The 144,179-nt window shown below is 28.3% G+C and overlaps 8 protein-coding genes and 1 long non-coding RNA gene across 12 annotated transcripts; 4 read left to right on the top strand and 5 right to left on the bottom strand.

The window, feature by feature from the left end:
• Positions 1-23,820: 23,820 nt before the first annotated feature.
• On the top strand, positions 23,821-31,161 carry LOC132934384 (protein ERGIC-53). Its single transcript, XM_061000697.1, has 11 exons — positions 23,821-24,404; positions 25,191-25,247; positions 25,766-25,863; positions 25,937-26,109; positions 26,166-26,265; positions 28,236-28,359; positions 28,434-28,593; positions 28,796-29,049; positions 29,113-29,209; positions 29,598-29,864; positions 30,728-31,161. Exons 1-11 carry the CDS (start codon positions 24,227-24,229, stop codon positions 30,762-30,764), a joined length of 1,545 nt encoding a protein of 514 aa, XP_060856680.1. The 5' UTR covers positions 23,821-24,226; the 3' UTR covers positions 30,765-31,161.
• Positions 31,162-31,211: 50 nt separating this feature from the next.
• LOC132934385 (uncharacterized) lies at positions 31,212-42,103 on the bottom strand. Of its 3 annotated transcripts, none has more exons than XM_061000698.1 (4): positions 41,777-42,103; positions 39,901-40,071; positions 38,447-38,686; positions 31,212-31,813 (listed from the first exon to the last, which is right to left on the bottom strand). In XM_061000698.1, exons 2-4 carry the CDS (start codon positions 40,048-40,050, stop codon positions 31,688-31,690), a joined length of 516 nt encoding a protein of 171 aa, XP_060856681.1. In that variant the 5' UTR covers positions 40,051-40,071; positions 41,777-42,103; the 3' UTR covers positions 31,212-31,687. The 3 variants fall into 3 exon arrangements, with proteins under 3 accessions (XP_060856681.1, XP_060856683.1, XP_060856682.1); XM_061000700.1 differs by lacking the exon at positions 41,777-42,103 and adding an exon at positions 40,197-40,486; XM_061000699.1 differs by lacking the exon at positions 41,777-42,103 and adding an exon at positions 40,181-40,484.
• Positions 42,104-56,584: 14,481 nt separating this feature from the next.
• Positions 56,585-69,413, bottom strand: LOC132936103 (molybdate-anion transporter-like). 2 transcript variants are annotated; one of them, XM_061002790.1, is made up of 2 exons: positions 69,299-69,413; positions 56,585-59,054 (listed from the first exon to the last, which is right to left on the bottom strand). In XM_061002790.1, the coding sequence occupies exon 2, from the start codon at positions 59,028-59,030 to the stop codon at positions 57,609-57,611; it is 1,422 nt and encodes a 473-aa protein (XP_060858773.1). In that variant the 5' UTR covers positions 59,031-59,054; positions 69,299-69,413; the 3' UTR covers positions 56,585-57,608. The 2 variants fall into 2 exon arrangements, with proteins under 2 accessions (XP_060858773.1, XP_060858772.1); XM_061002789.1 differs by lacking the exon at positions 69,299-69,413 and adding an exon at positions 59,199-59,813.
• LOC132936104 (uncharacterized) lies at positions 59,740-81,638 on the top strand. The gene is made up of 4 exons (XR_009663398.1): positions 59,740-59,859; positions 80,149-80,217; positions 81,192-81,397; positions 81,567-81,638. It is a non-coding gene; the product is annotated as an uncharacterized LOC132936104 (long non-coding RNA).
• LOC132936102 (sperm-associated antigen 6-like) lies at positions 78,005-91,353 on the bottom strand. The gene is made up of 10 exons (XM_061002788.1): positions 91,320-91,353; positions 90,031-90,296; positions 84,563-84,776; positions 83,014-83,201; positions 81,559-81,732; positions 81,237-81,389; positions 79,569-79,721; positions 79,309-79,470; positions 78,199-78,344; positions 78,005-78,128 (listed from the first exon to the last, which is right to left on the bottom strand). Exons 1-10 carry the CDS (start codon positions 91,351-91,353, stop codon positions 78,005-78,007), a joined length of 1,614 nt encoding a protein of 537 aa, XP_060858771.1.
• Positions 91,354-111,542: 20,189 nt separating this feature from the next.
• LOC132936309 (retinol dehydrogenase 5-like) lies at positions 111,543-114,086 on the top strand. The gene is made up of 4 exons (XM_061003007.1): positions 111,543-112,080; positions 112,166-112,318; positions 112,421-112,573; positions 112,639-114,086. The coding sequence occupies exons 1-4, from the start codon at positions 111,543-111,545 to the stop codon at positions 113,022-113,024; spliced, it is 1,230 nt and encodes a 409-aa protein (XP_060858990.1). The 3' UTR covers positions 113,025-114,086.
• A 3,076-nt stretch (positions 114,087-117,162) lies between these two features.
• On the top strand, positions 117,163-122,808 carry LOC132936308 (DNA-directed RNA polymerase III subunit RPC2). The gene is made up of 2 exons (XM_061003006.1): positions 117,163-117,525; positions 119,384-122,808. Exons 1-2 carry the CDS (start codon positions 117,322-117,324, stop codon positions 122,516-122,518), a joined length of 3,339 nt encoding a protein of 1,112 aa, XP_060858989.1. The 5' UTR covers positions 117,163-117,321; the 3' UTR covers positions 122,519-122,808.
• Positions 122,809-125,868: 3,060 nt separating this feature from the next.
• Positions 125,869-133,235, bottom strand: LOC132936052 (serine proteinase stubble-like). The gene is made up of 9 exons (XM_061002719.1): positions 133,160-133,235; positions 132,845-133,084; positions 132,552-132,764; positions 131,461-131,562; positions 131,297-131,373; positions 131,121-131,215; positions 129,311-129,579; positions 127,126-127,280; positions 125,869-127,027 (listed from the first exon to the last, which is right to left on the bottom strand). Exons 1-9 carry the CDS (start codon positions 133,203-133,205, stop codon positions 126,863-126,865), a joined length of 1,362 nt encoding a protein of 453 aa, XP_060858702.1. The 5' UTR covers positions 133,206-133,235; the 3' UTR covers positions 125,869-126,862.
• Positions 133,236-133,463: 228 nt separating this feature from the next.
• On the bottom strand, positions 133,464-140,212 carry LOC132939520 (uncharacterized). Its single transcript, XM_061006732.1, has 5 exons — positions 140,126-140,212; positions 139,888-140,046; positions 134,110-134,349; positions 133,795-134,034; positions 133,464-133,714 (listed from the first exon to the last, which is right to left on the bottom strand). Exons 1-5 carry the CDS (start codon positions 140,178-140,180, stop codon positions 133,464-133,466), a joined length of 945 nt encoding a protein of 314 aa, XP_060862715.1. The 5' UTR covers positions 140,181-140,212.
• Positions 140,213-144,179: the final 3,967 nt, after the last annotated feature.

Genomic DNA, 144,179 nt, shown 5'->3' with positions numbered 1-144,179 from the left:
TAATTTTATAGGGAGACAACATATCAATATACTTAACGATATTTTGGAAAATGCCGGATAGCGATAACTACCGAGTGACAGTCTTGTGCAGCGAAACTTCATACTTTCACCTTAGCGTAACGCGTTCCGTCCGTATCGTCCGACATAATATCACGCATACAAAAACTTCGCGGGCCGGCATCATGACGGATTATTCGTAACGCACTATAAATATCGTCGGTAGTACTCTGGTATACGCCCTGGCCCTTGGTTCCCGGTGCATAACATAATATTATATTAAAATAATATTATCTAAGTCAAAGTTCTGACGACAATAAAGTTTTCGGATCGAGAGGATAACCACGCGGCTGCAGGTGCGGTGTGTGTACTACGCGTCCGGAAATAACACTGTAACATATTATAATACGATCACAAGTATATTGTTATGCTAAGGTACTTATAGGTACACCAACGATGATATTGTTTGTTACTTTTTGTTGTAGACTTATAGGTATCTGTTTGCGAAAAACTCGGTCAACAGTATACGTATGTACACACCGTACACGGAAAACTTGTAATACCATAAATGTTATACTGCGGGTCGAGAACGAATCACATCCGTCGCGGGCGGTTATGTAACGATAAACGAATGAAAAGTATACATTTGCTACAATATTAATATTATACATTTATACAACCTATCCGTTGATGTTTGTCATACTGCAGTTATGCGTAATGCGAAAAATAAACGTGATTATTGAATGTTCAACCGCGGTTAGTGTTTGTGATTTATTACCTCTTCCATGCAAGATTCAAACTGCACATACCATCACGGCTGGCTGACATATAGGGTGAGTGTTTTGACAGGCGGACACCAGTGGCGAGATTAAGAATTAGCTTCTTTTTTTGAGGGAGATTAAACATTTTTAGCAAAAATGTATACACCGCATACAGTCATACCACCTCCAAAAAAATCATAAACTCTATACGAAACAGAATTTTTTTAAGAAGATGTCAGGGCTATAAATAAACAAAATATGATTTCTCCCTCGGACCGACACGCGCAACATAAAGAAAACCTTTTCATGTAAAATCGTAAATGTTTTTTTCAATTTTATGTAGGTAATCTTATAGTGAAACCACCTGTTGTACATACATTATTGAGAATAAAATGTTTGATTGTTTGACATAATATAGGTTTTATATTTTATTATTATTCGACCTTATAAAATTATATAAGTATTAATGTTTTGAGACCATAATTATACAAACAAATATCTCAAACCTTCAAAAATATTATTCTCACATTTTTTTGATGCGTAATTTTATTCTAAGATTACTAAAATAAATTTAAAAAATGATTCTTGGTGAATACGTTTCGTCTAGCTGCGCCATGGCCAGTGAGCGATAACATATAGTGCGCTGGTGCCTAATATCCTCAAATAATATAGGTACCTATTATATTATATTATATTATAAAACGTTACGAAATTTAGTTTAATATAAAATTATATTAATTAACTGTGTTTATTTGTTTTTAAATGTTTTGTTTAAAGTAAAAATTATTTATGAGAAACCTTGTTTTCAATTATCAATCCTTAGCTTTAAAAATTGAACATTTTATACATTTAAAATAATTTGAAAATGTTTGATTGAAAAAATTTTGATGAATATTGTCAAAATTTAAAATTTCAATACTTATAAAAAAATCGTGCTAGTGGATTTTTAAATGACTATATAACACTAAAAAAATAAGTCCATCATAAAATGTAGTATCAAGTGAAATAAAAACAAATGAAATACCATTCAAATATATCTATAACTATAACTATTATTTGGCCTGCGACGGTCATTTGAAAAATATGCCTGTTATAACAACTTATGAGGAACTTTGTATTACATTTCCACACTTCAATCCAAAAAAAAGAAATTATACATTTTTTTTAAATTTAACAGTAACTCCAAACGTTCATAAAATATTATTTGACTATTCAGTTGACTTTTTTTTTGTCAAATGTAGGAAAACTTAAAGGGAATCTTGTATTAAATACATTGGATATACGTAGAAACATTTTTATGAATTTCTAATTCAAAATAATTTACAAGTGTTCGTGATTTTGATGAATTTTGTCAACATTTTAACTTCAGGCGCTCATAAAAACTTATTGTGGATTTACGCTTGCCTTATACACTAACAACAACGTATAATATTAATTTTTCAAGTTTTTTGATCAAGCGAAAAATTTGTTAGCCGACAATAATTAAAATAAGCTAATAAAAATCGAAATTTACTTATTTCTATAAATAGCTCAAAAAGAGTCAAAATATTTTTTATATCACTTGGTGTAGAAAGTAGTAATATTAGATATAAAAACCATTAGATGACTTTATAATAAATCTACAGTTATTGTTTTTAGATTCTGAGCGAAGCGATGAATGTATTGATTTTACAATGATGTGTGTGTTTTTTTTTAATTTTTAATTTTTTTAATTTTTTTATTTTTGTGTCTGTCATCACCTTTTAGGACAGTAAAAGTGCTCGGATTTCCTTCAACAGTGACTTTTCTGATAGGAAAGTGAATCTAGTTGGTACTTTGGGGGGTCAAAAGTAAAAATTTCCAAGTGGTTAACAAAAGAAAAATTAAGGAAAAACGGGAATTTTTACGCAAAATCTGTTTTCGAGAAAATCGATTTTGGTTTTTGGTGTAACTCTAAAACAAATGACATGAAATTTTGACTGAGTGTTTATATTAGCATTTTCTATACACCATAAAATTTTGAAAATATTTTGTTACTTTTTGAGCTGTTTACGGACATTGTCAGTCTTCAATTTTTTTTTTTTCTATAAATATCAATAAAATTTTATCTGTTGAGTAAAAAAGCTTGAAAATTTAATAGAAGTCTCCTATCGGTTATTGTTTCATATGCAGATGAAAAAAATTAAAAATCCTTAGTCACAGTTTTTATTTATAAGCATTTAAAGTTCAAATTTTGACAAAATACGGAAAAATCACAAAAATTAGCAAATTATTTTGAGTTGAGAATTCATAAAAATTTTTCTTTTTAAATCTAAGATTTGAAAATGTAATATAAGATTACTCATAAGTTTGTCTACCTTTATCAAAAAAAAAATGTCTACAAGAAACTTAAATTAAATTTTTATGAGCGTCTGAAATTTATATTTTTACAACATTTGATATTCACTCGATTTCTCATGTAACAATTTTCTTATTTTATTGTAATTGAAAAACGAATGACTGTAGATATTTGAAAATTTCACTGAATGTTTATATTAGCATTTTCTATAGACCATACAATTTTGAAAATATTTTGACTCTTTTTAAGTGGTTTATGGACATTGTCAGTTTTTAATTTTTTTAGTATTTTTTTTTCTATAAATATCAATAAAAATTTTTTTGTTGGGTAAAAAAGCGTGAAAATTAATATAAGGCTCCTAATATATCGTTCAAATAAAAGTTGAAAATTATTAAAAATACATAGGCACAATTTTTTTTTACAAGCATTTAAAGTTCAAATTTCGACAACATTTATCAAATTTATAATTTATTAATTATTTTGTAGTTAAAAATGTATAAAATGTTTAAATTTTATGGCTAAAGATTGAAAATTTAAAACAAGGCTCCACGTAAATAGGTTATATATAAATTACTTTAAAACCATTACATTTTTCACCCTCACAATCAAAAATAACTGTTCAAATTTTAGATTCTGAGTGAAACGATGAATGTATTAATTTTACAATGATGTGTTTTTTTTTTAAATTTTTTTTTTATTTTTGTGTCTGTCATTATTTTTTAGGACAGTAAAAGTGCTTGGATTTTCTTCAACAGTAACTTTTCTGATAGGAAAGTGAATCTTGTTGGTACTTTGGGGGGTCAAAAGTAAAAATTTCCTAGTAGTTTTCAAAAGCGACGTGAAAAACAAAAGAAAAATTAAGGAAAAAACGGGAATTTTTGCGCAAATTCTGTTTTCGAGAAAATCAAAAAAAAAAAATGTCTACAAGAAACTTAAATTAAATTTTTATGAGCGTCTGAAATTTATATTTTTAAACATTTGATATGTACTCGATTTCTCGTGTAACAATTTTCTTATTTTATTGTAATTAAAAAACGAATGACTGTAGATACTTGAAAATTTCACTGAATGTTTATATTAGCATTTTCTATACACCATAAAATTTTGGAAATATTTTGACTCTTTTTGAGCTGTTTACGGACATTGTCAGTTTTCAATTTTTTTAGTTTTTTTTTTCTATAAATATCAATAAAATTTTATTTGTTGGGTAATTTAATGTAAGGCTGATATATCGTTCTAATAGCAGTTAAAAAATATTAAAAATTCATGGGCACAATTTTTTTTATAAGCATTTAAAGTTCAAATTTTGACATTATTTATCAAATTTATAATTTATTAATTATTTTGTAGTTAAAAATGTATAAAATGTTTAAATTTTATGGCTTAAGATTGAAAATTTAAAACAAGGCTCCACGTAAATAGGTTATATATAAATTACTTTATTCACAATAATATCATCAAATATACTTGGTAATATCATAGGCTGATTGACCGTTTTCGCTCAGAATCGTTTTTCTTATACAATGATATTATATCATTGAATTCAAATTTAACACCATCCATTACAGTGACCCACTTGTAACTTACTGTACAGCAGAGCGACATCCACTTATCCACCTTTTTTATTTTTAAAATAAATAAAAAAAGGCTACAAATTATTACATTTATTTATTTGTAAATACATAGGTAACTACGTGTTTTTTTAGTTACAGCACCAATTTTTTGGTATAAAATAGTTTTTTATAAAAACTGGTTCGGCGTAAAAACCTCAGCTTTTCCTTAATTTTTTTTTTTTTTGTATATCCCGACGCTTTTGAAAACTCTTGGCTATTTTTACTTTTGAATCATTTAGATAAGATACAAGTAAAGATGCTGAAGTAGAAAATCTAAGCATTTCTACTGCCACAAAAGGTGATGACAGACACGCAAAAAAAACATCATTGTAAAATCATTAAATTTATTTCTCCACTCAGAATCTAAAATAGGATGTACCTATCCCAAGTACAAACCATTTTTCTCCAAAAAAAAAACAGTTAAGTAATTTAAAAGTCAACAAAACAATTAAGTATAGCTCATTAAACTATAATACCTAACATTATTATTATACCTATCATTATACAAAAACTAATTCATGGCTTAAAGTACCTATATAAATAAACAAAAAAAATATTATAAACTAGGTATTGAAAGTTTACAATGATATAGTAAAGAACCTATTATTTTGCACAACGACAACAAAATTGGCTTACAATTTGACACTTTAACGAAAAAAAATTCATACTTTAAATCAATCACATAAATCATATTATAAGTACTTACAACATAAATTCTAACTGTATAAGACAGAATTGGTTTATCACTAAATTCTGAAACATTCATAATTTATTTTATAATAAATTAAATTGGTTCGTTCTTAGGCTTTTTTGCATAGTAATCACTAGACAACTAATGATTGAATACACGGTTATTTTCTTAACTTCGAAAATACTCTCTACATTTTGCAGATTTAACAATAAAATACAACTTATTTAATAGTTTAAAATATAATGAAAAAAATACAAATTTAATTCATAAAATCACTATACTTTTTTCGATTATAAACGTAAGTTTAATTACTTTTCTATGATTCCCATATTAGGTACCTACGTACAATTATTGATGATAAATGATTATAACATTAAAACTGATCTTTTATAATCTGTGCTTTGAATTTAATATACTTGTATGTTGTGTTGTACAAATTGGTTGTTTTTTATTTATTTCAAATACTAATATTAACTCAAATATTCGTGTCAGATTTGGCTGAAAATAAATATAAAAACGTTACAAGGTGCTGCGCTCTAGGGTTCAAAGTATCAAAATTATTAGTAAATCACATAATATACGTGGGGAATATTATAAGGAATAACTAAGCAATAAGCATAGATAATAAAGATAAATTATTATCAATGGAAATAAGAATGATATATTAATTATTATCAGGTGTGTTGTTGACTTTATACAATGATAATTACATAATTATTACAATATTTGAATAATGCCTATCATGAAAATTGCAAGGCTGGGCATTAACGAGTTAAAAGTTAAAATTAAGTTAAATCGTTAAATTAATAGACTCATTACTTTTTTTTCAAGATTAATGTGTTAACTTCAAGTTAATTTTATTTCAAAAGTATCTAAATTAAGTTAATTTTCGTTGGAAGAATAATGCATATATTTTTGAATGAGGTTTTTTTTTGATGTATCATTTTTAATTTCCCAGTAATTTTCTTAAGACAGTATAGAAAAACTATCTATTTGACCATATTATGTGTCTGGAATTTTTTATTTTTATTAGCAAATTTTAACTTTACACTAAGTTAAGTTACTTTTTCTTCAAAGTTTATTTTTAACTTGAGGAGTTAACGAAAAAAATACGAGTAATTTTTAACTTAACTTAACTTTATTATTTTATAATAACTTAACTTAACGAGTTAAAAAAATCGTTAACTTGCCCAGCCTTGGACAATTGATAACTTATCACATTTAAGTACGATTTTTGCTCAAAAAGAATAATACTGTCTTCGATATTTTGAACTCAATCAAATCATGGTAAGTTTAGAGTTAACAAATAAATTTCAAATATTTTATCAGATATAAACTAAATATTCATGCATGGGAAACTGTAAATTCACAATATAAAAACATTTAAATCTACCATTGCAAATACACAAGTAGACCTATGACACCTATGACAAGTTATGTACCTACAATAGCTGGTATTAACTCGTAGAGAATGATCTTTACATTTGTGTCCCTTAAATTCTTTATGCCAATAATCTATGGATTTTGTCATTTTGATGTCCTCTTACTCTTGCTAAATTTCTAAAAGGGTACCTACCTAATTAATTACCTAGCTAATTCGTATAAAATATTTGTATATACAAAAAATATTTTAACTACAAATTGTAAACATAATTATTTTAAACGCCTAGAATGTTGTTAGATAAATAATTAACATTGTAAAATTATAACTTAAAATATTAAAAAATAAAATAAAAATTGCATTAACCGAACCTGATATTAGTGGGCCCCCTCAAAAACGCCATACAGTGTTCCGCCACGTATAATATATTGTATGGCTGTATGCAATGGCATTGTTATTTGTTATACATTGCATTAGTGTTCGAATTATTTGGGAAAGAACCTAGTTCTTACATGACTACTTTTCCGAAATTGTACCCTACTGTATGTAATAATATTATCCATACTTGGTTAATTAAAATATTCAACAAAATATGTCTATACATTTGTAATATAATTGCCCGTGCATTGTCTTTATTTCAGCAACAAATAGATATTCAATTTTTTTTATTTTTTTTTTTTATTTTAAATGTTAAATATTAAATAATATAAATATAATATAATATAAAAATACATTGAATGTTATTTTACGATTTTGTTTTTATAGGTACGTTTTAAGTTCAAATGTTGATGAAATTGGATATTTGAGCGAAGAATAACGATTTTAGTTTTTTGTTGTTATTTATAGTATCTGTAAATTTAAATCATAATCTGTTTAAAAATTGTAATTCTTAATTTTTGAATCAATAAATTATCGTATTAACTTTAACTAGAGTTTTATGAGCGTTTTTAAGCGGTCATTAACATTTCATAACATTTCTGAACGTATTTTTTTTTTATTTTTTAGGACATTTTTATAATGTAGGGTATCAACATTCAGGCCCTAGTCAATATTTTATTAACTTTTATTAATTGTATTATTATTTAATTCCGCTACATCTGGTGAGAACGCATCAAAACGCATCTGCCTATCTACTTATAAACGAAAAAAATTGAAAATAATTGACCAAGCACAAAAATAACTAATGCAAAAAAAATGTAGTTTTCAAGGTAAAAAACAATGCAATCCCAAAAAAAAACTAATTTCCTCAACTTGTTGATTTTTTGTGTTTAGGAGAGAGTTCACTGGGACTGTCCGGGTATACGTAGGGACCCTGTATACTAGGGTCCCATGTGCTAGTCGCTACCGTTCTTCGATTTCGGCGGCGGCGTCGGTGTCGGCATTTGCGACGGCGGCGATTGTTGTAGGCTTGGCTTGTAGCGGTCTAGCGGTCATTACGATCACAGCATACACCCCTGGTATATATGCTCTGATCGATCACCGTCATCAACTCTTCAACGTCCCTGCAACGTTTCAGCAACGTCAAACGTCTGAGTAAAACAAATCGTCACTCGTCGTTTTCAGTAATTTGTATTATCCAAATTACGCTCATTACAATTATATTATTAGATATAATAAATAAAAAATAATTAAATTTGCATATTATACTAAACAATTGTGGAAGTCACCATGGTTAAATATACCCCGTACCTATACTAAATACCTAACCTACCTAACCTATACCTAGGCTGAGTACCTATACTTTTCAAGATATTTTTTTTTACAAAAAATGGGCTTCTATTTATAATATTATATAGTAGGTATAGATTATTCAGTATTCTTAGTAATTTATATATAATCTATTTATGTGGAACCTTGTTTTAAAGTGTAATCCTTAGATATAAAAGTTGACCATATTATATATTTTTAACTACAAAATAATTATTAAACTTTGTCAAAATTCGAAAGAGCCATGTAGTTGTACAGATTTTACGCCTTTTGTCAAAATTAGAACTTTAAATGCTTATAAAAAAATTGTGACCTCAGATTTTTAATATTTTTCAAATGTCATTGTAACAATCTATTAAGAGCTTTGTATTATATTTTCAAGTTTTTTTTACCCAAAAAGATAGCAGTGCAGAACTTTCAAAAGCTATTCTGACTAAAATAATGTCCAACAAATAAGTGTATGATATGGTTGTATAAACTGCTAACTTTATACGAAGGTCAAAAGCTATTTTAGTTGGTTAGAAGGGCTATGCCTTCTTGTGGAAATGGTCATAACTGTGGTACAACGAGGTTACAAATTTTAAAAATTTGGTTACAAATTAACCTTAACGATTTACAAATATGTTGGAGTTAATTTAATTGGTTGAGGGGGGGGGGGGGGCTAGCCCCTCTTTGAGAAACTAGCTGTAACACTGATACTGCGAGGTTACAAATTTCAAAAATTTGGTTAAAAATAGTTAAAAATTAAGCTTAATGAGTTGCAAATATTTTGTAGTTAATGTAGTTGATTGGGGGGCTAGCCCCCCCCCCCCTTATTTGGAAATGGTCATAGATTGATGATCGAGATTACAAAGTTGATAACAAATGGTGACAAATTAAAAGGAAAATTATGAATTTAATTTCAATTGATTTGGTTAAAGTGGGGGGACTCACGTGATGTTAGCCCCTCATTGAGAAACCAGTTGTAACTTTTGAACTACGAAGTTACAAATTTTGAAAAATTGGTTACAAATAGTTACAAATTAAAAAATTGGGTTACAAATATTTTGAAAGTTTTTTAGTAAAGTGGGGGGGCTAACTTCACACACGTCCCCAAATCGCTGTAATGTGAACCGGCCCCCACGGGTCCTGTGGACAATAATAATAAAAATAATAATAATAATCAAAACCAAAACCAATTTGAGGATAAAATATACATGCATGTTGCTTTAAGGCCATTTAAAAATAATATGGATGTGGCGAAACGCCCCCAACCACAGTCGAGTTGCCGTGCGTGCTCTTAACCACCATAAAATTTTTGTTTTTTATTCTTTAAATTTATTAATTTAAAATTTGATATTAAAAGAGCTCGACTAGGTATTTTATAATTTTTTTTCTCAGCAGTCCTTATATATTCTACTCCAAAGGTTACTAATTTTAAATTAGTAATTAATAATTAATTAACGATTTGTTAATATATTTATCTCATAATTACGAAGGATTAATAAATATATTTATTATGAGTGATATTGTAGGATAACCGACTGTAATAATATGATTTATTTTAAAACATTTTTAATAAACAACAAATAATTAATAATACAATGGCTAAAAAATGGGAATCTGTTTAATACATCTTATGATAATGTTATGCACGCTGAATAGAATTATTTTATATTTTATATTAATAGTGTACCTACTGCAATTTGTAAGAAAGTTAGTAGTAAAACTATTCTCAAGCGTTTTTACTTGATCATTTTTTTCTTCCATATTTTTTTATGTAATTACTATTTTATGTATCTTTTAAAATAAAAGATTTTGAACTGTATACCCTATAAAATGTGTATAAAATAGAAATTTATAATACAGTTATAGTTACTGTCAGTAGGTACCTAACTAATAACTTTAATTTTTTTCTAAATAAATAAATAAATAATATGAATAGTACAAAAAAATTAATAAATAGGTACTTACTTACATTTGTTTACAATCACTAATAACTAATAAGTAATAGCAATGTTTATTAGCTACACGTAGGTACATCGATTATTGCAACAGTGATTTATTCTTATTTACTGTACCGTCAAGGAAGAATCAACAATTAAATTTAATAGTTTTAGGTAAAAAGTGTTTTTGAATTGCTGAACTTGAACTTGAACCTTTGTGGATATTGTTTGATAACTTCAGTTTGGAAACGTTTTATGCTGTATTTACGTCATATGAAAGACTGCCGATCAGCCATATGCCCATATGTAAATATGTTTATACGATAAATATATATTCATAATTCATATACGCCTGTCTATTACAGTAGGTATACCTATTTATAGACGACAATTACTACACAAATTTTATTTTATGTTTTTATTCAATAAAATAGCGAAAACAATACTTACAACGAGACGGTAATATGACTAAACACTAAATAACAAAAATTATTTTCGTGTTTTTAAGTTTAAATATACCTAGTAAAATAAGTTATCTACGGTAGTAATTAGGTAACTGTTGGATGTATTTTAATACCTCCATTTATACATAATTGATATTGATAATATATTAATTAAAGTAGTAGGTAGCAATAATAAGCATTGATGTTTATACTAATGTCCAATATAATTTAAATACAGCGGTAGGTACTTATTAAACTATTAATTATTATTCATAAATCATAATCGTTATTATCTTTGATATCATTACTCAGTGCTGGAAATGGGCTTTATCGGACCCGTGTGTAATAAACTCGGCAATTGGGACATTCATTTTATATGCAACAGTTAATATAAATTCAAAATGTATATAGGTACCTGTTAATTATCGTTAATATTGTTAGAGTTTTATAAGCTAATTGGAACTTAATTTTTAACCAAGACTATAAAAATCGAGTATAAATTGTTGTTGGAACTTGGAACAACATAAAAATACAAAAAATATCAACTTTTAAGATATTATGTGTAAATTTTTTTTTTAATTTTTCATTATCAACTTTTTTAACATCTGAAGTTTGAAAAATAACTCAAAACTCAAACTCTAGGCTTTTTATTTCGATTAATAATTAATCAAAATAATAATTAACAATTCCTACAATTATTGTAAGTTAACAAATAGGTAATAAGTTATTACTAATAACTAATGAGTTTAGAAACCACATACTTTTAAATTATTAAAAAATGTTTGCTAGATGCTTATTATTTTTCAGCGATAGCATAAATACCTATATATGGAATTGACTATTAAGGTGAGATTTATTTAATCAAAAACTACTGTATACTTAGTTTAATAAATCTTTACTTAATAAATGTATTATTCGTTTGTTGCACAAAATATAATTTATTGTTGTTATGACATAGATACTCTTTGCTTCTTCTTTTTTTTATTTTAGCAGCGCCACTTATTTTACTATTAGAATATTATGTTAGGATGATTTCATTTTTGCCGAAAACAATTTATATAGAATGTACACATGTATTTGTTCCAGTATGAACTACTTATGAAGAACCTCGTATTAAATTTTTAATTTTTAACGTCCCTACAACATTCTTACAACGTCAGATGAAACAACCGAGTAAACAACAAACGACACACGTCGTTTTCAGCAACTTTTACTATCCAAACTACGCTCATTATTACGATCGTATTATTAGATACAATCAATAATAAATTATTTATTTTGCATATATTTCATTAAAAAAATGCGGAAGTTACCGTAGTTAAATGTACCTATAGATAAATTTAAATAAAATTCAAGATTCAAATTCAATTCAAAATTTGAACTTTAATTAATGCTTATAAAAAAAAAAACTATTAAAAATTAACAAAAAAAACTACACAGACACATATTATTGTAAAATCAATACGTTCATCCTTCCGCTCAAAATCTAAAAAGTGCCTACAAAAATTGGTCATTTTGTACTGCTTATAAGTCTGCTTTTACCCACAAATAATAAACCTCCTATTGGGGAAACAAAACGCGCTCTGGTGGAAACAAATAGTACTTTCCGATTCGGTATGTATAAATATAGTTTTACATTGGTTATTTTACTTTTTATAATAAATTAATTTTGGTATCGAAACTTTATACACTTTTATAGTTAACTGTATACGTTGGTAAGTACAATTTCTACTAATATTAGCAAAAACATTCAAATACACTTGAAAAATGAATTTTTGCAATTCTATAGTAGAAAATGCAGTAGTGAACTGCATTAATAAGTATATTGAGTAATTCCTAACTAATTAATACTAATATTGTTATTGAATTTACAGATACAAATTGTTCCCCGTAGCAAATTTAGATTAAATTTAATAACGCCCAGTGGTCACCAGTTCACCACTACACGTCAAAAATAACTCTTAGGTTCTTGGAAGATATCGCAGACCTATATATGACTAACTGTTAGCAGTAAAGCATAGCCACTAACTCACCAGTGGCGTCATTTCAGTTTTTGAGAGGGGGCAAAATGTTTGACCTACCCAAAATAAAACTGAAAAAAACCGCTTGCTAACATTTACATTACATTACATTACAATTGCATTTGGGGGGGGGAGGTCATTTCATATTTTTAGACTGTTAATGCATTTCCAAATTTTGATATCGTTTCTTATTATTGCCCATATTGAAATGTTATTTCAGTCGTAGACTCGTAGATCTATAGTCTATATCTATATCTATATCTATATCTATATCTATATCTGTCTAGATATAAATATGTCTGTAGTCTTATATCGAGGTAGTAGACAACCGTTGGGATTTGTATTCGGTGTTAGCATTTTATACTTTTATTAGGTAGGTATTTAATTAAAGTAAAATTTACATACCTATTTTAACATATAATATTATACTATAATACTATAATCAGCGTTGAAAAAATTTAAAATATTAATAGTCAGAATAAAAAGCCACACAAAATTTAAAATAATTTAATTTGGTAATTTTTTTTAATCCTCCTCAAAAAAAAACCTGTAAACATAACTGAATTACTGTAACAGTAAATTACTACAACAGCTAATAACGAATTAATGGGTTAAGATGAATTGTTTCGCATTGGCCTATGAGCCTATGTTTCCGTGGGTGTTTTATTCATAAAATAAACTTATGTAAATAAAAATATACTTTTTGTTTCATAATTTTAGAATGCGAAAGGAGCATTGAATGTATTGATTTTCCAATGATAATTGATGTATGTTTATTGTTAATTTTTAATTTTTTTGTTTGTGTACACTGTACACAATAATTGGTCGAAATAATGCATTGGTTTTCAACTTCAGTATGTTTTATAGGAATCTAGATCACATTAGTTTAAGCATTAGAGAGAATTGACCTCTTATAAAATATTTAAAGGTAAGATTATTATCTTGGCAGTATCATAAAGTCTTTATCATATTTTTATTTTAAAGAGAGTTATGAGTATTTTAAGATGTACAATCATATAAAAGGATTTTCTTTGGATATTTTTTATTTAGGGGTTTTTATTCCGGGGATTTTTTTTCCGATAACCATTTTTTGGTGGTAAAAATTTAAAATTGAAAATAGTTTTCAAAAGCTTCGGAAAAACAAAAAAAAATTAAGGAGTAACAGGAATTTTTACGCAAAACTAGTTTTTTTTTTAAATCGGTGTTTTCTTTATTGTGTAAATTAAAAAAAAAACGTCTAGCTTGGTAGATACATGCTAAATACATGATTTTTTCACCAAATGTTTATATTCTTTTCTATACACCATACCGTTTGCAAAATATGTTGGCTCTTTTGAGCTGTTCAAAAGAGATTTTCTATTTTTATTAGTTGTATCTTAATTAAAAGTTTTCTGTGTGCCAAAAAAATGTAATACAAGCCGGTTCCTCAAAAGTTTATATGAGTGTAATCTAAAAATCGTTAATTCACAATAATTATTTATGAGCGTGTGAAGTTACACGTTTGTTAGATGAAAATAAGCAATAACCTCTTTCATTCTTCAGTCCCATTAAATAAGTATGTATTTTGATCTGCGATGTCCTTTACTCCTTCCTTCTCACTGCTGTACTAATAGCGATTTTCACTGTGTTTGGTTTTGAAACCTATGCCGGCGGTTGTCGGTCGGCCGAACGGAATACCTGTACGAACACGACGACAAAACGCGTCGCAATTGCATGGGATCCTGGTTGTTTCGCGGACAAAATGATCAGGTATGCCAGACAGGTGGCGCCGATTTTCTGCTCCTTGTCTACAAATAACGGTAGCCAACAGATAACTAGCCGTCTAGGTGATAATTATTGACGACTGTACCACAGTATAAACAGTAATATTATTACTCTTTATACTGTGATTGTACCATCAACTACATGCTAATAATATGGTCCATTTTAATAAACTAATTTACTGTTAATAATTTATTGTTGTTCATCATTGTTTAAAGTATAACCATCGTAATCTTTAACTCTTCGCCGTGTTAATATATTGAATAATGTGTCGTGGTTTTTTAATATCCCCAAAATATGAATACCCAAATAACCTAACCCACATCGGTTATCTATACAAGTATAAGCACGGGAACAATAAGTATAGGTTTACTCTTATATAGGCTACCGATCCTGCCGGACATTTGTTTATGTTGATTCCGCCGGCTATTAATCCCACCGGATATTTATATATTATGATGATTCCGCTGAATAAAAAGATAATTTGATTTCCTTGTAGATTTTTTTTTCTTTTGATGAAGATAGACAATCTATGAGGAACAATGTATTACATTTTAATCTTGGATTTCAAAAGAAAATTTATATTAATTTCTAACTCAATATAATTTGCACATTTTCGATTTTAGATTCTGAGCGAAGCGATGAATGTATTGATTTTACAATGATATGTGTTTTTTATTTTGTTTTATTTTTTTATTTTTTTTTGTATCTGTCATCACCTTTAAGGACAGTACAAGTGCTTGGATTTTCTTCAACAGTAACTTTTCTGATAGGAAAGTGAATCTATTTGGTACATTGAGGGGGTCAAAAGTGAAAATTTCCCAGTAATTTTCAAAAGTGACGTGAAAAACAAAAGAAAAATTAAGGAAAAACAAGAATTTTTACGCAAAATCTGTTGTCGGGAAAATCGATTTTGATTTTTGGTACAACTCTAAAACAAATGACCGTATGTACATGAAATGTTGACTGAATGTTTATATTAGCATTTTCTATACACCATAACATTTTCCAAATATTTTGACTTATTTTGAGCTGTTTACGGACATTTCAGTTTCCATTTTTTTTAGTTTTTTTTTCTATAAATATCAATAAAATTTTATCTGTTGAGTAAAAAAGCTTGAAAATTTAATAGAAGGCTCCTAGGTTATTGTTTCAAAGGCAGATATAAAAAATTAAAAATCCTTAGTCACAGTTTTTATTTATAAGCATTTAAAGTTCAAATTTTGACAAAATACGGAAAAATCACGAAAATTAGCAAATTATTTTGAGTTGAGAATTCATAAAAAATTTTTCTTTTTAAATCTAAGATTTGAAAATGTAATATAAGATTACTCATGAGTTTGTCTACCTATATCAAAAAAAAAAGTCTACAAGAAACTTAAATTAAATTTTTATGAGCGTCTGAAATTTATATTTTTACAACATTTGATATTGACTCGATTTCTTATGTAACAATTTTTTTATTTTATTGTAATTAAAAAACGAATGACTGTAGATACTTGAAAATTTCACTGAATGTTTATATTAGCATTTTCTATAGACCATACAATTTTGAAAATATTTTGACTCTTTTTGAGCTGTTTACGGACATTGTCAGTTTTCAATTTTTTTAGTTTTTTTTTTCTATAAATATTAATACAATTTTATTTGTTGGGTAATTTAATGTAAGGCTGATATATCGTTCTAATAGCAGTTAAAAAATATTAAAAATTCATGGGTACAATTTTTTTTATAAGCATTTAAAGTTCAAATTTTGACAACATTTATCAAATTTATAATTTATTAATTATTTTGCAGTTAAAAATGTATAAAATGTTTAACTTTTATGGCTAAGAATTTAAAATTTAAAACAAGGCTCCACGTAAATAGGTTATATATAAATTACTTTATTCACAATAATATCATCAAATATACTTGGTAATATCATAAGCTGATGGACCGTTTTCACTCAGAATCGTTTTTCTTATACAATGATATTATATCATTGAATTCAAATTTAACACCATCCATTACAGTGACCCACTTGTAACATACTGTACAGCAGAGCGACATCTACTTACCCACCTTTTTAATATTTTTCATCTATCTTTGAAAATTTTAAACCATATATTAGGAGCCAACTATTAAATTTTCAAGCTTTTTTACACAACAAATAACATTTTATTGATATTTATAGAATAAAAAACAAAAAAAAAATGGAAACTGAAAATGTCCGTAAACAGCTCAAAATAAATCGAAAAATTTTGAAATTGTTATGGTGTATATAAAATGCTAATATAAACATTCAGTCAAAATTTCATGTATCTACGGTAATTTGTATTAGGTACACCAAAAACCAAAATCTATTTTGTGGAAAACCGATTTTGCGTAAAAATTCCTGTTTTTCCTTAATTGTAATTATTAACAATAATTTGTTTAATAATTAATCTTAATAATTTGTTTTTCACGGCACTTTTGAAAACTGCTTGACCCCCCCAAAGTACTAACTAGATTCACTTTCCTATCAGAAAAGATACTGTTAAAGAAAATCTTAACACTTTTACTATCCTAAAAGTTGATGATCGACACAAAAAAATATTTTAAAATTAAAAATAATATACATCGGTGTAAAATACTAAAATCAATACATTCATCGCTCCGCTCAGAATCTAAAATTTGAAAATGATAATGTCCGTAAACATTTCAAAATTTTATTGTGTAAAAGGTCTAATGTAAACTTCGCCAGTGTTATTTTCTTACTTGAAATGGGTATAATATATGGAAACTTTGCGTCTCTGCCATTGTTAAGTAGTCCGGTGCCGGAATTTCTTTTAAATTTGCTACCAATTGTTAGCGTTTATTAAAAATGTCTCATTATTTATGAATTAATATTAGTTTCATGCTTCGAATTGATTCATTTAGACTTATCATAATTTTAGTTAATAGTTCAAAATATTATAATATAGCATAACATACCTATATATTATTATATAATTATTAGAATTATATATTATTTATTACGATTTATTATTATTATGAGTTCTATACGTAATAACGTTACAATTTGTATTATTTGTTTGGACAATTATTATTACCTATATTTTTTTTATAGAAGGTTTTAAATTTTATAATTTGACTAACTATTTTATTTTGAGTTTTACCCATATATTTTTTGAAATATTACGCGTAACTATTATTTTAATGTGGACGATTATGCAAATAGTGATTTTTTTTAATAACAATATAATTTTTTTTTATACTGCTATCAGCTTGTTTTTCCTGTTCGAGTAGACAAAAAAAAAGTTACCTACTTGTGGCAGAGTCACATCCCATCCTACTTTTCAGACTTTTTACTTGAATACATCATTTTCGCGAATGTCTCAAAAGCTCAAAATGATCATAAAAAGAAAAAAATATCACTTTTTAGTTATTAAATACATTACTATATTGCATTTTCAATTTTGGAACTAAATTTAAATGAGATTACTATTTGGGTAAACATTTACATTTTTGGCTGATGTAAAAGAAGACATTTCTATAGTTTCATCATTTCACGTACCTATATATTATACTATATTGTAAACTTATACCTAACACACAACGCAAAAAAAACGTAGGTACTATGCAAGTGTTTGTATTTTATCTTTAAAAATAATATCTAAAATTACTATGTTTACCTAAATATTAATCACATTTAAATTTAGTTTCAAAATTGAAAATTCAATATAGTAATGTATTTAATAACTAATAAGTGATTTTTTTTCTATTTATGATGATTTTGAGCTTTTGAGACATTTCAAAATAATGTATTCAAGTTAAAGTCTGGAAAGTAGGATGAGTAGTGACTCTGCCACAAAATAAAAAAATAAAAAAAAACACACGTCATTATAAAATCAATACATTCATCGCTTCGCTCAGAATCTAAAATTTAAATTGTTGATGTAACTCTAAAACAAATTAACGTATATAATACAATTTATATTGGAAAAAAAAAATAATTGTTAGAAAAAAGTTAAGGTAAAAGGTTACAAGTGGGTTACTGTAATAATAGATGGTGTTAAATTTCATCTGGAGTGAAAAGTCAGCCAGCCTATGATATTACTAAGTATATTAAATGATATTATTATGAAGAAAGTAATTTATGTATAACCTATTTACAGTGTTTGGAAGGAACGAGTTCCAAAAGGAACGGCTTCCTGGAACGAATTCCTTTTTAAGGAACGGCACGTTGAACGAATTCCTTTTTATAAAAAAAGAACGAGAAAATGAACGAGTTCTTTTTTTCAAGGAAAAAGAACGAAATTTTTCGTTCCTTTCAAGTTCCAATTTACACAGATATATAAATAATTGAAATTGAAATATTTTTTTTCTTAGTGTGTATATTTCCAATATTATGATCGTTATCGAGTATCCGAGTATCAAACTTCACCGTGTTAGTCCTTAATCATTAGGTAGGTATTCTGGTACAGGGTACTCATTACTTATTGGTCATTAGTAACTTTATTAATATTTCTCATAAGTCATAACTCATAAGTTATAACTTAATATATAGAAATGGGTATAATATACTATTATATTACATTATTACGATATAAAATATAAATCCTTGTCGTTGCGTCGACGGAAAATAAAATAGCATGAACACCGAAGACTGAACAATAAAATCATTTATGAATTACGATGCGGGTCGGGACTATTGTAATACCTAGTCCTAGTACTTACCTACAGCTAAAATGTATAATAATATATTACCATATTAATATGACGTTACAATATTATTTTAATGATAATTATTTATAACAACAATAAATGATAAGATAGTTGACATACGTTGGCCAGCAATTTAATTTTGAAGACAATCTCAAAATAGATTACTAAAATACGTCATTTGATTATACCGAAAACCCCAAATGTCTGAAAAGTCAAATAATCGTATAGTCGAGAGTCGACAGCCGGTATCAGTGTTTCATTTTCATATTGTGAATAATGTGAAGACTTGAAGTGAATTGTGATTTGCATTTGTTATACAGTACTACAGTAGTTATAACCGTATAAAAAAAAACTGCAGTCAGTATTATTTTCTTAAACTTAATAGTAAATTATAAATTTACTTGAAGGTATGTAGGTATAAGTATAATTAAAAATTAAAGTACCTAAATATATGTTTAAAAAAAAAATTGATGGTTAAATAAGAATTTTAATTTTATCTGGAACTAAAAAAGGAACTAGTTCTTTTTCCAAAGGAACGACAAAGGAACGAATTCTTTTTTTTAAAAAAGGAATAAGGAACGGAATGAATTCCTTTTTATAAGGAACTTGACAAACACTGCCTATTTACGTGGAACCTTGTTTTAAATTTTCAATCCTTAGCATAAAAGTTGAACATTTTATAAATTTTTAACTACAAAATAATTTATATATTTTGTCAAGATTTGAACTTTAAATGCTTATAAAAAAAATTGTGCCTATGTATTTTTAATATTTTTCAACTGCTATTGTAACAATTATATCAGGAGCCTTGCATTAAACTTTCACGCTTTTTTACCAAACAAATGAAACTTTATTGATATTTATAGAAAAAAAAACCAAAAAAAAATGTTAACAGAAAATGTTCCTAAACAGTTCAAAACAAATCAATATATTTTGAAAATATTATCGTGTATAGAAAATACAAATATAAACATTCAGTAAAATGTTCATGTATCTACAGTTTTTAATTTTTGAATAAATTACAATAAAATAACAAAACCACTACATGAGAAATCGAGTGAATATCCAATATTGTAAAAATATGAACTTCTAACGTTCATAAAAATTTAATTTGATTTGCTTGTAGAGATTTTTTTTTTTTGATAAAGGATAGATAAACTTATAAGTTACGAGGAACCTTGTATTTCATTTTAAAATCTTAGATTTAAAAAGAAAAATTTTTATGAATTCTCAACTCATAATTATTTGCTGATTTTCGTAATTTTTCCGTATTTTGTCAAGATTTGAACTTTAAATGCTTATAAATAAAAACTGTGACTCTGGATTTTTAATATTTTTCAAACGTCATTGTATCAATATATTACGATCCTTGATTTTGTGTAAAAATTACCGGTTTTCCTTAATTTTTCTTTTGTTTTTCATAGCGTTTTTGAAAACTACTAGGAATTTTAAACTTTCCCCAATGCACCAACAATTTTCACTTTCCCATCGAACAAGATACTGAAGTTGAAAATCGAAGCATTATTTCGACTACTTATCGTGTAAACAAATACAATAAAAATAAAGGTGGATAAGTGGATGTCGCTCTGCTGTCAGTATGTTCAGTATGTATCATTGTATAAGAAAAACAATTCTGAGCGAAAATGGTCAGTCAGCCTATGATGTTACCAAGTATATTTGATGATATTATTGTGAATACAGTAATTTATATATAACCTATTTACGTGGAGCCTTGTTTTAAATTTTAAATCCTTAGCCATAAACGTTAAACATTTTATACATTTTTAACTACAAAATAATTAATAAAATATAAATTTGATAAATGTTGTCAAAATTTGAACTTTAAATGCTTATTAAAAAAAATTGTGCCTATGTATTTTTAATATTTTTTAACTGCTATTAGAACGATATATCAGCCTTACATTAAATTACCCAACAAATAAAATTGTATTAATATTTATAGAAAAAAAAACTAAAAAAATTGAAAACTGACAATGTCCGTAAACAGCTCAAAAAGAGTCAAAATATTTTCAAAATTGTATGGTCTATAGAAAATGCTAATATAAACATTCAGTGAAATTTTCAAATATCTACAGTCATTCGTTTTTCAATTACAATAAAATAAGAAAATTGTTACATGAGAAATCGAGTGAATATCAAATGTTGTAAAAATATAAATTTCAGACGCTCATAAAAATTTAATTTAAGTTTCTTGTAGACATTTTTGTTTTGATAAAGGTAGACAAACTTATGAGTTATCTTATATTACATTTTCAAATCTTAGATTTAAAAAGAAAAATTTTTATGAATTCTCAACTCAAAATAGTTTGCTAATTTTCGTGATTTTTCTGTATTTTGTCAAAATTTGAACTTTAAATGCTTATAAATAAAAACTGTGACTAAGGATTTTTAATTTTTTTCATCTGCCTTTGAAACAATAACCTAGGAGCCTACTATTAAATTTCAAAGCTTTTTTACTCAACAGATAAAATTTTATTGATATTTATAGAAAAAAAAACTAAAAAAATTGAAAACTGACAATGTCCGTAAACAGTTTAAAAAGAGTCAAAATATTTTCAAATTTGTATGGTGTATAGAAAATGCTAATATAAACATTCAGTCAAAATTGCATGTCCCTACGGTCATTTGTTTTAGAGTTACACCAAAAACCAAAATCTATTTTCTCGAAAACAAATTTTGCGTAAAAATGCCCGTTTTTCCTTAATTTTTCTTTTGTTTTTCATGTCACTTGTGTAAACTACTGGGAAATTTTTATTTTTGACCACCTAAAGTACCAACTAGATTCACTTTCCTATCAGAAAAGTTACTATTGAAGAAAATCCAAGGGCTTTTTACTGTCCTAAAAGGTGATGACAGACACAAATAAAAAAAAAATAAAAAAAAAAACACACATCATTGTAAAATCAATACATTCATCGCTTTGCTCGCGTATAAGATAGGCAATTACGATGAGCTGGGCCCAATGACATCACGCGGCTATTCTACATTTCTTAATATTCCTTAAAGTAATAATTAATTAATTATTTTTACATCGGATTTTCAATAATTTCGTATAGCCATTATAGACTACAATATTAGTATATTACTCACAACCACATGAAAATGAACAAATGTTTTTTAAACGCTAATTAGTATCTATAGTTACCACATTATTAATATTTAATTACAAATTGGTATATTATGTATACCTATACTTATCATTCAAAAAATGAAAAAATTATAAATAATTTTCGAAAAACTAACAAGCCCTGTAAATGGTGTAAATATAATATTATTGTGGAACGTTTTTACAAGTTTTAATTTATATAGATGCAATATTTAAAAGATTATAAAATAATTATCCAACCATAGTATTATAATAGCTATAATGAATGTATAGACTCACGTCTCACCGTTACAAATATAGCATATAAAAATATTTCGAATGATCGATACGTCAAATAACAAAAATAATATGAATATGAATATAGGACGTGCTCACAGTTAAAAACAGAGCACGAGTATTAATATCATATACCTATTATAAAATATTTTTGTTTATCATACGACACATGTGGGTAGGTACCAGTGTACCACAGACTTAGGGCTGACGGTATTTCGGTATACCGGTGTTTTGAAAATATTTTGTTAAACGATATACCGTAAAAGACCTTAAAAATGGTATACTGTATAATACATATCGGTATTTTGCCATTTTGGTATACCGTATCATTTCGGTTTCGGTATACCGTATCACTTCGGTTTTTCGGTACACCGTATAATTTAAGGTTTTTCGGTATACCATTTCAACCCGGTATTTAAATCAATACCGTAATACCGAAAATTATTTTCAATACCTACCGTCAGCCCTATACATAGACCTATTAAGGGGCCCCTCACAGTACCACGTCTTTATTTGTCAAAAACTACTGTTTCCAATTCCAACGATACGCGTCGACAATTATCACGATTTTCATTCTGAAATTAGTTATGGCCATTGGACAGCGCTTAGAAAGATAAGTCAGTGGGGTACGATTGCGATAAAAGAAACTAATTAGTAAAATATTGTATACAGTTCGTTATGCGGGCTTTAGTTTATAGGTCTACTATGGCGGGTGCGATGTCTCAATAATCAATACAAGATGTTGTCACGATATTTATTAGCGAGCATCACTGTTCACTTAAACTCCAGCGATTCCACTGGCATTACACTAGTGCACTATAAGACTCGTGCAGTCGTGCTTTGAAATCGAGTACAAAATAATAATAATAATAATAATAATAATAATAATATAATCGTCGAGATATTCAATTTGAACGTCTCGACGCATTTGCGCGCACGAGACAGACCGTGATTGCCCCCATGGACGTTGCGGCTCGACCGGGAGGACGGCGTTTTGTTGGAGGTGGTCGTGGAAACAATAATAATAATCGGACACGTACATAAGTTGTTATCAGTGATCCGTGCGGTGTACGGAGCGCGACGCCGACGTGCCGATGTGGCAGAAGCGGTCGGTTTTGATAACGCGGCGGGTCACGTAATAATTTTGATAATCTTAGGTACGTTTCGGCGACCGGCGGCGGCCACTGGTTACGATTCGTGTACGTATTAAATGTATAGCTGTTCAAGATTATTGTCATAATAATAATAATAATATCGTGGAACCTCCAACGTGTAACAAACGAACCGCCGAAACCACGAGTAATAATAACAACAACGGCGATAATATTATGCCAACGACACAGTTTTCCCGATGACGCTGTTGTGATTGACCCGCGAACAAAAATCTCGAATCGCTAGTCAAAGGCGCAAAATAGTGCACGCTTAATATTATACCGATATTAAGGAGAAGTCGCGCAGTCCGGTCGTGAGCGTGTATTACCGGCTTGTCCATCCGAACGCTCCAGCTGTTCGGGAACATGTTGCAGTTCCGTCTGCCGCTGCTGGTGGTGTCCGCCGTCTTCGTTCTATTGGCGGGCCATGCCGATTTCGGGCGCTGCAACCAGGTCGTGTCCCGGTTCGAGTACAAGTACAGCTTCAAACCACCATATTTGGCCCAGAAGGATGGATCTGTACCGTTCTGGGAGTACGGCGGAAGTATGTCAACGCTTACTGTGTTTCCTTCTTTATCTTTGTTTAATATTTTTTTTTGTGTACATAGGTTTCTATTCCGATTAATTGATTATTTCCCTCACTGAACGATCCATATAGGTACGTCCGATCACGTTATGTTTAGTAACGAATCCTAGAAACAGCTTTGTAAACTTTATGCCCTACCAATAGCTGGTAATAACTGTACAGTATGCTTGCACTCGAAGAGCTATTGAAATTTGTTTTGAAATTAACGATATGCGCTTAGAATTTTAGCAACGGAAAAATACCAAATAAAAATCTTTTTAAACACTTGAAGCTTACTTATCTTGAAGTGATTGTAAAAAATAACAATAATTTTAAACCACTTTTTTTACAAAAAAGTACATTTTTTGTTCGTACATACTAATTAATATTAATAGGAATTAGGAGGTATATTTTTAATACATTTGATTACCTACCTAATACTCGTTTCAAACATTTATTAATGTACCTAAACATTCATAAAATTATAAGAAATTATTATGTAAACAAAATAGTTAAAAGTATCAAACAAAATACAACTAAATCACAATGGGAGGTGTGTATCTTAAAATACTCTCCAGAGTGCTTTATTTCTAAATGCTTTACCTATTAAAATGAGAAGAGTTTGAATCAATTATAAATCACTCATAAACAGTCCATCCTTGTGCAAATTTGATGTAATATTTGTTAATAACTTATTAAAAGTTAGAATGTTGCTTTACACTAAAAGTATTATTTATTTATTTGTTTGTTTTTGTTTTTGTATAGATGCTATTGCCAGTGCAGATAATGTTCGAATTGCACCATCTTTAAAAAGTCAAAAAGGTTTGTTCTTATCCAATTCATTATGATTTTATACGTACTATATTTTTCTCATAGTACTCTTATTATTATTACTATAGAAGGTTTATTTGGTTCCATCAAATGCTTTATTAAGTATAATACTACTGTTTAAATATTATGTAAACTAAAATTAAATATTCATAAGTCATAACAGTAACATCTTAAGTTTCATTTCTCAATTATTGATAATAATGTATCAATATGATCTAGGTATATTCCAATGAATACAGTTTACTTTTTATTACATTTATATATTTTATACTTGGAAGAAATTATGCTACATATATTTGTATAAATCTTTTCTACAGAATTTATAATAAATTGGTAAATTAAACATTTTAGCGATCAGTTCTTTTTCTTGGACAAAAAATGTATTACATAGGGCTTTTTAAAAAAAGTAAAAGTAAATCTCAGAATACATAAATAAGAAAATAACATGTGTTATTTTATTAGGTATCAATTGATATTAGTGAATTTGATAAATGAAAGTCTTTTTGCAGGTGCAATTTGGACAAAAAGTCAAACAAAGTTTGATTGGTGGACAGTTGAAATAAATTTTAGAGTCAGCGGAAGAGGTAGAATTGGTGCTGATGGCCTGGTACATATTATATTACAATATATTATTATTATTATTATTGTTTGTAATAATATTAAATTATGATTTTAAACAGGCATTTTGGTATACATCTTCTAAAGGTGACTACAATGGTCCAGTATTTGGTAGCTCCGACAAATGGACTGGTTTGGGAGTATTCTTTGATTCTTTCGACAATGATGGCAAACACAATAATCCATATATTATGGGTGTAGTAAATGATGGATCACAAGTTTTTGATCATGCAAAGTAAATAAACCAATTAATTTATTAAATAAATTATTTATTTACCATGTTTTTTTCAGTGATGGTTCTACTCAACAGTTATCTGGGTGTTTGAGAGATTTTAGAAATAAACCTTTTGCGACAAGAGCCAAAATTGAATATTATATGAACACATTAACGGTATGTATTATTGTATTGTTGTGTGGGAATTACAATCATGGTTAAATTTTATATGATTGCCTGATGATCCATATCATAAGTGATATCACATAGCAATTGAAATTGCTTGCTGGGACAGCTGCTTATCTGACTGTATGCGCTCTCTATCATATTTTGTCAATAGCGATTACAGTATATAAATATTCCACTTTGGTCTACGAGCGCTACAAAATTATTTTATCATGAGTAATTATGGAGACAACCATTCCATAGCTTGCCGGGCAACCATTATATCTTTAATCGTGATAAAAATCCAGTTAGCAACTTCTTAATAGGATGTCGTATCTCCGTATTATATTGTTTCTGTCTTACTAACCCATAATATACCAAAATGTACGACTAGCAGTTCCAATTTTGAATTGTTAGCTTGAATATTAGAGTGAATGACCTTTTTTTTTCTTTGTATTATCGAGGACCGTGGAGAGAACCGCGATTTGCATTACAGTGCCCCAGCCTCCATCGTTTATTGACATTAAACATCGGTAATACATCAATAGCATCCGGCCTTAGCCCCCCGCGACCTGGCAGACTTTCCTCAATTATCGCTGGTAGAGTGAATTGACCTATTATCAAACTTAAATATAAGAACATTATCTGTGTTCTCTTGTTGGTTTTTGCAATGTTTTAATTTTTATGTGAGTTATGAGTATGTAAAATATTAATATTTGAAAATGCTTAAATTCAATTATAAACTAAAATATTGTAAAAAACCAACGAAAAAACACAGATAATATTCTCTGTAGGTCAATTCTCTAATATTTAAGCTAACAATACAAAATTGGAGCTGCTGGACATACATTTTGTTATATTAAGTATATTACAGTAAGGCGGAGACAACATATACAGGTACGACATCCTCTTAATAAGGAACACAAAACACGAAAAATAAGTTTTTTTTTAATTTATAAGAATGTTCAATTCTAAGAGAAATGGTACAGGTATAACGTTTCTACACACATTCAAAGAGTTATTAGGAATTGAATAAAGATGTCATTGAGCCGGGTTGCGGTAATTGCCCATCTTATATTTGTAAAATTTGCTCGCTTCATTCAATAATTTACTTATCTTGTGTTTTTGAATTTTTGTTGTGACCTGTTTTTATGCACTAAACACAGAAATACGGCAAGCATTTTTGTTACTTCTTTCTCTGTAATCGCAATAGTCACTTATTGCAACACGACATGGCACAACCAGCTATTATCTCTTAGTCATTTTAGTATTTAAAAAAAATTAAACATTTTATTGAAATTCTAATACTTGAATCGTCTTAAGCACAAAATGTTACAAATTTATGTGTAAATCAAATATCAGAAATAACCTTTTTATAGGGGTGTAAAGTGATAATTTTACATGTATAAGATAGGGAGTTATATTGAGTCTGAGTTTAGTCATTCTAAATACTCTTATATTTGCTTAAATGATATTTTTTTTACATTGAGTTTTGACCAATTTGTTTTTAGTAGTTATAACTACAGTAATTTAATATTTAATTAATTTGAAGAAAATATTTCTTTGTGTTGTGTGCTTTTTAAGAGGACGTTGTCCTTATATGTGTTATTCCATCTTACTAACTCATAATGTCATAACATAGCAAAGTTTACATCCAAAAAAACCATTTTACTTTGTTATTTTTAATGTTAGAGGGAATTTACTTATTATAAAATTTAAAGGTAGGTAGGAATATCTATAGGACTAACACGTTTTTTAGATATTTCAATAGAGAAGATTATTACTTTGAAATGTAATGATAAATACATTCATTCTAATATTGAAAATAAAAGAGTCGAATGGATTCTTTTAAATGTACAATTTGGAATGCTATGCGTTAATAAGGTGGAGACAATAAATTTAGGAATTATATCCTTATACTTAAACTATATCTCTATATTGACCATAAGCATCAATTATATTTAATGTTTTTATTCGTTTAGGTATTTTTCCATAGTGGCAATACTAATAATGAAAAGGACTTTGAAATTTGCTTCCGAAGCGAAAATGTATTTTTACCTAAGAATGGTCATTTTGGTGTATCTGCTGCTACCGGTGGTCTTGCAGGTAGTGATCTCTTCATAGAATATTATTGTGTGTATTTAAATAAGCTTATTATTAAATACAATTTTATATTTCAGATGATCACGATGTTAATCATTTTTTGACATATAGTATTTACCCTCCGGGAACAACATTCAAACCAGCTGGTACATCTCAGCAAACTACCGTGGATGAAGAAAATAAACTAACCAGAGAGTATGCAGATTACCAACGGAAATTAGATCAAGAAAAAGAAGAGTAAGATAGTTAATAAATATTAGTTGACTCTTGGGAAATCAAACTTTGATATCTTGAGCACAGAAATTACCTTCAACCAATATTATAACATTTACTTTTCCTCAATTTGAAATTCTCAATTTAACTTCAAGCTATCCAGTGTATACTTATTTGCAATGATAGTATTTCTTATTCTTATTTATTACTTTGTTGTAATATGTAGTTATCACAAGCAGCATCCAGAAACTAAAACAAGAGAAGATAGCGAGTTTGAAGATTGGTATGAAACAGATAGTCAAAGAGAATTAAATCAGATATTCTCTGGTCAGAGCCAGATTGTAGATTCTGTAAAAGTTTTGAGCCAAAAACTTGATGAAGTTGTTGGTCGTCAGGAACGAACACTCAGCTTGCTATCGAACGTTCAATCTACTATGGCGGTTGTTGGATCAATGGGTAGTGCACAAGGACAACCTCATGGTAAGAAATTTTTGCTAACTATTTACACGCATTTATTGATATTTTCTGTTTATTATAATGTAGTACAAATGCCACAAGGGAATGCAGGAATGGGAAGACAAGATGTTGATTTACTGATCAACAACCAAAATGGAATTATAAGCTCTGTGAGAGAAGTCAGGTATTATTTTCAAATATTTTGCAAATTCATATGTTATTTAAAATTGTAATATTATTATTCAGTTATTTTGTATTATTAAGAAGAAATAAAAATATGATTTTACCATTTTAAAGTAACTGGTTAATTGTTTTATCAGTTGTTATTTGTATAAGATTCATAAGTTGTGATATAAAATGTATCTATAATTTACTCAGAATACATATTACTCATATCTTGAAAGTTTAGCTACAAATTAAATTTTTAACCTGTATAATGAATACACATTATAGGTCCATACTTATAAGTATTTCTACAATATTTTGGTTATGCGTTAGTGATTTTTCAATATTTCACATTCAAATTATGTCATTTTCTCATACACTAAACACTGTATTTTTAATTTGTATAGGAATTTAGTGGCAGAAGTACATTTAAAGACTGAAAACATAATTAAAAACCAAGCTCATCAACCAACAGCTCAAGTTCAGCCATTAGGCTACGACCAGGTATCAATTATACATGAAATCAGAGACTCATTGAATACCATCAAACGGGAAGCTACACAGAAGGCTGGGTATTCACAACAATTGTCTTGTCCTACATGTGCAACCAATACAATTGTTTTGGTAGCTGCAGTGGGTCAAACGTTATTGTTTATTATCTATGCTTTCTATAAGTAAGTTAAGATTATGTTAATAGATATTTCAAATCAGTGGTAGGAGGTTTGGAGGATCAATCAACATTTGAATTAGTTATTAGAAGACCTATAAACCAAATTTTTATCCATCAAAATGAAAATTACCCATTTTACAAAGATAGGACTAAAAAATATATCGATTTAATTGTTATTTGTATAAAATAAGTGTTACCATCACTGCTTTCATATTTTATTAATTACTTTAAAAATTCTATAATTTATTGTAGATGGTTTTTAAATAAACATCATTTGAAGAATGTAAAGAAATTTCTCCATAATAATAAAAAATAATTGTAACTTTTTCTCATAATAGATTGTTTTAAAACTACTTGTACCTCTTATTGAAACAACAAAACAAAAATAACTAAAAAAAAAAAATTGAATCATATGACTTAAAATAATAAAATATTATATGATATAACAGTAAAAATGTTTAATCCATGTTTCATTACTTTGAGGCCTCCGCTCATTAAATTATTTGTAGGAACAAAAAACTAACCATGTTAACGAGATGCTAACATGATACCACTCATGTTACAAGTCAAAACAAAAATAAGTTTCATAGCCTCTAAAACGTAAAGATAGACCCTGCTTAATGTCTCACTTCACAAATTCCTAGACACGCCACTGTTTCAAATGTGTCTAGAATCCTGATATGTTACTTCATGAATACAATTTTATTATCACATTACTGCATGAATACATTTCTTATCAAAACACAAATTGAATAATATTACCTTTCCTTGTGTGACAACATTTGCTGTTTATGTCATTAATAATGTTAATATCAAACCGATAATATCTTATGTTTGTATTTGCTGAAAAATTGTTTTTTTTTTCAGGAACAGTAAAGAATCCCAAGCTAAGAAATTCTATTGAACCTTTGAAATAAGAACAGAACTATCTTAATACTATGTATATAATTAGGAGATTTCATTAATTATTGCAATTGTGTTAATATGTAATTGATACCTCTTATGAATAAGATAATAGTAAAAATGTATTTTTTTGGTACCGAGATGAATCTCCATGATAAATCTACCAAAATAGTTTTTTTTTACCATGTAATTAACGACTTATTATTTAATTAAGATAATTTTTTTAAGATTGTTTTACTTTTCATTACAATAAGAATGTGTTGTGATTTATAAAATAAAAATTATGATATAAATTTAATTAATTCATTATTTGGTTCAAAACTGTGTAGGCTAAATTTGGATTTATGTTGATTTGTTACAGACCACAACTTACAATAAATTTAAATGTTATTTTGATATTTTTTTTTTTTAAATGATTTTAAATGGAAAATAAAAACCAAAAAACAAGTTAATAATTGTTAATAATTTATTATTTTAATGCATTGTCAATAATTGTTTTGTAGAATTGATTTATAGTTTTTAGGTAATAACCGTTTAGATTTAATTAGTAACTTACAATATTATATAAATATATAGGTCAATTGGTATCAATATAAAATAAAATGTTTTTAGTAAAAGTAAAAAAATTAAGAACACATATTATGTAAGAAGGTTAACTTTAAAAATCAGACAGGCTTTATAGGTTTTTTTTTTTTTTGGCGGTAAAATATTCATAGCCTGGTTTAAAATGTTTGTTAATACTTAATACAATATTATAGTAGGCCCTGGGCATTGTAATCAAACATGTCATTACGCAAAACAATATAAATATATAATATTATGTATGGTATCGTTGGGCTGTCATTAGTAGATACACATAATAATTGCCACAACGATTAGGTATTTCATAAAAAAATAACAAATCTATTGTGTGAAAAATATGCATTAAATTAATGTGCAAGTGGACCCGTGCATGACTTCTGATAAGAACATCGGTGTACCAGCTCCGAGACCACCGTCTGTCTTCTCCTGTTCGTTCTCTTGATCATACTCACAATCGAAATACCGACTCTGCAAACAAAGAAAATACGGTTGTAATAAAAAAAAGAAAACACTCTAATAAAACGTAAACATGATTATTTTTTAAACAAAACAGCCTTTTCCCTTAGTCCAGACGGGTCACAGACCTGATTAACCAAATGATTAATTCACCTAAGGCGGACAGCACTAAAATATTAACACATTAACATGTTCTAAATATTATATTCATCAAAGGTTGCCAATTTCTGTTATCAGTTTATTATTTATAATAAATTATAGGTTGATATTGTATTGCCTACTAACTGGGGCCGATCAAGCCGATTCGTTCTGTCCATCGACATCTAATGACCATTGATCATGGTTTTACACTTCTACCTAGGCATCTATTTTAAATTTTTAAATAATTGCATTGTAATCTAATGTTTAAATCAAATAAAAAATATTTATTTTTACAATTTATTATGCGCTATCTAATTTGTTGTCGAAGAACGGAACCCTATTTAAGTTGCTCTGAAGTAATATGAGCCAGCGCAGTGGCGCGTTTAGAAATTTGTCATGGGCAGGGTCCAGATCATTTTCAGAGCACATAGCCGCGAGGAGATTATAAGTCCATGTAAAATTTTTGTGTTTTCATTCATCTAATATAATATATATTAGATATTATTTTATATTATAAAAATCACCGGTCACGGTGTTAGCGTACAAACATACTAGGTCCTTCGTAACAGCTAGACCGATTCGGATAAACATTTTTTTGTACATTTGGTAGGTACGAGAATAGATAGGTCGTAGAGTATTTTTCACCCTCCCGGACAGCAAATGTTCGACTAAAAATATTATTATAACATTATAATAATATTATTCGTGATTATAATATTATCATTTTAAAATGCCGTCCGGGCTCCTAGCCCCACCCGAGGAGTTGCTCAAACGAGGATTTTGAGATTTGCTGTGGCAATGTAAATACTGTGCAAAATCACAATGTGATACTGGTAATGAAAATTTATAACGAAAAAAAATCACGATATTAATTGTAAATGTTGACAATTTGATGCGACGAAAAGTTTTTACAAAATCCTTTGTGTCGTATGATAAAATTTGTTTTGCTTAATCTCTTGCGTAAAAACACAAAATTTAACATGTACAAGACACGGAGTCAATGGTAGAGGTCCGGACCACATGTACATATTTTGGGTAACTAACAATTGGTTATAAATTATTATATTATGCCTAATACACATCACTAGGTGTAAAGCTGAAAATAATAATCCAACCGGATTAAGTATGCATTGAAAAGTTAAATCAAATGAATCAAGCAGCTTGGCGATCAGCTGTGACAGTTCACTGTAGTTTAGACCAATATTATGCTAGTACCTAACTATTATTTAGGTTAACTATTTTTTCAAAGCGTTATATTATTATAAAAAAAATTACATACATCAGATGGAACCCTTGAGATTGTCCCGCGGAAATCTTAGGTACCGCGAACACACTTTGATAATCGCTGCCATTGGCGCAAATAGGGGGGGGGGGGGCTTGGGGGAACTATTTTGAGTTGAGAATTCATAAAAATGTTTCTTTTTAAATCTAAGGTTTTAAAATGTAATATAAGATTACTCATAAGTTTGTCTACCTTTATCAAAAAAAAAATGTCTACAAGAAACTTAAATTACATTTTTATGAGCGTCTGAAATTTATATTTTTACAACATTTGATATTCACTTGATTTATCATGTAACAATTTTCTTATTTTATTGTAATTGAAAAACGAATGACTGTAGATATTTGAAAATTTCACTGAATGTTTATATTAGCATTTTCTATACACAATAAATTAAGCCATAATACAACATTAATCCCTACAAAGAACGGACTAACTTTAAATTGTATTAGCTTCAAAACTAAAGCCGACGGTTGACTTCTGATTGCGCCATCATTATCAGCATAAAAAAAAAAAGTTGAAAAAAAAGGTGTCCATGAAAGTAGAAAATTGATATGTTGTTTTCTATAGTAAATATATACTGTTGTACCCAGAAAAATTTCTTATTCGACAGTATAACCAAACGGATATAATATGTTTATTTAGATATATGTTCTAAAAATATCGTAATTATATGTTTATATGAATTCAAATTTTAGATTCCATAACATTTTAAAAATATTTTGACTTATTTTGAGCTGTTTACGGACATTTTCAGTTTCCATTTTTTTTAGTTTTTTTTCCTATAAATATCAATAAAATTATATTTGTTGGGTAAAATAGCGTGAAAATTGAATGCAAGGCTCCTGATATATTGCTACAATAACAGTTGAAAAATATTAAAAATACAGTCACAATTTTTTTTTAAGCATTTAAAGTTCAAATTTTGAACAAAATGTATCAAATTTAAAATTTAATAATTATTTTGTAGTTAAAATTGTATAAAATGTATAACTTTTATGGCTAAGGATTGAAAATTTAAAACAAGGCTCCACGTAAATAGGTTATATATAAATTACTTTATTCACAATAATATCATCAAATATACTTGGTAATATCATAGGCTAACTGACCGTTTTCGCTCAGAATCGTTTTTCTTATACAATGATATTATATCATTGAATTCAAATTTAACACCATCCATTACAGTGACCCACTTGTAACCTACTGTACAGCAGAGCGACACCCACTTATCCACCTTTTTTTATTGTTATCCTATAATAATTCACGATTTCCCGATAGGCATATCCGCCACTGTCGGCCATACACAGCACACTTGTCGTGTTATTCAATATTATATCATTCTTATCGTTGAATACGTATTAATTATTATTATTATTATTATTTATACCATACATATTGGTCCATTCCATCCATTCCAAACGCGTTAACAGCACTTTTTATTATTATCTGGTTGCCAATTGCCAAATGCCAGATAATAGTCGGCAACGCAACACACACCGATGTATAACTGATTAGCTAGGTATATGTGCATTAGCTCAGAGAAAGTTAATGTTTTCTATTATTCGGTATATTACGTATAGCCGTATTATAGGTAGTAAGTACTAAGCAGTAGGTAAACCTAATTCGTAATTGTATGTTTCTAAATGACTTTTATACCTATTTTATGTATGAATCAAAATATGTTTGCGACATACCTATGGGTTCGTGTGGCCATACGAATACAACATTAGAAAATAATTTATGATAAATTAAATAGAAATAAATGTCTTATTTTTTCACATATTTGAACAAATTTAACTTGTCTGCAGATGACAACAAAAATAAAATATGCAGGTATACTTATACGCCGCCTGCCTGCCTGCTTAACTCATAACGTGATATATTTATTTTAATCAATATTTGTCTAATTCGATTTTTACACCGCTCCACATATAGCAAATTAAGTAATTTGCACCTCTTGTCCTCGCCCCTCTATTAACGCCTATGTTTAGTTTAGTCGAGAGTTTGGTATAGCGATAAAATTATTCGTGTGTAAATAGTAAAAATAACTTACTTTATACCTACTTGGTTATAAGTTAAATTTGAAATTATTTTTCACTGGTTTTTCGCATACATTCGTATAATTTACGAACAAAAATTCAAGCCAAGTCCGTAAGTTTAAATACGTTTTTATAATAAGAATTAACCAACATAACAGTCGATATGATACATAATATTGTGACCGTGTTATGATCATAATATTATGATACATTATAATACACATTATACCACTACAACGGATTGAGTAGAATATCTGAGAAGGCGTCCACTAACGAAGAGTATATAACCACTAACGTAAAGACATTTTTTTTACCTATTATAGGTGGTGGCCGTTGCACGATAAAACTATGTGTTAATGTTAAAGATTTATTGTACATACGTAGATTTATATCGCTAAGTAGTCAAATAAATTCCATTTCATTTCTATGCAATATCGATGGATTATTTATTTATTTACCTATTAATTTAAACATATAATATATTATATTTAATATAGGTACATGTGATTTGACGTCATGAAGCTTTTTTTAAAGTAGGTATATGAACAATTTGTGGACGAATAACAGGAAAGTTGAATAACTTTACTCAATAATTAAACTAACGAGATCTTGAACTTTATTAGTTGGAAAAACTCAGAATGAAACATTAATCATTTGACAACCACATAAGGCGTGTAAAGGGGGGGGGGATATAGATAATGAACCCTGAGACCTGATAAAACCTGGAACCAGGATAACGGACATTATAGATCAATAGGGCTAAATCACGGGCTAACAACACTATAAAATATAGGTAATAATTATTATTATATTGTTACCAACTATAGCATTTATTGTTGTAGAATGTAGATACTTAGTAGGTAGGTACTATAATTTATTCATACCTAAGTATGAAGTAAGTAGTAAGTACCTACAGGTAAGTACCTACAGCACTTCGGTAATTGTATATTTTATAACAATACGGTAGTGTATTAACTATAAAAGTTAATTTCAATCCATTCCAAAACGACTAAAACTAATAGCCATTACCTACTTGGTACCTATATATATATTAGCAGGAAACAAATACTTTATCGAATAGGTACCTACGTATAACTGTTTAAGCATTGATTATGAATACTACAATGACGTGCATATTCATAATCATTAATCAATGGTGTATGGTAGGTTATACCTAGGTAGGTATACCTACTGAACATATTTTTTAAAAAATATTCAACATTCAAAAAACGTATTCTGGTATTCTCTCGGGTATTCTGGATACTTTTCATGTATTTATTCGAATACAAAGTATATGTATTCCATACAATACTTATATAGGTATACCTTATAATAGTCAAAAGAATTGCCGATGTTTTGATATTATGAATATTATGAAATTCGGAATCAACTTAATCTTGTGAAAACTATGTCGACACTGAATATTGATTAGATTCATAATATCATTACAAATAAAGGCTTTTAAAAAGTTTCATACCATTACCTATATATATATATTTAGTTTTCTGCTCATAATATGTTGTAAATAGTAATTTAGGTATTGTGAATTGCGATATCAAAAGTATTCCGTATTGCACAATAGGACGTGTGAATTGAGAGACTACAATATGGTTCAACTAAAAAAACAATTATTACGTGTCAATATAATATCGTAATTATGGCAAAGGTCGAGAACAATATTATAGAACCTTTAACCGTTTCTCAGTCCGTAAAAATAATATCAAAGCACTCAGAAAAACACATAATAAATAAAACAATATCAAGTACGCATGGTGTTGAATACTTAAAACTTCTGGGTTGGTCGAATATGGCTGGTGTAGCACGAAATGGATTTTTATCATTATTTATTTATTTTTTAATTGGCAGGGTGACACTTACAAACAATGCAATTCCCTTATTTACGGCCAAAACAAATGCTATCAAATAAGTGGTTACATGTATAGGATGAAATGAACTGTATGATATATTATATTGTATATTATTATTATACTGTATGATTGTTTATCAAAACTGTCAATAATAATAATAATAATAATAATACAACAACAACAATATTTAATGGACTTTTATGTATAGAATATACATTGCTTGATTGCTTTTTGCAAAAACCACACGTATCATAAAAATATTATATATAGCATTATAGCTATATAGACATATAATAATTATAGTATCGTTTTACCGTTGAGTACCCTAAGGGCATAAAAAGATTAATATTCCGGGTAAACTGATGACGTACATATTTCGGAAACGGTTGTATATTTAGGTACCTATACCATGCAAGCGTGTTGTGTGTTGAATATTTACAATTTACATACAAAAATATGCAAAATTTGAAATAGGCGGGGCTGGAGAAACGTATCAAAACATAAAAGTTTACAGTTTACACGCTATATAATGATTCTTAGAAATAAAATTCCGATCGCAAGTTTAATGCAGCGTCGTGTTGTTCTGATTAGATGCCGACGCCTAGAGATTTGTATTGAAAACTTTTCAAAAATGTAACGCCACGACTTTAACACCGCCAAACCCAGTGACGTATTTAAGCCAGGACCACCGGGGCCAAGGCCCCCAAGGTATGTCCAAGTTGGAGAGCCACGGGAACTTTATCGTTACATTACAAAAAAACTGAACATTTTATTTTTTAATTTAAATTATATTTATGCTGAATATAATTTGATTTGAAACACGAAAGAAAAATGTACAGTGGAGGCGTTTATTATCTTGTACCTGTACTTATTGTAAAATCATATACGTCATTGGTTTTTCAAACGGGTGGTCACTTATAAAAATTTATTAGGTATATTATAAAATCAATGGTTGTACGCAGCAATCACACCACAGCTATTCTAAGTGTATTATTTCTAAGACAGCCACTATCATGTAGGCTTCGCATCTCTATAATGAATTGATAAAAATATTGTGATTTGTACGTCGTACGTCGTCGTCTCCTTACAATCCTTATAATTATTATTAGTTCCCAGAACCACTATTTAATAATTAATATTTTTTATTATAATTTAATGTCTGTGTTAATTAGGGGCCCGGTGCCGGTTTTTCAAATTTTCCGCAATTCTTTACAATTTGAAAATTATATTTTATATTTAAAACGCCGCAATGGTCATAGTATTTTAACCTACTAATATTTATTTCGATATTTTTTTGGAAATCGCATTTTACCTGACATTCCAGACACCTGCAATGGTCGCTCATCTTGCAAGTTATACCCCACTGGGCAGCGACCGCCTTATAAAACTCTTTGCTGCTCTTGTGAAATATTTCTTGTCTTACGGGCGAGCCATTACTTTGACATTCGATCTCAGAGCTACACGATTGCAGACCACTTCCTCCGGCGCAAATTTCATCGTCCGAAACCATCTGCTGCAGATGACCACCGTGATCGGAAGATTGTCCTGACGGCTAATGATGAAAACAAAAACAAATTCGATATATGGGTTTAATAATATATGACTTATATTATGCAGAACATAATCACTATATCAAAAAATATTATAGACGATATATAATATAATATATAAGAATTTTTATAAGTTGACAAATTTAATATTTTGTATAAATGTACGTCACGGATGTTTGGATATAAAAAAGTAAGAACACGCGTAGTAGTATAGATAGGCCTTTTTTTAGTTTGGAATGTAACTTGACCTGTCAATTATAATTACGGATTATTTTGAGGTAAAAATACTGAATAGTACCTATATATTATATAACGCAATTTGCATAGTCATAAATAGCACTCCCTAATAAGTTTAAGCGTGATATAATATTTCAATAAATTCGGTCATTAATATTTAAAGATGATTTTTTTGTACAGTATAGGTACGCCTAAGTAACAAACCAAAAAAAAAATTATAATATAATATGTGTATGCGGTTGCAAATTATAGTTTTTTATCGTATGATCCTCCGACAAAAAATGTATCCTAGATCTTCCCCTGATAGATCTATTAGGTATTAAAAAAAATTTTTTATTAATTTTCTAACCTAACCTAAACCTTTATTCATAAATACCATAATGTTATATCAGTCATCAGATATTATGACCTGAATATAATCAGTCTGACTAATAAAATTATATTTTATTAATAATTTAGGTAGCATAGGTGCGTAATAAATAATTATATTAATACCACGTTTTATTTCTTCTATTATAATATCAAATATGTATATATTATGTCGTACCTATCGCATATTATCCTAGAATAATTATTTTAACAATATAATAAAAAAAATATATAAATTGACAGTTTTTATTTAACTATTATGGAAAAATTATCAGAAAGACATAACACCAATTTAACTTTATACTTGAAATATATGTTGGTCTATGATTTCAAATAAAACCAACTCAGACAATGAAAATCTAAACGACAAAGATGATAATTAATAATAGTTAATCAATTCATCTGGACTGATATAGGACCTATCCGATTAAAAATGTGCAGTGTTTTTGATATTTATTCTGTTTTTCTAAGGTCTACGTACTTAAAATCTATGCTTATTGCTATATTATTAAACTTAAAAAAAATGAATGTTTTGTGCTTAATATAGGGATACGAAATAAAAAAACAACGACATTATATGGTAGGTATTATTATTATTATTATTATTTACCTCCTGCAAACTGTGCTCATAACTCGGCGGCGGGGACGAAGGAATTTGCTGTAGGCCCATGCAATCCATACTGCTGCAACCAGGCGAACACGAATCCGAGGGCTGTTTCTTATTTTTGTCTTTGCAGTGTTTTTTCCTCTCTTTTTTCATTTTAACGCTGCTGCAGTTTGCCTATATATATATAAGACAAAACGTAACGACGACGATAATTATTTCGTGCATGTGTGTACAATACGAGAACATCGAAAACGTTAAAATTAATATATAATAATAATAATACCTAGGAACGGCTATACCTATTTTTTTTTTTGATAATTTAGAAACATGTAGCTTAGGTGCACCTAATATGCTTATTTCGTATACGTATAGTTTGCACCACGCTACAAACTCGATAAAAGCTTACAAGTATATACAAGTCCAATCGATTATCAAAAACTGGGAAAGTAATTATAGTTTTGCGAGAACGATGATGCATGCACCCATCGTCCTCGCACGACTGGCGAGGGGAGGCAGCGGCGAACAACTACACTGGCGACACTGGGCCACTGCAGTCAGTGCGACTACCACTATAATACTACAGCTGGTATCTACATAGGTTGCACTATGATATATTATATTATTATTATTCGTGGCGTTGCAAGGGTGGTACACTGGTACCTAACTGCGGTGTTTACACAATTTATTGTGTTTATCGATTGTTTCGTTTATTATGATTAGGAGGTACGTGCGAAAAAAAATGCAACAGTTGTGTTAAAACTTGTATAATATAATATATTATAATATAAATACATAATAATATGTGTGTACCTACCTACCTATATGAGATATTTTACACAATAGGCACTAATAACTTAAATACAAATCGAAATATATTGCGTATATTATAATATGCACAGGCACGTAATTAGTGATGCCTAACCATAGTCATGATCCGAGTCGATCATTGGAAATTTATTTTTATACATCGAACATTGTTTTATTAATTTATTTACTAGGTACTTATTTATACTGTCTATTCTTCCAATTTGAATACTTTCTACTATCTAAGTTATTGCTTATGAATATTATGCTTATACCTATTACAATTAATTGGTCAAGGGGAGCAGAAACAACTAAATTTCAATTTAAAATACTAATACTCCCAGTCACCTTCTGAAGTTGTCATTATGAGACCATTTTTTATTTTCGTTATAGAAATAGTGGAAAATCCTTTGCTGCAAGGTGGCTAAAAGCTCGATTTTTTTGTTTTACTTCTCTTACATGCATTTAGTTTTGAGTTAATGTTTTAAAAATGTTCACTAGAATATTGTTCAATTTAGAAAGCAAAATAAAAGACTTCGGGCCTAACAAATGTTTTTGTCTTTTACTAAAAAAAAAATATTCGAATGCCCAACTTGAGTTATATTGAGCCTAAGCTGAAAATATTGCAAATTTAGTTTATATAAGCTATACCTAGCTCCTTATTACATTTAACAGTCGTTTCCGTTCCCATCATAACCTATACAATATAATAATTATTGTTGTTTATCTACTTATGAATATAACCTATATATATAGTACTTATAATACCTTATAATACTATAACACAACGTGCACGTATAAAATAAATTACGACAAACAAAAATCGACGTTTACGAATGGGGTGGAGAGGCAATAAAAAAAAAATAAAAAACCATCGCGGAAGCGCGAAAATTCCGAATATAAATGTATGTACTTCGCGACACGCAGCGTATATAATGATTAGGCGTTTAGGTACCTACCTATGTGTGGTATACGTCCATCAAGTGTTATTATATGATTAACTTACAATATTATAATACAGATATTATTATTATTATTATTATTTATAACAGCGTGCGATACACACGGAACTTACGTGAGATCAATGGAAACAGATCGCATTAATCGTTCGGCACGAATAATAATATAATATTATATAGGTACCTATAATATACCTGCAGCGGGTATGCGCGTATTATAAACTCGGCGTAAGCACGCGAGCACACGAGCTCAGACCGCACACACGCACACAAACACGCACACACATACACACACCCACACACCCACACACACGCACACACCCACAGACCCACACATTCGGGACGACCGTCACGCGAGCCGGTCGCACGACGTATGTATGGCGGTGTTTACGCGGCCGTAATAAGACTCGAGGTTTGCGTGTGTGTGTGTGTGTTAGGTGCTGTGGGTGGGCGGGTGTGTGTGTGTGTGCGCGTGTGTGTGGGTCTGTGTGATGTAGACGCCTCCGAAACGATGTTACACCGTTATTGATCTATGTTGTAGCGCGGGATCCGTCTTAGGGCGCACACTCGTCCCCGCCGTGCACACACACACACACACACACACACACACACACACACATACCCCTTTATATATGTACATTATACATTATACGCATATACATAAGCGTGCGCAGACACTGTACCGGCACTCGGCGTGATAGGACCTATGTACAGTCACAAACTCATAAATAATAAATAAGCATTCAAATGTATAATGCGTCTGCTTGTATAATAGTTCTCTCCCGGCAACTGCGGCGCCATTCGGTATAGGGGATAACATTTTTCAACCACTCATCACTGTTATTAATTATATATATATATATATATCACCTGCAAACGCGCATAATATAATGCCTATACCATAAAACGTCGACACGTATTGCATTCACTGCATTGTCGTCACACGGTAAAAAAAATATTTAATAATATAAAACCAAACCGACAGATTTACAATATAATATAATGATAGGTCGAATAGTATAACATTGCGGTGTAGGTACAGCGAGCATTGATATTGAACATAATATCACGACGACGCGGATAGGAATTCCTGCCTGTATAATAGTCAATAAACATGATACTATTATTATTATCACACTTTTTGGCCAACGCGACGCAGAGAAACACGACGGTTCTCACTGCAGGCACGGAAGCTTCTGAGCAACTGATATTGAGAGAAAAGAGATGTAACCGTATAATAATATGGCGTCGGTATTCAGTTGTGTTGGCTGACAGATTTGTATACAATGCCGCATCATCCATAAGTCAATATTATATCATAGTCCATAATAGTCATATTATATCGATGACTACAATCTATATAGTGTACATAGTATTATATATGCTCTTAAACGATGTTGAAAATCACTAGTGGTATACCGCCTGTACCGTATACGGTATACTGCCCGCAGCCCTGTGCTATGATAATTCGTACTAGTACATCGAGGTTCTGGGTTCACGATAAAATGTCACCCTGTACAAATTACGCTACCTATACCATGGCTATATATATACCGCTGCAGATGTACACGTTATACACCCCCACTCGCTTCCGCCCTTAAATCTACCCTTTCCGGCAATGGCGTTTCCTCCCGACCACCTCCATCACTGTTTCTTTTCGAGCAGCACCGCGCCCTGCACTGCTGCGGCATGTCGACCTTTACACGCGGCGCTCTCGATGTGCCTTTGACGGACGTTCCGTCCGCCAGACAGGAGACGCCTGCGCGACGCCGCTCTGCTTATACACGCTATGTTTATAAGTGTAAGTGTACAAGTGTTATACTTACAAACGTGTAATAGTTTCGGTCAAAATCAAAAAATACGTTGTACCGGTTCGATCGGAAAAAAAATACCTAAAAACTGTAACACGAAATTGTCTTGATCAAAATTTTAATATTGTTTAACGTGCATAATAGGTAAACATAATAGATGGCTTTCGGTTGGACCACAAGTCAAAACAACCGCGATCATCTTTATTGAAACACCGCCGCTTGCATTATATACCTACGCCTTTTTTTTTTTATAGATTTTGATCAAAATTTAAATCTATGATTATTATTTATTATCGATTACAACAATGCTTTTATTATAACGGTATATAATATAATTAGGTACCTACAGTGGCGTATACAAGGGGGGACGTGGGGGTCAGAACCCCTTCAATTGGCTTTGGTGTGGATAATATTCCATATTGCGGGTTTGATGTGAATTTTGAATCTATTTTACTACCTAAGTAAAAAGTTTTGAAAGGGTGAGGGATTTTCCAATTTTTCCCTCCCATTTAGCTATGTCGTTTTCTTTTTTTGACCCCCCCCCCCCTTGTGTATCATGTCTACGCCACTGGACACCTAATAAATTAATAGAAAACTAGAAAGATAACAACTGCGATGTCTGTACGTCTGTAGGTACAATGTGACGAATACGTCTGTCTTATACTTTAATCTTATAATTTTAAACTAACCTATTAATTACCTATTGTCTATATATAGATGGATTAATGCCTTATTGCTCGCATACCTATCTACACTATAGCAGAGATGGTGAACCAATGACACGCTTGGTAAACTGAGTTCGACAAAATTATTTTTTATTATAAAATGATTAAAATGTTTTTTGTTTTGTACAATTTTTCTTCATTTGTCAATGAAATATCACGCATGCCAATTTTGAGTGGCGTGGAGGAAGGCAATATGTGTTTTTTTTTTTAAATTATTAAATTAATAGTCACACGATGACATAAAAAATCGATCATGTAGCTTAAATTCTCGCGCAGTAGATCGATGAACGTATATTATTAGTTTTATATATTATTATTTTTTTTAATGTGCGACTGATACGTCACCTTTAGAATCAGTAAAAAAGCTTCAATCATCAAGCCACGCTTTCTAGTAGATACATAATTTTAATAAAAAGTAAAAAATTAAGAGTACATCTTTTCGGAAAAAAAAGATTTAACCTAATTATGTAGTACAAAATACAAATGCCGATAATAGTAAAATTAATAATTTTAATCACAATAATACCACAAAATATACTTAGTAATATTATAGGCTGACAGTTTTCGCTCAGATTCGTTTTTCGTATACGTTACGTGATTTTATATCATACAATTCAAATTGAACACATCCATTACAGTGACTTATCTAGACAGCACAGCATACTGCATAGCGTTACCCACTTTTTTCAATTTATGTTAGTAAAACGTTTTTTTAAGAACAAAAAACCTATTACTTATATGTAATTCTAGGTTCCTCATAAGTCATCCATACAGTAGTTAAACGATTTCGAAAATGTAGTCACAGTTATTTTTATAAGCGTCAAATGTCGACAAAATTAGATAACCAAACGTAAAAAAACGATTTTTCATAAACAATTTGTATTTTGGTCTACTTATAGTTGAAAAAAATTAATATAAATCTTAGATACTTGAAATATTTTACTGTTACGTAACCTATAAAAGATTAATTATAATTATTTATAGTAATAGTAGTAGTAGTAGTATTATTATACTACTCACAGTTAAATGTTTTAAATATTTAGTCTAATTTTAAGTAATATTTATACCACGAATGTTTCATACCACCGTCCACCATTCTATGATATGTTGGCATTGAATATTTATTATAAGTTGCATGTGATATTTTGACAATAATTAGTTGCGACTTAATTAATATGGTAGAAAAATAAATTACTAATACCTACAGCAATATAAATAAATTATAAAATATCCTTAGAATTATAATACTGACACACAGACACACAGTCGTTAGTCACCACTAGGATTCGTTTTCGTGTATGAGTGTACGTAAATATTTAAAGTCAAATTCAAATTTACACCAATTACAGTGGCCTTCTCAATGACAAGATATACACTAGAAATGTACTATACACAGCAGAGCTATAATTCCCCGATAATTTATATGACAAGCCACAAGCAGATGCAAATATTATAGGTTAGCCATATCTACCTAAACTGCAATAAAATGGCTATAATTTTAGTTACCTATCTTTGTTATTTTGGTAAAAATGATGACAAGATTTATCATTTTTTTTTTTTCGAAATTTGTAAATATTGTATTCGAAAAATTATGTTTAACAGAGAATACACCGGTTACTTACCTACCGGTTAATAACGTTATTCACTGGTCAAATCATTGCCTAGGAAATCTTAATACCTATAAATATTTGATGATATTTGTGTTTCTAAAGTTATTCATTTTATAATAAAATTGTAATAAAAAAAAATAACAAAGTTTTTTTTCTAAAACGGGTTTGCGTAAAAATTTCAGTTTTTCTCAGGTATTATTATTGTTATTCCCAGTTACTTTGAAATTTTTCTTTTGTATTCAGTACTTACCAACTAGAATGAATTTTCTACCTTAAACCATCCTCGAAGTTTAAGATTGAAGCATTTATACTTCTCCAAAAGCAAAAGGTCACACAATAAAAAAAAGAAGAGTACAGGATACATTCATCGCCATCAGTGTGTAACCTGTAACCAGAGTAAGAATCTATAAAATAACAAACATTTCTACCACCTGGATTTTTTTTTTTATTGAGTGGAGAGCTCAGGAGCTGTCTAAATTTTATTAGGTTGTAGGTATAATATTGTTAACACATATAGAAACATTTGAGAAAGTGTTTTCGATAAATGTATTCATTATACTATATTATGTGCTTACTGCCTATACATACGACACAAATAATGCTCTCATCTTTCAGCTTGTTAGGTATCAAGTAACTCTAATATTGACTTAAATGGTATAATGCTTGTATAGTGTTGGACTTACGAAAAGTGTTTATTTTCCCCGAAGTTGCGGCTGTCTGAAGGAACAATACGACACATTGCAAGCTAGATAATCATCTTAATAGTTAATACCGCATAGATAGGTAAACAGTGTGCGTGTGTCAACAAACAAAAACTTCAAAGCACTGGTAAATTTTGAAATTTATTTTGGCACTCATATTATTTGTTATTAATTGTTCATAATAATTGTATAAGTTTTAAATCGTATATACAAATTAGAAAATATATTTTAATTTTTACCGTCTATAAGTTATACGTGTAATCAAAATAAGATTTAGGGAAATTTGGGCATTTGGCATAGGTTCATATGGTTCATATTAGGCTCAGTTCACCAACGGCCGATTCGCCGACACCCAATTTTCTGACAAAAAATACCCATTTACAATGGCTTTTTCATAAATTCCCAATTTTCCGACAACTTTGTGGCATAGCAGTTATAATAAAATATACAATAAATAATTATAAACAATACCTAGGTAGGTACCTAGTATAATCGTAATATTTTTGAACTCTCCTTATCAGTTATTATCATGAGTAATGTGTTTGGGGATATAATTTAAATATGTACTATATGTTACACGATATTACAACAAACTAAAGCCAAAGAAATTAAAAAAAATATTGGCAAGTGGGTACATATACTGGGTCCTTTACAGTACATTAGGTGTCGTGTGGATGTATTAAATTCAAATATTTTGTAATCCATTCTTTTGTTTTTAGATTCTGAGCCGAGCGATGAATGTATTGATTTTACAATGATATGTGTTTTTTTATTTTTTTTTAAATTTTTTATATTTTGTGTCTGTCATTGCCGTTTGGGGCATTAAAACTGTTTCGATTTTCAACTTCAGTATATTGTTCGATGGGAAAGTGAATCTGGTTGGTGCATTGGAGAGGTCAAAATCCCATATTCCCATATAGTGTTCAAAAGCGCCTAAAAACAAAAAATAAATTAAGGAAAACCAGGAATTTTTACGCTAAATTGGTTTTCGACAACATCGATTTTTGATGTAACTCTAAAACAAATGACCGTTGATAGATGACATTTTCAATGGTTGTTTATATTAGCATTTTTATACACGATAAAATATTCAAAGTATTTTGACTTATTTTGAGCTGTTAACAAACATTATCAATTTTCAATATTTTTAGTTTTTTTTGTCTATAAATATCAATAAAAATGTATTTGTTGGGTAATAAAGCTTGAAAATATAATACAATGACGATTGGAAAATATTAAAATTCCATAGTTGCAATTTTTTTTTATAAGCATTTAAAGTTCTAATTTTGATAAAAGGCGTAAAAATCATGAAAATGTGCAAATTATTTTGAGTTAGAAATTTCTAAAAAATGTTCTTTTTAAATTTAAGATTTGAAAATGTAATACAAGATTATCCATAAGTTTGTCTACCTTTATCAAAAAAAAAATGTCTATAAGAAAGTCAAATTAAATTTTTAAAAGCGTTTAAAGTTCAAATTTTTACAACATTAGATATTCGATATTTCATGTACTTAGTGATTTTCTTATTTTGTTGTAATTCAAAAACGAATAACAGTTGACACTTGAAATTTATATCATATGTTTATTTTATAAATTCCTATCTATACTTGATAAAATTTACAAAATATTTTGACCTAGTTTTTTTCTATATAATATATCAATTTAATTTTATTTATTAGGCCAAAAGCATAAAAATTTAATACAAAGCTCCTGATATGGCTTAAATAGCAGTTAAAAAATATAAAAAATACATGGGCACAATTTTTTTTATAAGCATTTAAAGTTTGATTTTTTGACATTTATCAAATTTAAAATTTAAAAACGATTTTGTAGTTAAAAATTTATAAAATATTCTACTTTTAAAGCTAAGGATTGAAAACATACAACAAGATTCCAAATAAGGTTATATCGCTTCGCTCAGAATATAAAATAATATTGGACATTGGTTGTTGGTATTGCCGTATTGGTACTTGGTACATATGTAAATAATAATTATGTATGTAATTTTACACTACCTTAAGGGTTAATTTATTTAGTTACAATATTTTGTTTAAAAAGTTTAAATAAATATATATATATATATGTATTCATATATATATAATAAAACCTTTGGTTTACTTCGGTTTTTCTGTAAAAAAAATCTCAAAAATATAAAATTTTGTTATAGTTATTTTATTTTCTAATTTGGAAGAAATTACATATTAAATAACCAAGAATAACGATTTTATTTTATTGTAATTTTATACTATTAATTCAATTTACCGGCTACCGTCATATTAATAATAATTAGTAATAACAATATAAATAAAAAATATAAAACATCCACACTGACAAACCGTCACAGCTCAGATTAGTTTTTCGTATATATATGATATTATATCATTGAATTCAAATGTAATAGCGTCCATTATACAGTGACCCTTTTGTAACCTACTGTACAGCAGAGCCACATCCACTTACCCACCTTTTTTTTTTTGTTAATAGTAGTAAGATGTATAGGTACCTATGAGGAACTTTGTTTTAGAATTTAAAACATTAGACATAAATACGGTTTACAGCTATAAATGTGTATGAAAATGATTTTAAATAAAAAGTGGTAAATATTGGGTTCGGTAAATTGGGGAATAACCATATAAAGGATCCGGGGCGGTAGGCCAAGACACAATAACACAGTGGCGAGCTGAAGCGCTCCATTTTGACGCAGTTGCGTCAACTTTTAAAGAGGGTGGTGCCACCCCGTGACTGCGGCGCAAAATTACATGCTAAAGTCTGACCTCTTGGCTCTTATGATCACATTTTATTTACATCATAACTTTGTCATAAGTAAAAATAGGATGGTGGTGGTGGTGGTTGTAAGTACTTAATTATGAAAATGCGTCATTTAAAATTGAAGTTCAGTCCGCCACTGCAATAACATTTCAAAGTCCCTTACACTGAAGACTGAACTGTTCTTTCTTTCTTTCTTTCTTTGGCTTTTACGGGCCATTTAGGTCCATTGCCGCAACAACCACTTGCCTCCATCTATCTCTATCTTGAGCTAGTTCTTTTCCGTCATTCATTCCCAGTCTCGATGCATCTTTTGTAATCCTGTCTTTCCACCGCTGTCTGGGTCGTCCTCTCGGCCTTCTTGTGTCCGGCTTCCAGCCTGTGGCCAATCCTCTAACACTGAACTGTTAATATATATAATATATAGATAATAATATATTTACTGTTCAGTGGTCCCATTCTATAATCTATACCTATAATACATAATATTATATAGGTACATTATTGCACATATTAGGTATATCAATGGCGTGATTAGGTATTTTTCATGTGGGGGGAATATGATTTTATCCAGTAGCCCCGCTTTTAAAGCTAGAGGCTTTAAGTTAGGACTCCGAAAAATGTTGTATATTATATACAAACTATGGGGGGGATTGATCCCCTTGATCCCCCTGTAAATACGCCGTTGAGGTTTATGCCTATATCCATACTCTATATAACTATGGTTTATTAGTAAGATTATTATAACCAACTATATTGAAATGTTGAGTTTTTCTCTCTTATTTTTGTGAAACATGCAATTATTAAACAACTTTGTCATTTTAATATATTTTTTTTTATCATTTAATGATTATTCAACTTTGGTAGATTTATTTTTATTTTACACAAAGCTATATATTATTAATTTATCAAATGATTCATGCAATGCAATATAAAATAATATATAAATTATAAAATATCAATTGAGTTCCGGTTTTTATATAGTATCATGATATTATAATCTATTATAGAAAATATCAGTTGCCACTCTGTGTGTATGTATCTATCTATATTAATATATATATATACTACTATAATACTATATATAGTCTATACCATTATATTATAGTAAAACTATAGGTCCAATGGCAGATAAAATATATATTTAATGATGGTAAACACTAAACATGATATATTTTTCCCAACTAAACAAACGCTGAACTTTTGAATTCACGCTTGTAAGTGTTGTAAGTAACCCAATATAAAAGTATAAATCCCAAGGTCGATCGTCAGTCGTCGTCACTTAGAGTTGAGCAGTGTCATTTCTGTTTGATTTAGTTCACAATATTGTGTGAAGGCGTGAACATGACATATAATATTAGGTATTATAGCTTAAGTCTAATTATTTATGGATTAGTTTTTGATCTGACACTGCGAACACGTTTCACTTAATAGGTAGGTATAACCTAAAGCAAAGGTAGTTGTGTACCTAAATATATTTTTCAATATTTAGTCATTTAGGTCAAAAGTTTACCTGGGGCTGGTTGGTCGTAAGTACCTCGCGTTGGAAAATGTCTGTTACATTACGTGTTATCTTTAATATGAATTTACAAGATTCAATCATACGTATTTATTTATATAATAAACAAACCGTATGTACTTATCTTCACCCATTAAAGCTGGTGGGGTTGATGGTCAGCCATTCAAGCTATCTTACCTTCAATCAAATAACTATCCAATAACTTTTCGTGAGACTTTTTTTAAATTTGTATTAATAATTAAATTTCCTCTTCAAGACTAAAAAAATCAGATTCAACGGTTGAAATTAAATATTAAAACACGCTTCATAGCCATAAAATATTTAGAAATATCATGACACCTAACCTCTTCCATAAATAAATCCTAAGTCCACCAATTCTATCCATTTGATATACCTTTCTACATTTACACTCAACATAGACGATGGCCATGCTACCATACTAATTATATTAAACAAACACATTTGAAATACTTATATATTGTTATTTTATAATATAAAAGGTGGGCAAGTGGATACCGCTCCGCTGTACAGTAGGTATCGAGTGGGCCACTGTAAAGGATATGTTAAATTTTAATTCAATGATAAATTATTGGAAACGAAAATCGATTCTGAGCAAAGACCGTCAGCCTATATATAAAATACCTAAGTAGGTTAGTAGTAGGTAACAGTGTTGGGAAAAGTCAAAAGATGACCAAAAAATCATCTGGATAAGGTAACAGATAATTCATTCAAAATGTATCTAGATAAGATAAAATATAACATTATTTTTTTTTTATCTAGATAAAGATAAAAATACACATACATTTATCTAGATAAAAAAATAGATAATTTTTTTTTTAAATTATATTATAAATAATGTAATTTATTAGTAATTACCAATTAGATAATATTTATTAATTAATAAATCCTTAATGTAATTTCTCAACTAAAATAATATACAATTTTAATTTTTAATACAACTTGAATAAAAGTAAAATAACAAAATAAAACTCACAATATTTCAATAAACATTTCTTTTTTTAATTATAATAATATTGGACTTTGGAATCACTACTCGGTTCTCGTAAATTATTGGCTATTTCAGTATTTAAAAATATTCTTATTATTATATTATTTATCTAGATAAATTACCACAGATACCTAACCATTAAATTTATCTAGATAAGATAATTAGATGATTTAATAATTTTTATCTAGATAAGATAATTAAAGAAAGAATATTATCTAAATAAAATTATTTAGATAATTCCCAACACTGGTAGGTAAGTATATTTTTATGATACACCTAAATGTAATTAAAGTATTTTATTTTACTATTAAATTCTAATAGGTACCTAATTATACAGTTAGTCTGTTGGTTGAATTCATTTTTGCCTAAAACATTAAATTTGAAAATGTCATTGTTTAAAATATAGCATACCTAATTCAAAAGTTTCAACTACCCACGAATCATAACCTATTCAATTAACTGTTGAGCTATAATACGACCCGGTAAAGCACGATTGAGGAGATACCTTTTTAGCAACACGATTGAGCATAGAATATTTTATGCGATGTTGCCACATTCACGTGACCAACATTTTGTAATTTGTTATTTTCACGTATTACCTACTACACCAATTAAATTATTATTGCCACAATAACACCAGCTTTATCGACAATGTTATCGATTAAAAAATTAGTTCCGGACCAATAAAGTTCCAACGTTTTAAAAATTTAAAATTGGGGGGAAATATAAGATAATAAATTCAGATACAATTCCAAAATTATTATAGAAATAATATCAGTGTTTTATAGTATTATAGTATTCTTGACTTATAAACAGTGTTCGAACTTAGATATCTAGATGAATAGTTACAAGATATCTAAACGTTCATCTTCGATAATTTTTTTATTAATCTAAATAAATTCATCTAGATACATTTTTTATTGATAAAAATCGCGAAATTGTACAAACACATTTTAAATATTTATACAGATTCTCAAACCAAGTTTATGGTTTATAAATAATGTAATTAAAATTAACATATTGAAATTTGAAATTGTCCGTAAACAGCTCAAAACAAGTCGAAATATTTTCAAAATTTTACAATGTAAGTATAGGAATTGATAAAATAATAAAAACAACATTTCAAGTATATACAGTTATTCGTTTTTGAATTACAACAAAATAGGAAAATCGAGTGAATTTCCCGTTGTAAAAATTTGAGCTTCAAACGCTCGTGAAAATTTAATTTGATTTTCCAGTAGACATTTTTTTTTTTGATAAAGGTAGACAAATGTAACCTTGTATTCAATTTTCAAATCTCTGATTTAAAAAGAAATTTTTTTATAAAATTCTAACATTTTTCATAATTTTACGTGTTTTGTCAATATTTGAACTTGAAATACTTATAAAAAAAAAATTGTGACTAGATTTTTAATATTTTTAACTGTCATTGTTTTAATATATTATAGGAACCTTATATTACATTTTCAAGCTTTTTGACTCAATAAATAAACATTTTATTGACATTTATAGAAAAAAAAAACTAAAAAAATTGAAAACTGTAAATGTCTGTTAACAGTTCAAAATAGATTAAAATATTTTGAAAATGTTATTATAAACATTCAGCGAAAATTTCAGTATTTATAAATATGGTATACGGTCATTTGTTTTATAGTTACACCAAAAACCAAAATCAATTTTGTCGAAAACCGATTTTGAGTAAATATTTCTGTTTTTTCTTAATTTTTTTTTTTGATGTCCCCGGGGCTTTTGAAAAATACTCACCGCCCGAAGCACCAACTAGATTCACTTTCCCATCGAATAAGATACTGTTGAAGAAAATCTAAGCATTTTTACTGTCGTAAAAGCCGAAGAATTAAACTGCTATTGTAAGTTCTAACAATATATATCAGGAGGCTTGTATTAAATTTTCACGCTATTTGACCCAACAAATTAAATTTTATTGATATTTAAAGAAAAACAAACTAAAACAATTGAAAATTGAAAATGTCCGTAACAGTTCAAAATTGTTCAAAACAGTTGAAAATTTTGTAGTGTATTGTAAATGCTAATATAAACATAACTAATTTGTAAGCTATTGGGAAATTTAAATTTTAACCTCCCCAATACACCAACTAGATTCACTTTCCCATCAAACAAGATAATTAAGTTGAAAATCGAAGCATTATTTACTTAAACTACTTATATGTACACGACACAGACGCAAATAAAAAAAGACACATACTTTATTGTAAAATCAATACTTTAATCGCTCCACCCAGAATCTAAAACACATCTTTGTAAAACACTTAAACCAATACATTCATAGTTCCGCTCAGAATCTAGAATTTGAACTTCAAACACTCATAAAAAATGTATGTGAATTTCCGTTTAACTTTTTTTTTATTTGTAAATCTTTTGTGGGATTTCTTATTGAATATTCAAATATTAAAAAATGAATTAAATTTTTTATGAATTTCTTACTACAAAATAGTCTGTACATTTTTAAAATTTTGGTCAAAATTTTAAGTTTAAACACGCTTATAAAATAATATTGTTAATACCTTTGTAGGTTCGATAATTTTAAAATAATATATGAAAAATGTATGAGGAATCTTGTATTAAATTTTCAAGCATTTTGACCTAGCGAAAAATTTGGTATCACTTATCGATTTATTTATTTATTTATTTATCACTTTAAAGATAAAAAAAACTAAAAATATTCAATAATTAATTGATTTAATATTAATCATATAAAAATGTTTACACCAATACTACATAAAAAAATTGATTGAATAATAAATATTTAAAATTACTTAAAAAATTTTTAGATTCTGAGTGAAACGATGAATGTATTGATTTTACAATGATGTGTGTTTTTTTTTTTATTTTTTTTTTTTATTTTTTTTTTTATTTTTTTATTTTTGTGTCTGTGTACACGATAAGTAGTCGAAATAATGCTTCGATTTTCGACTTCAGTATCTTGTTCGATGGGAAAGTGAATATCGTTGGTGCATTGGGGAGGTCAAAATTTTAATTTCCCAGTAGTTTTCAAAAGCGATGTGAAAAACAAAAGAAAAATTAAGGAAAAACGGGAATTTTTACGCAAAATCGATTTTTAACAAAATCGATTTTGGTTATTGGTGTAACTCTAAAACAAATGACCGTAGATGCATGAAATTTTCACTGGTTGTTAAAATTTACAAAATATTTTGACTCTTTTTGAGCTGTTTACGGCCATTGTCAGTTTTCAATTTTTTTAGTTTTTTTTTCTATAAATATCAATAAAATTTTATCTGTTGAGTAAAAAAGCTTGAAAATTTAATAGAAGGCTCCTAGGTTATTGTTTCAAAGGCAGATGAAAAAAATTAAAAATCCTTAGTCACAGTTTTTAATTATAAGCATTTAAAGTTCAAATTTTGACAAAATACGGAAAAATCACGAAAAATAGCAAATTATTTTGAGTTGAAATTCATAAAAATTTTTCTTTTTAAATCTAAGATTTGAAAATGTAATATAAGATTACTCATAAGTTTGTCTACCTTTATCAAAAAAAAAATGTCTAGAAGAAACTTAAATTAAATTTTTATGAGCGTCTGAAATTTATATTTTTACAACATTTGATATTTACTCGATTTCTCATGTAACAATTTTCTTATTTTATTGTAATTAAAAAACAAATGACTGTAGATACTTGAAAATTTCACTGAATGTTCATATTAGCATTTTCTATACACCATAAAATGTTGAAAATATTTTGACTCTTTTTGAGCTGTTTACGGACATTGTCAGTTTTCAATTTTTTTAGTTTTTTTTTCTATAAATAACAATACATTTTTATTTGTTGGGTAAAAAAGCGTGAAAATTTAATATAAGGCTCCTGATATATCGTTCTAATAGCAGTTGAAAAATATTAAAAATACATAGGCACAATTTTTTTTTATAAGCATTTAAAGTTCAAATTTTGACAACATTTATCAAATTTATAATTTATTAATTATTTTGTGGTTAAAAATGTATAAAATGTTTAACTTTTATGGCTAAGGATTTAAAATTTAAAACAAGGCTCCACGTAAATAGGTTATATATAAATTACTTTATTCACAATAATATCATCAAATATACTTGGTAATATCATAGGCTGACTGACCGTTTTCGCTCAGAATCGTTTTTCTTATACAATGATATTATATCATTGAATTCAAATTTAACACCATCCATTACAGTGACCCACTTGTAACCTACTGTACAGCAGAGCGACATCCACTTATCCACCTTTTTTATATATATATATTTGTATTTAAATACTTTTTAAATTAATTTATATTTTTAACATCTTTCCGCGGTAAGTTATGCTATGTATAAAATATCCAGGAATTGAGTATTCATCTGTCAAAATTTTGTTTTAAACTAAACATCATTGTAATATATAAATCAATTTTTAATAATCGTTATGTTTTATTCCATTGTGTGTCATGTGATTATACATTTTTACATTATATTTAATTTATTATAATATGAAAGCTATTTGTTATTACCAACAAATTTATGTTTTGTTTGAATGTTTTTATAATATTGTAGTATAACTTAAAACCCAATGAAGAAATTAAATTTGTTTTGTCTCCATAAAATATATGTCTATGGAACATGGACTATAGACAAATTTACTACAAACTTCAAATCTTATCACATTACTAGAACTTTATATTTTTTTAACATGTGAGTTTAGAGAAACAATATTTTCTATTTTCAGATCTATTTCAGTTAAAACTAATAAATAATAAGCAAATACAATTTTGGAAAATATTTTTTAAAATATTTATTTTGTATAAATATATGTCAATATATGACTTACACGTTGTAGTATTAGAAATAGTAAATAAACAAAACCATTTACAATTGTATTGTTTCAACAATTTTAAGTCACAGTGATATAGCACAGAATTAAATTAATGAATAACAATAAAGCCGGGTCCACGCAATGGTAGTAACTATTAAATTCTTGCGAAAGCAACTATCTTATATGATATTGTGAGAGTTGCTAAAATGAGAGACATAGTGTGTACCAGGCTTAAACAATAATTGTACATCTACATTGATAAATCATCGGAACAAAAAATAACTATTTTAACATTATATAAGTTGTAACAAAATTGATAATAATTAGAAGTGTCTTTAATAATAAATAATCTTTCTAAATGTTTAAATAGTAATAAATATATTTGTAACAAATTATTAATATCATAACAAATTTGTTGAGCTGAAAAATTCACAAACATAAATCTACAGAGAATTGGTTTTTCTATTTTAGATTATTAAATTAAATTTCTAACAAGTCAATAATGAATAAACAGTTTAAAACATACACATTGGTAATTAATTTTAAATTTACTATTAACAGATACTAACACAAACATTACATTATATTTTTTGTTATTTGCAGTCACAGCTTAGAATTAGAAAACGTTCTGATGAATACACATGTTTATAAATCAGATATGAATCATTTCAATTTGGTGTTAACATAAAAGAAAAAAGTCAAAAATATTAATCACTTTATATAAATTAAGTGGGTAACTTAAATTAAATTCATTCAATGTAAAATTAATAATCAGTACCTAATTAGCAGTGATGTACTAAAAAAGTTTATGGGTACACGCCTTAATCATTGTAAAAAATAATGTGGGAGTCTACGCCTAACATGCGTACCACAATTTTCGTTAAGGGTACACGCCATGTACCCGCGTGAACCCTCCACTACACCACTGCTAATTAGGTATACATAGTATACCTATATTATATGAACAATCATATTGCCATAAACATATTTATACTTCAATTTCATGACGCTTAATTATGTCTTTGTATGTTTCGGTGTGAAACTTAGAAAATATTTTAGAAAATATAAATGTAACTAGTGTAGCAATAAAACATACTACAAAAATTGTTAAAATAAAATCTACATCAGGTTCTTGATTCTCTTCAATTTTTATTATATTTTTCTCATTTGGTTCTTTAAAATATATCCATAAAAGTGCCAAGCAAATGAAAAGATTGCTAGGTATTTTAATTACATTTGATATGGTAACCCTAATCTTTTCTGGTATTACTTGACTCTTTAAATATGTCATAGATGGTAAGTACATACCAATGGAAATTTCAAACAATAAGAAAAAAAAGTAACAAGTCATTACTTTATAGTATTTTTGTTGGCCATTGTAATCAAAAAATATGTTTGATATAGCCAAGGCACAAATTAAAAATGAAAAACTTGCTATAAATGTAGCCAGTTGCAGTTGTTTTTTTGAATCTAAAGAACTATTTCCCAATAATATTGAATATATTTTTGAACCGATCATCAGAGCTAACATAAAACTTGAAAATACTAGCCCCAACGGTGGTTTTGAGTCTTTTAACACATCAAATGTAGGGGTCCAAATATATATAAACAAGTACATGACACCTTCATATAAAGACTGAACAACACTAAGGGTGAAGATATTTTTATTTGTCATCCACAGAATAACAGCTTTCTTCACTGACGCCGAAGCAGACTTTGTGTTGCGAATATAGTGCTCATTTATAACAGAGATAACATATATGCTAGAAGTTATGAGAAATGGAATGGCCATTATAAAAGGAGCAACAGGTCCATATTCCAACACGCTCACCAAAAAGTAAGACAACAATCCAGCTAGTATGGCAAGTGTAGCGTTAAAAAATGTTGCTTTGGCAAATGTACTATTCAACCACTCTTCTGGCAACTTGTAATAATTGATATGCTCATTGATATACCATGAGTCAAATGCCGAATACAGAATAGACGTGCTTATACCTCCTAACATGCGTCCAACAAGCAATAATTGAAAGTTTCCAAACATTTTTGTCATACAACACCCTGAATATAATATACCGTAAGAAATGCATAGTATTTTACGGCCGTAAATGTCGGCCAGTGCTCCTGTTATGGTACCAAATAAACTGTTTGATATGGTGCCGGTAATGAAAAGTACAGCGATCTCTCCTTCATTATAACCGTACTGTTTGTACAATTTATAGACATACGGTCCTTGCAGCCAATCAGCAAAACATGCCAAGCAGTACACGGTCAAGTAACGTCTCTGGAGTTTCTGAAAGTCTGTGTTGGTTTCTTGTTTCAATTTTTCCACCACATACTTTTTGGACACCGCAAACAGTATTGCTGCGATCACCAGCAACACGATTATGACAATAAGGAACATGATATCCATTTGTCATCACAGTAAACGTCTAATCTGAAAGAGAAAAACAAAAATCAATACACTCGCGTGATCACTTTTGCGGTCAGGGTATGAACTAAATACTGTTCATTTCAAATTAAATAGCGTTATTATTATTATTATTATTATTATTATTATTATTATAATATTCCAACTTGCCAACATCGTTTGGAACAGTTTCGCATTTTCTTTCTACGTGACTAGTGAATGCAAAAAAAATTAAAATTATAATACTACGAGGTTCGACGCAAGGATGTCACACGACGACATGAATATACCATTGCTTTTTAGTTTTTTCTCTGCGCGTTATCATCACGATAAAATATTATTCAGTAACGATCGCCATCATCAAATTTTCTAGGAACACTGCACAATCGTCGTATCGGTTTTCGGTTCGGGCCGGACGACGGTGCCGGCGAGTCCGTATCGCGAGACTAAATGTGCCTAATCGTTTTTCACATGATTATTCCTGAGAAAAAATTACAGCATAAAACCGTATACGCACGTTGCGCACAATATCAAGCATGTGTGCAGTAATGAGACGACGTCGTGCTGCAGGAAGTTTTGACGATAAAATTTCACAGAACGTCGGAGCCGTCATAGACTCGTACAACGTCTAAACTCTACATAATTCGTACCCGGTATCAGTGTTTTGTAGAGTTTTTAATTTTTTTATAATATTCGTTATCAGCCACACTATCGGCGGTTCGTTATCAGCTGCCAGTGAACTCTGCTCTTTCGTTTCGGCAGCGACTCCTACTCGGCTCTACTATTATTACACGAATATGTTACACAACCCGCGGACCGTTCCGGCCTTCAGGTAATTTTTTTTTCTCTTAACGTTATATTTATAACAGCTATAGTCGGTCGGTACCTACCGATGCATCATAGATAGCTACTGGTTTCGGTTTACTTACCTCCGCGATTTTCCCAACGGCTAATATTGCCATCCAACGACCAACAATAATAAAATATAATATAGGTACCTATTAATAATAATTAGTGTGCACATGAAATAGTTGGGTAGGTAGTAGGTACGTACGTACCAAATTACCAAAAGATGCTCTGGAAATCGAGTATTATGTTACAAAAATATATAATATATATATATTTTATAATGGGCACAATGACACCTTCGGGCTTCGACATTATTTATTTTGACATTTTTTATAAACTTTAATTATTGTTAGGCAGAGGTATATTGTATTATATAAAAAATATTAATAATGTAAGTATTGTTTCAGCAGTTTATAGCAATCATTACCTATATTAATTAGTTACCTATGTATATAATAATATATATAAATAGCTCGTTTTCTATATGCCATTAATAGGTATAACATTTTCTATTAAAAATAAAAATGTTTCAAGTGCAAATAAACTTCAATGGTTATTATTTTTTTATTAATGATTCAATAGTTTTTAGTCGAGCATATATAAATATATAAATAATATATAAATTAAAAAAATTGTTTTTTCTTTTGAGTGTGCTTTAATCAGAATACCTATACGACGTATATACGTAAGATGTGAATTGGTATTTACCAAATTAAATAACTTACCTTATTAAATCATCAAACTTATACAAATGTATGTTTTTATTTTATAAATTATTTTAAATACTTACATGAACTCAAATGATAGTGATAATTACTTTAAAGATTTTTATTATTTGATTATGTTGTTAAAATTTAATATTTATTGGTTCCTATACGGCTATCGCATTATGTCTATAGACTATAGGTCGTATACATATCTACAAAAATATAGGTATAGGTACATACCTACGCATAAATGTATAAATATTTGATATAATTATTTTTTGATTTTGGGTAACGTATTTTGCTTTAAGTCAATAACAATATGACAATGTCAGTAATAACTGCTTATTATCAATACACTTAGTACAAAACACAAATGTGATAATTATAAAATATATAATATATACGCCAATGCTATAATGTTTAAATATTTAGTAATATAATAGGAGTACCGTAATACCTATGTTTGTTTTTACATTATAGTAATGGACAATGGGTCCGCACTAGTAAATATTAGCTCTGGGAAAATTAATCTGAGCTTAAATGATAAAATAGTTACCATGTTAATCATTATAAGCAACTATAAACTGAACAGCAGGAGTATGTAGTGTACCTACTACTTAGGAATAATATGCAAATGCTGGAGTTCTGTGATAAATTTATTTTTTAAATTGTTAGATACCTATAGATTCTTAAGATAAATTCGATAAATTTCTCCTTCAATTGAATAGTATCCATCTATATTGTAGATAATATCACTAATATCAGGTACGCCTCAGTATTGGATAGTAATAAAGTAATTTAACAGTTAACCACATGGATGATAGTCATTTCAGTTTTTTAGGTCTACTAAATTATTAGCAAGTCAAAATAAAATAGTAATCGGACCATTAGGTAAATATTGCAAAAACAATTCCTGTAAAAAAAAACGGTCACTTTACTCTCATCTCAATTCTTAATTTACTAAAATTTAAAACAAACAAATTATTTCAAGACACGCGTGTTCTAAATGATAAATTACCAACTACATTCAAAAATTGTAGTCATTTATTAATATTTTTAAAGTACTATATCCTCATCCTCATGATATTTTCGCATTTGAGTCAACAGACTTTTTTATAACAATTAGAATTTTGATTTTTGGTCAGAAATAAAATATATTATAACATATTCAAAAAGACTACATATTTAATATTACGTAGATAAATTTAAAAATATAAAATAGGAACATATTTTTTGATATTTTGAATTTTGATGCACACAAATGATGCCGCCGTAATGACAAAATACTAAATAGGTATAATCAGTGTTTAGTAAATAAAAATAATTTTTGTATGATCCAAAAATTATTGACAGATAATAATGGGTTTATGAATTATGGTTTTATTTAAAAATTGTAAATTTTATATTTTTACTCATAGACCGACAATATTGGTAAGCCAATGTAAATGAATTACATTTCCATTTAACTCCCGTTGGTGTATGTGTTATTAACTTAACATAAATTATTTCCTAATTAAAATATTATAATAGGTACTAGGTAGTGTTTGAAATATGAAATATATCACAAAAACGTAAAACATTGAAATTCTTTATGATAAAAATATTAATGATGATGGTTATTTTATTATTTATTAATTATTAATTGTATAATACCTAGTCCAACAGTACTAGGTATAATCATTGATATTAATAGAATATGAGTGCTGTGGTTGACGTATTAGTATATAATATGTATAATATTGTATATTTGTATCATTTAAACATTTTTGTATGTTTTTTGACAATATAAACATTTTGAATACCATTTTAAATGTTTTATACCATCAAAAGTCAGGTATATATTTTTTTTTATTGAACTTCCAATAAGTACTTTAATTATTAATGGCCAACTACAGTTAGGTATTAAGGAGAAAATACATAAGTGACAATTATATGTAAGTATAAAACTTATTTACAAAAAAAAATATTTATTAAAATACAGAAATATTTCACGCAATTTTAAATTTCATTACATTTTCAAACACTAATATTTACGTTAGTTGCCTGTTGGTATATTATTTAATAAGTACCTAACTACTTCGTTAGTACTTCGTAGTTATATTTGATAATATTATCAAAAAGGTTAATATATTTGTATTATAATATAGAAATACCTATTTTATATATTTTCTTTTATATGTTTTAATAATTACAATAACACACCAATTACATATTTAATAAATGTGACTATTTCAATAAGATCGGGAAACATGCAATTTGAATTAAAATTTAAAAATACCTAAATTCCGTATTTGAATAAAAACATACCTACTAAGAAAATCTCATTGAAATATTATGATTAATTCAGACGTTGTATATAGTATTTCATAGGGATAAAAATTTGCAATAAAACAAGAAATATTTTCGGAATATTCTATTGGGAAATGCTAGTTTAAGTTAAAATTTACTAAACAACAGTTTTTAGGAAAATATATCTATTAGATTTATCTACAAATATTAATTTAAAATTAAAAAAAGGTGGGTAAGTGGATGACGCTCTGCTGTACAGTAGGTTACAAGTGGGTCACTGTAATGTATGGTGTTAAATTTGAATTATAATATCATTGTATAAGAAAAACGATTCCGAGCGAAAACGGTTAGTCAGCCTAAGATATAACCAAGTATATTTGATGATATTATTGTGGAAAAGTAATTTATATATAACCTATTTACGTGGAGCCTTGTTTTCAATTTTCAATCCTTAGCTATAAAAGTTGAACATTTTATATATTTTTAACTACAAAATAATTATTAAATTTAAAATTTGATACATTTTGTTCAAAATTTGAACTTTAAATGCTTAAAAAAAAAATTGTGACTGTATTTTTAATATTTTTCAACTGCTATTGTAGCAATATCTCAGGAGCCTTGCATTCAATTTTCACGCTATTTTACCCAACAAATATAATTTTATTGATATTTATAGAAAAAAAAACTAAAAAAAATGGAAACTGAAAATGTCCGTAAACAGCTCAAAATAAGTCAAAATATTTTTAAAATGTTATGGAATCTAAAATTTGAATTCATATAAACACATAATTACGATATTTTTAGAACATAAATCTAAATAAACATATTATATCCGTTTGGTTATACTGTCGAATAAGAAATTTTTCTGGGTACAACAGTATATATTTACTATAGTAAACAACATATCAATTTTCTACTTTCCTGAACACCTTTTTTTTTTTCAACTTTTCTATTTTTTATGCTGATAATGATGGCGCAATCAGAAGTCAACCGTCGGCTTTAGTTTTGAAGCTAATACAATTTAAAGTTAGTCCGTTCTTTGTAGGGATTAATGTTGTATTATGGCTTAATTTATTATTGGTACTATAAAATTGATTTAATTTAAAATTATGTTTTATTTCTTTATCTATTTTCTAATTGAAATTTTTATAGGTACACTTAAATTATTTTTTTAAATATATTGTTTTAAAATTCTCTCATTTTCCATATTTCCGGGGCTCTAGAAAAAAAACCTATAAGGTAATTTAGCTAGTTTATAATAAATATTAGGTAAAAAATAGAATTTAATGGCTTATTAATTTAAATCTCAAGTGAGTTTGTTTCATCACCAAAATTGTATTGGTTCACTCATAGTAATTAGTAGTTAGTAATGGTAATCGGGAAAAAATGTCCTCGGAATAAAGGTCCTAATAACAATGCACGAAAAAAGCCACTGGAAAAATTATTATATAATATAATTAATTTGTGTATTGTTATAAATTATAATGATCCACTAATAAAATGCCTTACTTTTTATCACAAATAAGTCGAAATATAAAAAAAAATATCTTTTTAAATTTGTTAATTTTCATTAGATACAATAATATTTATTATAATTACAATATTTGAGTATAATATAAATATTATGTAGGTACAATTATATTATTATTATTCATAATTTTTTTTTATTACCTAGTGTATCAAAAGGTACCCACACAAAATTCAATTTTAATAGTTATATTATATAATTAATCTAGTATACTGTTATATTCATACGCTAAACGATTATTAATTATTATTAGTTTTTTTTAATGCATGAATATTAGTATATTATGTAATTGTAATTTATAATAAACTAAATTAATTATTAATAGTGACTTTTTAACCGTAGTCTTTATTTACTGAGAAGTTTTTTTTTCGGAATTCCATCATATTATGTACTTATAAAATATAAATATTACTCGGGACTGGCTTTTATAAATTATCTTAAATATATAATATTGTAGTTATAGGTATTCTGAAGGTACTTGTTACAAAAAACAGAAAACAGTTGTTTTAGGGCTTAATTCGACCCTGACGCATATTTTGGAAATTATCTGATCAAAACTATTAGGTAGGTACCTATATTTTACATTTTTACAACGACATTCCTGACACGATCAAGAATTAAATGGTTGCGTGCGCATTCTTTGACGATTTCTCTACATTATAACTTATAAGCCACACAAAAATATTTTGACCCTATGAACAAAATATATTTAATTGCTAAACTGTCCATGTAATCCACATTTATCCACTGCCCACTTGTCACACACTCACACCCGATATTTTACATTTATGTTAACATTGACCACTCACGTTTACTCTTCTGTATATACAGGGTGTGTAATGTGTATTATGATTGTATGTTTCCTTTTTAAGTGTATTTATGAATAATACGTACCTAGTTACAAACAAACTTTTAAGCTATATAACAATAATTATTGCTCCAAGCTGGTTACTTCGGCCTTTTCATTTTATAATCTTACTATAGTTACTAAAATTAATAATATTAATAATAATATTACAAAACTAGCGTTCGTAACATACTAATATCCACCAAACTTACAAGTTAACGATGAAAATACAAAGGTTGTACAAAAATGTGAGGAAACAAAGTTCGGCAAGTCTGACCGTTGATACTTGATATATTTTTAAAAAAAAAGTATTCCTAACAATATATATTGAGTTTAAAAGTGGTAAAATTCTTGTTCTATACCTATTGATGCGGTCCAGTATTGTATTCGTATGTTATCAAACGTCCGCCATCGACCGATATCTATATTTTCTCTACAACCACGAGGCCGGCAACGGATATCGACTTGGTACTTCTTGTGCCTAGTACCTATTACACGTACACATACCATATTACAGGGCTTGATACTGACTAAATCGCACGTGACTTATAATTCTGGATATGATACATACTTAACAGTTTACATGCTATGTATAAATATAATTGATTTTAATCTTTCCTGTTGAACGTATAGAGGTAATACACCTAGTATACATCTAGTACGCCCATTTAAGTACCTATATGTGGCTTAGTGGCTATGCATATATAACCCGCGTTACAGTATGCTTGACCATTAAACATAATTTATCTAACCATAAATATTTTGTCACCTCCGTCCACGGTCCGCTCATTACCGAAACTACCGTATAGGACGTTAGTATACCACGTTAGTATCAAAAACAATCTAGAACGGAAATCATATTATAAATATTATTTTTTTTTTTATATAGATAATAACCACAGTGCCGACTGTCGATTATATAAATTGTGTCATATAGACACGTTTCGTCGTATAAAAAAAAATAGAATAATACGTATACCTAGATAAGAACAATTGTATACATGTCAATAGTTTGTGATCGTTATAATTTTTTTAATTAAAATTAAGTCAAAAAAGGAATATTAATTATAAACACCTCATTGCAAAATCAATATAATATACACTCAGCATCTGAAATACGATGTATTTACCTACAATGTATAACGTGTTTAATTTATAGGTCGTCTCAAATTAATTTTTCTTTATATGAGACCCGAGTTTCGAAAATGTTTGGTAAAAAATGTTGTCTCGATCGAATGTACATATACTACATTGTTCTTTGACAATCATACAATGCTCAAATATTTTATATTTTCTACTCACTGAATGGTATTTTTTCTGAGAATTGTATTGGTACGTTTATATTATGTATTATGTCTACCTTATACCTACTTATGCAGAAACAGAATAAAACCTTCTCAGAAAAATATATCTATTTCGACGGTTTAGGATGATGTATACATATATGATATATGTAGGTACCTAAGTAGAAGTTTAGGCATAGCGTTCCCATTTTAAATTTAGGTATTATATTGATACACAATAAGGTAATAATATTGAGTGTGGTGTGACCGAAAAATATATTTTATTGTACCGTATACCCACCCTCTACATATAGATCTTTGTATAAATATACCTTTGTATGCACGTAGGTACCTATACATAAGCTACACAGTAGAAAACTACCATCTTGAATAAGCTCCAGAGCGGCCAACCATATGAAAATAAATTATCCTTATAATCTGTTTGAATCGGAAAAATAAAAGAAGGGGAATTTTAAGCTAATTTCACATTGAGCGATATAATCGCGCGTGGTTGTGGTTAAAAATTGTGGCAATTTAAAACCGTTCCCGTGTATGGTGTATCGCGTGCAATTAAAACACCTTCGAATATATTTTACCCGCCAAATACGAAAGGTGTTTATTGTTGTTTGAACTTATTATAACATTACTCGTATAGAAAACGTGGTTTGGGTAAATTTTAATACTGTATCTGTTGTAGTAAAGTCTTTAAAAAAGTTGTTTTCCATTGTTGTATAAAATGGAGACCTTAGATGTTGTTGAAGTGATTTGTGTACAGTGTAAAGTTTATATAAAAGACAAAAATTAACCACCGAGAGAATATAATGGATGCATACATATGAAATGGACCAAGGAAGGTCAGTTTCAAGTTAATTTTTTAACTCTGAGATCACCCCTGACGAGTTCTTTAAGTATTAATATGTATGTCAATCTCGTCTTTTGATTCATTGGTAAGGTATTAATTGATTCGCTTATAACCGCGAACAGTGATTTTCTGAAAAGTATCAGCGTTGTGACTTGTGATTGGCTGAATTTAGGAGTTGGTAAGCGTAGTAAGCAGTAGTATTTAGAGTTAGTAAGTTTATATACTACAAAATTATCGCGTAACAGTATATTTCATATACCAGAGAGTAGAATCCAATTCTACGTATCACTCAGGGTATATTTTATAACAGTTGCCAATTATAATAGCTTAATTACACTAACATGAACACTTGAATCACTTTATCACATTAAAAATTACCGTCAATCAAAAAATTATTGTTTTCTGGAAATCTTGATTTACGTTATTACGGTGCGGTCAACGTCAGTCATGAAAATATTACTGAACTTTGTGAATGACTGAAATAAACCTACTGAAGCCTCCACACTTAACCATCAATCCTCAAAATCACAATATACGAGTACCTATGTCAATAAATACCTACTACTTATATAAGTTTTTACAAATTTACCATATATATTTTTTGAACAATAGTGATAGATAACATATTTACATAAGAAATAATATTAATTATTAAGAAATAATATTAATTATTATTTCTTATATTCCATAGCTGTTATGCAGTACTTATCGTATTCAATACAATTTTATGAAATAAAAATTAGAAATATAACCTAAAATATAAAATATAAAAAAATAAAAAAATAAAGTAGGTACCCATGTGTCAAAAAATATTTTGTTACTTTTGTTATTATATTCGTTGATTAATATATATAACTGTATAGTAGATAGGTACATATAGGTATAATATAATATATTTTAGATGTGTCGTGTGTGTGTATACCTACTGGCTACGGGTATAAACTATTAAACTATAAGGTAAATTGCATCGTCTTTCAGTTTCTTGTAGGTATATAATTTAATTATAACTCTAATAGCGGTATTACATAATATTATATAAAATATATTTATAAATTAATTAAGTGCCTACAATAATTATTTGGAGTATTAAAGTTGGTTGACTATTTTATATGATTGGTAACTTGATAAGCCACGTGTCATGTGTACCTAACATAAGTCATAAGATACAATGCATATTAATATATATTATATACGTCATATAAAGATATTAAACATGTGGCATCGTCCTATGTTTAAAGATAACTTCGCCCAAACACATGTTGAATTATTATTACACATTGATACGTACTACGTGTATATTTACGTAAGTTATTACAAATGAGAAATAATGTGGAAAAAAATGTTGTCTGACCGAAACGAAATATTTTGGCAAAAATTGTACGTACAATCAAACACCCGGAAAATTTGTAATCTAATTAAAATTAAATTTTATCGATTGTTGGACATTGGTTGTACATAAATACATAGTAAAGTAATAATAATAATCCTATAACATGGCTATAGGTACTATCTGTTTGTAGTATTATGATATTAAAATGTTGAATATTAGGACTAAAGTCCTTCGAGTACTTGGGCAATATTTGCGTACCAACATTAAGCATACATTAAATTAGGCACCGTAGTAATCGGTAATCGATATACGATATCGGATCGGGTATAATTATATCGATTACATATATTGAACCCGATGCAATTAATCATAACATTCTTTAAAAGCCGCGGTTGTAAGACTAGCATTAAGACTAACATTATATATTACGTTATGTATATGACGTGTAGTCAAACGATTGATAACTGATAATGAATAATAATAATAATAATACTAATAATAATAATAATAATAATAATTATGTTGATTAATTTTATCTAGAATATAATATATGTATAGAACATTAGGTGTACTCACTTATAAATGATATGGTAGGCACTAGGCGCACGCGTTTCTAGTAGGTAGGAAGTAGGTAGGTACTTTCTACTGCGTTGGAAATACAACTGACAGCGTTGTATTGCACCGGAGGGATAGGCAGGTATTACAGCAATATTATAACGCTGCAGCAACGGAAAAATATGTTGCTCGATTATTAACGGCCGATAGGTGGCGATGAGAGCGCCTGTTTGGGAGCGAAATACGTTTTCAGTGGCCGGCCGGTGTGTTTAGTGTATACTATAGGTAGATAGTAAGGTACCTTACTATACTGCTCGGAGGGTTGAAAAAACCGGTTTCGTCGTCCTTGAATCACATGACACACAGACACGGTGCGCAGTCCGATTCAACAACAATAACAATATAGTATCCTGTGCCTGTGCATAACGGCAGATACCTTACTTAAACAACAACCAAAATTTAAAAATCAACTTCGTCGAGACCAGCGGTAAAGTAGGCATATCATACGGAGAGCTCTGATGCTTTAGGCAAAACTCTAAAAAGAGCGTCAAAACCATCGATAATATACAATTGTATATTATCTTTGATCAAAACATTTAAAAATTATTTTCGAAAACCCCTTAACTACCTACTTAATACTAGTGTTTGGAACGTTTACTAACAAAATAAATTAATGCGTTCATTAAAAAAAAAATACGCGTTCACGTTCACGTTTGTTCGCGTTCACGTTCACTTTTGAAAAAAGAATGCGTCCATTACACGTTCTGCAGTGTTGCCACTTGCCAGCAAATCCTTAGATATCAATATCAAAAGATATCAGACGATAAATGAAAACGATAATAATTATTTAGAGACGCACACGGCCATTTGTTGTCTTCGTCTTACAAGTGCGTAACATACCAAATTTACGGAGAACGCGTTTAGGGCTTTAGGCGTTTAGCTCCGGTGGTTTATAAATTAGAGAGAATCGATCTATTATGAAACCCGATGGTAAGTACATTATCTGTGTTGGTGTGTGGGTTTTTTGCGATGGTTCATTTTTTTTAGTAAATTATGCGTATATAATATAACGTAAACTAAAAATGCTCACAACTGACTTAAAAACTGAAATATCGTAAAAAACGCACATTCAAGCACAGACAATGTTTTTACCATCAAGTTTCATATAGGTCGATTCACTCTAATTTTTAAACTAACTGTTAAACGGTGATCGGCTGAGCGTAAATTTGCAATGTTATGCACTTGTAAGACAGAGACAACAAATATCTGTGTGGCGTCCTCTTAAGATAATCGTGTTGCCGATCATTATCATTATTATTATTGTACTAATCTATATGGATATTGACCTGTGCCGCGATCGGCGCAATTGGCCCAAACGACTGCTATTTATTGGTTCCCAAACGGTTCCCGCCAAAAAAGGTTTCACGAATACGTAAATTCCCAAACAGCTCCGGTATTCAACAACAAAATATTTTTACATTTTATACTTTGTATAATATTATACAGTTTTGAAAACTCCAACACGTCTTTAATTTATAATTTAAAAAACCTATGGTTTTTTTATATTACGCACATTATAATTTACTCCATATATAAGACTAAAAAAACATCAACTCATTTTTAACCACACCTCTTTTGAAGCAGTCCTAAAGCTGTATGAAGGAATTATTGTTAGTCAAAAAATTGACATTTTTGTACAACGGGATCCGTTTGAAAATTGACCTTTATGTAAAACAGGAGCTCTTCGAGAAAAACGGGAGCTAAATGGGCTATAGCGGTAGATGTAGGTACATATAACGTGCATTATAATTTATAATGAAATAAATAAACTTATAAACATATTATAAATGCTGTGCTAAACAAAAATATCAATATAAAGTCAAAAGATGAAAAAATTTATCGTTAAAAACAATATAAAATTTAGTGTATCTATATATGGTCTATGTTTCGTATAATATGGCAGGGCTTGAAACCGTTTTCAAAACTGATTACAAAAATCGGTATAAACTGTTTTAAAACCGAAAAAAATTGGATACCGGTATTAAATTCAAAATCGAAACCGTAAAAAATTGGAAACCGGTATTAAATTCAAAACCAAAATCTGAAAAAAATGGAAATCGTTATTTTTTTTTAATTGACGTGTTTTTAAATACGTAAATTTCATTAATACACATAATTAATACTGATAATAAAATTGAGATCATGACTAAAATGTTGATAACCATTTCATTATTCGCAAAAGAAAATTTGAAACCGGTATACAAAACCGAGACCGAAACCGACATTTCTTAATACCGGTATTGCTAGGTTGAAACCGAAATCGTAAAATTTTCAAAACTGGTATACAAAATCGAAACCGAAACCGAAATTTTCTAATACTGGTATTGAAAAATTGACACCGAAATCGAAAAAATTAAAACCGGTATACTAAATCGAAACCGAAATTTTTTCAATCGGTTTCAAGTCCTGTAATATGGTATGTGTACGTGTAATATGTATGTAAAATGTATACGTACGAGTCTATTATGCTTCATACATATTATGGTATGAATCAAATTTATAGTAGATATAGTTTCATATTATTTTAATAGCAATATGCCTACATAGATATTTGAACGAAATAATTTAGATAGGTTATAGTATATAAGTTATTACTTATTAGTATATCATATAATAGCAGAATAAAAAGATAACCGCATCGAAACGAGATTATTGCTTAAAATTTATAATATATAATAATATTATGTTGAATTATGAATAACTTAAGTTCCACAAAATTATATATGTATTCTATGTGTTGAACTAATTGGCATGGATGTAGAATTAGTAACGAGTTGACAAAATATTCTGTTAATTAATATGATCTATTTTCTATAAATTAAGGCGTAGTTATATGGGAACGGACCAGCCGGGATATCAAGTTGTTAGCTTATTCTCATATTATCATTTCTCGCAATACACCAAATTCTCGAAAACAACAATTAATAATTATTAGTAATTTACTGCAGTCGTAGTAATTACCATATTTCAATGTGACGGAGGGGATAACTTGCCAGTTGCCGTCGCCGCGTACACCAGATCAGCTGCATTATAGACCTCGAAGCCGTCTGTCCATTTATATTCATAAGAAACGAAAATAAAGCCACATGTGATGGGAGAGGATACATCTCCAGTTGTTTGTCTGAGATTACTCCATTAGACATTTAGTCATCTACTTTATATATGCTATCAGACTATCAGAGCCATGTTGCCACATAATACATAAAGCATAAGTTATTATGAGCCTTATGTAAAAATAAAAATAAAAATTAACTATAGGATTGTCGGAACGTATACGCTTAAAAAATGTGTCTTATACAAAAAAAAAGTTGTTTCTGAAAACGCTCATTATAATGGCTGGAATATATGACTCGGTATAAAATGTTAAAATATATATGACAAAAATTTTTAAAAGAAGAAAAATATATATCATACCTCTTCCCACCACCACCACCAATAAATTCTAACGTTGTTTATATCGTATAAGAATTGGTAATAACAACATATAGTATTAGAATATTTATTAGAATATCATACAAAGTTGGTATCACATTATATAAGACTTATACTAAATTTTAAAGGTTTATTTTTTAAATATATTGTATTGTTTATATATATTTTTAAGGTGTAACTAATCGATTTGATCAGTTAAGTAGGTATAATATTAAAACGATTACTACGACCATTTATAGAATATTGATCAGTATGTGCTCCTTCAAATACACATGCATTATACTTTAGAATTTAAATTCAAGTTACTTATACCTAAGTTTGCATCATGTAAGTTGAGTGTTTCTAGACTATTTTGTTCATTGGAACTATTTATAGATTATATTATATAATTGCATGCAAAAGAGATGTCCCACAGTTTTTGATCTTGGCCATTGACTATAACTTATTAATTATGTGCCCACATTAATGATTAATCATCACACAATTATACTATTATTATTAAATATTTTATACAATTAAAACTAAAAAAAATGGGCAAGTATAGATGTGTAACGGCTCTGCTGTATAGTTGGTGTCAATATAGTTCTTACCTCGTCATTGAGTAGGTCACTGTATAATGGACGTCTTAAATTTGAATTCAATGATAAATGATTAATCATAACTCATAAGTCATTGCATACCAAAGACGATTCTGTGCTAAGAAGATCTGTCAGCCTATACCTACTTATTACTAAATATATTTTATTACATTTATTGCTAAGTACCTATATAGTAATGTATTAATTATTTTACAATTAGTAATACGGTTGGTTGAATTAATTTTTTTTTACGAAAAGTATATTATATTATTATATTATTAATTATATAACTTAGTATAAGTATACAGGGTGATCCATTTAATGTAAGACACTTATTATTATACAAAAAATAGATGGTTAAACGATAAAGTGTTTTACGTTAAATGGATCACCCTGTAAATATATATAAAAAATAGTATCCTTATTAATTTTTTAGTTAATACTGATTTACCGTAGAATGGTGTGAATAAGTTCGTGGCATAAATAGACAATTAACTAGAATTAATATAAATATTTTAAAAATTTTAACTTCAAATGTCTATAAAAAATATAATATTATTATTTATTATATATTATCTACACGAACAACATGTATGATCTGGTATTCAATTTTCTAGTTTTTTGACAAAGCATATAAATAAGAGATTAAAACGCTAACCTATCACCTATGTAGATACTAAACCTATAAATTGGTTATCAACACTTTAAAAAATAAATAATAAAAAATACCGTTCATTTCAAATACAAATACTTAATGCCTAAAATAGCTTCATTATTTTCTAAATATTTTATGCATATGTATTTTAAATATTTTTCGACTGCTATTGTAACAATACATCAGGAGCCTTACATTAAATTTTCACGCGTTTTACCCAACAAATAAAATTGTATTTATATTTATAGAAAAAAAACTAAAAAAAATGAAAACTGACAATGTCCGTAAACAGCTCAAAACAAGTCAAAATATTTTGAAAATTTTATCAAGTATAGGAATTGTAAAATAAACATTCATGTATGTACAGTTATTCGTTTTCTAATAACAACAAAATAACAAAACTGCTACATGAGAAATCGAGTGAATATCCAATCTTGTAAAAATATGAACTTCAAACGCTCATAAAAATTTGATTTGATTTGCTTGTTGACATTTTTTTTTTTTATAAAGGTAGACAAACTTATGAATAATCTTGTATTATATTTTCAAATCTTAGATTTCAAAAGAAAAATTTTTATGAATTCTTAACTCAAAATAATTTGTTAAATTTTGTGATTTTTCCGTATTTTGTCAAGATTTGAACTTTAAATGCTTGTAAAAAAAACTGTTACTTAGGATTTTTAATATTTTTTAAATGTCATTGTAACAATATAGTAGGTGCCTTTTATTAAATTTTCAAGCTTTTTTCCACAACAAATAACATTTTATTGATACATATATAAAAAAAAACTAAAAAAATTGAAAACTCAAAAAGAGCCAAAATATTTTCAAAATTATATGGTGTATAGAAGAAGAAAATATAAACATTTAGTGAAATTTTCGTGTTTAATCTACAGTAATTTGCTTTTGGATCTCAATAAATTAACAAAATCGCTACATGAGGAATCGAGTGACTATCCAATATTTGTAAAAATATTTAAATATGAACTAACGCTTATGAAAATTTATTTATTATTTTCAAAATTTTATCGTGTATAGAAAATGCTAATATAAACATTCAGTGAAATTTTCAAGTATCTACAGTCATACGTTTTTTAATTACAACAAAATAAGAAAATCGCTACATGAGAAATCGAGTGAATATCAAATGTTGTAAAAATATGAATTTCAAACGCTCATAAAAATTTAATTTGACTTGCTTGTAGATATTTTTTTTTTTTTGATAAGAGTAGACAAACTCATGAGAAATCTTGTATTACTTTATTGAATATTAGAATTAAAAATAAAAATTTTTATGTACTGCTAACTGAAAATAATTTGCACATTTTCGTGAATTTTACGTATTTTGTCAATATATAGGCTTTAAATGTTTATAAAAAAAATTGTGTCTCTGGATTTTTAATATTTTTAATGTCTTTGAAACAGTATATTATAGTAGCCTTCTATTACATTTTCAATTTTTTTTATTCAACAAATACAATTTTATTGATATTTATAGAATAAAAAACTAAAAAAATTGGAAACTGAAAATGTCCTTTAACAGCTCAAAATATTTTTAAAATGTTATGATCTATAGAAAATGTTAATATAAGTCAACATTTCATGTATCTAGTATCATTTTTTTTTTAGAGTTACACCAAAAACCAAAATCGATTTTGCGTAAAAATTCCGTGCACTTTTACTTTCCTAAAAGGTAATGACAGACATAAAAAAATAAAAAAATAAAAATAATAATAAAACACACATCATTGTTAAATCAATACATGCAGCGCTCCGCTCAGAATCTAAAATAAGAAAACTATTGGGAATAAACCGTTATTATATATTATCATACTCGTTTAAAAATATCTAACGTCATTATATAAAAACTTTAATGAATTCCCAAAAAGTAGGTACTTACTAGAATACTAGATACAATTTACTGCTAGAAACCACCTTCAATATTGAATATCAAATAATTTTTCTACTATAAAACGGGTACACACGAGCACACAAAAAAGTAAATACACATATCATTATAAAATCAATACATTCATTTCCCCGCTGAGAATCTGAAATGTCAATAATTTTTATTTGTATTATCCATCATATTTTTGAATCAACCGCGATGGAAAAGTAAACACATTGACTTATTGACATTTGACATTATATTTGTACACCTATATTTACTAAACATTTTAATCGGAAGCAGTTCAAGTCCATACAATATTTGCCTTTCGGCTATTCATAGGTAGGCATACCTACCTATATTAAACCTATGCAAGGAAGATATATGTGGAAGAGCAAAGTAAGTTATGCTGGGGTCATACTGTACGCAACATAAATAATGTATCATGTACCTACATTTTAAATTCTGAGCGGAGCGAAAGAATGTATTGATTTTACAATAATGTGTTTTTTTTCTGTTTTGTCAGCAATATTTTGGATGGTAAAAATAATCTGACTTTCGAGATCAGCATCTTTTTCTAGTAATTTTAGAAAGCGTCGAGAAAAACTAAAAAAGTGGTAATTTTTACGCAAAACCAATTTTTGAAAAAATCAACTTTATTTTTTTTTGGTTTATCTAAATCAAAAATTAATAACCATAGACCTTTGGAATTTATATTAGCATTTTCCATAAATGGTAACATTTTTGAAATATTATGACTCTTAAGATCTTTTTCCGCTAGTTATAGCTTTGAGAAATTTTTCGAATTTTTTTAATGTTATTATTAAATAATTTTTTCACTTAGTAAAAAAGCTTGACAATTTAATGTTATGTTTCTTTTAAGTTTCATTAATATAAGTTAAAAATATTAAAGATACATAGCTACGATAATTATTTATATAATTTAATATACTTGACAAAATTCATTAAAGTTTTGAAAACTTTCTAAATATCTTTCAGTTAAAAATTCATAACAATTTTGACTCTTTATGAGATATTTATTATTTTTTTTTTTTTAATTATTAAATTGTATTATTTATACGAGTATGGTAGGCTGACACAACGTCTCCGCTCAAAATCGTTTTTCGTATACAATGATAACACATCCATTTCAACGACACGTTTGACAACTTTACTACTGATCAGTAGAGCGGGACCCACTTGTCCACTTTTTTAAAATATTATATAGGCATTATGTTCATCACTTTCACAGTTGTGCAAAAAAAAAATGAATAAATAGTAAGTATAACAATAATTTTCAATTTCTCTTATTTTTATACCATACTTTAATTAAAATGTGTAAGATCTAAGTGCAATAAATGCATTAATATATATTTTATGATTTTTACTAAAAAATTTTTAAATGTATTTAAGAGGGTGTCAGTACTATATTTGTTTTCCCTCTCAAACCCACTCGCAACATAGATAAAACTCATTCACGTAAAATCGTTTTTTATGATTTTTGAGTAATCTTTGACCAAAATCACCTATTTCAAAAATTATAAAGTGTAATAATATATTTGACATTTAAACATATCGGTTTCATGTTTTATTATTATTTGACTTTATATTCGACTTAAAAAATAAAATAAAATACTGTAAATTAAAATAGATATTAAATTGTTTTGAGACCATTTTTGGAATAATTAATTTTTTTATTTAATTAAATTGCATATACATATGAATACTGGGCCTCACTGAAAAGACGTGTGGGAGCCAAATAATTTTAATTTCAAATTTCAATTTCTATGATTTTTGGGTAAATAATAATAGGTAGTCGATTTTTCTCTAAGATTATTCAAAAACATATAAAACTATGGTGTGAGATACGTAGGGGAGACCCTTAGCCCCTTGACCTTCCTCCTCCTAAATTCGATACATGGTTATGTGCGTACCTACATTGTGTATAGAAATTATAGATATTTATAAAAAACGTTAAACAATTCACACTATAAATATAAAGATAATATATATATATTTATCATTTAAATAGGATTAATAAATATAATTTATCAAACGGATAAAAAGTTATCATAATTAAATACCGATTCCACCTCAAATAGTGTTCTCCACGACTAAACAGGATTGGTGAAAATGTTGCTAACTTTTATATCAGGATCGTATAACAAACATTGACTTTTTGGCACATACTTGTCCAATTTTTTCAAAACCGATTCTGGAATGTCTCCAGCTATCATTCTTAATTAAAATTAAAATAAAACATATATTTTTTTAAATTAAATTTAAAAGCTAATTATGTTTAACTTACTGTAGTATAGTCTCTGGGAAACAACAATTAACAGCTTTGATAACATGATACAAATGTGAATTAATATCTGGTTTAAGGTTTTGAATCATTTTCAAATGTCCCCGTTTAATAAAAATTCGCCGTGCTTTAAAGCTTTTTGGTAACATCTAAATCAAAATGTTTAATATTTTGTTGTAAGTACATAGCTTTTAATAATAATGATAATAATAATAATAAAAATAATATGTTTATTAATGAAGAAGAAAACAACAAAAATGTAGTTAGTAATAACTAATAAGTAATAACTTATTATAGATATAGTGAGAACAGACAGTTTATTGATATAGATTATAGAATAAAATATAATATAGTGACATAGTATATTATAGAAACTTAAGCTAATTTATTACAATAGCTTGGTGTACCTATACCTACATGGCTACATAATATTACATGTTACTATAGCTTTTAAGCACATTATTTAACGAAATGTATCAGTGGCCCTCTTAGGAAATTTCAATGGTGGGGGAGGGTTATGGATAATATCTAGGAACATAATATTCATCCCGGCTATCGGTACACAAAAAAGCAGCGCATAAAAAACGGCCCACGGGGGAGGCTTACACACATGACCCCCACCTTCGTGAGTACGCCCATGAAATGCAATATGAATTAATATAAAATATTTAAGTATCGTAATTATTTCGAACTGATGTGTATTATTAGGTGTTTAAATATAATAAAATAACTGTTTTATAAGTTATAACTAGAGGTCGGATGTTTATGACTTAGCATATTTTTTTCGCGCAGCCAGAATTACACCGGAGTGAGATATAAATTTGATTTTTGAAGTTTATATTAGAAATAGGCAAACTTTTTTTTTGCATATATTTGTTGAAAAATAGTTTTATTTTTGATATATTTAAATGCATATATTAGCATATTTTGAAATTTTTAAATGCATATTTTAATGACATTTTGGTCATTAACATCCGAGCTCTAGTTAAAACGTTTCATCACGCCATTACGGTTTAAACTTTATATTGGCTGGTGCAGTGGTGCTAGTAAATCTAATATTATCATCTATGTATAAATTATAAAAACTTAGTTATCAGAGAAATTAGAGAGTACTTTGCTTATTTTAAAAAGTATGTGCGGCATTATTTTTATAGGAGTTGATGGTGTCAACAAATGTTCTAAAGCAGCAAAGTCTTCGCATTTGCTCAGTATGATTTGAATGGCACTTTTGCATTTATGATGGGCATCGAGTGTCGGACTTGTGTCAATGTAAACCTGAATAAAAAAAAATAAGCCTTGTTGATGATAATTCGTCATACTAACGCACATCACTGGACACTAATTGCTTGTAGGATTATATTTATCGTTCTCACATCAATCATAGCGCTCACGGCGTTGCAAGCAAAAACGGATTTCGAATGTTTAGCACCGTGTTGACCTATCATTTCTAATGTCCAAGCTGTACCGGCTTTCAAACAATCGTTATCTGTATCGCTTTTTAGGACGGCGGTCAAATGTTTCAATACCTGAAAGTTATAAGCAGTTCATGTTATAAATGTATAGATTATGTTAGGTATATTATGCAGGTAAGGCATGCGTCAGGTCATCAGGATGTTCCATAAAATTCACGGACTCGTCGATTAAATAAACATCGATTTATAGCACGTAATATTATGGTTTCATAGTTATTTCGCGTACACGACATATACCTACTATTTTTGATATATTTTTTTGAAATTCAGACATTTAAGTGTTCTACTATTCGAAGTCCTTTAAATTGTTCAAAAGTTGATTATAAGTATCACCGTTCACCATACACAAAATGGTTATGTTAAATTTCTAAAAATAAAGTTTTGATTTCATAGTGTATGTATCTACTAATATCATTAACAGTAAACACAATGTGTTATACTTATTTTGAGATTTTTTTTAAAATATTGTATTGTTTTACAGTTGAACGATAATATTAAAAAAAAGAAAATAAAGTCAATATACGAGTACAGCCAAAATAACACGAAAAAGGTAATTTTGAGTAATTTAAATTACCTACGTATTTCGATATTGAAATTAATGAAATTCTTACTTGTAGACATGATGCTAAGCTTTAAGTTAACATTGTGTACGACCATAAAAAATCATAATAATTGTAAGTTTAACTAGGTTCCTTAAGCACTTACCTAACTACGCATAAAATAGCCAAATTTAAAAAATGTCTAAATTAATTATAAGTTAATACTTATAAGCAGGCACGCCCGGCCTTGTTATTTTTATAATCCAGATTTTTTAAATAAAAATAAAATTATAAAAATCCCTCTTCTGTTAATTTATAATTTATGCCAAATATAGTAAAATACCTATTTTAAGAAACCGTCGTCTGTCACACTTTAGTACTGAGTAGAGTCACGAAAGAACATATATTAAGAGGACGCCACACTGACATATTATTTTGTCGTCTCCGTCTTTTAAGTGCGTAACATACCAAATTTACGCTCAGCAGATCATGTTTAACTCGGTTAGATTAAAAATTAGAGTGAATAAAATTATTATGAAACTTGATGGTAAGAACATTATCTGTGTTCGTATGTTGGTTTTTTACGATAGTTCAGTTTTTAAGTGAGTTACGAGCATTTTTAATTTACGATATATTATATAATATGCATAACTTGCTAAAAAAATGAACTATCGTAAAAAACCAACATACGAACACAGATAATGTTCTTACCATTTCATAATAGGTCGATTCACTCTAATTTTTAAAGGGTTAGGGTGTGTGTGTTTGGGGGGGGGGGGGGGGTAGATCCCCCCGCGGCTTATATTGGCACTAACTAAAAGCATTTTACACCTAATGAGCTACTTCTCTGCGGGCGTGTTTGCTTATAAGTAATATGGTTTTGAAACAACGAATTTATGTATAATAATAATATACTTGAAGAACATGCGTTTGGCAAGTCCTTGAACCATATATTGAAAAAAATTGTAAATGTATTATTACATAGGTATATCAAATAAAATTAAATCTATCAAAATAAGCATTCATATACCTTGGACTTGATAACAGCCGTCGCGAGTAATGGTGACATGGAGGAAATGTATCCCAACGCGAGTATAGCTGGAGTAGAAGGATATTCTTTGCTATTCAAAATTACGTTCAATAATGAAACTATACCGCCAGTAGTCACGATCATCTTAGAAATCTATATAGGTAATATATAAGACTTATATTATATATCATATATCATATATATTATATAATATAATATATAGAAAACGTTGGTTGTTTTTATTTGTTTGATATGACCTGCCATCTGAATGATCATAAAGTGATATTTATTATATTCTATTTTAACGTATGTCTGAACGTACTTCGACAGAATGTTTGACTACTTCATAAACGACTTCAGCCGAATTGTAACGTATAGATTCGTCTGGATGCGCCATCAGCAGCAGTACTTCCGGAAATATGTTTGACTCGATTACTGTTTCGGTTAAAGTCAACGAGTGCTTAGCAATGTTTTTTATCAATGCTAATGCACTTGCCTTAAAATAGTTAAATATTAAGCAGTAATGAAGAAATATGAAAAAGATAAAAGTTAATACAATAATATAAATAATACAATTATTTTGATATTGCAAAACAAAAATTAATGTACCATATTATGGATATTGTCTATATTAGGTAGGTAGTAGGTACCTATATCAGGGATGACAATTTTTCTAACGTTCGTGGCATATCATATTATAAATAAATAAGAAAACAATTTTGGTCTTAGAATTTACTATTAAGAATAAAATATAATTTAATAAATATTTTAATTTTTTCCATGCTCTCAACGTATTTTGACGTGCGGCGGATTTGTCATCCCATTAATATGATATTATAAATAATTAAATTAAAAATATTTTGCATAAATTAAACAATCTACTTTTAGAAATCTTAAATTTTAGGTACAAAATATGTACAAATATATACAAAAATTAGGTAGGTAGGTAGGTACCTAATAAATAATAATAAGATATCTGTTATATAAATTTGCGACTCATTGTATAATTTATAAACTAGCTTTGAAGTTAGGTTTCACACGCCCTCTTCCAGAAGGAAATGTATTGATATTTATTTTATTTTAAAATATTAAATTATCAAATTATTTGAACTGAAATGTTGGAGGTAATAGGTTGGTATAGGTACCTACTTTTTATTCAAGATCTAAGATGCTCCGAAATTGTAATAGTATACATTTCGATTTTAATTTTGATGAAGTATCTAAACTTTTTATGTCTAAATTGAAAATAATAAAGTATCCATAGTTATTAAATATTATAATTTTATGTTCAGTTTAAGAAATTGTAAATTAACATAAGTGATATATGTTTTTTTTAAATTATGTATATAGATATAAAAAAAATATCATTGTACCTAAACTAAATACTAATATTATTAACATTACTACATAGTATTATCATTATTATTTTAGCTAATATTTATAATTTTGTTGAAACCTATCTGTAAAATAAATTGCCCTCTTTGGGCGTTAATAAATTATTATTATATCATATTATTAATATATATCTACGAACATTATGGAAATATTAAAAATAAACATGTATAACAATAGGTTATACCTATGTATTACAATTATACAATGTCATTAAGTTACCTTAAAATGTAAAAAAGTTATGAGTGGTTAAAAAAAATATATTATTTATAATTCATATAATTTTTGTTAGTAAATTCAAAATGGAAAAAAGTATACAATTTACATCGTTCAGATATAATAAAGAAGACGCAATAGGATTTATTTTCCATACTTAATAATATACCTGAAGTTTGACTTCTGTGATATAATTATTTGATAAAAATATTACTGCTTGAGGTAAAGTATTCATGTCCACAATTTTTTTGGCTAATTTTTGGTTGTGTTTAGCTATCTCGCTTAAAGTGGTCAAAGCATGTAATTTAAAATTGTCTCGTTCCTCTTTTAAGCTTTGGACAATTTGAGGCAATATACCTGCACATTTAAAAATATATAATAACGTATTAGATTGGAGAAACTCAAACTCAGATTAATACTAATAATACTATAACAAGTGTATTTTATTGAAATTTGATATATATGGACTAAATTCATCAATAAACACAGGCTCCCTAAAAAAATATTTTGCCATTGAATTGCGGGTTGATAACTTCACAATTCACTCTTAAACTAAATTAATTTAAAACAATAAAACGATAAATAAAATACACAAATAAATTTATACAAGCAATCTAGAACATTTACAGTCAATTTTAATTTTTTACTCGACACTAAATTTTTTTTTTACTAAAACATTTTTTATAATTGTTTAAAAGTTTTACAACATTTGTTTTTTAATAATTTTGTTAGTTGTCAGCTGTTTGTAGGTTATAAACATAGTGTAATATTTTAATTATGAATACAAATTATAACTGTAAATATTATAGAAGAGCACACTGCAACAACCAGGCAAGTCCACTTTTGACAATGTTTAGGAGAAGGAAAAATTGATTTAGTCAATAGAAAATTGAAACAATAATGGAATTTAATGACAAACAATGATATTGAGTAGTACACACATATTGTTGTCATATTATCATGTCTCAATATATATGGCTTTTCTAGTACATACCTATATATTCTGGAAGTTTTAAATATGTGAACTTGCCCCGGGTTTTGCTAATAAAATGTGAATGTATACACATATTCATGTATTTAATTGTTATTAAGTAAAAAAAAAATAATGACTTAACCAGTATAAGTGATTGCCAACACGAATAATATTTAATTTTGAATAATGCTTAGAACTGATTTTAACAACATGGGGTATAATACTGTTCATGTTCATTATTTTGGAATGAACTTGCATGACTTTTTGATCTTAAATTAATGTAATATTTAATATTGTTATTAAGCAAAAAATATACGATAACAACGTATTAGCTGCAGAAACCAGGTAAGTCCGGACTTGCTTTGTTATAGGCAGATAAGTAACCTTTCATAGGTATTTTTTAAAATTATAGTTGCTTCTAGAATATACTTAATTCAGGGGTGGATAGGCCTATGCGGCTATGCGATCATAGAAATATTCCCTATGAGGGCTTAACTGTTGATAGCCCCAATCAAAATGTTATAGTTGTTATGTTTTAAAATTAAATATGTATAATACTGTAATTCATTTGTTGCATAAGTTTTGTGGTTTTATGTGGTTTGGCATTCGTGCAATTTGTTGGTAGGTGCGTATGGCCTTTTAAACTTTTTTCCTGTGACGAAAACGTGTCTATCCACCCCTGACTTGATCTACTTGTATTTTAAGTCTGATAGTATGATTGTTTCAAATTAATTTAAGTTCTTACCAGAACTTATGATGAGTACTGAAATACTGGGATCTTGGCCAGCGATGGAACTAATTGCTTGCAAAGCTACTTCTCTGACTAATACATCTAAGTCTTTCATACATGTTAAAATAGCATGTATTCCATCACATCCGCTTAATATCATTTCAGAACACGACGACAAGTGTTTACTTAGATTCCGAATGAGTTTCATGCAACTTTTTTTGTAAGATTTCTATTATAGTTAAAAAATGAATATCATGTAAAAATATAATATAAGTATTATAGCCAGGTTAGAGCTATTCCATTTTAAAACAAAAAAAAATTATTTATAAATTGGCATTATATTTGTAGCAGGGATTCCGTTGCAAAAAAAAATTTCATTTTATGTTATTTAGAATTAAAACGTTACACAATTTTTGCGTTTATCGTTATTTAAAATTAAAACGTTATACAAAATGTATACGTTTATCGTTATTCAGAATAGTGTTAATGCCTATTAAATTTATTAATAATAACTAATGCGGGTAGGTAATGGCCCGGATACGGAGTATAATATAATCAATTCTAATGTCCGTATGCATGAAATAAATACCTATTTCTAAGAAACCGATATAACTTTTAAATAAATGGATTTTAAATTATTTCGTTTTCCGTTATTTTCCGTTCAATGAAATTCTATAAAATATGACGTTTCGCGATATTTTTCGTTTAATGTTACTGTATAAATTACGTTTTGACTTTTGTGTTATATTTTGTTTAATGATATATAATATATTTTGTTAATCGTTATCTATTGTTTTGTGGTATTTAATTATTTTTGATTATCGCTTTCCGTTATAATTACGTTTACAAATTTCAATCGTTTTTTGTCAAATATCACGCTATATTCATAACGTTATTATAACGTTTGCAAGCCCTAATTTGTAGGTAGGATGGAAAAAAACGGCGTCCGTGGCCGGAACTTTGTTTAGGAACAATGGGAAGAGACCATCCCGTCTTCTGCTAGATCTTTTAGAAAACTGGCATTACGTAAATATCGCAGTTTTTCTGCTATTGATTATTATTTTTCTCAATTATTAAAAAAAGTACTGACAATTTGTTTTTTTGACCTCCCAAAATACCAGAAGTAGCAATATTGAAGATTGGACCTTTTTTCAACCATTGTTAGGCAAATACTTGTAGATACAATTAATAGGGTATAAATTGAGTAAACTAAAACACTTAACTATACATTTGCATTGTCCTAATTATAATCTAAAAACACCAATACTATTATGTATTATTAAAATATATTTTAGAGTCTGAGTGGTGGAGTGATAAATGTATTGGTTTTACAATGAAGTATGTTTTTTGATTTTTGATTTTTTGTATCTGTCATTACCGTTCGGGGCAGAAAAACTAATTCGATTTTTTTGAACAGTATTTTGTTTGATGGGAAAGTGAATCTAGTTGGTGCAAGGATTGAAAATTTAAAACATTGTTCCACGTAAATAGTTAATTTTGTAACCAAAGAATCTAAATATATAAATAAACCACGGTTTTTTTTATAGTTATATTAAGTTCAAATTTGGATGAAATTAGATATTTAAACGAAGAATAATGATTTTAGTTTTGTGTTATATTTAAAAAATATTATTTGTGGGTACGTTAAACTTCTAAAGTATATTATTGTATACAAATATGATAAGGAACAAATAATTATATAATAATTATTCAACTTAACCGGATACCGTATTAATAGTAACAATATAAATATAATATAAAATATCCTAGGCTTCGCTCAGAATCGTTTTTCGTATACAATAATATTATATCATTGAATTCAAATTTAACACCACCCATTACAGTCACCCACTTGTAACCTACTGTACAGCAGAGTGACATCCACTTTGCTGCTTTTTCTTTTTAATATTTAAAATTAATAATTACCAATGAATAATTATAAAATATGAGTTGAAAAACAACTGTAAATATTTTAAGATTGATATTCGATTAGCCATCATAAAAGTATAAAACCATAAAAAATGCTGCACAATTTTTTTTTTCAAAATGTTAACCACTTTTTCTTTTTTGTGACGCGATTAACGACAGTTTGTGAGTGTTTAAGTTTTGTATATCAACCATTACTATCTTTGCGTTGATACTTTTCAAATAATAAAAAAAAACTAAAATTAATTTTATGAAAAACGAATTGCTATAGTAAGTAAATTTGAGTGTTTTTTTGTGTTATTCGACCTACGCATAAAATAAAAAAGTGAGAATTCAAAATATAACCTTTGTAAAGTCCAATGTACATATTCTAATCAGTAATCGCTACCAAAAACAGGATAAGATCAAGGTATAGTTGGATCATTCATTCCGCCCAAAAAAAATATCAGATAAATAAATAATAAATGCATCGTCGTAAAAACATTGAAGGCTAATTAATTAATTTTTGTTATGTAATGGATTTTCCATTACATAGAAAATACTTCAATATAATAATCTTTGTTTAAATAATCAAGAATTTACAACTTTTAAAAACAAGTAACATCAGAATCACTGAATTTTAGGAAATTAAAAAAATCACTTTTCTGTATTAGTCGATTGTAATGTCTAATGTCGTTTCAATTTAGATGAAAAAAACCGGAGATGACTCTCTGCTGTATAGTAGGTGTCGATTAGTACGTCATTGAGTACGTAAAGGTAGGTAGTAGGTTACTGTAACGATATGTTAAATTGTAATCAATGCCAAATCATTAAATACGAAAAACGATACTGAAGATAAATGGTGAGCCGTTATCCTTTATAATAATAATTATTTATATTTCTAATATAAAAACACTATGATAGGGTAAATTTAACCTGAACTAACCTTTGACAAAACCATCGAATATTACATTTATATTTTATATTTTATTTCATACAATATTACTAGTTGTCAATACTGTCAACGTTGTCAATGCCATAGTGTGAATATGTTCGTGTAATATGTTATTAATACCTTAAAATTAATCTAAACATTTTCAAATTTGCATAGGCTAGGCATAGACAATAATAAACATACCTAGCGACAAAAAGTTTCAAGTCCTTCTACGAATAATATATAATATTATTTATTATTTTGAATACCTCCTAAGATAACTTCTATCCATTTGAAAACTCATACTTGTAAGTTGCACCGATTTATGAATGACAAATGTGCCTATATTTTATCTTTGTATTAATTTTAGCATGTAACTTGTTTGTCAATATAATTTCTGTTTAGAAACATAGATAACCAGTGGCGGATTCTAGGGTGGGGCCAAGGGGCACACATACATAATTCCACAATATTTTAAAGAAATAATTAATCTAATAATTTAATTATATAAGTAATTTAATTAATTTAATAATCTGGGCAAGAAGGTAACCGCATTGCTCTACAGCAGATAGCTGTCGGGTGTATCTCATCGTCATTGAGTATTGTCATTGCAATGGTCACTGTAATGGATATATTAATTTCATAAATCATTGCATACGAAAAACTATTCTGTTCGGAGAATGTCTCTTCGCCTATATTTCTAAGTATATTTTTTACTTTCTTAGTTTTTAATTTAAATGAAAAAAAATATAATTTTTACAGTTTCAATATTTTGTGGTAAATAGGAAAATAGTAAAGTTGTAACTCAGTAATAACGATTAGGTGGGTTATTAAATTAGATTCAATATAAGTTATTAATAAGATAAATCTTATATCGTGCCCATGCGGTATGTAATAATTTGAATTTAGTAAAACGTCTATGTGTTTATCCCTAAAAACTCTATTTTTTAAACTTTTATCTAGAACTATGAGAGCTAAAAAGTCGGTCGATAGCTCACTACAAAGGGATATCCAGTAAATCAAAAATATGAAATTTAATAATTAAAAATAGTACATTTTTGTTAGATCTAACGTTATAGCAATGCACATCTCCGAAACTGGAAAATGGACTTTGTTGTTTAGGGTCTTGATATAATCATAGTAAAGCTTAACATTTTTTTTAATTTCTAGTAATATAAACTATAGAACATATTTTGTGTTAAATTTTCAAATCTTAGTTGTAAAAACTTGAAATTTTATAAAATTTCCCCTACAAAATAATTTGCAGATTTTCGCAATTTGATCAATTTTAGACCAATCCAACCAAGTTTAAACTCTAAAAAAAATTATTGTATTTTGTTATTTTTTGATTAGAATATGAGAATATAATGACGAACCTTGTAAAATTTTCAAGCATTTTACCCAAAAATAACATTTTTATAATGCATAAATGAAAAAAAAACAGAAAGAATAGAAAATGTCTTCTATAATTTTGTGCTAATAGCACAAAAAAAGTCGAAATCTCTCGACAGTTATATCAAGTCAAGAAAATGCTAAAATAAATATTTTCTACAGATATTCATTTTTGAATTACAACAGAACATCATAATCAATTTTGCCATGAACTGGTTTTACGTAAAAATTCAAGTTTTCCTTAGCTTTAGAATCGAAGCAATAATAAAAATAAGTGTTACAAAAAAAAAAAATTAAAATAAACATTTTTTTGGCAAATAATGATTTGTTTTTCAACTTCAGTATCTTATCCAGTAGGTAAGTTAATCTAGCTGGTGCATTGAGAAGGTCAAAATTTAAAATTCCCAGTAGCTTTCAAAAGCACCTGGAAAAACAAAAAAAAATTAAGGAAAGCTGGAATTTATGCTCCATCAAAAAACTTTAAAATGTAATATAACGTTCCTATCATAAGTTGTTATATGAGGAAAAAAAAAGTTGTGTAAAATCCACAATAATTTTTTTGAATGTCTGAAGTTAAAATTTTGACAAAATGCATTAAAATCGCAAAAATTGGCAAATTATTTCGAGTTAGATATTTATAAACAATTTTCTATTTATAGAAAATGTAATACAAGATACCCTTTAAGGGCGTCGGGGCCGGTATGTTTTAAAACACAGTCATGTCTTACATAAAAGCTCTCACGCCTTGTATAATATAATAGGATTTCGTTATTTTTATTTTATTTAAATGAAGAGAACTTTTTGCAGGTTGAATCAAAGCTCGATTTTCAAAAGTATAATCTAGAAGCTAAGATATCCATTTTAATAATGCACAATAATCGTTATATTTCAAAAGGTTTTTTCTAGCACTATTTAAAGTGAAGTGAATATTTGGGCCTTGATCCAACCTAAAAAAAGCTCTCAGTTTTCAAATAAAAAACAATTATCAAAATTTGACATTTTTTAAGAGATGTTTTATGTATCTTCGACTTCGAGTTATCGCGACTCGACTGTAGTATTATTCTACGAGTACCTAATAGATGGCGTTACCATATGTTCGCTATACCTATATTATATATTATCCTCATTGCCTCATTGGATAGGGTTGGTGAAGAATAGGCTCCGAGGTATTTGCAGCCCCCACTACCCGCCCACCTTATTGTTTCCAGTCCTCTCAACATTAGCCCGTGGTTCATAACATAAATATACGTACGTCTTCATCGGTGATCTGTCCGAGCAGCCCTTTCAGTAGATTGTTCGCACACAGTATTTGTTTGGCACACGACCGACTATTGCCGGCCAGTCTCGACAAGCCCAGCACCGCTGTCACCCTCACCTCAGGGTCGATGTTGTCCAAAAGCGGCTGTACTATCTCGACCGCGTGACTCTCGCGAAGACATTCGGCGTACGCCAGTTTGTTCGCCTGTTCCGCGAAGTTCTGCACGAATGTCAGCTGACTTTTGGCGTAGGTGTCGAATACTTAATGTTTGCACATTATGATATGTTACGGTAAAGGCACGAATACTGCCTGTACATTACCGAATTGCGGGCTTTTACCGTTAGGATCCGATTTATCCGTTAGGATTACCGAAAAAATCAGCGTTAAACTCTGAATGATTATTGTAATTCGAGCCCTCGAAAACGACAAAATACGGTAAGACTTTTAGGATAAACAATCTATTATGAATTAATACAAAAAAAAATGTTTCATATTATATGTACTTAAATTGAAATACGACTAGCGAACATTATTACTCACATTGTTCTTATAATACGACAGTTTGAAAATATCAAAAATCTATATTTACAATATTTTTTATACGCATCTGAAGTTAAAATTGAAACTAAATCAATAGGTAATCAAACAAAAATAATGATTTTATTCACCATCAAATTTTTTTGATGTAACTAAAAAAATATTATAAAATGTTTGTGAAATAGATCTACCAAACGGTAAAAATTGGTTCGTAGACTCATAGTATTAATAACTTTAAATAATAAGTCTAAATATTTTGAAAAATACATAGGAGTTCAATAAATTAGGAAATTATTATTCAAATAATTGTGATTTATTAAATAGATTTTTTTCTTATATTTCGGACTTTTACAATAATAGATTGTTTATCGTATCCAATTTTTCATTTCTTATTAATAAAAACCCTCAACAATAAAAAATCATTCAAAGTTAGAATTTTCCAATATCAATCGGTAAAAAGCCCGAAATTTAGACATTACCGGCAGTAGATGTAATAATAAACCTAGGTATTCGTACTTTTACTGTAACATATTATAATATTTCAATGGCCAGATGTGGATTTATAGGAAATACAGTGACCTGCCCCCCCCCCCCCCCCCCACCATTTGGATCAAACAAAAAATATTGGGGCTAATTTTTTAAGAAGTGGTGTTAACCTCTGGGATTTGCGCATGTGATTATAGCTAATTGATTATTACCATGCGATATCACTTATAATATGTTATATTTTATATCGTTGTAATTACTTTTTTGTACGTGGTAATTCGAAGGCGGACTCATATCGTTAAAATTTACCAGGTATACCTCTCGTTCAGTGTTGGTTTTGTCGAATAAAATTAGTTGTTGTCCTACCTGTAGGTCCGCCGTGCTTGATTTAATATATACAGGTAGACCTGGAGTACGGAGGTATTATGGTGATTTAAAACAACGAAAAAATCTACATAATAATTCCAAACAACAAATAACATAATATCTACACACAGATATTTATAAAAATGATAGGTGACGCATGGAAACGGTTGGGACGTTGTCATGGCCGCAGATAATATTATATAGATTGATACCATTAAGTATAATAATATTATAATATTATAGTTGATAAAGAATGGACAGGACCAGTAGGATAACCTGTTCACGATCTGGTATGTCATACACTCATCCTTATTATTATAAAGCTTGTGAAACACTGTGATATTATAGGCTGTAGTGTAAAAGCGTTACCTGGAATTTTAAATTGGGGAAGAAGTGTACTTATAATTTATAAAATCTAAATGAAAAGCTGTCAGTTGGTAACTGCGCCACCAGAGAACAACTGTACCGATTTGGCTAATTTTTTTTAAATGTTCGTAATAGTTCAAATGATGTTTTAATGGAAAGAAAAATTGTAAAAGTATCCGTAAAATTGGAAATTTTGGGAAAAACTGAAAGACCTTTTTCCATGGGATTTTTGTATACATTTTGTTGTGGTTTATAAATGATTTCTATTGGCTACAGATTATAATATGGTTAAACGTTAAACGTTAAATTTAAACTCAAACTTTGTTCAATTCGTTATTTAATAATCGGTGTATGGTGTTCAAAATTTATCTTAGCTTTTTTGTTGCCCGGAATAAAAATTCTGATTCGCAGCATTATATTATTAGGTAGGCAATTTACCTTCGGTAGATCGCGGACGCCGTGCTGTTAGTACGTAAGTGTATGATTTGACTCTAAAGTATCAAAGTTATACTAAGTTTGTCGTTTTTACTTAATACCACCTACGGTGGATAAATCTAGTCAATTAATACAAAATTCTCATCTAACCTAACCGTACTAAAATCCGATGAATAAAAAAACCAAATTTAACCCTTTCTAAATTAGCCTATTTTCTTCCTAGAGGTCTAATCTACACACAAACATTCATCTATATATATATTGACAAAAAAATAATAATACAAATCAACAAACATGCCTGATTAACCAATAGCAAGCAATATATAATACACTATTATTATTTTAATCTGCAATAATAAACTAAATTTTTGTTTTATTATTTAGTTTATTTTTTTCTGGACAAATGGCGCCACTGTTGTATTTTGACATCTAGATTTTCTACTTTTCCTAAAATTTTCATTCATATAAACCTTCTTTGTGGTATACTTTTTGGTTTCAAAAAAAATGAAGAAGATCTGATAAGTAGTTCCAGAGTTTTACCCTGTACAAAGATTTTTATTTCACATTTATATAGTTATAGATAAATGGTTGGCACTGGTTACAATATAATTGTTATTATTATTGGCTATAACTATAACCAATAATTTGGATATTTTTTACACATGTGGATGTGATAATCTTTAATCTATATATAATATAATCAAACGTGTCCTGAATGGCTCACTGACTGTATAAGTGGAAATTTTAATATAATTTGAAGGTGGCATATTTTCAGAAAAAATGTATCGTAATATATACATTCTACGTTACGAATTTCGTATTACATTGTTAAAAGAATAATATATTGATATATTATTATATAAAAATATTAATAGCAATAATAAAATCTACCAAAACTTTAATAATAACGAAAATAAATGCATCATAGCTGTGTGCCTGTGTTATCTAGGTATAGCTTTTAGTTTGTGGTTTAATCGCAATTAAGGTCTGTGTAATTTAATAATAATTGCTTACATGTTGTGAACATTCTATTTTTTAAACTTTTTATATAAAGATAATATTGTTAAACATTAAATTATGATATTTTTTAACAACATTTCAACAGTGTTGTGCTTTTGTTTTATGTTCACAAAAAGACGTTCATAGAAGAATTGGTACAAATAATTCTTCACTTTTGACAACATGTCCTAATGTAGAAATATTATTTAAAAAAAATTATTATTATCTTCGTCAAATGCACAGGGGAGCCAGGGGAGGTAATTTTCTGTATTAAAAAAATAAAAAAATTGTCTGCTTTAGTTGATAAAAAAGATATCATCACTATTCATATAAATACAGAAGACGATATTTCACGACAAATCTATTGGTCGGACGTTATACATAAATTTGCAGTTTTGTAATCGAGGAAAAGTTGAATAAAAATATATTTAAATTTTTATAATTTTTAATTAATTATGTACCTATATAATATATTTTAAATATTGTACTTAAAAAAAAAATTAATTGTAAATTAATTGTATAGGCAGTTACTTTTAGATTCTGAGCGAAGCGATGAATGTATCAATTTTATAACAATGTGTGTGTTTTTTTTTATTTTTTTTTAAATTTTTTTATTTTTGTGTTTGTCATCACTTTTTAGGACAGTAAAAATGCTTGGATTTTCTTCAACAGTAACTTTTCTGATAGGAAAGTGAATCTAGTTGGTACTTTGGGGGGTAAAAAGTAAAAATTAAGGAAAAACGGGAATATAAATCTAATATATAAAATTCTCGTGTCACAATGTTAGTTACCATACTCCTTCCTCCGAAACAGCTTGATCGATTTTTATGAAATTTTATATGCATATTCAGTGGTCTGAGAATCGGCTACTATCTATTTTTCATACACCTAAGTGATAAGGGTTGTTCAGAAAAAAATAATATTTTATATTAAAATAAAAATAGTGTATGTTAATCGGGCATGTTTGTTGATTTGTATTATTATTTTTTGTCAATACATATGTTAAATGAATTTAAAAAAGGATTAAATTTGTTTTTTTTTTTATTCGTCGGATTTTAGTACGGTTAGGTTAGGTTAGAATTTTGTATTAATTGACTAGATTAATCCACCGTAGGTGGAATTACGTAAAAACGACAAACTTAGTATAACTTTGATACTTTAGAGTTAAATCATACACTTACGTACTAACAGCACGGGGTTATTTTTATTCCGGGCAACAGAAAAGTTAATATAAACCTAGAACATTATACACCGAATATTAAATAACGCATTGAACAAAGTTTGAGTCATATACAGTTTGTATATTTAACGGGTAACGAAGTGCACGGGATCAGCTAGTATAAATATAAATATCAATAAAATTGTATTTGTTGTGTAAAAAAGCGTGAAAATTGAATGCAAGGCTCCTGATGTATTGTTACAGTTTTCCAGTAGTTTTTAAAAGCACCGTGAAAAACAAAAGAAAAATTAAGGAAAAATTGGAATTTTTACGCAAAATCTGTTTTTGAAAACATCGATTTTGGTTTTTGGTGTAACTCTAAAACATAAGAACATATATACATGAAATTTTCACTGGTTGTTTATATTTGCATTTTCTATACACGATAAAATTTTAAAAATATTTTGATTTGTTTTGAACTGTTTAGAAACATTTTCAGTTTCCAATTTTATTAGTATTTTTTTCTATGGATGTCAATAAAACTTTATTTGTTGGGTAAAAAAGCTTGAAAATTTAATACAAAGCTCCTACTATATTGTTACTATGATATTTGAAAAATATTAAAAATCATTGTCACAGTTTTTATTTATAAGCATTTAAAGTTCAAATCTTGACAAAATACGGAGAAATCACAAAAATTAGCATATTATTTTGAGTTGAGAATTCATAAAAATTTAAGATTTGAAAATGTAATACAAGATTATCCATAAGTTTGTCTACCTTTATCAAAAAAAAAAGTCTACAAGAAAGTCAAATTAAATTTTTATGAGCGTTTGAAATTCATATTTTTACAACATTTGATATTCACTCGATATCTCATGTAACGATATTCTTATTTTGTTGTAATTAAAAAACGTATGACTGTAGATACGTGAAAATTTCACTGAATGTTTGTATTAGCATTTTCTATACACGATAAATTTTGAAAATAATTTGACTCTTTTTGAGCTGTTTACGGACATTGTCAGTTTTCAATTTTTTTATTTTTTTTTTTCTATAAATATCAATAAAATTTTATTTGTTGGGTGAAAAAGCGTAAAAATTTAATATAAGGCTCCTGATATATCGTTCTAGTAGCAGTTGAAAAATATTAAAAATACATAGGCACAATTTTTTTTTATAAGCATTTAAAGTTAAAATTTTGACAAAATTTATCAAATTTATAATTTAATAATTATTTTGTAGTTAAAAATGTATAAAATGTTCAACTTTTATAGCTAAGGATTGAAAATTTAAAACAAGGCTCCACGTGAATAGGTTATATATAAATTACTTTATTCATATTAATATCATCAAAATTTAACACTATCCATTACAGTGACCCACTTGTAAACTACTGTACATAATATATAATAAAATTCGCATACATAAAACTCTATAAGATATTATAAAATGGTTTTAACTATATTGTTAACAAAATGTTATAGATACCTACCTGTACTTTTATCCGTTCTTTTTTTAAGGATCTCACGAATAACTTGACCCTCTCAATCGTATGATACAATAACTGTATAAACCCTAATGTTTTATGATTGGCTTAGAGTGAAATTAATTCGTTTATCCGCAATATAATGTATTGATGACGCTATTGAATAACTCACAGCAATTATTGTCAACATCAAACAATTATCTACTAGCATCATCGGTTACACGACAGAGAATTGCTGACATTTCATTTATGAGACCACATTTTACTATTTCTGGAACTAAATTCTTTTCACATTCCTTTGGCCCACGATCAAAATATTTTTGTCACAGTATGCTGTCCAAAAATGAGATAGGTCCCATTTATAATATCCTTTCATAAACCTAAAATTAAGTAACTAAAGAATATTATTTATGTTTTATTAATATTAAATTACATTGCAAACAATGTAGCATTTTAACATGTTGAAATTATTGAATGTAAGCAAATAAATAAATAAAAAGGTACCTTCAGTCTGTTCATAAAAAGACTGATTCAAATTTGTTCGATATTGTAGGATTTTCACACAGCGGTACAGAATCTAATAATATTTCTTGTAATAAATTTTCGAATCTAACATAGATTTGAGGTTTTTTGGTAAGTGCCGTTAATTTTGCCCAAAATTTCTAAGTATATGATTCCTGCTTTCTACTTTTTTTCATAAAGCATTTATGAACTTCCGGATTTTTCTAAATATTTTTGGCTCTTTCACAAACAACACCGATAACGATATCGGTACAATATCCATTATGGATACCCACAAATAAATTTGTCCGAAAAAAAATAATTGTTTCCTACAATAATATAATATTTTTTAAAACGTGTAAGAATTGAAATAGGAAGTAAAACATACCAATTTAAACTACAATTTTTTTTTATAAATTAATAATGACAGTTTATTATTAGAGAACAGGCTTTTATTCCTGGTGTCTATGTAAACCATTATAACTATATTAAAATAATTTTACTTGCCTTGAAACAGTTGCTCTTTTGCCTGTTTCGTATTTTGAAATAATAACACCGATTTTCTGTCAATTATTTCCTCTGTTTATTTCTATAGAAGTTTTTATTTATTTACAATATGGCGGTGAGTACACTAGCACAACAACCAGGCCTCTTCTTCTGGTCTTCGAGCGTTGTTTTGTTGTAATTGGATTGAAGAAACTGCGTTGAGAAGAAGGTTGAAGTAATTGTGTTTAATTTCATTTGCATTGCTTTGACTGTTTTGCACTGTTTCAAGCACTTAGTTTCTGCCAGTGAGAATGAGTTTGAGGAATTAATTATTTTTGGATTGTGCTCCTAGGTTTAGGAATGTGAGTCAGAAGTCAATAGGACGATTGATGAAATTTTGGGAGGTTGCTTTTCTTCTGCTGATGTCGGAGATGTGATTGTGTGGAGATGGATGATTTGATTTTTGACGGAGTTAGTAAGTTGGTTAATGTGGTCCTAGATAGGATGTAGGATGTTGGTAGAGTAACGGATGGCTTTGTTGTTGACGAACTATGGCTGACCGGAAATTTGACGGAGAGATGTTGATTGAAGCCATTCGAGATATCAATGTTTTTGAGTTTGGACTGAAGGGAAGTGGCAATAGATCTGTGTGAAAACATATCACTGTAGTTTTGTGCGGGTTCACCGTGATATGCAAGTCGTGGTACCATTTTTCGGTGATGTTGAGCTAGAGAAAAAATGGTTTGGTGGCAGCGTCGTTAGAAGTGCTGGTAGCATAAAAAAAAGTGTTGTCAGTGAAAAGTTCCGTACGGAATTTAGGGTGAGCTGAAATGTCGTTGACGTATTCAAAACAGATGCGGAGCAAGCCACGAGTATTGAGGTATGCCTACGAGTATTTTGCGAGGGGATCGTATTTTTTCCTCATGTCATCATATTTTTGGCATTCAGTAATAATATGTTTTACTGTGAGGTCCACTCCACACATTTCGCATATGGGGGGAATGGGGGATCATTTTTTTCCATAAGATGCCTATGTGTGATGAAAGTGTGGCCTATTCTTAGACGATTTAATATGGTTTCCTCTTTTCTGTTAAGTCCGGGGTTTTTCCATGTCTGTATGTTGTTTTTTATTTGGTTTAACTTTGTATGCTGGTTTATCCATTGTATGAGCCATTTTTGGTTTAGGACTTGTTTGATTTGTTTTTTTTTTGTCTTCATATGTGTATATATTGAGTAGTGGGGTGTCTGGGGAGGAGACAGCTTTTGACGCTTCTAGGTCTGCTTTTTCGTTGCCTTGTATGCCGCAGTGTCCAGGAGCCCACATATAGCATATATCCATCCCCATACTACTTGCTTCATATGTTTTTTCTTGTATTAGTTTGGATATGTCAGATGGATGTGTTGTGTTTTGGATTCCTGTGATGCTGCTGAGTGAATCACTGATTACGAGGTAGTTTTTAGGTGTTGTATCTTTATTTTGTAGTATGTGCAAGGTCGCATTATATATTGCCAGTGCTTCAGCTGTGTAGATTGAGCATTCGGGGGGTAATTTGTAAGTTGTGATTGTCTTTTCTGCTACTATTGCAATCCCTACGCTGTCTCTTGTTTTAGATGCATCAGTGTAAATATGTTTTCTATCAGGGTATTTTTGTATTATTTCTTGGAAAAGATTTTTGTAGATATTAGGAGTTGTGTTGTTTTTTTTATATTCTGTTATTTCGATGTTTGTATTGATTTGCATTAGCCAAGGAGGTATGGTTTGTGGTTCGCTTGGTACTATTTGTTTTATATTTATTTGTAGGTTTTCTGCTTCTTTGATTGTGTTGTCGATGTATTTGATTGCTGGGTTGTTCTCATTTTTTAATGTTCGGGATGCATAGAGTATATTGTTTTGTGTTCTCCTTATGTCGGGGGGTGGTTCATTTGCAATGTTTCTTAGACTCGCTATTGGGCTGGATTTGAAGGCTCCAATTGCTAGTCTTGTGCCAGTATTTAGAGGCACATCAATCATTTTTAGGTGTTTAGGATTGGCTGTCCTGAATATTATTGAGCTGTAATCAGTTTTAGACCGGATTAGTGCTCTGTAGATTTTTTAATAGTGTAGAAGTTTCACCACCCCATGATGTATGTGAGATAATTTTTATTATGTTGAGTTTTTTTGTGATGGAGTTTTTTACATATTTTAAATGTGGGATCCAGTTTAATTTGGTATCAAAAATTACTCCCAAAATTTTTATTTTATTTTGGTTTGGTATAATGTTGTTATCTATTTTTATCTGGAGTTTACCTTGTTTTCTTTTTTTTGTGAATATGATGCTTTGTGATTTTTGGCTGGAGATGTTGAAGCCCGTTTTATTTAACCATTTTGTTATGTTATTTGCGCTATTTTGTAGTAATTGTTGTACTGTATTTAGGTTGCTGCTTCTGCAAAGTATGTTTAGGTCGTCTGCGAATAGATTTGCATTTACAGGAGTTTCTATTGTTTTATTGATATTTATTAGAAAAAAAAACTAAAAACATTGAAAACTGACAATATCCGTAAACAGCTCAAAAAGAGTTAAAATATTTTCAAAATTTTATGGTGTATAGAAAATGCTAATATAAACATTCAGTGAAATTTTCAAGTATCTACAGTTATTCGTTTTTTAATTACAATAAAATAAGAAAATTGTTACATAAGAAATCGAGTGTATATCAAATGTTGTAAAAATATAAATTTCAGACGCTCATAAAAATTTAATTTAAGTTTCTTGTAGACATTTTTTTTTTTTTGATAAAGGTAGACAAACTTATGAGTAATCTTATATTACATTTTCAAATTTTAGATTTAAAAAGAAAAATTTTTATGAATTCTCAACTCAAAATAATTTGCTAATTTTCGTGATTTTTCCGTATTTTGTCAAAATTTGAACTTTAAATGCTTATACAAAAAAACTGTGATTAAGGATTTTTAATTTTTTTCATCTGCCTTTGAAACAATAACTTTTGAGCCTTCTATTAAATTTTCAAGCTTTTTTACTCAACAGATAAAATTTTATTGATATTTATAGAAAAAAAAACTAAAAAAAATGGAAATTGACAATGTCCGTAAACAGCTCAAAATAAGTCAAAATATTTGGAAAATGTTATGGTGTGTAGGAAATGCAATTATAAACATTCAGTCAAAATTGTATGTCCCTACGGTCATTTGTTTTGGAGTTCACCAAAAACCAAAATCGATTTTCTCGAAAACAGATTTTGCGTAAAAATTCCCGTTTTTCCTTAATTTTTCTTTTGTTTTTCACGTCGCTTTTGAAAATTACTGGGAAATTTTTGTAAAAAAATAATATAATTTTTAATGATATTATTTTGTCAAGTGGTACGTCATGAAAATGTTCAACCTTTGTAGGTGGTACGTGAATATAAGAAGGTTGAAGACCGTTACCTAATATATTATAATATTGTGTATTTGTAAATTATCTAAGGTACAAATTTCCCGATTTTGATTACAATTGATACCAGCGAACTTGATAAGAAAAAAAAAATAATGCTTATGCCAACCTACAAAAGTTAGAAAAAATCCCAATTCCAAGGTGAACAGCGAATAAATCAAAAATAAAAAAATCTGTTTCATATGATTGAAAAAATGTATAGCTAAAAATTTTGCCTCCTATAAAATAAATCCCTGTTTAGTTAGCTTTTAATCGGTCAAGTTAGGTTTTTATCATTTAATGATCATAAATCATAATATAATATTCATATTTTAAATTTTAATTTTAATACTTTTAACTTTATACTTTATACCAGTACTTTAATCTCTATTCTATGCTTTATACTTTATTATTTAAAATTTTGGAGTTAAGTGCAGCTTTAATATTACTGAAAGTATACTTACTGTGCTATAAGTAATACATTTAATATATAATAATATGATAAATGTGCCAAACAAACCTAACCATATTTATTGGAAAGGTATGAATGTATGATGCCTATATTTATTCTCAGATTTAAATACTACTTTGGATATTATTGTAGTACATTTTTAGTGGATATTCATAAAATTAATTTAATTTGATTATTTTTAACTTAACAATTCCATAATTCATATTGGCGCAAGAAACTAATCTATTTATTTATATAATATTTAGAAACAAAAATAAAAATTCATATTTGTTGTTACTTATTAGTTATTACTTATATGTTTATAGTTTTTTAAATACTTTGTAAACATAATTATTTTTTGAGACAAGTATTTCAGTAGGTAATAGGTATATTCAATGATTATTACTAACACTTCTGTTTTTATTGAAGATAAACTAAACTTGTAATAGGTATTATGTAACTAAATGGCAGATCGCTACCTGCAATAGGCAGTTTCTTCACATTTTTATTAAATCTTCATTCTAATTATATTTATGTACCTACATATTCTTACTGTATTAAATAGTATACATATGACATATCATACTTTTTCTAGTTAGTCGTAAAATTTACAAAATTATTTTTATATTGTTTTATTAAATATATGATTATATGATTATATTCAATTTTATTTCTGTTTCAGTCTGGATTGCAGTACAAAATCGACAGTATTATTTCAACAAGATATTTTTCTTTACATTATTAAAATGATTTAAATGACAATGAATGTTTTTGATTTTGGTTTTTTTTTTGTACTAAAAAAATAAAATAAGTACTTTAAATTTAATTTTATTCCTAACCTTTCAAATTATTCATAGTTTTTTAGTTATTTAAGGTTTAATTTTGTTGTGTGACAATCTCTTGTTTTTAAAATGTATTAACTGTATCAATCTATTCAGTATTTATAATTTGTTGGTATATTTAGAAAAAATAAATTAAAATTTAATTAATACAATTTGCAATAATTAGTTGTTATAACATAAAGAAAGATTAGTGTATAAAATATTTAACCCTATAATTTTCGATTCCTTTTATTGGATTTAAACATGTACTCCAGATTCACACTTCCACGTTTGGTGACTATCAACAGACCATACAGACTACTTTATTCACTCAAATAAATACACAATTAATATAATAATACTACATAGGGATTTTCCAGTACATAATAAAATGGGTATTATTTTCTCCTTATAAAGATAATGCTGTATTATATACAATATATTAAGGGACAATGTATATAAGTACCTATATTATGTGAGCAAACATAAATTTACTGCCACTTTTTCAGTAATATTTGTGTATGTAAGAAATATGGACAATGGCTGTCCCCTATTAATTCATTTGTTGCTGTTAACTTCATTCCAACACCATGATGAGTAAATATATATTTATATAATTATGATATTTTGACAAATTACAATAATATACTACCTATGACATATTTATTATTTATCGAACTTAATATATTAATTTTTTATATTAAAAAATATTATTGACTTTTGCTACCCTTCAATGTTATACCTGTAGCTAAATGCATGTCTGCATTCTCCTTTTGCATCATCCTTGATGTACCTGTTATATGCATAGACCTATAAGCTAAGTTAGTTTATAGGTGTATGGTTTAAAGTATAGATGAATTTAAATTTGAATGAAATGATGAATTAATAATTGTTAAAATGTAAGTTAAGTCTCTAGGTAGCAAAATTATTTTTGGAGTTGCAACTAAATAGTAAATAATTAAAATCAATTTCAAACAAGTTAAACATATTATTTATTATTTTTTGGCAGTTTATCCCAAAATTTTGGAAAAACTATTGAGAATTTCGGAAAATGACCTCTAGAGAACCTAGCCAACCTTAAATAAGCTCAAATTATTCAATCGAAGATTCAATATTTATAAATGCACTGCCTTAGTAGGTACTTTGAAACTTGAAAGTTGAAATTACTTTTCGAATTGTTATCTAGTGACGTGCATTTTATTTTCCTTGTACTGTTACCTAGGTAGTAACTTAAAACATTTACTACATTTTTCGTAATCTTAGTACTATACTTGATAAAATACAATTGAGAATAATTTATATATCACTGATTCAATGAATTATTAATTATGGTATTGAGAGTTGGGGGTTTGCTTATGATTTTCACTTAACATAACTAAAAGTAACTATAAATTAATTAATTTAATTTCTATTAAAGTTACTAAACTGCGCAAGTATTCTGATATTATGTGTATAATTTTGAAAAGCTATTTAAAAAATGTTTATTATTACTTGTATCTAAACATAATAATATTGTAATAATATGTAACCATAATGTTAATACTAGATTAAGAAAAATGTAAATATAAACATCATTTAAAATATGCCTAGATGTTGTAAATCTTTTGGTATCGAAAACTCGTTAAATAGGATGTACTGCTATTATTAAAGAAAGGACTTATATTGAATATAAATATAATAAGAAATTGAAAAACATATTAAAAAATTTAAATCCTTCAATAAAAGTCCTATCTTTATGAAACCTTCAAGGTTCGAAGCAGAAGCGTCCCTAGACCAGTTTCCAGTTTAACTCAATTATTAATGTTGTGATCAAAATTTGAATTTTCAAAAAAAAAAAAATGGCGGGAAATTTTGTTTTGCCAATTTCTCAAACCTAAATACGAGACACGGCTTTTTTTAGAACAGAAATTTGATCTAGAGGTGTCACTGCATTGAACCTCGAAGATTTCAAGACGATACGATCAATATTGAAGTTTTTAGGTTTTCTTGATATATTACGATTTTGAAAAACCAAATCCATCAAAAAAAGTACTATCTTTAAGAAACTTTCGAGGATTGAAGCAAAAGCGTACCCAGATCATTTCCCAGCTGGTAAAAAATTTTTAACTCAATTATTAAAGAGGTAAATTACGTGTTCAAAATTTGAATTATTCAAAAAAGAAATTGGCGGGAAATTTTTTTTTGTAAACTTTTCAAACTTAGGGTCAATACGCGAATTTTTTGAGAATAGAAATTTAATCTCGTGGTTGACTGCTTCAATCCTTGTAGGTTTCATAACGATAGGACTTATATTGAATGATTTAGGTTTTCAATAAAATACGAATTTCAAAAACCTATCTAAAAACCGAAATCCTTCAATAAAAGTCCTATCTTAATGAAACCTTCGAGGATCGAAGCAGAAGCGTGCGCAAATCATTTGTTATCTGGTAAAAGTTTTTTTAACTCAAATATTAGGGGGTAAAAAACGTGATCAAAATATTGAATTATTCAAAAAAAAAAATTGGCGGGAAATTTTCTTTTGTCAATTTTCCAACCTTCGGGTCGACACGCGACTTTTTCAAGAACAGAAATTGGATCTAGATGGGTCACTGCATTGAACCTCGAAGATTTCAAGACGATACGATCAATATTGTAGTTTTTAGGTTTTCTCGATATATTACGAAGCAGAAACGTCCCTAGATCTGTTAAAAGTTTATTAACTCAATTATTAAGGGGGTAAATATTGTGATCAAAATTCGTATTTTTTTAAAAAGAAAATTAGCGGGAAATGTTGTTTTGCTAATTTCTCAAACTTAAATACGAGATGTTGCTTTTTCGAGAACAGAAATTTGATCTAGAGGTATCACTGCATTGAACCTCGAAGATTTCAAAACGATACAACTCATATTAAAGGAGCTAATATTTCAAAATGTACATCCAATTTTGTGTTGTTACTTGTTAGCTCAAATATTATATTAGAGTTAATTGACCTATGATTTTATAGGTTTTAATATTTTATTCTTATATGCCTATCAATTTACATTAATAAATAATGAGCTACACGCCTACTAAAATAAGTGTGAAAAAAAAGTTCAAAATAATAATTGCTTTAAACGTCATACAGACGTATACCGGAAACGTCTGGTTATAGGAATAATCACATATTGTGTTTTTCAACTTTTTGCTATTCCGATTACGGGCGAAATAATGGTCGTACGTACTTCAACCATAGAGCCTTTTTGAATCCTCGTATACCAAAAAACCAGAATCTCGAGTTTCATAATGATCAAACGAAAACCCAAAAACCAAAATACACGTAACTACGTAATTTTTTAAATACAAAATCACTTGAAAAATCATAACTCCCGAACCAAAAGTCGGATAACCTCTATCTCGGTATCCATCAATACGGCGCAAAGTCTTCTATAACGTCCGACTACAAAAACGGCTCGCCGCGCCCAAAATCTAAGTGTTCGTACTGGAAACCCCGAAAAACGCAAATTTTAAATTTCCGAAGCCCCAAAAGACGGAGAAAAACAGCTCCTATAGTCTCGACACATGACGCCGAATTTGATCACCGACCTCCAAACTATACAAATCTTGAGTTTCAGAAACGCCGTACAAAAACTAAATCTTTTCCAAAATACACCTGGGGGGGGGGGGGGGGGGGGTGACTCCAGGATTACGTTTTAGAAGGGCCTAACCGAAACGTTTGTGAACTTAAAAGTATAATATTATCTTATGTGAACGTCATCTACAACTTATAGATTTATTGAACTTTAAAAACTATTACATATTTATACGTTAGTTCGCATTCGGTAATTACGACAGTAACATACAACTTTCTATGTCAGTAGATTTCCTAGAAGTAGTTACCTATTCATATAATCACATCGATAATAAATCTATTTAAGAGTGTTAAACATGAACAATTGTTTATATAATTGATGAACTCAATCATCAAAGTTTATGACGTATTATACGTCTCGAAAATGATTATAACTAAATGTATTTTGTTATAATACTGTAATATGACATGTCTTGAAATTTACTAACGCTGGACAATAGGTATAAACGTATAGTGAATTAGTAAATGACAGATATATAATATATAATATTAGCCATTAGGTATGAACTCTATTCAGAACTATTGTGGTCATCTGTTTGTGGATGAAATTAATCCCACATAGGAGAACGAGAAATGATGAAATCTAAAGTTTGTCGATGGAGAATTTTACGGAGATTCCATTTAATTGGTCGGTGTAACGAATTTTCCAGTTGTTAAATAGATAGCTTACAAAAACCATAAAAAAAACCAAAAAACCATACAAAATTTGCTTTATCAAATAATCATAGATTTTAAATTATGATAATGAATTGTTAACATGTGTAACCATTGTTCAGGTTGTAGATGGTTAACACTTCAAATGTCAGCAAACAATAATTGAGATTATGTTCAATTCAAATGTAAATGATAATTATTCGTTAATATTTTGACAATTCTTATTTAATTAATTAATTATTTAATTTTTTTGCCTTTTATACTTTTTACCTTTTTTTATCTTTTTTTATCTTTTGTACAATTTGTTTATTATTTACTATTGTGTGCACTGTGCAGTATACAAATTACAAATTTAAACAGTTCACCTTAAATTTTCGTAAGTCGTACATACATTTTGGCTACTAATCTGCTTGCCTATTCTTTAAACTTTATGTTATACAACTGTGTATTATTTCTAGGTAAAATGTATCTACAAAGAATTAAAACCATTGCAAATCCAAGTTAAACTTAATATGCCATTTACAAGTTACAACAATCACATTCAAACCTTCATTACTCAAATCTTGTAAGTTATGTATAGTATTAAAATTCCTATAATATAATACTTATTGGTTGTGATACATCTGAAACAACTTAACAGATACATTAAAACGATAATTATTTATCTTACAAAGTTGCAGTCAGATGTGGATTTAATATCTTAGATTTTGTAATTGTTTAGGGCCGTTATCATAACTGATGTTTAAGAATAAGTATTGCTTAAGCTATACCTACTTATGACTCAAACGAGATTCATACACGAGACTTTGGCCTTAGAAAAGAAATAGTGTTACTTAAACTAAGGATCGTCGAGACCTACATCAAGCATTGCTTTTAGTGACTATCACAATTTTTTTAGTTTTTAAATTACCAAAATTTACTTAAGCAATTCTTATTCTTAAGTATTGACTATAGTCCTTAGAGTTAAATTTTATAGCAATGGTTAATGATGATGGAGTTACTAATTATTCATAATATTAAAAAGTTTACATGTTTACCTATATTGTTATTTTTTATTTTTCTCCTTAAGGCATAGATAATAATAAATAATACAAGTATACACTATAGGTTCACAACTATAACACAAGGATGTTTGCTATATTATTATATTGGAATAAACTATGTGTTGGGACTATGAATAATGTTGATTGGTTACTATTTTATTACATTGATTTTTTATATGATATTGTGCCATTAAATGAATACAATTTTCAAAATAATTTAATTAATATAGTTGTTTTTTTTTTTCAATTTTAGTAAGCAAGATACAGTAACTGGTGTATGCATGTACCCAAGCCATTTAGGAGATTATTCTGTTTGGAAAAACTTCTTCTGAAAAAACGGTTTCCACTAACAGTTCCACTTGGCGGTTTACGAGTAATGACCAAAATAGGCATCTAGCTTCAACTTCTATGTTCACCCTTGAAAAAACGTCATTAAGCTATATCACATAGAGTTGTAAATACCGTTTCCGGATATATGCTGGTGTATATATTTATTTATAATAATACTGTGTTATTCTGTAATCCGTGTCAAGTGCCATACTGTGCCACTGTGGTTAAGGCACAACTAAATAAATTGGGTGCTATAAGTAGAGATTTAAATTCTGCCTTATTAATATTAATACTTTAATAATAATTAATAACATTAAAACGTTGCACCTACCTATAATCAAGAACAAGGCCTTAATATTATATATTAAGTATATAAAAAATGAAAAATAGATTATAATAGAATGTATTTGGATTCTAGATGTCTCGTTCACAAAAATCCACACTACTTCTGACACTTGATATACAAAAACTTCCTATTTTATAAAACTATATTACAAATTACAAAATCTAATAAATAGATATTACAAATAAAATATTGAAAAAACAAACAAACAATTTTGTATTTTTTGAAGTTTATATCTTTACTGTAATTGAATTCTACTTTAGAGGATTGAAATTTTTCTTATTAATAGATTCAATAAAATAAAATAAGAAACGGTTAAAATGTAATTTAAGAAACAAATTTACATTTTCAATGTGCTAAAATAAAATTTCCCTGGTTAGTTGATTGAATTTATGTTTAAATATTTACCCGACTAAAAGATTAAATATCATATCACATCACTGTCCAGCCAGTTTCCAACTATATTACTCTACTGATAAATACCTCACCTTTGATTACTAAACATGGTTTGTTGGTTTAAAATAAATAAAAAATTAAACTAAATAGATACTTGGTGAGTAGATCATTGAGGCTAATATTAATTATTATTACTTTTTACTTAACTCCATATAAGATGTAGATGATTTTTATTTACTGTCTTTTTAATGTGTCACAAAACTAACTAATTTTATATTGTTTAAAGTCAAATGTGATGTATAAAAACCAAAAAATAGAAATAGCGACTTCTTGTATACTGGATATTTATTATTTACATTCTTATAATAAACTATTTTGTATAATTATGATAAGAAACAACTTGCATTAGACTAATGATTCAATTAAATGAACTTGTCAGTGGTGGTCACGAACAAATAAATTATAATTATTATGATCAAATGATTCACTGTACTGTCTGAACCAGTACATTTATTTGAAAAAAACGAATCAGTTAATTAAAGACAACTTATCTCATCACTACAGTATTCAACAGTGTATTCTTCACTTCATACTTCTTAAGTTATATTTGTCTATTTAATGTATATTTGAATGTATTTTTATTTGTTTCTATTTATTGATAAACTTTGACGAAAAATATACATATTATATTTATATTTTAAATTTCAGCTATATATTTTTTTTAATACATTATAAAATCTTAGTTTTATAATTTATACATTACTGATGTTTGTATCTTATGTAGCTATGTACCTTATACATAAAATATATTTAGAATTTAGGCAAGTAAATGCAATTTTTAAGTCTTATACTGTTTATATATTATAATGAATTTACAATTGATACTAATATGTATGCATAGGCGCAAATATAGTTTGGGATTTGGGGTGGCTAACGCCTTACTTTGATAATATTGAATAAGATTAAAACAAAATTTAGGAAATGTTTGAGGAGCTTATGTATGTATGTATGTAAGTTTTTGAAACTGCATTTAAAACAAATAACTGTTGTGAAACATACAATTAATAGCATTACACCATATTATTCAACATATATCGCATCATATTGTTATTGGAAATGTGAATCACTCAATTGTGTATTATTTTATCAATGGTTAATTAAGAATAATCAAAATTATTATGAATTCTGTTACAATGATTCACTAGATGTGTCATGAACAAACTATTTTAAGTTTTTGAGCATTCAAGTTTTAAATGTTTGTAACTTTGGCGGGTAGTGGATAGCTTTATGTTGGAAATGCTGGTTAGGTAAAAATAAAAATATTTTTATGCGGGAAATTTATGTTTCTAAGGTTGGCATAACCGATCTCCCGAAATTTGATTTTGATGATATCTCGCTGTTATCAAAATCGGGAAATCTTCCTAGCCAGCATCGTGGGATTGTGGTCGGGAACCGCCATTGACGGATGTGGTAGTTCCCGCGTGAAAGTAGGCTATACTGCACAAATTTTTTCATACTTCTGGGCATGCATGAAAAACAAAAACAATAAATACGTAATTATTATGACATATATCATGATTCATGTATATTTCTTACAATTTTCAATTGAATTAAACGAATCATGAATAAACTTGAATCAGGTATTACTAAAAACTATTCTCGTTTTTGATTTCAATGTTTTTGTTATATTGACTTATTATAATAATACATCCATAGACCATATAAACTAATTGACAGCGGCATTCCACTCCACCATGCCATCAATGCACGGGAATCGTATAAGAGAAAGAAAGAAGAAAGAACGAAGAGAGAAAAGAGAGAAAGAACATAATCAAAGACACTGTATTTCCCCCGCGTTCTCTTTTACTCTACATCGTACCCCTGACCTTTCTCTCTCTCTCTCTAAGCGACGTCCATTAGTTTATAGATCTATGATTACATCACTGTAACGCGGTTTTCTGTCACCGCGCCACCCACTCAAGCCGGTCAGGCATGGTCCATCTATAATTATAAGGTCTACGGGAACCACAGATTTTCTATACTACACATTAGAGAGCCTCTTAGAGGCTCTCTACTACACTATATAGAAATCTGTGGTGGGAACATGCCTCGTGGTATCAGTTTAACCATGAACTAAGATAATATACAAAATAATATATTTATATCTTAGTTCGTGGCTAAACTGTACCCATAACATGATAATGTAATTATTATGTACCACGGACTAAGATATGCGTGCTATGTACAGACAAATTATTAATTAGAAATTAAAAAGGTAGCCTAAATGCGGATTACGTAATAATTAAAACTATTATTTTTTAGATATATGGAAATACAATTTTACATCTTTAAATTGTAAAGTACCTTTTAGCCATTTGTAATGATTTGTTTACTTGTCGGTTAACGGCTGTGCTATTTAGGTAAGTTAAATACATGATACAATTAATATGTATAAGCGTTATTACCAAGGTGGGTTGATATCAATTCACCTTGGTTGTTACATTATACATTGTGCCATTGTCTTCGTATTCCGCGTAAACCGCGAGGATAATCCGTAATATATATATACCACAATATACCAAATAGTTTAAAATGTCCATCTACTCCACAGTGAGGTGGTCAATAGTTATTTAAATTTGGTTATTAATAATTAACGACTAGTCAAATCGTTTTACTTAAACAGTATTGTTTAATTTGGTGAATAACAAGAAAATTCTGATCACGGACAACACGGTTAGGTAGGTAGGTGTACTCGGAATACGACGACAGAATAATAGGGCCTTAGGTAGGTACCAGTGCTTACAATTTTTTTTTTTACTATCTAATAAAATGATATTGTTTAAATTAAATATTACCTACATCAAATATTTATTTATTGTGAGCAAACCGTAATTGGTCTAAGACCTTTGGATACAATTGCATAGTATATTATAACAAAAAAGAATATAATATTGATAATATACTTATATAATACAGTTCAGTTTAATTTAATAATATTATTTAAAAATATGAACAAAGTGCTAACATTGGCAATGGACTAATATATGCCCACTGCGCTTAATAGATGCAACATAATATAGTTTGTAGTTGATAGTGAAGTGAAAATGGAACACATTATCAATATCTGAGTATCTGACAGACCAGTTATGAACATTAAAATGTATTACAGGAGTTTTCTAGTGTAGGGGAAACGGTTTTTCCAGATAACAGATTAGATACCAATTTAAGCAGGGATTTGGAATTGGGCGCATGTCTGCGTTCACCCAAGGATTCTAATCCGAGTCATGCAGTTACTGGATTAAAGACATGTGTGTGAGAGAAAGTAGTGAAGATCCTAAAAACCTAATAAACAGTCATTAAACACATTTAATTTAGATTGATTATTCAATTATATTAGGATCCCATATAACACTACCATTATCCAAAGTATTATTAAGTATGAACCAATGAAAGGTGGAGTTCTTTTAGGAAAATGCTTTCTTTTGTTTTTCAAAGAAAGCCTGTTCTCATAACAAACTACACTTTTGTTTTTATATTTTAATATAAATATTTATAATAATATGTTGAATAATTTATTTTTGTTCACAGATCTAAAAGTGTTTATAAGTTTTAATAATTATTTCAATCATGAAAATATTTCCAAAGGTCATTGTGAAAAACCACATAATACAAAGTGTTTTGGTAATATCTTTAATTTCTGTAACAACTTGGATGACGAAAATTCTAAGGAAAAAAACCAAAAGAAGACAGAACGACAGTACCCAACAATATGTCAATGATAAAATAAGTTCAATTCCATTGATAGTTATAACTGGCTGTGACACAGGTCTTGGATATTCAATTGTTATGAGATATTTAAAAGGCATTCATGATAATAAAAATCAAAAGGATAGTAAAATATATAATTTTCTATTTTTCAATAACAAAGCACTCATAGTCCCAAGTAGAATTGCAATAGTTGCATTTTGTTTGAACCCTAATGGACCAGGTGCTAAAAGCTTAATTCAATTATCGCTTAAAAACAACAACATTCAATTGTTTGTTAGACAGTTGGATTTAACTGATTCTGAATCCATTAAAACTGGTGTGACTTTTATTACTGATCTACTTCAACAAAACATTGATCAATTTGGCACTCACAATGAAACAGGTCGTTTAAAATTTGGTTTGTATAAAATACAAAATGGTTAATTAAATATTGTCTATTACAATGTATTATTAAACTAATTGAAAAATCAAATCAACTTTAGAACTACATGCTTTGGTCAACAATGCAGCCTGTATGGTGATGGCAGAATATGAATGGCAAACTTTGAAAATGATGGAACAGCAATTTCAAGTTAATGTTTTGGGTCCAATTATGTTAACTGCAAAATTATTGCCAACATTTCGCAAAAATAAAAGTAAGCTTTTATAAAACAATTATTTTGTTTACACCTTTATTTTATATTTTTTAAACCATGCTTATTTTTATTTTATAACTAATAACATTATAAAAAATACAGGTCGTGTAATAAATATAATTAGTCACTGTGCTTCTTTCCCACTTCCCGGAATATCTGTTTATGCAGCTACAAAAGCTGCCTTGGGTGCATGGACAATTGGATCAAGAGTTGAACTTGAAAATCAAGGCATAAAAATGATCGCATTTTCACCAGGTAACAATATGATTATAGACCATAATAATGAACAAAAGTTAATACAGTAACCATGTAACTTATAGGAGAGTTTTATCGTCATTCTTCCATTATGAATGGTGAACGAAGGAGCATTGATTATAAAGATATGTGCGATAATATGAATAAAGATCAATTAGCTCATTATGGTGCTTACATGGATGCCTATCAAAATTACTTGAGTACTATTGATGCATTCATTGATCCTCCAGAAATCACCATTCCAAGCACTAATAAAATATATTGTCAAATGGATAATGCACTATGGGCAATTCAACCTAAAACTGAGTATAATTTACCTAAATCTTGGAGGTATAAAATCTATTTTGCTCTAGCTTGGACACTATCATCATTAGGCTTACATTATTATAAAGATAAGGTTGTGCGTCGATTTGTGGCTACACCACAATACCATGATAATATTGCAAGTTAAGTTGAAAACGGTTAAGAAAAACCGTGCGTAGACTTGTGGCTGGGGGGGGGGAAGCCATAGGCGCAACTAGAGGCTAAACACTGGGGGTGCTAAAATTATGCAGAGGAAAAAGACTCGTAGAGGCTACACCCCCACGCCGCAAAATTTAATACTTCAATTTTATAATTACTATAACCATTCCTAAATGCAAATTCCAGAATTAATTTTAATTTTTAATTCTTAAATAATATCAAAATTACTGCTAACTGAAGAATATATTATCTGTGACAGCAACGATATAATGTTTGATGTCACACACCTAATATTTTATATAACTATAATCATCATAAACAATTTTTGTTTCTACTAAAAATGTCAAATAAAAAAACAACAAAGAAAACTCTTTAGTTTCTGAGCAAAGCAATGAATGTATTAATTTTACAATGATTTTTTTTTTTTTTGTCTGTGTAAAGTGTAAACAATAAGTAGTCAAAATAATACTTTTTTTCATTAACTTCAGTGTCTTGTTCGAAGAGATAGTGAATTTAGTTGGTGCATTGGGATGGTCAAAATTTAAAATTCATAGTTGTTTTCAAAAGCACCAGAAAAAACAAAGAAAAATTGTTATGTACTATAGGTACTATATCAAATAAAATATACAAACACTACACACACATAATGTATACAGAATATATTATATAACTAATAAAACACATATATTATTTATTTCAATAACAATAACAAGGCCATGAACGTTTTTGCATTTGCAACTTTTTTTTACTGTTCTTATTTATTGCTAAGAACAATTTAAATGCATTTCATATAAACACAAATTTTTAAGGGCAATTTTTTAATTAGAATTTTGTTAAATGTATACATTTATTATACAATTTTAATTATTTTGTAACGTAATTTTACTTTGGATTTTTACTTATTGGTTCCAAATGAAACAACTTGTAATCCAATTCAATGTGTTTAAGGTACTTAGAGTAGTTTAGATTGTTAATATACAACAAATATGTAAAATATATATTTTTTTTTTTTTTTTTAATTAAATATTATATACGAATAAAGAAAATAAATGTGAAATTTTTTTCTATTAAATACTTGTTTGAACTATACTGTAAACTGTTAAGTAAAAAAAAATGATAATAATTAATTAATAATATTTTTAACGGAACTTTGTTATTTTTTAGTGCAATTTTCGGTATTTTTTAGTGCAATACTGCAATCAATTTTACTAGTTTTTTCTAATCAATATCCGTGACCTAAATTAATAGAAAATTGCACATATGAATATAATATATAAAAAATATATCACTATAAACAGATATTACTTCTATTACTATAAATGTATTTAAGTATTTCACATACGACACAAAAATATAAATAAATACGATTTATAATAGATTTAGATTTTATTGAACTTATAAAAAGTTTTTTGAACACAGTTTAAGTAGGCAACTATTTTAAAGAAAAATAGTGTTCGAAAGCATTCTAGAGTAATAGCTAAGTGTTCATGTTTCAAATAAATGTATTTATTGAAGATTAAATATTAAATGATTTTACATTTAGTTTTAAAAATTAACCTTTTGTTTATATTGGTTTTATGTGGAATATGTATCAGATATAATTTGAATGTAATTTTTCTGTGGATAATAAACTGACTGATAAAGAAAACCTCACAAATCACAATACAATGTTATGTTTTATTTGCTGTTAATTTTTAAAATAATTCTTTAGATAATACCTATACAATGACAATGAAAGTTATAACTAGTAATTCAATCACAAACATGAAACAATACATTAATATTTTTAGTACATATAGGTACCAAATTACATTAGCTGTCATAGAATATAAGTTGTTAATATTGAAACTTTAAGATGCTTTCAGCGAAAGTAATTAGCATTTAGTGGACTATCCACTATTTTTTTTTCTAGGGCCACAAAAATAAAATGTATAGCGTAGTGCATAGAGACACCTATGTACCTATATAATTTCTTAAAATTATATATATAAGTACATGACTAAACAATTGGGTTATTATATGGTTATTAACAGGAGGGAGTTCAACCCCCCTATCCACAATTTGAAAAATCCAAACGTTAAATAAATAATAATAAATATTTTTGATTGTTTTCTATCTCTAGCCCACGCGCAACATAGACAAAACACATTCACACAAAATCAATTATTTATATTTTTGAGAAATCTTGGAGTAAAATCATGCATTACAAAAATTATAGACAATAATATTTTTGAGGATATAAGAGAAAACATTTTTATCGTCATTTATAAAGAGCAAAAAAGTGGGTAAGTGGATGTCACTCTGCTGTACAATAGGTCTTGTTACAAGTGGGTCACTGTGATGGATGGTGTTAAATTCGAATTAAATTATATTATATCATGGTATACGAAAAACGATTCTAATCCGAGACGATTTGTCAGCCAAGGATATTTTTTATTATTATTATTATTAATAACACGGTAGACGGTAATTTGAATTAATATTATTTGTATAATAATATATTAATATACTTTAGAAGTTTCAAGCAACCACGAATAATAATTTTAAAATACAATAACTAAAATCGTTCTTCTTTGTTTAAATATCTAATTTTGTTCAACTTCCAACATAAAATAACTATAAAAAAAAATATTAAAATTTTTTTTGGTTACAGAATAACCTACTTATGTGGAACCTTGTTTTAAATTTTCAATTCTTAGCTATAAAAGTTGAATGTTTTATAAATGTTAAACTACAAAATAATTTTTAAGTTTTGTCAAAATTCGAATTTTAAATGCTTATAAAAAAAAAATATGTGCCAATGTATTTTTAATATTTTTTAATTCATTTTTGACCAAACATATAACATTTCATTGACAATTATAGAAAAAAAATTTTAAATTATAAATGTCCTTTAAACAGCTCAAAACGAGTCAATATATTTTGAAAATCTTATATCAAGTATAGGAATTGATAAAATATACATATTATGGTGTAAATTTCAAGAATCTATACAGTTATTCGTTTTTGAATTACAACAAAATAAGAAAATCGCTACATGATAAATCAAATGAATATCCAATCTTACAAATCAAATCTTAGATTTATAAATAAAAATAATTTGTAAATTTTTGTAATTTTTACGTATTTTGTCAAAATTTGAATTATAAATGTTTATATAAAAAAAAAATGTGTCCGTATTTTTAATGTTTTTCAACTGCTATTGCAACATTATATACCTATATTACAATATTACCTAAATGCCTATTGTATTAAAATTTCAAGCATTTTTCAACAAATAAATTACATTTATAGAAAAAAATTATAAACTGAAAATACAGCTCAACACAATACCTATTTTAAAAATATTATAGTGATAACAAAATGCAAATATAAACATTCAGTGGAAGTGCCGTGTATTTACGGTAATTTGTTATAGAGTTACCTACGCCAAGAAATAAACATTAATGTAGTCGAAAACCGATATTAATATGAATAAATGTAAAAATGTTATTCGTTCTCCTATTAGGTGCCTAGGTATTCAATTTTTATTTAAACACACTCGCCACTCGGTGTAAATATATAAATATATATACTGTGTACCTACCTATTTAGAATCTAATACTGTACGTACAATATACTGTTCAAAACTTCTGACTTCAATCCAAAAATGCCTATTATACATTTTAATTCCTGCTCTGTTTAAACTTGCAACATTGTTTTTGAACATATGATTATTGATTTATAAATATATTTAAACAAGTGATAGCTACTACAAAAATGAATTCATCAATTAGGTTGACGTCTTGACGATGCCAGTGTCAAGTATAATTATGTATATGGAACCATGGAGGTATGCACCAATGTACCAATTCACCTACAGTAATATTAGTTTGTGACATTTATCTTTTGAGATCATACGTATAAAATATTAAAATGTACTCTGCTTTCCTGGATAGGAATCATTCCAATTTATGTGCTAATTATTGTTACAGTACAGCCGAATACAGATTACAGAGCTCGAAATTTGTGGTATGAAATTTGATGGGGCGCCATGTTTGTTATTCATTATCACTTGTTAGTTGTTATCATTTATGCTATCATTGTTTGTAAGTTTATCACATCTCTCACATAATAACAATCGCACGTTTTTTCGAAATTCTATCGTGATAATATTCAACGTAATATATATTTATTTCGCTTATTTAACTCTGCCGGCTGTCGTTAGCATAACAACAGTAGTTAAAATTACCTCGAGTATAATTAATAGCTTAGGCTCATAGCAAGAACTGAAACAACAAATTAAAATGGTCGAAGTACTCCGTGACAAAGAATTTCTAGTCAAAGAATATTTAGAGACCCGTGGTTTATACAGTCATCATATTAACTCTTTCAACGCTTTTATCGATAGCGATTTGAAGAAAATCATACAGCAAAACCATGCCGTACGAAGCGATGCAGACCCCAACTTTTATTTGCATTTTAAAAATGTTACCGTTGGCCATCCACAGGTATGATAATATCATTTACATAACTCATGTTATGTATATAATTTATTTTATGAATATAATATTTAATAATAATAATAAAATAATTAAATGATAGGTTGGAAATATAGTTGCTTTTATACTAATGGTACTTAGGGCCAGTATTACAATCATCGGTTACACTTTGACCAGCTGATAACAGATTTTATTGCCGGCCGAATTTTGCTGGTTAAGAGTCTGTTAAAATTAACCCGAGATGGTAATACTGGACCTTAATATTTTCATTATTTGATTTGATATCTACAGGGTTCATGACTCATAGCTCTACAAAACATTAAAATATGTGCTTGTATATAACAATAAAAACCTAAAAATGTAAAACAAGAACTTAAAAAAAAATTTAATTTATTTCATATATTTTACATTTTTACAATAATAATTTAAATTTCAGGTAACAACAGGTAAAATGTTATAATTTATAGCACATGAACTTAAAAAAAAGTTTATTTTTTAATTAAAAATGTTTAAAACCAATATTTTTTATAAATTATAGAATTATTCACATTTTAAACTATGTAGGTACATTTCTTAATCAATTCTTGTTTTAGTTGTTCTAAATAAAAATTAAACCTTGAATTAAAAAAAGAAAAATGGTTTGAGGAAGTAGATATTCTTTTTCTATCACCTTTATGACATAAATACATAATACCTATATTAATATGTTCATTATTCAGTGTTGGGTAAATTACTTTTGAAAAGTACCTAATAAAATTACATTACTCGTTACAGTAAATATTTTTGTTTAAATTACATTCGCGTTACGCGACTTTATTTATTTTTATTACGTTACTTTACTTTTTAGAAAGTAGAGCGTTACAAATAAAGTTATTTAAAAAAAAAAAATAATTACATATCAGTCCATAATGACTTATAAGTAGTAGATACATTTTTAATGCCTTAGTGTTATAGGTACATGAACAAAATGTGTAAGTATTAATTCCTGGGATCTTTAATAATATTGTTGATTATTATTTATTATCTAATACTTTCAAAGCTGTAAATAAATTCTATTGTTTTTAAATTTTTTTCGAATATTCTAGCCCCTAGCTTTTGTCATACATTCTACATTCATTACTTATTTTAATAGGCTAGAAAATTAATTACTCCATAGATAAATTATTTTTAAAAAGTAATTGCATTACAATTGCCTTAATATAAATAAAATATAATGCAATTACTACAGAGTTACTGCAAAAGTAATTTTGTTTCAGTAATTTGTAATTTATATGACGTTACTACCCAATACTGAATATGTTATACTATAATATTATGCAGGTACCCACGTTTTATTGATTGTTATTTAGTGACAATAAGGTGCATCTTCAACCTGTCTTTGTCTATTATATATGATATATATATGTGTTATATTCCATAACTAAATTACATTGATTTACCTATTATTACATTTAACATTTTTTTTCTGGCTTTCTGATAGGAACTTGTTTTAATTTAAAATCTCTGAAATTGGTTATAGTTGTTCACTTATTAGTACCATTAACCTTGACCTTTGGTTGGATTCATTGGTTCATGGAAAAAACTTAAGGCTGTTGAAACGAACCATTTTTAAGGGGTCAGATTTAAGCAATATTCTATATACATCGCGAGTGATATGTGACTTTTTTTCCGTATATTTTAGGAATTTGAATGCCTTTATTGGTTTTTGTATATTTCTTGTGAATTTTAACTCTGCTCTTTTTAAAAACAATTGATAATATAATACATTCAAACTATTAACTATTTGTTTCTAAACATTACACATTTGAAAATGTTATAAAAAATAAAAATTAATGTTTTATGTGAATTAATTATGTTTTATTTTCAGGTAGATGATGGCTTTAACGTTACACGAAATGTTACACCACAGGAATGCCGCCTACGAGATCTAACATATTGTGCACCTATATATGTTGATATTGAATATGTTAAAAGTGGCATGAAATATCTTCGAAAAGGATTCATTATTGGTCGTCTACCTATAATGCTAAGAAGTAATCGGTGTTGTCTTTACCAGAAGTCAGATGCAGAGTTGGCAAAAATGAAAGAATGTATTTATGACTCTGGTGGTTATTTTATAGTGAAAGGAACTGAAAAAGTAATATTGATGCAAGAACAACCTGCTAAAAACAAAATATTGGTCGAAAAAGATTCTAATGGAGTGCCTACTGTTCAAGTAATGAGTAGTACTGTTGACAAAAAGTCTAAAACTAATATTATTTTTAAGAAAAATTTGATTTATGTTTGTCATAACGCTCTTGAAGAGAATATACCTTTTGTTATTTTTATGAAAGCTCTTGGTGTCTGTTCTGATCAGTTAATACTACAAATGGTTGGTACAGAGTTTGCTATTATGAATCAAATGTACCCATGCTTTTTAGAAGGTAGCAAGTTAAATATCTATACTCAAAAACAAGCTCTTAGATTTATTGGAGATCGTATAAAAAAAATGGGGTTTTCCTCTGAAGATTATGATAGCAGAGTTATTACTGAGGTCCATGATTTTTTATCTACTGTAATTTTGGCTCATATACCTGTGACTAATACTAATTATCATATGAAAGCTATATATACTTCAATCATGGTACGACGGCTAATATTTTCACTGTCCAATCCAGATTTATTTGATAGTAAAGATTACTATGGTAATAAGTGTTTAGATTTACCAGGATCATTTTTATCATTACTTTTTGATGACACCTTTAAACGTTTCACTTTTGAACTTAAATCCGTCGCAGATAAGAATATACCAAAAGTAAAAGCCACTCCGTTTGATATAATCAAGTACATTAGAACTGATACCATTACAAACGCGTTGGTATTCGCCATTCAAACTGGTAATTGGTCTATTAAGAGATTTCGTATGGAAAGACATGGTGTTACTCAGGTTTTAACCAGATTGTCATACTTATCAGCTATAGGTATGATGACTAGAGTTAATTCACAATTTGAAAAAAGTAGAAAAGTATCAGGACCTCGTTCATTACAACCTTCACAGTTTGGAATGTTGTGCCCTTCTGATACTCCTGAAGGAGAAGCTTGTGGACTCATAAAAAATATTTCACTTTTGGCCCATGTGACGACTGAATCTGAAGACGATGATGCTGTATTACAATTAGCTCTCAATTTGGGAGTTGAACCAGTGGGTTTATATTCAGTAGATGATTTACATGAAGAATATATGTATTTAGTAATATTTAATGGAAACATAATTGGTTCTACTAACAAATGTATTGACTTTGTTGAAAAATTTCGGAGGTGTAGACGGAAAGGTATATTCAGTAAGTTTATTTCCATTTACATATCGGAACGGCACAAGTGTATTTACATCAACTCTGGTGATGGTAGACTGTGTAGACCATATTTAGTTGTAGAAAATGGTCAGACATTACTCACTAATGCTCATATTGATGATTTAAAAAGAGGATATTGCACATTTCAAGATTTTATAGACCAATCTCTTATTGAATTTATTGATGTCGATGAAGAAAATAATTGTTTAATAGCATATAATGAAGAGAAGATTGTTCCTGAAACTACTCATATGGAAATGGCACCTTTCAGCATATTGGGTATATGTGCTAGTGTTATACCATTTCCACATCATAACCAATCGCCTCGTAACACCTATCAATGTGCTATGGGTAAACAAGCAATAGGTACTATAGCTTTAAATTACCAACATAGAATAGATACACTTCAATATAATTTGTGGTACACACACATACCAATGGTTCATTCTAAAGCAGTACCAATGATCAATTATGATAAGTTGCCAGCTGGTCAAAATGCCACTATTGCTGTTATGAGTTATTCTGGCTATGATATTGAAGATGCTATCATATTGAATAAGGCTAGTGTTGATAGAGGTTTTGGAAGAGGTGGAACATTTAGAAATTCCAAATGTTTCTTAAGACATTATCCAAATCAAATGATGGATTCTATACAGGGACCTATCATCGATAATGCTACAAAAAAACCAATTTATAAACATAGGGCATTAGAAAATGATGGAATAGCAGCTATCGGCCAACCAGTCTTCGATAAACAAGTCACAATCAATAAGGCAACACCAAAAACTATAACTGTAGAAGATGTAGGTGGCGATAGAGGCTTTAAAGAAACACCTTTATATTACAAAGGATACGACCCATCATATGTAGACAAAGTAATGATAACATCAAATAGTGATTGTTTTTTGATCAAAGAAAACTTTAGACAACCAAGGCGGCCTGAAATCGGTGACAAGTTTAGTAGTAGACATGGTCAAAAAGGAGTGGTTGGTTTAATTGTAGACCAAGAGGATATGCCTTTCAATGAAGTTGGAATATGCCCAGATTTGATTATGAACCCTCATGGTTTTCCATCACGGATGACAGTAGGTAAACTTATTGAACTTTTAGCCGGTAAAGCTGGAGTACTAGAAGGAAAATTTCAAGACGGCAGTGCTTTTGGCGGTGCAACTGTCAACGATATTAGTAATGAGTTGCAGAAACATAATTATAATTATCTGGGAAAAGATGTTCTATACTGTGGCATTGACGGTAGACCAATGGAAGCATACATCTACTCTGGTCCAGTTTTCTATCAACGTCTGAAACACATGGTAGCTGATAAGATACATGCCCGATCCAGAGGACCTAGGGTGCTATTGACCAGGCAGCCAACAGAAGGTAGATCCAAAGATGGTGGACTCCGAATGGGAGAGATGGAAAGAGACTGTCTTATTGCTTATGGTGCTAGTATGCTGATTATTGAAAGATTAATGTTGAGCAGTGATGTAGTAGAAATGGATGTATGCAAATTATGTGGTTTATTTTCATATTCTGGTTGGTGCCACATGTGCCAAAAAAGTAATTCAGTGTGCCGAATCAAAATGCCTTATGCGTGCAAATTACTGTTTCAAGAACTGCAAGCCATGAGTATAGTACCTAAGATATCATTAAAAAAATATTGCGACTGAAAAATATTTGTATTAAGAATTTTCTTTGTTTTCAATGTGTATTTGTTTAGTTAAATAATTTGTTATCGTTAACAATCAGAGCTGTTAATAACATAGATTTTACAAAACATCACAGTTTATTCCAACAAAATGCAACAAAGGTGTTCATTGTTTAGTTTATGATTGATTTATTATACAATTCTTTTCAATGTTTGTTGTTCATTTTTTATTTATTGATAATATTTTTTTAACATAATGTAATATTTTAATGTATTAAGAAAATATTGTATTAATAAAATTATTTCTCAACATTTGTGTATATATTTTTGTTTTTTTTTTAACAAACATTTTTATTGCATAAATGAAAAATTGTTGTTAAATATTTGGAGAGAAATATAATAAATAGTAAATCCATATTCACAAACAAAAATGTACGCAATAATTTACTACACATATTTTATTTAAGTACCTATTACCTTTATTATTAAAGGCAGGATTCTCATGTAATATGTGTAATAGGAACTTTTGATTAGATGTTCCAAAACATATGGAAACTAGTAATACATCTAAATCAAGTGAATTAGATTAATTTTAACAGTCTTATTTTGCACAAAGTTGCACATTTTAGGGTTTTCGAATTAAATTATGTACACATTTTAAATTTTATTTCATCAAAATGCACATATTTTTGTATTATTTGTTGTTACTTATTTCAGGTATTAAATTATAATTATTGAAGTCTGGAATCTTGATAAATTGTCTAGTGTATCTGACCATAATTTACATATTTTTTGTAATGACATAAAATAATAAAATATACAAACTTGCTTATAGATGACATAAATACAATTAAATATCAAAATATTTTAAGTTCTTTTTTGTTTCATTTATGTATTAATGATTCACAATAATAATTAATACTGATATACTCTATAACTAAAAAAAAACGATTGATAAGAAACTCGGTAAGTAGCATTACACTGATGAGATAATTAATTACCTATAATATATTAAAATAGTATTTTAATAATGTATAATAAGATAAATTAAAATGGTGACAAATAATAAAAACTATTTAGAAAATCTTAAGTGAATCTAAATCAAAATAATTAAATTGTTTCAAAAAAATGTGGTATAATATATAAATTGATACCTAAACAAAATTTTAAATTAACTGAAAATAATATTGTATACAAATTTAATAAGTAATATTTTCAACAGTTGGGAAACATATATTTTCAAATAAAACTAAAGCACGTAAATCTGAGAACTAATTTTAACTGTAAAAAAACACCTATTGTGGTTTAACCAGGTAATTTATATTAGATTTATAATATAAATTATATTGAGATCTTATTAAATGTATAATATTCATAATAATAAATAATAATATTACTAATATAATTATGTTAATTTGTAAGATGTTAATCACAACTCACAAGTTATCAGTATAACACTCGTATAACCAATAGAATTATCTTTTATAAACACTATTTAATGTAACATAAAATTTGGTAAACGAATTAAAGAACCACTTTTAATAATAGCATTGAATGTAGATAGTACTATATAGTAACTATACAATATATAGTACTATACAATATATACTCAATGATAATAGTATTAATTGATGTATTTTTTTAGATATTTATGTAAACTGTTTCCCTAATTTTAATTTGTATACCTATATAAGGTTTCTATAGTAGGTATCGTATAATGAATAAATATTATAAAATACCTAGTAGCAACTAAGGTACCTATGTATGATATTATATAAATTAATTATATACCTAATATGTTGTAACTTGTAAGTGATATGTAATGTAATATTATTTGTTAATATTTTACTGTTATTTTTTAATAATTTATATAAGCATTTAAAGTTTTTATCATTTTTATTACAGTATTAACATAATCACTATTAATATTAGTTTAAATTTATTTAAGAACTCTTGTCTCCAACAGTTGCTTTGTTTTTGGAAACAAATTATTTCATTTTAAAGTATATTATATTATATAGGTACCCAATATAACAAAGAAATAATGAATAATAATAATAAATTATAAATTATCAATAGCAGAATCAGAGTCAGAGTGTCGGACTGGTCTATAGTGTAGAGTCTACACTGTAGATGACGTACTAACGCACGGTAGGCATTCGTCCGCATCGTTCTGCCATTTTATAAATGATAAAAATGTTTTATAATTTAATTATATTTAAATGCATATTGTGCATAACTGTGAATTTGCTAAGTCCATGGTGTCATATCATAATATTATTATAATAAAACAGTAGGTATTTAACATCAAATTACATTTTTTATTATTATAATAATTTATAACAAACAAATCGCTGTTCTAATTGTTTGCGTACATAGATAAGTAAGGTACATAGTATAGGCGGTAAGTATGTTATATCTTATATTTTATTAATTGTAATAAATTATAGGTACTTTAAAAAACATAAGTAAAAGTTAAAAAAAAATTTTAAGTGGTAATGAGAAAAGAAAAATTTTTATTAAAAATACAAGCTGTTGATACGAAATATAGAAAATTACTTTTTGGAAAATTAATTAAATCTTTTAATCATTGCTTCTAGTACCTACCTAGGACCTAGCGTTAGAAGTTAATCTCATTGATTAGTGCGACTAATATGGGCTATTTATGAACAACTTTGAAACTTATATGTACCAACAAAACTGTTAAAAACTATAAGTCAATAAATGTTATAAACGAATAACGATATACATAATTGATAATATTGATACTTGGTTTTCCTTTATTTTATTTTTGTGTCAAATTTACATAAATTTTTTAACTTTTGATTAGGTAAAATTGTTAAATATTAATACTTAATACTTCATTTTTTTTTATTTACGTATAGTCACTATAAGTGGTTATAGAAAATAAAAGTTTGGTTGACACAAAACCTGTATTTTAAAAATTATTCATAAAAATGTATATAATATTTTGTACTTAAAATAAAATTAAAAAAGTATACCCAATATGTATTAGGTATACCTACATAAACCCATGGCTAAATATACTGGTAATATGTATGATGGTCAATGAATAAATATTATAAACTAGGTTTTTCAATCAGGTAAATAAAAAAATAACATTTTACTAATTAGCGTTATATGGTTTTATCTTGAGGGTTTTTTAGAGCCTTTCCGACCCTGGCCAGAACACTAATCAAATATAAATATAATTTTATATTAAGAGTTAAGACTTGTTACACATTTGGGTATTTAACATAAATTCTGATAGGTAAGTACGTAAAAGGTACCTATGCATTCAAATTAAAAAAATTAATTTTATAAAAAAAATTTATATTTATTTAAAAACAATATTGGTACGTAAACATTAAAATACCTAGCCACCTAGGTAATAAATAATAGTTTTTTGTAGCACTACTACTTTCTAGGTATCTACAAAATAATATAATAATTAGGGTTAAAAAGTTGTTGCATTTGCATGTTATTGAGGTTTAATATAGTTACCTATCATTTATTACTTAGTAAGACAGTGGCGTAATTTTAGTTTTCATTAGAAGGTGGCAAAAGATTTGACCAGCCCAAATATATAACTTAAAAGTTACCAAATCCCGTCCAACAAATTTTATTATTTAGATATTTTTTTACTCCAATCTTTACATATTTTCTCAAAATATAAAAATAGGCCTGTTTTTTTTACTAGTAAATAATAATGATTAAACGGACACAACCGGGCACAACCTCGAATTTTAAATCAAACAGTGGCAAATAAACACCTCACCACCAACACCCTCTTCCAAAAAAAAAAAATTACGGCACTGTAGTACCTAAGCTAGAAATTACTGACACCATGAAAAAAAATACAAAAAGTTTATTATTCACATTTTTAAACCGTTACAAGTTGTATTTTTAAGCGCATAACTTGTAAATGCATGCATATTTAGTAAGTATGGATACCTACTTTTTTTACTAGCATTAATTTTCGAGACTTACCTAATAATAATAAATAGGTATTAAACTGTGTATCATATTGATAGGTAAACTATAAATGGCTCATACCTATTTAAAAACCCGATTTTAAAAGTATCTATTATAGGTACACGCAAAAGTTATTGAGACTACTTGTACAATGTACATGTAGGTGCCTAAATCCTCTACCAGCTATACTATAGTGTAGTGTATATCATATTATAAATAATAGCTAGTAATTAAATATTAACGAATATAAATTGAAAAAAAAATACGTTAGAACTTTAAAATTAATAATAGTAAAATATGTTCTCCGTTGCCGTAGGTAGAGGTACCTAACCGTTGATACCGAACCGATGTGACGTTATATTTTGTATATGTTGAGCGTTCATCTTGTATTTTAAGATTGCAATATTATTTTATTGATCCAGTCTTTGAACTTTGAGATCCTCATGTACACTCCAGGGCTATTTGGTTCGCCACATCTCATGCCCCACGCAATGATACCGGCCACTACCCAGCGATTGTCAGGTCTCTGTACAACCATGGGCCCACCCGAGTCACCCTGTATAAGAGCACCAGATATTTAATTTATTGTTTGTTCCAACAGGACGGATGTGAAGAAAACAAGTTGCATGGTAGTAAGTATATAGAGGTACTTACTTTGCACGCATCGTAACCACCATCTTTCGAACCCGCACAGATAAACGTGTCCGGTATCTTCTTTATATATCCAGCCGCACGGAACATATTTTCGCAAACGGAATTGTTGAGCACTGAAACTGTTGCTCCTTGTAGCGCAATAGTCGAGAGTCCACCTGTATAGATATAGAACAATAATGGTTTATATAAAACAGCAATTAATATTTTTGTAAATATTATACACTTTATGTCTATATGTATATGTATACTCAATATCATAGTGGCATTTGTATCTGGTGGCAATATAAAATATAAAACAGGTGGGCAAGTGGATACCACTCTGCTAGGTATATATTTGGTGTCGTGTGGGTCACTGTAATGGATGTGTTAAATTTGAATTCAATGATATAAAAACATTGAATACAAAAAACGATTTTGTCAGCTTATACTACTACTTACAATGGCATCCATTGCAGGGGAAAGAGAGGGACACGACATCTTTAGTTATATAATGTTTTTACTTTTTTAAGCAAGTAGTAATTGTATTAATTAAATAATAAACTACATTATTTATGTTATATGTATTATATTTTATTAGAAATTGAACTACCTACTCTTATTTATTTTAAAAATAATTAGATATTTATGATAAATTGAATTTTTGCGAATACACTCTCAAAGTAGGTGTATTTTTTAATTTTTGAAAAAAAAACTGTATTTTTTGTTTTAAATGGGGTTTTTTTTTTGTTTAAAACGATGTTTAAACAAAACAAACTGTTGGAGTTATAAACAGTAGGTATACTTACCCATATTTAAAACGGTTTAAAACAATTTCAAACTCAAACAATTTGTTGTGTTAAAACATCTTTGTGAACAGAAAAAACAGTTTACAAATAATATTCACTTGGACTTTACACTGATTTAAACATTTGTTTTCTTCGTTTTAAACAATTAACAAAACGTTTAAAACAAATGTTTTAAATATGTTTAAAACAAGTTGTGAATGTTGTGTTTTTTTTTTTCAAAAATGAAAAAATACACCAACTTTGTATATTCTAGTGCAGACTGTGTAGTTAAAAGATTAACAGAAAGGTCAATATTATTGAAAAACTATAGTGGGTTTTCAAAGATGGACGTCCTTGACTATATAAGCATATTTTATGATATTATTGATATTAAAGTAACTTATTTTAGTTACTATTAGTAAGATAGTAGATTGAGTTAATTTTTGCCGAAAACATTACATTTGATATACTTGAAAAGATTTAAGTGACAAGTACTTAGGTACCCACGAATAATAATATTTTTAAATTGTAAAAAATAACTAAAATCGTTATTTACTTTTTAACTATTTAATTTCGTCTAAATGTGAACTTAAAATATCTATAAAAAAACTGTGTCTGTATAATTGTTGTATATTTTTTTGTTAAGAAGACGTGGTACTCGCATATTGTGTTGCCCCCGTCTTACAAGTGCGTAAAATAGCACATTTTATGCTCAGAATATCACGTTTAGCTCCGTTAGTTTAGAAATTGGAATGAATAAGAGGTCCCTCTTATAAAATTTAAAGGGAAGATTATTATCTAAGTAATCTGTTAGGCTTTTTATTATATTTTAATTTTAAAGAGAATTATGAGTATTTAAAGATGTACCTACAACAAAGAGGTCAATTCACTCTAGATTTTAATCTAATGGAGCTAAACGTGATCTGATGAGCGTAAAATTTGCTGTCACTTACAGACGGAGACATACGGGTGCCACGTTCTCTTAAAGTATAAGCTACTTATGAGTAACCTTGTTTAAAATTTACAATGCTTAGCTACACAAATTGAACATATTTTTATAAATTATTAATGACAAAATAATTTGAAACTTTTGTCATGATTATTATGAAAATTTATTATGCCTATAAATAGATCAAAAAGATTCAAAATATTTTGAAAATTTTCTTGCATATGGAAAATGCTATTATAAATATATGGTGAAAAATCATGTATCTATATTTAGTTGTTAACGGTTTTAAAAAATTCAAATGCATAAATACCTATATTAATATCAAATTGGTTTCTTACACTGCCAGATGTAAAATAAAATATAACCTAACCTAACCAAAACTAACTTTTGTACTCATGTCATGTATTGTGTTTGCATATAATACTATTTAATAAAGCACACTGACTTTATCAATAATAATTAAAATTTTTACCATAATACAAAGCACCCCATCCAGTGATGTGAGCAGAAAATCCTGCAAAATTTAAATCATCCTCTGGAATGCAAACTGGTAGAATGTTCGGTTGGAATATGACAGGTTCATCAAATCGCAACAGTGCCAAGTCATGTCCCATAGCATAGGTATTGTACTTTGGATGTATAATGACTGTCTGCAATTTCCTAATTAGGAAACCATAAGGTTCATCTTTTACTGCAAAATCGTTTTTACCGAGGACGAGGTGTATATCATTCATTGAAACGCTAAAAAAATGCAATGCAATCAGTATAATAAGTATAGTAGGTAGGTTAAGTACAGAAAATTCAGCCCCTGGTGTTAGTTTTTATTTGCCATCCAACCTGTATGGCAAGATTAAGGGGGTGAAGTGGGAATTTGCCATGGGCACATCAGGTTAGTATAATTTATTAAAGAGTGCCTGCATATTAATTAATATAATTATTATAATTGAGAAGATTATGAGAATATGAGATACCTCAGATACGAGTATAGTAGAAGATAGTTAGAAGAAAGCTTTGAACCTACATTTTAGTTGCATGTGTTATAACTTTATAAGTTATAAACTTATAACACTCCAAATTTTTTATTGTTGAAATTTAATTTACGTATAAATGTGTGGATTTATGTGTTTAGAGTTTGAAACCGATTGAAATAATTTCGGTTTCGGTTTCGATTTTATATACCGGTTTTGAAATTTTACGATTTAGGTTTCAACTTAGCAATACCGGTATTAAGAAATTTCGGTTTCTGTTTCGGTTTTGTATACCAGTTTCCAATTTTCTTTTGCGAATAATGAAATGGTTATCAACATTTTAATCATGATCTCAATTTTATTATGAGTATTAATTATGCGTATAAATGGAATTTAAGTATTTAAAAACACGTCAATCAAAAAAAAAATAACGATTTCCAATTTTTTCAAATTTTGATTTTGAATTTCATACTGGTATAACATTTTTTCGGTTTCATTTTTGATTACGGTTTCGGTTTCGGTTTTAAAACAGTTAATACCGGTTTCTGAAATCGGTTTTGAAAACGGTTTCAAGTCCTGGTTTAAGCCGATACAAGTAACAGAATGTCAATATAACGTTTAGTTTTTTTAAATATTAATAAGCCTTAAAAGTGATATTTTCGAATTTTTATTTTAAAAATGGCCATAAACAAAATGCGCCGTTTAACAAAAATATCACTTTTAAGATTTTTAGTATTTAAAAAACTAAACATAATATTGAAGTTCTAATACTTTAATCGTCTTAAACACATAAAATCATAAATGCATACGTAAATTAAATTTCAAAAATAAAATGTTTAAGTTGGTAAATTGTTGTGTGAAGCAAGGAACTTTTACACGTATAAGAAAGGCAATTAAGAGTGGGACCAATGACGTGGCTATTTTACATTTCTTAATATCTCTTAAAGTAATATTTTTTTTTACATCGGATTTTCACCAAATCATTTCATACAGCCATAGCTACAATAATTTAAAATTTGTGTTGTGTGCACCTTTAAGTATAAATTAATTAAAATTGCTCCATAAGGTGTAAATTGAAATTGTTGGTCCTTATAATGATTAAATAACAATTATATTGACAATTGACATTAAGTTAAAATGTATTTATATAACAAACTAAAATAATTATAAACGCAAATAAAATATCCTTATAAAAAGTCCTACCTATGAGGAGGGCATTGCTCCCTTCTAAATACAGTATACACAGTAAGTAGGTACACCAATTTAGTATAAGACATAATATAACCGATACAACTATAAAATATAGGTATTTACTTTCTAACACAATGAGCAGTAGTTATAGCCCAGTTTTCATTGAATAATACCGCCCCACATTTGTGTTTATACGAATTTTTATGTCTTAATGAAATCTTTAACATAAAAACAAATTGTATTAGTTAGGTATGATATCGAAGTATGTAATTCAATTTCAAACTTGTAAATTAACTTACTTGCCACGGCCACTCGCCGAAAGAAACTTTATCACCTCCGACTATTCTAGACATTGGGATAAGTTGCCTTCCACACACTATTTTTATTATGAAAACAAAGGGTTTATTAATTAATTATATTTTTTATTAATATTTCAATAATAAAACGTCTTGATTTGACTGACCATCTTTGTAGTTGGACATATTAAAAGAAACATATTCTGTATCAGTGGAATCAGTTGTGGTCGTCAAAATGTTCTCCGAAGGGTATGTATAAGAGCTGTTTTCTGTAAACAATCCGTCAGCCGTGTTGTACATGTGTGTTATGACAGTAAATATGTACATATGAGAAATATTCGAACAATCGAGGTCTGATAATTTGTGGGTCACTAAAACTACAAAGGTAATATTATATCTATATATTATATTATATTATAAAAACGTAAAGTGACTCCAACTATACGCCTATACCTGGGGTTTTGTATATTATATTTTTTATTAAAACACTTTTGATTGAACTTTTTATTTATACGAGTAATTGTAGATGTTATTTTCATTAATAGTCAGGTGTGATTGGAGTGATTGGACTTTGTAAAAATATTGAAGAAATGTAACACATATTACACATAGTCTTGGTACCTATGCGTATATTTATGTGTATAAATAAATAAAGGCCCATCTTTAGAGTAGGATTAAGGCATAGGTAAGCAGTAACCTATTTAGGCTATAGAATCGTGAGTGACCAGGAATTAGAGGCACCAACCAAAATATTGTTCTTAAATAACATTTTGTTCGATACAAAAACAAATTATTTTTGAACTTTTTTGTATGTAGGTAGGTACAATGTACATATAAAATTGTACCTACCTATCCGTATACCTAGAAAAATGTAGTTGTCATACTATTCGTACTTGTTTAGTTGGAAATGTTTACACCAGTCAGACATGGTCCGAATGACCGAATCTCAGTGACGCCGAATAGAATTAACTGGCAGTTCATACAATTTGATTGACCCACCCACCCCTTCCAATTTACCACCAATTCAAACAACTGTGAAACGGACTTAACTAATTATATATGAATAATTTAATGACATTCCTGTGTTTCGTAAAATTATAGCAAAAAAACTCGGAATTAAGACTCAATTATTTTAGTAGATACTAATCCGGCCCTTAGATAAAATACAGTAAGGTCGGTCTACAACATTACAATATACAATATAATGTATTATTGTGTATAATATAAATATTATGCCATATCAAGGTATATGACTTACCTTCTACGTCACTGGCCGCAACAATAAGAACATTTTTACTGGCTTCAACGGAATCTAATGTCGATATTGTCGTTGATAAATTATCAATATCAGTGATATTCTCTTCTGATGGTGGACCAGAAGTATTGTTGGATAATATGTGTGTTTCAACCGGAAGCGTGAACCATGAAGGAATAAGTGTCAAACCATCGACGACTGGTGGATTGTTGGTCACTAAAAAAGGAATGACATAATAATAATATATATGTCAGTATTAAATTATTAAAACGTGAAGCAATTCGTATTCTACACACTTGAGTCGAGATCAAGGTTTGACTTGCTATTTTCGCGGTTGGACATATTGTAAGAATCATTTTTGATTTCGATGGAATCGGTTGTGGTCAACATCGTCGTCAAAGGGTGTACATCAATGCTCTTTTTATTCTCATCTGACGGTGGGCCAGAAGCATTGTTGGATATGTGTGTTTCAACCGGAAGCGTGAACCATGAAGGAATAAGTGTCAAACCATCGACGACTGGTGGATTGTGCGTTACTGAAACAGGAATGACATAATAATAATATATATGTGAATATTGTTAAAACGTGAAGCAATTCGTATTCTACACACTTGAGTCGAGATCAAGGTTTGACTTGCTATTTTCGCGGTTGGACATATTGTAAGAATCATTTTCGATTTCGATGGACTCGGTTGTGGTCAACATCATCGTCAAAGGGTGTACATCAATGCTCTTTTTATTCTCATCTGACGGTTGGCCAGAAGTATTGTTGGATTTGTGTGTTTCGACCGGAAGCGTGAACCATGAAGGAATAAGTGTCAAACCATCGACGACTGGTGGAGTGTGCGTTACTGAAACAGGAATGACATAATAATATATATGTGAATATTGTTAAAACGTGAAGCAATTCGTATTCTACACACTTGAGTCGAGATCAAGGTTTGACTTGCTATTTTCGCGGTTGGACATATTGTAAGAATCATTTTTGATTTCGATGGAATCGGTTGTGGTCAACATCATCGTCAAAGGGTGTACATCAATGCTCTTTTTATTCTCATCTGACGGTGGACCAGAAGTATTGTTGGATAATATGTGTGTTTCAACCGGAAGCGTGAACCATGAAGGAATAAGTGTCAAACCATCGACGACTGGTGGATTGTTGGTCACTAAAAAAGGAATGACATAATAATAATATATATGTCAGTATTAAATTATTAAAACGTGAAGCAATTCGTATTCTACACACTTGAGTCGAGATCAAGGTTTGACTTGCTATTTTCGCGGTTGGACATATTGTAAGAATCATTTTTGATTTCGATGGAATCGGTTGTGGTCAACATCGTCGTCAAAGGGTGTACATCAATGCTCTTTTTATTCTCATCTGACGGTGGGCCAGAAGCATTGTTGGATATGTGTGTTTCAACCGGAAGCGTGAACCATGAAGGAATAAGTGTCAAACCATCGACGACTGGTGGATTGTGCGTTACTGAAACAGGAATGACATAATAATAATATATATGTGAATATTGTTAAAACGTGAAGCAATTCGTATTCTACACACTTGAGTCGAGATCAAGGTTTGACTTGCTATTTTCGCGGTTGGACATATTGTAAGAATCATTTTTGATTTCGATGGAATCGGTTGTGGTCAACATCATCGTCAAAGGGTGTACATCAATGCTCTGTTTATTCTCATCTGACGGTGGGCCAGAAGCATTGTTGGATATGTGTGTTTCAACCGGAAGCGTGAACCATGAAGGAATAAGTGTCAAACCATCGACGACTGGTGGATTGTGCGTTACTGAAACAGGAATGACATAATCTATCTATTGACCGATTGTTAACTGTTGTATTATAAAAACATGACGCGACTTCTATTCACGTCGTCTGGAGTTATTCAGATAAATTGGATAGGTATATTTATCTATATCTACATTCTTCAACTGTCTAATTAGCATGATTTTTTTTAACGAACGCATTCGGTATACAAGTTGTTTTTAACCTTTTAATAAAAACTAAAATATTTTTTCATGTTACAATAAAACACAATTTGGTGGAATGTAAAAAAATGGTTTGGAAAGACCAAGTTTTGTATACAATGAATTTGTTCGTGCAAGTGACAAGTTAACGGTGTGATTTCCCTAAAATGTTACATGGTACATTTTGAATTTTTGATTAGAGAATTAGAGATCTAGAGAATCACAATTCGGTTAAACGTCTTAACCATAATATTTTTACAACATACAACAGTTTATCAAAGCCAACAATCTCATATAAAATGTTCTACTCTTTTTAAGCACCCTCTTAAGTTTATATACATAAGTTACCGGGTAATTCTCATAATTCCTGTCAATGATTTTTAAAGTCAAGGTTATATTATACCAATAACATACCACGTGCAACATACGTCGTGTACACTCAGATAATACGCATCGTCGTAAATTAAAAATGTAATTCGAACGCGCGAGCCACAGTCGACCAGTATTGGTATTCAATTAAATATGAGTTTTTTTAACACTATAAAAAATAGTTATAAACGGCACCGCCTTGTTTAAATTTCATTAAATAAAATAATCAGGTTTTAATTTTTTGTATGAGGAACCCATATAATTATGGCTTACATACTCGGACCACCCATTGCCGAGAAGGTAGAGCGGAGGAATCGTTCCAAAATCCGAAGGAATACCGTTAGCTCTCTGTATTTTTGTATTATTTGAATTATAATTTCGTCCATACAGATATTTTCAAAATTTGTATGTACACCAATCATCACCATAAAACAATTTGTGCTGCCGTTATATGGTAGTCGTTCATTTGTATCATAATACGATAGTTCAAAAATTAGTTTTTGAAACTAATCTAGTAACAACTAACAGATGTCCAATCAAGTGTGCCTGTACCTGAGCCCAGTTTTAAGGGGGAGGGGGCGAAAACTAAAGATTTAAACTCAGTCTTATAGCATATTAGTATATTGTCTTAAAGAAGATCTGTATTGTATCCGTCTTACTAACGCATACATAGAAAATTTAACGTTCAGCATAATTCATTTTACTTTGTTATTTTTAATATTATAGTGTATAATATAATGGTGATTGCCCTATTATCAAATTCAAAGGTAAGAATATTATTTAGGGCTTTATTTTAGATTCTGAGCGAAGCGATGAATGTATTGATTTTACAATGATTTGTGTTTTTTTAAATTTTTGTGTTTGTCATCACCTCTTGGGACAGTAAAAGTGCTTGGATTTTCTTCAACAGGAACTTTTCTGGGCTCCTAGGTTATTGTTTCAAAGGCTTTCAAAAAGTTTCAAAGGAAAAAAATTAAAAATCTTTAGTCACAGTTATTATTTATAAGCATTTTAAGTTCAAATCTTGACAAAATACGGAGAAATCACGAAAATTAGCAAATTATTTTGAGTTGAGAATTCGTAAAAATATTTCTTTTTAAATCTAAGATTTGAAAATGTAATGCAAGATTATCCATAAGTTTGTCTACCTTTATCAAAAAAAAAATGTCTACAAGAAAGTCAAATCAAATTTTTATGAGCGTTTGAAATTCATATTTTTACAGCATTTGATATTCACTCGATTTCTCATGTAACGATTTTCTTATTTTGTTGTAATTAAAAAACGTATGACTGTAGATACTTGAAAATTTCACTGAATGTTTGTATTAGCATTTTCTATACACGATAAAATTTTGAAAATAATTTCACTCTTTTTGAGCTGTTTACGGACATTCAATTATTTTAGTTTTTTTGTCTATAAATATCAATAAAATTATATTTGTTGGGTAAAAAGGCGTGAAAATTGAATTCAAGGCTCCTGATATATTGTTACAATAGCAGTTGAAAAATATTAAAAATACAAAGTCACAATTTTTTTTATAAGCATTTAAAGTTCAAATTTTGACAAAATGTATCAAATTTAAAATTTAATAATTATTTTGTACTTAAAAATTTATAAAATGTTCAACTTTTATAGCTAAGGATTGAAAATTTAAAACAAGGCTCCTCGTAAATAGGTTATATATAAATTACTTTATTCACAATAATATTATCAAATATACTTGGTTATATCTTAGGCTGACTAACCGTTTTCGCTCGGAATCGTTTTTCTTATACAATGATATTATATCATTGAATTCAAATTTAACACCATCCATTAGAGTGACCCACTTGTAACCTACTATACAGCAGAGCGACATTCACTTACCCACCTTTTTATATTTTAGTATTCAAGCAAATTATGAGTAACTATTAAGTTAACATAAAATGCACAATCTAAAAATGCCCATGACTTGTTTCAAATTAAAATAACAAAAAAATCACCTGCTAATAATATAAACATACCTTTAAATTTGATAGTAGGTCAATTTACTCCAATATTAAAAATAACAAATTTAATTGGATTATCCAGAACGTAAAATTTGTTATGTCGTGCGTTGGTAGGACAGAGACTATACAATATACTTTCAGGTTTGACGTCCTCTTAAGATGTTGTGGATTTTAACAAATTTTAAGTATAATAAATTATTAGTACGCTAAATATACATTAATAATTCATATACAATTTTATTCAGTTATAGACAATTTAACTATGCAAATCTAACAATTTTTTTTTAATAATATAACGCATGTGTGAGTGACAGCGCCCTTCGATGCCTCCCCACTCCTCTGTGCTTGATAATACAATTAGTTATAGGAATGTAAGAAAAACGCCAGAAATGGTGAACAAATTAAAGGCAATATTATTAATTCCTATTACTTATAGCACTAATGTGGCCCAAAATGTATTTTTTATAATTTAGTTGCCACCTTAATTATAATACTTTTTCATTAATCTACTTCCCGATATCGATATAGTGTATGGTTGATACAGCAGTGTATTATATCAAAAAACTTTACACGCATAATAAATTCTCATGCCTTATAGAATTGTTGGATTTTGGTAACTATTTTTTTTTTATCTGAAAGACGAAGACTTCATACATTGAAATCCTTTTACATACATTTTCTAATAATATTACAGTATAATTTGTAAAAATAAAAAAGCTTAAAACTGTATTATTTTTGAAGACATATTATTAATAGTTTTAGATTAATGCATCCTGTAGTATATTACCACTAACCCACCATTAGTTTTAAAACAAATTATCAAATTTGGTTGATTCCACAGAACAGAATCATTATTCCCGTAGAGCGTATTTTCGTGGACAAAATTACATTGGCACCGGGCGCCTTAAACCAATGGTTTCCATTCGGACTTACTGCGCAGTTCACAATATTATACTAAGGAATGATGTGCGTCATGATTTGTGCGTGCGTCTCGTTTTATTAAGTACATATCTACCCAAAAACACATTAATACGTCCTAAATTTTCACATTAATTGACCCGCACGGCTGCATTATTTTTAATGAGTTAATACTTAATAACACTGATTAAACTCATGCATTGATAGATGTTTCTTCACTATAGTATATACAATATACAAAGTGAGGTAACGAAGTCGTAAATATTTTTAAAATGGAGATTATTTTTTATTAACTTTAAGGTTCCTAATTATATAAATTGTTGTGTGTCATACTTCGGTACGTACATACCTTACATGTCCCGCTATAACTTAAAAGATAAGTTTAGTTTTTTTTCATATTTTTTACAAATTATTTCTTCTTAGTACATAATATTATGTTTGAATGTATTGGTTTAACATATACATTGATGGGTATTTTAATTATTTTTTTTTGTGTGTCCGTCACCAACATATGGAGCAGTAAACAAATTTAAATTTTCCATTTTGAGTATGTTTTCAAATTGGTTACAGTTAGTTTTTTATGGGTTAAAAAGTAATTCCCGGTACACTTACCATCTACAAACATTTTAGAAAAACGTGCAATCACAAAAACCATACAAATTTGCAAATCATATATTAGTTGAAAATTCCTAATATTATTCTAAATTTTAAAAATATAATAAAACAAAAACCTTAATATTAGAAAATAATTGTAACTTAAATTTGTTATTTTCTTAAAATTTAAGTTACTTACAGTGCATTGATTTTCGACTAAAATCACATATTTTTACGTAAATATCATTATAACATAACAAGATGGACATGCGTTCTATGGATACCCATATACATTATACATCTTGTATGGTAAGTCTAAAATACTGAGGAACGCCCGGACAAAGCAATATCTACCAGCGGTTGTAATATATAGTATATACATAACTATTACTATTATGACTATAATTGCCTGTTTGAAGTATAATTACGAAGTTTAGGTAGGTATACATATTTATATTTTCCCTGAAATTACGACATTTAATAAATACATATTATTATATCTGTTGTTGTTAATAATTGATAATAATAAAATCGCCAGAACAAGGAGCCTAATTCCTGATGTACCCGCATACATTATGTTTTCTACAAAATACACGTCTACACTCTATAGACAATATGCTCAGAAATTTTGGAGCCATTACTACAAACACAGAAATATAAAAATTGTCCCGAGCTAAACAGTTTTTGCTATGTTGTACATTTATAAGACGGAGACAACACATGCGGATGTGACATCCTCTTAACTTAGTTACTCAAATTCATTTATTTTTTATATTAGAATACCTTAACTTTCACTAGTTAAAAAAAATGGTTAACTTGCCCAGCTCTGATAATAACATAATTGTTGTATAATACATGTGAAGAAGATATAGGTACACTCGTCATCTATTATTTTACTGCAGTCTAGATCATGATGCTAGTTAAGATTAATCAAGTTAACATTAAAAAAAAGCGAAGTAAGAAAAATGTATAAAAAGCCTCGCGGAATGTTATAACTAAATTTTGGTTTTTAAATAACTTAAAATTTCAATTTATTTGTAAAGTAAAATTAAAACTTAATAAGTAGTTTATGTACAGAATACACCAAAACAGGTATCTACATTAAAAAACTTTTCTCTGATGTCGAAAAAGAAACATAAAACCCTTCGTTAACTGAGAAACGTGAATAGCAAATTATCAAATAAGCAAATGTTAAGGTGGGTTTACACGTGCACGTTTGTTGTGGCGCCATCATCTACGCGCCAGCTCGCCAGTAATGTTGGAATATTCCAACTTTTATTTGAACTTGCGCGCCAGAACATGTTTACACCTCACTGGCGCCTCAACTTGCATGGGTAAACACACACGTGTGAACCTAGCATTATGGTATAGTGGTGTAAGACAAAAACGGTGTTAATATAATATATCTGATGATAATCTATATATTCTAACGGGTGACATCTAGCGTTTATATAATATTATTATATCAGTTAAAGATTTTAGTTAGGTACCTTCTTCGTAGTTTGACATATTGATATGAGAATTTTTTCCGGCTCCGGTGGAATCCGTTGTTGTCAAAGAGTAAACATCAGTGCTACTTTCTTCTGAAGGTGCGCTAGAAGTGTTGAACTCTTGTATTTGGACTGGAATTGTCTTAATATTGACGATGACTAAAACATAAATAACATAGGTACTATTAATATTATAAAACGTTTTTAATTTTGACCGAGTTTCAAACGGAACACCTACACCTCAGTATGAAAAGTGACATCAGGATATATGCCATGGTAGCAGCTAAGGTCATTCTAACTATTTTTTAACTCAGGTTTACGACATCAAATACTGTAAGAAATTAGTCAACAGGAGCTATAGAAAAAAAAACAACTGTGCATAAATGAACAGCCGCGGCACTGCGATTAGGTACTCGATACTTCAGTGTCGGACGAAACAGAATGGCCTTCTGAGTTCTCGTACTGTCGTGCTCAGTCGTCTCACGAGTGTTCTCTGTTTGACCAGTGACCACCAGGTTCGCCAACCATCTAGAATTCTAGAGCCTTATTAGTTACACGTAGGCTCATAGCTATAACATTATAATAACATTTTAAGTACATATAGTTTTATTATAAGATCATAACGACCATACACTGGTTGACTATATTTTGTTATCTATTTATGTGCATAAATGCAAGAACTCGCAGTGGTACCAATCGATGAACTAAATATTAATAGCCATGTGAATTTTGTTAGATTTTTAAAAAAAATTTTATAATAATTATATCATAAAGCAACTTCATTAATAGCAAAACATTTTGGAAACACTTTGGGGGATGATTTATTTGAGGGGCTAAGGCCCACTATAGTTCTCCCCCACACCTACTCTTATAATGATAACCACACTATTGAACCAGTCTAAGTCAATCGATCTCTCTGACATATTATTATAAAATATACAATATTATATAAAAAAAAATAACACAGTATAATATACAATGAATAATTGTATATTGGACAATTTATTATAATTAATTACAAATTACAAAAAACAATATTAATGTAAGCCATAAAAGTATTTCTTTAAGTCATTTGGGATATGTCGTACCCCCGCACGTGTTGGCTATTGGGTCTTCTCGCGTGTTTGGGTGGTGACCTCGTCATAATCTGTCTCTTCTGTCCGACTCATATTACACGGACGTGATGTGGTATATCAACATATCGTTTATATCGTTATACCCATTATTTACGTATTCCATCGGCTAGTGACGTATCCGGGGGGAGGGGTTTCCCAGGGTTTGGAGTAAATAGTAAATGGTTGAGATATCTAGGAATACCAGCTGGTCTTTGATGCGTTGGACAATCAAGGCATATATCTCCACGATAAAAAAAGGCCTGTACTGAAAATAGCCGTCTAGACTATTTAGGTACCGTTGGATGATTTATGAATCATCTAACTTCCTATTCGTCTCATTTGGTGCATTCATCTGGAAACTTTCATTATTTATCGTAATGAGATGTATGTGATAGCTCATCCATTTGTTGCATGGACGATAGTAGTAACTAGTTTGTCGACAGAGCCACAAATACAAGCGGGCCCCTTTTCGGTCAGCACCTACAGTTTTCTTTAAAATTTACAATTATAACAACTGAACTTGACAATTTTTATATTTAATTAAATATGATTGTATCCAAAAATGTGATTTTTTTTAAACATTATTACCTAAGACTGTAAAAAGACTGAAAAAAATAAGACAATTAGCAATAAACTGTTATAACATATTCTTATTACAATTGATTATCTTATATTAGTATTTATAATCAATGTTATTACTTACGTAATACATTAATTTTCAACAAATTATTATATAGTCATAAAATACATATAGGTAATAAGAAGGTATATAATAATAATTATGATAGTAAAATATGAATTTATTTATTTATGAATATGTCAAAGTATTAAGATTTTTTTTTTTCGGCATTCCGATTACATTAAACCATTTTATTGCCAATTGTTTTATTTTATTATTTTTTCAATCAGTTGTAGGTAATAACGTTTATCAATAAATCACATTTTTAGATACAATCATATTTAATTAAATAAAAAAAATTGTTAAGTTCAATTGTTATAGTTGGAAACGGGACAGTATGTTTTGGCCGAAAAGTGACACTAGCAGAAAAGGGAAGGGTACATTTTGGCCAAAAACGGTGACGTCCACAAATACATCCATGATGCAGGGACGGATTAACCATTAACTACCTTTATCTTCCTAGTGGCTAGTGGTTATAAGTTCCTATGAATCGCGGACATTTTCCTCCCGACTGTTTTCGGTTAGTACACCATTTCCTCCCCGATATATTTTTAATGCGGACATTTCCCCCCATTTTTTTTTAAAGTTTGATATTTAATATGAATATATTTATGCCTATTAATCGTCTAATATTTTCAAATATTTCCATAAATACACCTATAGTAAATTATAGATGTATATTTTAGATCACCTGAACTACTTGAATCAAATTCACAAACAATTATTAAATTGTTAAATATTCAAACTGGGACAGTTTTAACAAAAAATAAAAAAATAAAAATGTACAAAGGCTAAAAAATATAAATTAAGAAATAACAAAAGAGTCAGAATTCAAATGTTTTTTACAAAATGTATCATTTTTATGTCGGAATTTAAAACCCATTTTTATTAATTATTATTTATATTTTACTTTATACCTACTGTTCAGTTGATCATCAAACATATACATTTATAATCTATTATATTTATAAAAATAAGACTATTTTATATTTTATTTAAAAAAAAAATGTCTTATTAAATAATAAATAATATTATATTATTTAAATTCAATATTATTAGTCAATAATTATCTTTAAAAAAAAAATGGGGGGAAAATGTCTGCATCAAAAAAATATCGGGGAGAAAATGTCCTACTAGACTGAAAACAGTCGTGGGGGGGGGGGGGGGAAATTGTCAATTTACCGTTCCTATTTAGTACTTACAAGTTATTCGTTATCTCAAAATTATATTAGTTCGTTTTTATCACAAGCAATTTTTTTTTAAAGATTTTTTCTACAAGTATATCTTGAAAATGTTGGACCCAAAGTATCAAAAAGCATGGTTTTTAACCCGAATCATTATTCGGGTTTCTGGTTTTGGGTGCTGGATTATGTATTCAGGTATACAAACATACGTTTGGGTGTTAATAACCATTATTATTTGGGTTGATATTGGTTAAAACGGGTGTTCAGTAATCTAGAAAAAACATAATTTTTAGTTATTTTTATTGGAATTTTTTTATAGTGTTTATCTCCTCACCCGAAAAATACAAAATACTCAATAGTTTCCCATGACATCGTCACTGTAAATACTTTAAATTATATTAATAGTATTTGGTCAATGTCATAGTTTGGTGGTTAACACCAGTCCAGAATCGACCATACACGTCAATACATCAATTTTTATACTGCTATTGGCTATAATTGGAATTTGGTTTTATTCTATACCTATTATTAAGAAATAATTTTAATTTAACATCTGGCGATTCAGTTTAATTAGAACCAAATGATAGAATCGGATTATACTTTTCTAGTTATTTTAAGCAAATATTTGTAGTAACTATTTATCTCTAATTTATTGTAAAATATCTTGATATCCATTGGACAAGATACTGAAATTAAAAACCGGCACATTATCTTGACTACTTATCGTGTCCTATCAGAATCTAAAATAAAGTAGGTACCTGTGTAATGAAAATATAAATTTTAATGTATTAAGAAGTATGAAGTTCAAAAGTATTAAAATTATTCAATTGTTTTAAGATTAAGACTTATTATAAAATTTGATATCTCAAACTTCTTCCTGTTCCCCTTATTAAAATGTATTCAACAGAAGCTTACTATATATCTAACTAACATAAATAAATGGTAATATGTAATTAATTATTAACTAATGATACAACACAAATATTATGAAAATTAGCAAATATTAGGTATACTGATAAGAACTTGGCCGGCTTAAATTTCAATAATATGTTATAAATTATAATTAATATGACTGTGAATGTGAATTGTAGCACTATCAAACCTTAAATATGCATTTAAAATCCCAATTGATGTATTCCTGGAGTCTAATAACATTCCTCCTAACCACTTCTCTATTCTCAATATTAAATCTGACTTGATAATTTATTTTTATTTGTATTGTTATTGTCATAATTTTATATTATTTAAATTAACTGGCAAGTTGTTATAGTCACCTATAAATAGTTTTCCAATAAAAAATAAATATTTAATTTT

The sequence above is a fragment of the Metopolophium dirhodum genome, chromosome 1 (genome assembly GCF_019925205.1).
Source record: "Metopolophium dirhodum isolate CAU chromosome 1, ASM1992520v1, whole genome shotgun sequence".
NCBI lineage: Eukaryota > Metazoa > Arthropoda > Insecta > Hemiptera > Aphididae > Metopolophium > Metopolophium dirhodum.
This window is presented reverse-complemented; position numbering and strand designations above follow the sequence as displayed.

Bases quoted from the DNA above. Each gene is read 5' to 3' on its own strand.
- LOC132934385 (XM_061000698.1), bottom strand. From the start codon at position 40,050: ATGAAAAAAGAGAGGAAAAAACACTGCAAAGACAAAAATAAGAAACAG. The intron at 38,687-39,900 runs GTAAATAATAAT...TTTCATCATTAG, and splicing joins ATGAGCACAGTTTGCAGGAG to CCGTCAGGACAATCTTCCGA. The intron at 31,814-38,446 runs GTAAAATGCGAT...CTTTGTTTGCAG, and splicing joins GCAGGTGTCTGGAATGTCAG to AGTCGGTATTTCGATTGTGA.
- LOC132939520 (XM_061006732.1), bottom strand. From the start codon at position 140,180: ATGACCTTAGCTGCTACCATGGCATATATCCTGATGTCACTTTTCATA. The intron at 140,047-140,125 runs GTAGGTGTTCCG...TTTATGTTTTAG, and splicing joins GTCACTTTTCATACTGAGGT to TCATCGTCAATATTAAGACA. The intron at 134,035-134,109 runs GTGTGTAGAATA...TTCCTGTTTCAG, and splicing joins AAACCTTGATCTCGACTCAA to TAACGCACAATCCACCAGTC.
- LOC132936308 (XM_061003006.1), top strand. From the start codon at position 117,322: ATGGTCGAAGTACTCCGTGACAAAGAATTTCTAGTCAAAGAATATTTA. The intron at 117,526-119,383 runs GTATGATAATAT...TTTTATTTTCAG, and splicing joins TTACCGTTGGCCATCCACAG to GTAGATGATGGCTTTAACGT.
- LOC132934384 (XM_061000697.1), top strand. From the start codon at position 24,227: ATGTTGCAGTTCCGTCTGCCGCTGCTGGTGGTGTCCGCCGTCTTCGTT. The intron at 28,360-28,433 runs GTAGTGATCTCT...TTTATATTTCAG, and splicing joins TGCTACCGGTGGTCTTGCAG to ATGATCACGATGTTAATCAT. The intron at 29,210-29,597 runs GTATTATTTTCA...TAATTTGTATAG, and splicing joins AGCTCTGTGAGAGAAGTCAG to GAATTTAGTGGCAGAAGTAC.
- LOC132936102 (XM_061002788.1), bottom strand. From the start codon at position 91,353: ATGAGTCCGCCTTCGAATTACCACGTACAAAAAA. The intron at 81,390-81,558 runs GTACGTTCAGAC...TTACCTATATAG, and splicing joins TAGTCAAACATTCTGTCGAA to ATTTCTAAGATGATCGTGAC. The intron at 79,471-79,568 runs GTGAGAACGATA...TTTTTTATTCAG, and splicing joins CCGTGAGCGCTATGATTGAT to GTTTACATTGACACAAGTCC.
- LOC132936052 (XM_061002719.1), bottom strand. From the start codon at position 133,205: ATGTCCAACCGCGAAAATAGCAAGTCAAACCTTGATCTCGACTCAA. The intron at 131,374-131,460 runs GTCAGTCAAATC...TAATAAAAATAG, and splicing joins TATGTCCAACTACAAAGATG to TGTGTGGAAGGCAACTTATC. The intron at 129,580-131,120 runs GTAAATACCTAT...GCATTTTTTTAG, and splicing joins ACTGCTCATTGTGTTAGAAA to CGTTTCAATGAATGATATAC.
- LOC132936103 (XM_061002790.1), bottom strand. From the start codon at position 59,030: ATGGATATCATGTTCCTTATTGTCATAATCGTGTTGCTGGTGATCGCA.
- LOC132936309 (XM_061003007.1), top strand. From the start codon at position 111,543: ATGAAAATATTTCCAAAGGTCATTGTGAAAAACCACATAATACAAAGT. The intron at 112,081-112,165 runs GTTTGTATAAAA...AATCAACTTTAG, and splicing joins AACAGGTCGTTTAAAATTTG to AACTACATGCTTTGGTCAAC. The intron at 112,574-112,638 runs GTAACAATATGA...TGTAACTTATAG, and splicing joins AATGATCGCATTTTCACCAG to GAGAGTTTTATCGTCATTCT.